At 40.4% G+C, this 116537-nt stretch overlaps 1 protein-coding gene and 1 long non-coding RNA gene across 3 annotated transcripts; one reads left to right on the forward strand and one right to left on the reverse strand.

Moving 5' to 3' along the window:
• Positions 1-11501: 11501 nt before the first annotated feature.
• On the reverse strand, positions 11502-21999 carry LOC143155515 (uncharacterized). 2 transcript variants are annotated; one of them, XR_012994430.1, is made up of 4 exons: positions 21939-21999; positions 20982-21071; positions 20751-20814; positions 11502-12215 (listed from the first exon to the last, which is right to left on the reverse strand). It is a non-coding gene; the product is annotated as an uncharacterized LOC143155515 (long non-coding RNA). The 2 variants fall into 2 exon arrangements; XR_012994431.1 differs by lacking the exon at positions 11502-12215 and adding an exon at positions 17223-17279.
• A 349-nt stretch (positions 22000-22348) lies between these two features.
• XPO4 (exportin 4) lies at positions 22349-107036 on the forward strand. The gene is made up of 23 exons (XM_076328114.1): positions 22349-22426; positions 50107-50212; positions 53990-54131; positions 54393-54531; positions 66386-66502; positions 67305-67458; positions 78475-78587; positions 81026-81183; positions 81456-81630; positions 86433-86609; positions 88824-88966; positions 89080-89225; positions 90560-90737; positions 92486-92645; positions 94303-94472; positions 95444-95618; positions 96739-97032; positions 97952-98132; positions 99683-99801; positions 100742-100872; positions 101654-101771; positions 103042-103134; positions 106823-107036. Exons 1-23 carry the CDS (start codon positions 22349-22351, stop codon positions 107018-107020), a joined length of 3465 nt encoding a protein of 1154 aa, XP_076184229.1. The 3' UTR covers positions 107021-107036.
• The last annotated feature ends 9501 nt before the right edge of the window (positions 107037-116537 follow it).

The raw sequence follows: 116537 nt of genomic DNA on the forward strand, positions 1-116537 counted from the left end.
TTTAAATTCACTTTGCAGCTAAATGACTGACTTAAATTAAATGGTAAACATCCTTACTCTTACATAAAGCTTCCTCATCCCTTTATTACGAATTTAAATGTTACTTTGCATTTTCTGAGTGTCAACATACATAATCAGGCTTGACTTCCTTTTGAGAAATATCAATAAAATAACAGCTTCTACTGTCAGGCTCTGGCACGGTTCCCAGTTATTGAGCTACTTGAAACAACATTTGTCATTGCTAAAAACCATTTTTAATATAACATGAAACAGGCCATAGAAATTTAACTGCTGCCCTCTTTTGGGTAGGATAATTACTGCATATCTTTGTCAAGTCTACCACCAACAGATACTGAATTATCTCACCGTTGGGAACACAGTGATGGAATGGTTTTGTACATAGCATAATATCCTTTAATACCCCAAATTCCACATGCTGTTTGTACCCTCCTTTACAATTAACAGCGGCTTGCCTATGAAGGACTTCTGCAGCCAGTGACGGTTTCTGTGTCTCTCCGTTCTTCTACAGTTCCTGTGGGCACCGAACAACTCCGTGCTGCAGGACACTGTGGATCACAAACTCATATTGTCGGCATGCATTTTAATTGCTTACAGAATACCAGGGAGAATAGTGTAGGTTTATCCAGTCTCTGTAGCCTGATTTTCAGATGGCTTTCTCTTGCACTGGGAAGCCCAGAGTTAATATGTACTTGTATTAACATGAACATACTGTGTTTCTGTTAAGACTCTTTCCCCTAGTGTCTGTATTTATTTTTAAAGCGAGCAACAGCAGTTAAGTGGTCACAAGGGGGATACCAGAATCTGTCAGAGCAGATACTGGTAAATGTCCCAAGACAAAAGCAGTAGAAATGTAGAGGCAGAGAAGGACGCTCAAAGCCCAGTGAAAAGAACACCTGTGCCTTTGCAAATCAGCTTCTAGTTTATTTTTAAATCTTGGGATATGAGTCAAAGGTGAAACATTTCCCATTGAGTCCCTGCACAGAGCAGCTATAGCTGATCAGCCCCTGTGAGAACAAGGAAGAGGTGGCCAGTATGGAATCAGTGGAGATTTTTTGGGAAAACACCTGTCCCTGAGTGGCACGCTTTCCTTCCTCTTTCACACTTGCTGTCAGCAGACAAAAAGTGAAATGAGGGGAGATGCAGGTTCAGAAAATGTGTTCTCGTGTGATCCCTCCAGTCTGCCTTTGCCTTTGGCTTCACTTTTATCACTGAGGCTAAGCAGAAGAGATGCAAAGGCTTGTCACTAAGATTATTTTCCCTTCCCCATCATGGCTCTCCCTAACAGACTCTTGAGCAGTGGGTTGAAAGATAGATGTCTCATGTGTCATATCTTTGAAAGGAGCTGAAACCCAGTTCCTAAAAGGTGCTTATATGCACCTGATTTCTTAGTTGCCTCTTGCCTCATTTAGGCAGCTCTGGCAACTCTCAGGTTGCTGCACAGCTGCCACAAAAGCCCCCGCTAAGTCCAAATCTCATGGGGTCCCTGAATTCATGGGACAAAGATGCTCAAAACACCAAACCTTGCCCCACTCCTTACAAGCTGCTGAGGGTCCTTCTTCAAGCTGATGCCAGGTTGGCACAAAATGAGATTCTCAACCTAGGCAAGGGAGTGCTCACCTGACCATCAGAGCACATTTTGTTAGACATGTTCTGGGTATCTCTAAGGCAAAGGGTGGCTAATTTTGTCTTGCTCATTAGGGTACTGGAGTGGGTGTAGAGTGAAGTGTGTGCTTCAGAGCAAGATTTTTTAGTTTGTTTCTTCCATAACTGAAGGCAGATGCTACTGTATAACCTGTACAAATTTATATGGTTTTTTTGCAAGATATTTTTTTGGTAAGTGCGTGTATTCATCTTTTAAAGGAGTGTCTTATTAACTGGAAATAGAGTTGGTCCCTCTCTAGCTTAATATTGCTATTCATGCAAAATAAAGCGTCTTTAACATGTGAAACCAAGAGAGCTTCCATGATATGACAGCCAGTGGTCTGATGAGGTGGACTGTCACAGGAGGGGTAAGAGAAACTTCTGGTTCCAGGAGAGGCAGAGGTCCAACATGAGCCCCTCTCCCACCTCCAGCCATGAGGCCACTGACTACGCTTAAGTGAAAGCAGCTTCCTCTTTGTTCAAAGGTGAGAAAGCTGGGCTTTGGGTGTCTACTGCCCACAAACAGATGCAGGTCTCTGGTGAGAGGTACCAAACGGGTGACATAAGTGTTGGGTTTTTTTCTCTGTATCAGACTTGGCTGTCTCAGGTGGCTCCCTCAACAAAGGACTGTATTTATTATAAGCTTCTAATAAGATACCCAGCTTGCCCTAAGAATTATTTATGGGACCTGGCTATGTAATTTAAGGCTATAGAAAATAAGTGACACTGCAAGTTCAGGCACTGATGTCCCTTTTGTTGATCTACTCTCACTGATCTCTAAGGCTGAGGTCTGGATGTCCTCAGCAACTGCTGATGCTAATGAGAGCCGAGAGCACCCCATGATCTCACTAGATTAAACGCTAACCTTAATAACTGCTAATCTAAACGTTCTCACTCCAGCAGCCAAGGAGAGGAAAAATGCTCTGGAAATTTAATTTAACCTCTCAGGACAAGTGCCCCATGTGGGCCTTATCCCAGCTGCTGGACTGTCTCCTCACAGAACACCTCAGCCACCACCTTTGAGGGACCTGCTGATATAGTGCTAAAATCTCATCCTAAATCTGTTCGCTTTAGACATTGTCCAGTCTTCACATAACTACAACCAAGTTAACTGTGTAAAGAATTTATGCTCGTGATGTTTATCACCTCATGAACTAGGCAGAGAGGACTCAGCATTTAGTCACTGTGGAGCCCAAGGGTAATCACATCTCACAGGTTTGATACACTGGAAAAGCATTTTGTAGAGTAAAATGTAATGATAATAATTCCCAGACCCTGTAAGAAATAGAAGCCAACGGTCAGTGCTTCCACGCGCCGCCACGCAGCGGTCAGACACGTGCGAGCTGTGGTTGGTAGGGGCCATCTTGTGGCAAGACGCTTGTACAGTAATTTTAAAACGGTCCATAAGGAGATGCCGTTAGGTTAAAAAGAACAATTTGAGCTTTTCCCAACCTTTTTGTGTTACTGATAGTATTTTAGTAACTCGAAGATGAAGATGACTGTGTGATAAACATTTGCATTAAATGCAGACTGGGCAAGGGCCTGCAAACAGTCAGGCCCTAGCAACAGGCCGAGCTGGACTGCAAAGAAAAATGGATGTTATCTTTTTCAGGTAGATTTTAGAAACTTCTCAGGTTTTAACCTTAATTGCCTGGCAGTTTTAAAAATGGCGTCCAAGAATACTTTTTTAAATAAATATCATAGTTATGACAACTCCACAGAAATGCTAAAACAAAACTGTAACAAATTGTGAAATACAGGCTACTGCAGTAGTGGTAGCTACTTCATCTTCACACAGGAGCAGAGTATCGCAGGCTGTCATACAGCCAATTGAGGAAGTGAAAATAGTGGTGTCAGACCTGAATAACCTTTGAAACTCTGATGGAGATGCTCTGCTGCTGCATATTTTGGCCAAAGCGCGAGGACACATGCAGCTTGGCTTCCTTTGAAGCAGAACCAAGACAACTGTCACCTCAATAGGTGCTTAAAACAAAGTTACACCGTTTTGTAAACAGCAGTAAACTGGTTGTCTTCTGGAATTTTCCAAATATTAAAAAATAGTAAACAAAAAAGTTGTTTTGCTTTAATTTCTTGAATTTTTCTAATAAAGCCTTGAAATCAAATTATATTGTATTACTCTAATATATTGTTCTCGCTGTTGCCTAGGCTGGATCATTACTTACAGCTTAATTAATATTGATGTCTAACAAGTGGCACTTACATACCTGTTTTTTAATACTTGGTTTTCAGAAAAGCATCCATTCAGAGAGTTGACTATAAGGTAATCCTCTGCTTCAAATAACTGATGACAGCAAAATATTTGAAGACTAGTCTCAGTACAAAAAAAGAAAAGACACCTGGAAAGGGCTGTTATCTTCATGCCACAGAAACTGGATCAAGCACTGTGTTACTCTGGGGACTACTATTGCTTGATGAGGCAGCCCTACCCTGCTCTTCCTCAGTTTGGACCCCAGTTTAGGGGTGATTGTCGCCAGCCAACTCCCTTTCCATCTGTGGTCATGTAACAGTTAGGATAGACTGATGTTGGGGAGCAACTCACCTGCATCAGGTGAGGAGGAGTGTGCACAGGAGTAATGCTCAGCTCAGACAGGAGGAGACAGTTTTCCTTTTGCCTTTAGTTGTGCTAGAGCGACTGTTCTGCCTCCCTCCGTATTGCAAATACAGCATCCCTGGAGTAAGTACAGCAATGCCTTACACAGAAAGACAACATGAGGAAAGGAAGGATGGGATTCAAACATAGGCAGCTGGTGTTCTCTTAGGCAGCTTCAGGTAGTCCATGGACAAGTTTACCAGCAGTGTCTGGATACAGTCCCAAGTTAAACAGGTCATGGAGGCTGAACCATCCTGTGGTTTCTAGAAGAGATTCCTCTAGTTGAGGATGCTGTTGATCAGCTGGGAATCTTGCATGGCTGCTACCAGCATGGGAGGGAGCGTTTTGCCAAAACTGCTTCACGAATAGAGAGAAGGTGAATCCCAGGGTGGGATCCCATCCTGCCCCTGGGACCCCACCTCTCTCTGAACAGTGTCATAGCGTTTCATGAGAAACGGCCTCCAGCAATGACAGCTGTTGAAGGGATCCCGCTGGTGCTGCTCGTGCTCCATCCTGCCTCTCCCTGCTCGTTCTTGCCATTTGCCACAGTGTCATACAGTGCAGCTGCCATCTCTCCGAACACCCTGTGTCACAGCGGCAGCCAAGTCCCGTTTCATGAGCACTATCTTCACCAAAACATTTGGAGTAGAGAAACTAGATGCACTCCCTCTAAATAAAGGTGGATTTATTTGCAGGATTGGCTGAAAAAATGGAATTGCCTGTTCTCAAACAAAAGTTAATGAAGTTGCCATCGTTATTCCAAGATTTCAACAACACTGAGAAAAGATGACTGATAAATATAGCTACGTTGGAGTTGGTACATCAGCCTCCAGTGCATTTCCTGCCAATTTGGTAATAACCACTTCCTGACTAATAAACACAGCCTCAGAGTTTATTTCCCTTAATCACCTTGGCCTTCCGCTTCAGAGTTCATCCAGCCCAAAACAATGCTATTGCATTTCTTTTTTTTTTTTTTTTAGACACACCCTGATATCAGAAATACAGCTAGCAAAGGAACAGGATGGAGGACATTGCACTGCTGGATCCCAGAAAAGGGAGCTACTGCTAGTGGCATTGCCTGAACTGTTGAAATGTTCCTGTGTTGGATCCTACAGACCTGCTACTGCCTGTTGTGATGTGTTTACTCACATTTTTCAGCATATAGAATCATAGAATCATAGAATCACTGAGGTTGGAAAAGACCTCTAAGATCATCGAGTCCAACCATCGACCCAACACCACCATGCCCACTAAACCATGTCCCTAAGTGCCACATCTACACGTCTTTTAAATACCTCCAGGGATGGTGACTCAACCACTTCCCTGGGCAGCCTGTTCCAATGTTTAACCACTCTTTCAGTAAAGAAATTTTTCCTCACGTCCAATCTAAACCTCCCCTGGCGCAACTTGAGGCCATTTCCTCTTGTCCTATCGCTTGTTACTTGGGAGAAGAGACCAACACCCACCTCGCTACAGCCTCCTTTCAGGGAGTTGTAGAGAGCGATGAGGTCTCCCCTCAGCCTCCTTTTCTCCAGGCTAAACAACCCCAGTTCCCTCAGCCGCTCCTCATCAGACTTGTTCTCCAGACCCCTCACCAGCCTTGTTGCCCTTCTCTGGACACGCTCCAGCACCTCAATGTCTTTCCTGTAGCGAGGGGCCCAAAACTGAACACAGTAGTCGAGGTGTGGCCTCACCAGGGCCGAGTACAGGGGCACGATCACTTCCCTACTCCTGCTGGCCACACTATTTCTGATACAGGCCAGGATGCCATTGGCCTTCTTGGCCACCTGGGCACACTGCCGGCTCATGTTCAGCCGGCTGTCAACCAGCACCCCCAGGTCCTTTTCCGACAGGCAGATTTCCAGCCACTCTTCCCCAATCCTGTAGCGCTGCATGGGGTTGTTGTGGCCGAAGTGCAGGACCCGGCACTTGGCCTTGTTGAATCTCATACAATTGGCCTCGGCCCATCGATCCAGCCTGTCCAGGTCCCTCTGCAGAGCCTTCCTACCCTCGAGCAGATCAACACTCCCGCCCAGCTTGGTGTCGTCTGCAAACTGACTGAGGGTGCACTCAATCCCCTCATCCAGATCATTGATAAAGATATTAAACAAGACCGGCCCCAGTACTGAGCCCTGGGGAACACCGCTCGTGACCGGCCGCCAACTGGATGTAACTCCATTCACCACAACTCTCTGGGCCCGGCCGTCCAGCCAGTTTTTGACCCAGCGCAGAGTACACCTGTCTAAGCCGTGAGCCGCCAGCTTCTCTAGGAGAATGCTGTGGGAGACGGTGTCAAAGGCCTTGCTGAAGTCCAGGTAGACCACATCCACAGCCTTTCCCTCATCCACTAGGCGGGTCACCTGGTCATAGAAGGAGATCAGGTTGGTCAAGCAGGACCTGCCTCTCATGAACCCGTGCTGGCTGGGCCTGATCCCCTGGTTTTCCCGCACATGCCTTGTGAGCGCCCTCAAGATGAACCGCTCCATAATCTTCCCTGGCACCAAGGTCAGGCTGACAGGCCTGTAGTTCCCCGGATCCTCCTTCCGGCCCTTCTTGTAGATGGGCGTCACATTGGCAAGCCTCCAGTCGTCCGGGACCTCCCCCGTTAACCAGGACTGCTGATAAATGATGGAGAGCGGTGTGGCAAGCTCCTCTGCCAGCTCCCTCAGCACTCTCGGGTGGATCCCATCCAGCCCCATAGACTTGTGAGCGTCCAGGTGGCGTAGCAGGTCATTGACTGCTTCCTCTTGGATTATGGGGGGTTCATCCTCCTCGTCGTCCCTGTCTTCCAGCTCTGGGGGCCGAGTACCCTGAGGATAACTGGTCTGCCTGTTAAAGACTGAGGCAAAGAAGGCATTAAGTACCTCAGCCTTTTCCTCATCCTTGGTGACAATGTTGCCCCCCTGCATCCAATACAGGATGGAGATTCTCCTTGGCTCTCTTTCTGTCATTAATGTATTTGTAAAAACATTTTTTGTTGTCTTTAACGATAGCAGCCAGATTGTGTTCTAGCTGATTATTAGCTGATTATTAGCACTGATACAAGTTTTACTTAGATTGCTCTGGATGGGTTATTCCTAAATGCAGCTGCTGACGATAAGTTATAGGTATGGTAGCAAATAAAACAAGTTCTGTACTAACAGCTTTGAAGAATGGAGGGAGTCAAAACAGTAGCAATAGAACAAAGCAAACATGGTCATAACTTGATTCCTGTCACAATTACTGTCCCAATGTCCCGACAGAAAACCTCCTTCAGCATTTTGTTCAATGTGTAAGTCCTTTGAATGCTCAATAGAAACAAACCAAATCTAACTCAGCATAATAAATACCTTCTTGTTACACACATGGCATTTCTCCCTCCTTTATCCATACCAAAAGTCGCATTTCAATGACACCATTTTCTCTCTCTAAGACAAGGTAAAGGACAATTTTTAGTCAGTATTTCTGTGCAGAAAATGGCACTTCCAAGCCTTAGAAACGTCTGGCTCCACTGCATTTTACTGTGCCACCCTGAAAACTTGACCCCTCTGGCCTCTTGAGCAATTGGAGCATGAGGGAAACCATCCTCTGAGTACATCATCAGTAATACTATCTTTGAGGCTAACAAAATGGTTTATCTCAGTTGTTCTAGTCATTTAGGCAGACTGTTTACTCTGATGCTCACTTTCAAATGACACATTGTGTAGAATTACTGAAAAATGTGCTGGCAGATGCTACAGCTAAGAATAATGTAAAGCAGTCAGGTGATTTGCACAGGGAAAAGTTCTGCTTATGAAGATGAGTAATCCAACAAATAATCTTGTTTTCTTAAAAAGATTATTTCTTCTTAGTTAAAATCCTAATTGGGAATATTTTCCTGATGGCGAATTATCAATAAATTATCAATTTGCTTTTTAAATTAAAGGTTTTAAAATAAACTGTCAGAGCATTTACAAATTATGTGTAGAGACTAATCTGAGGTTCAACAAGGCCAAGTGCCGGGTCCTGCACTTCGGCCACAACAACCCCATGCAACGCTACAGGCTTGGGGAAGAGTGGCTGGAAAGCTGCCTGTCGGAAAAGGACCTGGGGGTAGTGGTTGACAGCCATCTGAACATGGCCAGCAGTGTGCCCAGGCGGCCAGAAGGCCAATGGCATCCTGGCTTGTATCAGAACTAGTGTGGCCAGCAGGAGTAGGGAAGTGATCGTGCCCCTGTACTCGGCCCTGGTGAGGCCGCAGCTCGACTACTGTGTTCAGTTTTGGGCCCCTCACTACAAGAAGGACGTTGAGGTGCTGGAGCGTGTCCAGAGAAGGGCAACGAGGCTGGTGAGGGGTCTGGAGAACAAGTCTGATGAGGAGCGGCTGAGGGAACTGGGGTTGTTTAGCCTGGAGAAAAGGAGGCTGAGGGGAGACCTCATCGCTCTCTACAACTACCTGAAAGGAGGTTGTAGCGAGGTGGGTGTTGGTCTTTTCTCTGAAGTAACAAGCGATAGGACGAGAGGAAATGGCCTCAAGTTGCGCCAGGGGAGGTTTAGATTGGACGTGAGGAAAAATTTCTTTACTGAAAGAGTGGTTAAACATTGGAACAGGCTGCCCAGGGAAGTGGTGGAGTCCCCATCCCTGGAGGTATTTAAAAGACGTGTAGATGTGGTGCTTAGGGACATGGTTTAGTGGTGGACTTTGGAAGTGTTAGGTTAACGGTTGGACTCAAATGATCTTAAAGGTCTTTTCCAACCTATACAATTCCATGATTCTATGATTCTAAATTAGGATTGCTGCCTTCATTGCTTGAAAGCAGGACCCTTACCTACTATTTTTGATTGTATAGGACAATTACTTTCAATATTTAAATTTGACATTGGTTGTTTGCTCACCAAGGTTTTTTTATTAAGGGTTAAGCTGGCTTTAAACCTGTAATTTTTTCATATATTAAATTCATATAGTAAATTCATAATCAAGCATGCTTCTAAGGCTAATGCCCCCCAAATCCCCAAACCAAACCCAATCCAACCCCTGAGGAGTAAGAGTGATTCTGTCAGTCCCATGGTATTTGGGAAGCAAATTTTCGAAATGTGTAACATACAAAACATATCTCCATTATAAGATTGTTATTGTTCTTTCCTCAGTGGGTAGCATTTTGGGGGCAGACCAGGCTACTAATTAGGCTGCTGGGCTACCGAAGCTGTCATTTTACATTCAGCAACTGTACTATCTGAATACATGCTAGGTGCTCACTGTCTATCCTTACTGCATTGACTTTTCAGCCTTATGTCAGCCTCTTCCCAGGACAGAGGTTTGCATGACCATGGGACTTTCCAGATCAGGAAATTAATCTTGCTGAAAAATAAACCAGGAGAAATGCTAGATTTTTTTTTGTTGTTGTTAGGAAAGCTGCCCAGCATGGGTCACTGCACAGCCTCACAAATGCTTGTGCCAGAACAGTGCAGGAGGCAGCAGAGGAGCAATGACAGGCTCAAAACATTGCTTGTTGGACTTGTGTAGGTGAGGATTACACAGCTAACGGCAAGCCCGCTGAATTTGAGCTTGACAGTGCTGCTGCTCCCCGCTGCCCCTGTGATGCCCCCTTGATTGTGCTGGTGTAATTGTGCAGCTGGGCAGCAAACTTGGAGCAGAGAGTTTGGCCAAAAAATAACCCAATGAAACAGCGGCTGCTAATTTTAGCTGGATTGATTTTCTGAACCACTTCAGTACATGGTCACATGCAGAGTCATGCCAGCACGGTGAAGCAGTGCAGGGAACTAGGGGGGGCTGGAAGGCCGGGGTAGGACGGGCAGGGTGGGGACTGCCTGAAGTATCCCTCTTGCTGAAAAACATCAGTGTAACCGTGATGAGACTAGTTCTGTCACTGCAGGAAAATTCATGCATACAGTCTGGCCTGTCATGAGTCATCATTCTCCACGTTACCATTTTTCTTTTGGAACAGATCACACATTGATTTCAGGTCATCAGCTTTCACCTCTGATCCTACCCTGTGCACAGGCTTCTGTGGGAATTATGCCTGGAATAAGTCCTGAGGTTTCGCACATGTGAGACCAGTGGCTCACCAAGGAAAAAGACTGTTTCACAAATTAAACATTATGGTTTTCTTTATGCACAAAATGTTTGCAAGCAAACCGCGATTTTAACAGACCTAGTTTGGGAAGCTGTGTTCGCAGCAAATTTCAGCTGTTTACTACAAATATTCCTTTGAGAAGTTAATACTTAAGGCTGCTTATCTAAGAGATATGATGCCTTATATCATAGTGTAATATTTCAATTTCTCACTGGCTAACCAAATTATTATGTATTTGCTTTTCTGGTCAATACAAATGTCATCACAAAATAAAACTACTCTGTGATTAAATAAATCAGTCTTTAGCTGAAGAAACGAATGCAACTTACTTCATCTGAACTTACCTGAATAATCATGTGAATGTAACTTACTGACAACATTATACATGGACAACTAATAACAAAATCATTGCTGAAATACTTTTTAATATGCTTTCCTTTAATACTCTACTAACTGGGAAAGAAGACAGGGAAGTCCTGACACGAGAAAGCTGTGATGGCCTCGAGGAGGTAAAGCACATTCTGATGGTGCATTGGCTCATAAAATCTTCATATCCATACCGCTCAAAGTACTCATCTTTAACCGCAGCCATTATGTGAATGTATCTCCCAAATGAGCTGTAGCGCTAACGGGTTAAGGGGTTGGCCATGATTGTACCTGCTTTGTGAAATAACTCCAGGTTGGATCTTGAAAAGCATAGATCAATAAAACTTTTATAGGTATCATCTGACAAATTTGTCGAAATGATACTTAGAGAGAATGCAAAAATGCCTAGAAAATAATGAGATGTTATGCTAATGTTCGACTAGCATGGTTTCTGTACAAGACAATCATGTTCCAGCAATCTCATAGCCTTAAATATTGTGTTAAAATGATGGAAAAGGGAGAGGTAATTTGTATTTATTTAGTCTTTTGGGAGACTGTTTAAGAAATTAAGTGGCCCTGAAATGAGAATTCAAATAATATAATAAAAAGGAAATGGTTAAAAATACAAAAACCTTAAAGAGATTTATGCTGTAACTGATAAAAATTATGAACAGGTGCTTCAAGGTTGTGCATTAATTTCATTATTGTTTGAGATATTACCATCTGGAAGGGGAAATATTAAATAAAAAATCTGCAGATTGTACAAGTAAATTAATTATTTAAAAAAAAAAAACAGGCCTAGGCCATAGTACTTAAGAGAAATTTAATAAGAATATATGAATGGACAACATGGTATCAAATGAAAATTCAATAGTGGCAAAACCAATATAATAAACACTAGAGACAAAGATGTAAACTATCCATACACCTTCAAAGGGACTAACTTAATTTGATCAGCTCAAGAAAAGCACCTGTGCATGAACATAGGCAGCTTATTGAATACCTCTGGTAAACATGCTGCATAGCCATGAAAGCATGTAAAATCTTACACTGGTCAGGGAATATATAATAATATTAAACAAATCTGTGGAGTATCTCCACGTGGCACCTTTCATCCAGTTCCATATCCTCACTCAAATTTTTCATTTTTGATGGAGGTGAAAAGAGCAAAATGAGAAGGGGCATTTTTGAGGGAGTCTACACGTTGCACTAATAACAGGAAACGTATTTGCACACAGGTTATGATGTAGCACAACTCTAAGCAAGTTTCTGAGGACAAAAATTTAAGAAACACAAAAGGATTAACTATGTGCAAGGATAGTAAAAGTTCACAAGTGCTGTTGTATATTTCTACACCCCAAAGTTAATACTAAAATGTCTTCTGTCTTTGGAAAGGATAGCTTATTCCAGGTCTATCTTCAACCATTAAAGATGTCCTCATACACTGAGGATATACGAGTCCGTAACTGCCAGCTGTTCCATTTACTTCCATCTTCCTCTTCAGCATTTCATTCTCACCACCTCTAGATAGAAGGTATACTATTAGATCTATATAAGGTCTAATCGCGAATGGGAATGCTTATGTACCTATGCATTTACTTTGAAGAACCAAAAAAACTACAGAGTTAAACCATTATTTTATTCCAGATTAATTTTTCTGGATTTCAAAAATGTTGTTCCATTGTTCCACAGAAAACTATTAGTTAAACTAGAGATGCTTAAGATTGTTAGAATGGAAACTATCAGAGAGAAAACTAGAATGGATTGTATTGGAAAGAAAATGGGAGGAGAGGATCTTGACTGAAAGCTTCTAGAGCCATAAAGAGCAATCCATTAGTAACTTTCCTCCCATTTTCTTGTCAGTGGCAGCTTACAGTAGCCATGAAGTAGGTCTAGTGTCTCAGCAGTGGAGTAAGTGTACCCTAGCTGGACTGATCAAAAGGGTGGACAGCACCTGAAACATATAAATGGCAAGCAAACAGTAGCAGTCACCCAGGACTGTTTGGCAACTTCCAGGGGAAAACCCCTGACTGGAATAACGTGAGGTATCTAGGGGAAAAACTGTGATCTTGCAATACCCCCCTGGAAAACCAGAGGGAAGCTGAGACTTGTCCATCAACCTCCCAGAACTAGAACACCAAGCCTGGGGGACCAAAGAAAAACCTAACCTAGGAAAAACAGCTTGAAAGATCTATTCCCTGGTTCCCCCATGCTGACATACCAGAGGTAGAGTGGCAGTAAAAGGATTAGCTGACCAGTTTCTTCAGCTAAAATCACAGAGTTGGCCACCAAGGTACCCACTTGCTACCCTGCCAAACCTCAAACCAGAGAAAGCAAAACAAGATCAGGGCTCTCACTGCTGATGGAGGGGCCGGCTGGGGAGGTCTCAGAGAGCTCCCACTAGGAAGGGCTGAGTAAATAACTCAAGTTGGGTACATAAATGGGATGGGGGTCTAACTTTGGAAAGAGTGGTTAATCTAAAATTTTTTCTACAGCTGCTTGAGACTTCCAAGGCCCTCCTGCAAGATGGAGAAAAATGGAATTTCTGTTCTGAATTTATTAGAAGGATTAGGAACTTCTCTTTAGTTGTTTATATGAATTGCCCTACACGGAGTTGATTCTAGCACTAAGACAATCTGCATGTAAGTCCCTGAGGGACTGATGATGAAAAACAGAGATGGTATTTCAGCCACATAGACTGCATTGCAAAGGGGCATGTTGAGGGCTGGAAAACCTATAAATAGGCCCAATTTTAATACTTTTACAAATGGCTTGAGAACAAAAAGTAGAGCATGTTAATGAAATTTGCAAATAGTATTCAGGCACATTCCATAAAAGATTATTAAAAGTACGGTAAAAGGAAGAACTAAATTACTTTGACGCATGGAATAATAGAAACAGCATGAAGTTTTTTTACTGTAAGACTTCTGAGATTAACACCCTAAAATTCCTGCTGTAATGTATGTATGTGTATCAGGTGATTTTGGGGTGACTAAGCCACTAAAATGATGTAGATGTGAAACTAGTGGAGGCAATTTTACAACTTTGGTCTATGCATTTCCAACAGAGCTTTTCCAACAGAAAAAGCAATGCCCTTGTAAAATGTAGTCTGGAGTATCACCATTCTGGTGATCATTTTTTGAGATAGATCAACTTGTGCTAGAACAGGAGAAGCACTATTTATGGGAAGGAACTCATGTATATGGGAAGAAAACTCTTCCAATTCTATATGAACTTACAAAATTAAGAATAAGGGCAACATAACTTTCTAAATATACCTAGAATAAACACAAGGAAGGAAGAAAATCTAATTGGGATAAAGAACAGTATCTATTCCTGTGCCAGCAAGCTAGCAGCAAATAGAGTGAAAGTAAATAAGCTGGAACTCAGAAAGATTTATAACTGAAAAGTCAAACTCAGGAATAGCTGTGATGATAAGAGATGTGAGAACAAGAAACTTAAGTCACCTTAGACACTATTAGCTTATGCATGGCTGCACGTGACTCTGCAATGTGAGGGGCTTAAACTTAGAACTGTAAGGCACTTCTCATTTATCATGTTCCTCTCATAGATGATATACAACTTTTTTCCCTGGTTGACTTCATTAGGCTGTCATAGATCTGGTCATACCAACTATCCAGATGGTCAGGACTAATCTCTGAGGCTAGCAACAAGGCTAGCAAATGTTTGGACTATCTGGTACAACTGGAGCTGCTAAAGGATCTTTCTAATGTCTCAACACACCAGGAAAATTAATACTAATTTTTTTCAATAAAACAGTCAAATCCACCTCAGACTAACAGAAAAGTTCATTTCTAACAGTGCAGTGTTGCAGTGTGTTGCAGGAGCCAGCAGCGAGGTGCAAAACAGAGGCAAGCCTTTCATCGGTTCAAAACCACGGTGATAGTGGTTATCCACCCTGGAAACACGGCAGGTAAAGAGTGATGCCCACAGTTCTTACTAACCCATCACCCAGGAATCTCCTTCTAAGGCACACTGTTATTTCTATCCATGCAACTCAAGGAAGGGGAGAAAGAAATCCTTTGAAAATCCTAGTTTACTCCGGAACCGCCAAAGCTGAAAAATCTCCTCATCCCTAGGATAAGCTCGGATAAGCACTGTACTCATTTGGTTTTCAGGGAGCTTGTGTAGGCTATAGACTCAAGCTGAAGCAGCAGATTGGTTCTATGTAATGACCGTTCTGTCTGTGTACCCCCAGCTATTAGACAATCTGTAACTGGCAGGGCAGTTGCTTTCTACTACTTGCCTCTTCTGTATATGGAACAGAAATACAGAGAAACTAAATGATGAGTCCTGTTGTGTATTTCTGCTGTGACTTCAGAAGTTAACCACCTTTAGATAGCCTGTCCAACTAACTACTGGACCTTTCTTTCTCTATTGCAATTGATTTCTTTACATGGTACACACCTATGGCAATTGTACAGAGGACAGCTCAGCTGAATTATTAGCTTGCTTTCCCCTGACTGCCTTCAAAATAGGAAATGGATAGATGATGAACCAACCTGCAATTACTCCACGGTATTTCTGCAGCCAGGAAGAAAACTTTCAGGCAAAAGTTTTCAGCTTGTGTCAGAGCTGCTTAAGGGAAAACCTTCAAAGTAGTATAGCAGCATTCCCAAATACTACAAGTAAAAAAGTGCATGCATGCATGTGTGTGTGTTTTAAGCTCCAAAGGCTTCCTTAGCACCTTCTTCCATGAGCTAGCACAGATGTTTCACCTATCAGCTTCTCCAAACCCCACTCTTCTGTACCTATGTAACACACAGGGAGCGTCAGACATCCAGATCAGGCCCATGAATTCCCCTAGCACTAAGCCGGTAAGGCTTACCTAAGGGTCTTGCTGAGGACTTCCACTTAGGTCCTCACTTTTTATGCAGGACCAGTGAGAACTTGGCTGTGGCTTGTAAGCTACTGAGAGGAAGGAAAAGCCACCTCCTAAGCAAAAGGCCTTGGGAATAAACTATTACGAGTAGGAAGCCCTTTGCAGGCATCTTTAGAGCACGGTCAGAACAGAACAATTTCAGAGGAGAGACTAAAGCATCAGTACTGTAGCCTATGCTAATCAAAAGAATGACTTAATCTTGAGTGAATGACACTTACATGAAACAAGTAAGTGTCTAGAGACAGTAGCCTAAAATACACTGGTGCTGCATTGATCCCTTTTAGGTTGGCAACTTTGCCTTCACAACAGTCTTGAGATGAAAGAGGCAGTAAGCTGGCAATCTGAGTTGGTGTTTTGTGTGCTTGAACATAGATATCTGCTGCATGAAGATTTTTAAGTGTTTGTTATAGACAAGATGAAACAGGCTAGCTTAAGCTATCGTCCTGCAATTTAGTGTACTGGTAAAGTGTTCCCAAATACCCCAGAAGACCATGGCAGAGGCAGCACAGAGGCTGTGTGAAGGAAAGCATACATGTTTTCCAAATACTTAGTGTAAGTTATTGCTGATAAACTTCCAAGTGTGAATTGTAAGCAACATGTTCTGGTCAACCAGTCATAAATCCTAAAGACAACTCTGAAGGTCAAAATAGCTAAACTTAGTGACTGTTATGTTCAGCTCCCCCTTTCTCGGTACACTGAAGTGCTAACCGACACAGTGGTTGCTAGACAAGCAGAGCCAGGAAGAAACGGAACATAAGCAGATACAAAACCAAATACAGCGGGTTTCCTGTAAAACAATTAATTCGCTCACTTGTTTTAAACAATGCTTAAGCTCTTACTATGTCAGCTTCAAATACAGGAATAAGTGTCACAAGATGCCAAAAGTCTAGATCTAGTAACTCTGTCCACCTAGCCTACATTTTTTTCTTCTACTGACATTTTGCCTCCTGGTGTCAATCGTATCTACCCCAATGTAGATACCTCTTCCCAGTTAACCTCACTTACAACACATTCCATTCCTAGTCAAACTCCATTCTTAACAAAACTGGGAACTTGAAATTAATTACTTGAATGACTAATCTAGCTTTGCAGCATTGTGTACTGTTGCTTTGTAAGAAATAAACTGAAGAGCCAATGTCTACTTCAGAGTGTGGACAACCTGAAGGAACTCTTCTTCAGATACCAAATAAGTTTATTTTTAATTACTCCAATGAAGCTCACATTGTCTTTACTTGCAGCTGTAGACCTTCAGTGCTGCTACAAATAGACACCAGAAATCAAGTCAAGATCCATAAAATAAGACACACAGCAAAAATATGAAGCCTGGTTTAAGCCCCTCACCAGAGCAATGCAAGAATGGGCAAAGACAGGTACTGTCCCATAATTCCTAGAATCTTCTTAATCATTTTCATTCATCCTGCATTTCCTCAACAAGAAAGGTAAGGTTCCTACTACGGACAAGCTGCTTCTCTCACAGACCTCTGATTTAGAGTTGGATCTTAATTTATTCATGAAAAAGACTTTGGGGAATAACAGGAAGAGTACCATTCTCTGCATCCTGAAGGAAAGCAGGAGTAAGGGAGTAATGGATGGTGATTGCAGAGACTTCAGCCAGAAGCAAAAGCTGTGAGGGGCCGGGGCATGCTCTGGAGGATGACATGTGCAGTCCAGTCACGCGTGAGAGCTGTGAGGGAAAAGATTGTTCTGACATCCTCTGTGAACATTAAGATGAATTGTCATTGAGAAGGGAAATCTGCAGGCTGCATGTGCTTTATCAAATCAAGTATGTATAAGCCTTCTCAGTTTATTAGTTCAAATGTGGCCAAACAGAAACTGATTATCAGGTATGGGAAGAGACACTTTCCAATCAAAATTTTGCTCTTTCTCAAACTTTAAACCCATTTTCCAAAAAAAGTGGCTTTCTGCAAAAGTCTCAATTCAATCTTTCAACTTTATTTTTCCCTGGCTTTGTTCTCAGAAGCAACTACCATTTTAGCCCAAGTGTATGTATTCTCTAAGCTTGTAACAGATACCTTCCACAGAAACCTATATTCCCAAAATTTTAAACTTTGCCCAACTTCAAAGGCAATGCAGAACTGGGCTCATAGTAGGAAGTACTGACCAACAGCACTGGGCGGTGCTACCAGACTTGCTTACAATAATTTTGGCAGAAGCTTTTCCTCAAGAGGGGAACAGTGACTAATGTGCCTATGTGACTTGACTGAAGCCATTTGTACAGAAATCTAGCCAGGGTGTCTGAAGGAATCAAGCAGAATTGTTTGAAGTGACCCTGTCAAGTAGTTCACACTGTTGGGAGATCTCCTGTGTCACTGGAGACGAGCATCACAGACTACCACAACTGCAACAGCTAGTACTGGAGCCACTACTCTGAACAGACTTCTGCTAGGGGCTGGTGAAAAGCCAGCAATAAATCAGAAAGTATTGCAGGAATTTACTGCAGAATTTATTTGTAATTTATTGCAGGATTTGTTGCAGAAATCCAGCCAGTGAAGGTAGATGTTAGGAAAAAGGTGCCTGGGAAAGAACACAAACTGGACGTCCTGGGCAGAGAAATGAGGTCTACTGAAAAAATAAGTGGAGGCTACGTGGGAAGAGATCTCTTGAATGCATTAGGGAAACAGTCTTAAGAACACCAGGAAATCAAGAATAGGAAATAAATCAAGATGCACGTCCTGACAGGAGAAGATGGTTTCAAAAGCTTCTACCTAACCAATGATGAAAGATTAATTCCTCCAAAGCTTGCCCCTTGCAAGCTCGCAATTGTCATTGTGCTTTCATACTAGTGATCCACTTCCCTACTGACTTTGATTTCCTTATCTCATCTAACTTACTGCTCAGTCACTTCTATTTCCTTGCCTTAGACTTTGTCAGATGCTCCTGACTACAACAGATCTTTCCTAGTGTTATTGTGTGCGTGCATAGGACTGTCTGATTAACACACATTTAAACCAAACCAAAACAAAAAACCTAATCCATGACTGTTTTACTACCAGCTGTTGGCTCATTTTCCTTAACATTTTAATCTTTAGCCAAAACTGGCACTAATTGGATGTTTTCAGCTGTGGAAGAACACAAGCTAGAGAAGGACTGCTAGAGCAGGAAGCGCAGGCTCCACTACTTGACAACACTCTTTCTGGCAGCGAGTCCAAAAGCTTTGAACTATTTTAAGAGTATTAACACCACAAAAGAGGGAAGCGTTAAGGAAGAATGTGATGCATCTTTTTTAGCCAACAGCAGAAATAGCTTCAGCATTCACTCTGACAAGATAAACGAACAATCAGCTTTTCTAAGACTAGCCAAGAGAACATTAAGATTGTAATATAGCTGAGAGAAAATGTGACTACTTGAACATGTTCATTTTTACTGCAGATTACTCCACTCAGTCCTTCCACTGGAAATGAGGGCAAGATGCACCTGATGATGATATGGTAAAATGCAAGATTTTGTCTGCACGTATTGTATACATTTGTGAAAAAAGAGTGGATTTAATGAACATGCTACTTTTAAGTATGCTCAAATAGACAGACAACTTTAGGGGGAGAAGGGAAAGATACAGATTAGTCAAACCACTATGCCTATTCAGGGAACTGATGGATGGATCCTAAGGTGTCACACCTTACCTGAGATGGAATAACCAACACAGCGGTATAGACTGAGGACTGACCGAAAAATGAACCTGGAGGTCCTGGTGGACTGTGTCACGGACAACAAGAGCAGGGCCACTCCATGAGGGCGGATAAGCTGGGAACCGAGGCTGACCACAGGACAGGCAGGGCAGTGCCCTCACCAACCAGGGTGCAGTTCCATAGGATTTGGTCAGGGCTGGGTTGGTGACAGGTCCTCTTGAGAGTCCAAGACAAGTCGAGATGATGAGCCAGGTCCAGTGTCCAGCCAGAAAGTCCAGCCAGGAACAGCAGAAGACAGAGTCAGAGACAAGGTCCATGCAGGAGAAAGGGTTGGAGACAAGGCTATATATTACATAGGTCCATCCAGGAAGGCCAACTGATAAGCCAAGACAACAGGAAACAGGACTTGGCACATGTAAACCTACAGTACTGCACATGCTAAAGTCCCAGGTGAGGGTGTGAGGGCAATTAAGGCCCAGTCATGCACTTTACTTGGCCCTGACCAATACCAAGCCAAACACAAGTGAGCAGAACGCCACAGCAGTGAGCAAAGCTACCTTTATAAAAGACATACTAGGTTGTTTTTCCAGGTGTGAAGCCAGTAGATCAAGAGAATTACTAGTCCTCTTTACTCAGCACTTGTTAGATCATGTCTGGAAAACCACATCACACTTTGGGCCCGCCAGTATGAGAAAGAAGTTGACAAATTGCAGTGGGTGCAGCTGAGGGCAATCAAGATGGTGACGGGGTAGGAGCACATGCCCTGTGAGGAGAGGCTGATGGAACTGGGTTCAGTCAGAAGGCTTGAAGGGGAACCCAAGAGCTTCCTTCCAGTACCTGAGATTATCAAGAAAATGGAGCAAAACTCCCTACTGAGGTGCATGGCAGCAGGATGAAAGGCAATAGTCACATGTGGAGGTTCTGATTAAGGGGAAAAACTTTCACTGTGACAACAATCAAGTATTGGCACAGGTTGCCCAGACAAGTTGTGCACTTTCCATTCTTGGAGGTTTTCAAGACCCTGCTGGACAAAGCCCTAAGCAACTTGGTCAGAAGGCTAAAGAAGCAGAAGGTTGGTCTAGAGACCTCTTGAGCCCCCCAACCTAAACAATACTATTCTATTTCTATTGCTCCCATGGCTATTCAAGCGTGCTGCTGAACACACAAGGAGAATGAAGGACCTTTGAGCATGCTGAAGAAGTTGTTGAAGAATCTCATTTTGAATACAAGCTACAAGTACAGAAATACTCAACTGAAGTAGTCCTTTACTGAACACAGAATTCTTTAAAAAAGCTTTTTTCATACACTTCAGGTTTTTTTGACATTACCTCTTGTACACAAACTTCTAAGTCTTTAGCTCTTGTTTTGCTGTTCTTTAGAGTAAGACTCATTATACATCGCACTGTTTGCCCAATAAACACACTTCAGGACTTAAGTGTGTTGTCACACTTCCAATACCTTCGAACTCCTCCATCTCTGACCGTTGGTTCAGTTTTCCTGATACTCACCTCTCCTTTCAGTGCAGCCCTGCTGATCTCCCCACATTCTTCAACTGTGTAGTTGAACGTTACCCTGAAATACATTTAATGTTTTAGCATGAATTACATTACCTCCTAGGTAAACCACAAAATCAATCTTTTACATGGTTCTATTGCTACTTCTAATCTTGTCTAGTAGTGAGCACTGCCATGCCCCCTTCAGCATTGAAAGCTGTCATTTCTTGGGAGAAAAATACTTGCATTCTTCTTTTGAATAGGAAAGTTGTATTTCTTGCTGTCATCCCACTTCCTTGATCCTTTCTTCTGCCTTTGGCTATTACATTGTATCACCTGCATGGAAACATTGCACATTTACACTCAGTTTATGTGAACAGTCCGTGAGCATTCAAGACTCCTCTATCAGCCTGCTCAGTTAGGTGATGTGTTCCAAACTTTGCGTAAGTTCAGCACGAGAGGTCAGATAATGTCTTCTCAAGGTTGGGAGATACATGGTTGGAAACACCTGACTGCTGTTAAGAGTAGAGTGGTCTAGAAGTATCTGGGGAACAAAATAGCCAATGCTGCTCAGTAGTCCACACTGTGAGGGACTTACTCTGAAGGAGATCTAGCCTGGTCCTATGCACTGAATACTCCTTGGCAGTTGCAGATCTTCCAATTTAGTTTCATCTAAAAGTATCAAAGCTCCAAGTCTGCTCCAGTGTGCAAACTGAAGTGGAAACCATTAGATTTGTTTAAAAGGCAAACTCCTAAACCAAAATGAAATGCCAGTGAAGGCACAATCCCAGAGTCCTTTCGCTCCTACAGGTGTACAACAATGTTCTCTCCAGCGTATTTTTCAGAGGTGACGCTGTCTTGTAACTCACATCCAATAACGTGAAGTGAGCTCCAGATGGAGTTATGTGGAAAAAAATGCATTTTAGATCCGTTTTAAACCTTGGCTGGTTTTTTTTTTGTCTGCCATTAAGCAGTTCCATTTGGAAAGACGCCAGCCACCTTCTCCACTCCCCACCACTTTCTAAGCTGCATTTTAAAAACCAGTCCTTCTCATCCCACTAAAAATCTGCAAGCACCCCTAAACACAAGACACCGCATGCAGCTAACGCCCGCGGTCTCACCAACGCCCGACTTCGCCGGTACGCACTAGGAAACGCGACCGAACCGGCCAGCACCCAAACAAGGCTCACGCTCCGGCCTCACCCTGCCCTCCCGACGCTACCACCTCAGCCAGTTTTCCCTGAGCCGCCCGGGAGGCCTTGCAGCGCTCCTCCGCCCACACGCGGGCCCCGGCAGGTGCGGCGGCCTCCAACCGGCGGCGGGCGGCGGCGGGCCCCGCCCCGGGGCTCCGCAGGTCCCGCCGCGTGCGCGGGGCCCGCCCCGGAGGCGGGCGGGGGGGAGGGAGGGGAGGAAGGTGCGCGGCGCACAGGGGTGGGGGCTGTCTCCGGCGGCGCCGCGCGGCCCCCCTGGCTGACGGCTCGGCGCTCACGCTACGGCGGCGCCGCCGCTTCGCCTCCGCGCCGGGGCCGGGCCGCGCCGCGCCGCGCCCGGGATTGGCTGCGCGGCCGCCTCGTCCCAGAATGCAGCGCATGGCGCGTCATTGAAGAGAGACCATGATGGCGGCGGCCGCGGCGGCGGGGGGGGCCCCCGAGGTGATCGCCCAGCTGGAGAACGCGGCCAAAGTGCTGATGGTGAGGCGGGCGGCGGCACGCGCCGCGCCCGGAGCGGCGCCTCGCGGCGGGGGCGCCCGCGCCGGCCCCCTCCCCCCTCCCCGCCTCGGCTCCCGCCGCCCGCGGAGCCTCCCGCCGCCCTCGCCCCTCAGGCGAGGGGCTCGGGGCGCAGCCCGCCGGGGCGCGGCGCCTTCGCCGCCCCCTCCCCGCCCCCTCCCGCTCCCCGGCCGGCCTCCCCCTCCGCGGGCGGCCGCCGCCGCGCCGGCTCGTCCCTGTCACCCCGTAGCCGGGCTCGGCCCCCGCCGCGCGCGGCGCGCTGGTCCTCCATGTGCCGCCCGCTCTCCGCCGCCCCGGGCAGGCTGCCCGAGCTCCCCGCCCCGGCGGGGTGTCCCGTCCCGTACCCCCACGCCCCGAGCCTCCGCACCGCCATTGTCCACCGCGGTAACCCGCGCCGAAGTTGCCGGTGAGCAACTCTCCCTCCCGGCGGCGGGGGCCGGGGCCCCCGGGGCGCCTCCCGCGGCAGCGGCGGGGCGGTGGGAGGTTGTGTCCGGTCACCGGCCCAACGCGGGCAATGGGGCACCGTCGGCAGCGTGGAGGCGACCGCAGAAGTGCCGCGAACCGCGGGCTGAGCGCCGCTCGTTTCCAGAGTTTTCCTTTCAGTGGAGGAGCACGGAGCGGCCGGAGGCGCACGGTGCTGCTGCGTTCGAGCAAAGCGATCAGTGGTGCTTCGCGCCCTGATCTTTTTATTACCAGTTAACTGTTCGTGCTGACTGTGAATGGGTTGTGTATTATTTTCCACGATTGCATGGAAAAGAAAGTCCGCACGGCAAAGATCAGAATTGCGGTGGAACTCGATGGCTGTAGCGACTGTTGATGTTAAAACATCCTAGTCACACATCCTTGTAAAAGTTTTTTGTTCCTTTGAATGAAAAGCTGTATATTGTCCTGTGTCGTTTACAGGTCTTACTTGCAGATCTTCTAAAAATGGCTAGCTTAAAGCCTTCCCCACAAAATTTATCTTACCAAATGTGATTCCAACAGAAATAAAGTTTGTAAGTTGTCAATATTAAAGGGGTTTCAAAAGAACCAAGCAAATAGTAGGTAAGTTTGCCTTGTACTGGTAATTGATCAATGACCAGAGACTGACTGTGAGTTTAATGTCTAGCTGAAGTGGCCTGACTTTAAAGTGACAGGCAATTAGCTTTACTGGGTGTCCTCATCAAAATGCTTGTATGTTACTCCTTGTGAAATCAAAGCCTGAAAAACGTTGACTATGTTTCCAAACAGGAAAGTAAAGGTGGATAGCTTAGCAAAAAGCACTAATCCGTTTAGAAAAAAACTTCTCAAAGTATGCAAACAGTGATGCATTTTAAGCTTTGAGTTGCTTTTGATTCATGTGTGCCTTTGCAAAACATAACTGTGTAGATTATTGGATGTTCTCGTAATGTCTGCGTATCTCAGTTTTAAAAATAGTGCAGTTGCTGTAATTACCAGAAGTGTTTGACTGCGTAGGGGAAATATGTAATAAGTATTATTATGAGACGGAACACGTGTGTGGAAGGAAGCTGGTGGTTAGGTAGTTTTCAGTATCAAACTGATAGCACATGGAGTGGCATGTCCAAAGTTTTGCATCTGTGCTAGAAAACTTAACGTTACTTGTGTTGGCAGTTTCCCTAGCCTAGCCCCGCTGCCATAGAGAGGGAAATGCAACTTAATGTGGAATTGAAGTAAATAAGAATGTTAATACAGTGAAAAGATACAAGCCTTTTATGGTAATGTTTGTGCTTCTGTTGAAGAATAGGTGCTAAACTTGCTGGTAAAACTAAGTCTCAGAGCTGTAAGCACCTGATTGTTAGGATCCTTGTTGAATTTCTAGCTTCCTCTCTCCCTCCAGCCTCTGCCAGTATGAAAGCTGACTTGTTGCGGTCATTAGCTTTTTCTTGTTCTTCTTTTTTCTTTTCCACAGCTGCTCTTGGAAGTCTGATAGACAACACTGAACTGACAATAATTAGTTAGATGGCTCTTCCTGAGGAAGCTGCATAAAACAGAGATATTTACTAAAGCTATCCGTGATGCTAAGGACCCAGAATCAGGCTTTAAGCTGGTTTGGCTTTAGAATAGCTGTGAGAACTGCTTAGGGTTATTGCTCTGTGTTTCTTCTTCTCAAGCCAGGTCTTTGGAGTGATGAAGGAGAGGAGGAGTGCAGCTTGCCGTGTATGCTGCTTTACAAAGGTGGATGTGAGACCTCAGAGACTGAAAGGGTTATGTGCTCTGCTCCTGTTCTTTCTCACTAGCAACTGTGCAAAAAACAAGGGCTGAATCGTGTTTCAGGACTGCACATGTACAGTGGTGATCTTAATTTAATTTAGCCGGAGGACTACACTGTTTGGTAAAATCTGGTAAAATGTCTACTTGGGGATGAGGGCAAGAAGTAACTGTGTGTGGCAGTTGGAAGGTGTGAACTGATCAAGCAAACTGGTGGGATCACTTAGAAAGGTATTTATGTAAAAATCTGAGTACTTGGGGGAGGGTGGTGAACCTGGTGCTAATAATGGAGGTCATGAGTAGAGGCTGGCACCTTGCAGTGGAGCCATAGGTGAAGCGATGGGAAAGGACAGAGCTGTGAATGGTCTGACAATAGATGGCAGCAAGTTTTAACTGGGCAGGGAGTGCTGGAGGGATTCAGCGAGGTTTTCTTGTGGCAGCTGAGACAGTAGCAATCTGTGCAAAATACAGTTGGCTAGGGAGGCATCAAAGGTGGTGTGACATATCTGAGGATGGAGCAGGGAGCAGTGGTGGTTTATGTGATATTTGTCTTGATTTCAAACTGAAATACTGAGCCTTGGCAGAGAATAACGGACTAGAGGAGTTCAGACATGCTAATAAAAAAACCTGAATGTTTTTAATTAACTTTCCTTGAGGGTGAGTATGGTTTACTGTGAGCTCTCCCTCAATAAGTATTTTCATTGTGGGGGGGTTTTTTATTGCTCTCAATTAGTTGAGTTTTCCTTTGGAAAACTACTTTTTATATGTCAGATAAGAGATACGTTAGTTCTGATCTCATAAATTGCTGATCTTTATGGACTCTCTAAACCATGGTGTGCAGTGTATGAAAACTGGGAAGATTCAATCTGTTCTCTCACCAAGCTCCTCTACAGCTGTATAGAAATGCTTTTCCTTTGTTACCAGTAGCGCCTTTCAACAGATTCTAAGTAGCCCATGTTCAAAAGACTTAGTTTGGAAAATGATTGACATTTGGTATAAGTTGAAGAGTTGTTATAAAAGATGAAGTTTGAGTTGTCATTAGCTGCCAAATATGACTTTGAATGCTGGTCCTGTGACAGTTTTCTTTGCTGTGTGTAATAGTATTTGCTATATTAAAAAGTACTCGCTTTTTGGGTACTTAATTACTTTGCAATAAATCTAATGGTGTTTACTTGAAGTAAGGTCCCCATAACGCCTTGTAACTTAAAACATAAAATGCTGTGTGGTCATTCAGTGCCAGAGGCTGATATACACCTTTGACCTGTGTGACTTTGGCTTGGTGAAGACCGTATACCAGCATCTGTGTGAACCGAATGAATTTACTGCTCCTCCATTTCCAGCTGGCATGGCAGCCCCTAATCAAATGTATATGGTTCTTATCTATTATGTTCTGTTTAGCTCAGGTGGTAATTAATGCCGAATATAACTAGTAGCGCTGTTTTAATAACTGTCTTCATGGATGAGAGAAGATGTAGGTTGTATTATTAAGGAAAGAAATGTAAATGTCATCCCATAGGTGAGAGGATGAAGTAGGAAACGTGTAAGACTGTTTAGTTATTGCCGTGAGTTTATTAAAGCAGGCTGAAATTTTTTAGCGTATGATGTTTTGTGACACCTAAATCTAAATTCACAGGTTATAGCTTGTTCCCCCCGCCCCCCTCCAAAAAGGGGTGCTTTGTTCCTACCTGCAGCTCCATTTTTTCCCTTGTGATCCTGTGCTAAACGTATTAATATTGCTGAGATGACATAGAAATTAAACAAGGGAATGGATTTCTGTCAAGTTAGCAAGACGAATTGTCTATCTGTGCAGCCATTTAAGTTGCAGAGCTAGCATGGGGGGGCTGAAATTAGATTGCTGGACATGTACAGGGCTGGTCTGCCCCTGTGAGCAGTGGTGAGCTGTCAGGTTGGCTCAAGTGTATCATATACCTTCACTGTACAATTTACTTGTAATTCAGACTGTCCTGATATTAGAATGTCAGACTTTTCTCAGAGGTGCGCAGTGAAAAGACAAGAGGTTACAAGTTTCAGAAAGGGAAATTCCAGCTGGAGAGAAGGTAAAAAAAAAACCAACAAAACAAACCACAGTAAGTGTGGTTGGTGAAGGCAGTGGAGCAGGCTACCTGGAGAGGCTATGGGATCTCCCATCTTTGGAGGTATTTAAAACTTGACTGAATGAGGCCCTGAACAACCTGATCTAACTTTGAAACGAGTTCTCTTTTGGGCAGGGGACTTAGCGAAGTGAGGTCCAGAGGTCCCTGTCATCCCAAGCTATTCTACACGGTATAGGTCTGGGTAGCATTAACAGGTTAAAGAACAGTAGGGCAAAGGCTTTTGCAGAAGAATTCCCGTCTTTAAAAGTTTGTAAATGTTCTCGTTTCACTGTGGTCTGTTTTGGGCATGGTGGGCAATTCACACATTACTATCTTCTCAGGGTACTACTTAGTTTGTGGCTTATCCTGCCCTTCTGAGGGAGGTTTCAGGCTAAAGTTGGGTGGTCTGACACTGGTTATACAAACTTCTCTTTCAGATGTTGAAATAAGCTTATACAATAAGAGCATAAGGGAGCACATTTGTATCCTTAAAATTCAAGAACAAATTGTTTATATCATCTACCCTGACAATTTGTATGGTTGGCTTTTTTTTTTGACCTGCCTTTCTTGGAGTTCAGGGCCATGACAATCCTTCTTCCATGAGGAAGTTCAGTTTCTCGTTGCAGCCTGTCTTCATTGCAGGGCAGTTTTTCAGACTGTGAAGCATGAGTAATAGTAAGGGTGAAAGGAAGAGATGGACTAGCTCTGATTTTGTTATGGCAGGTTACCTGTTGGAAGAAACCAGACAAATGAATCATTCCAATGCTGAGAAGATTTGTTGAAGTCCTCCAAGTCATCATCCAGCAAAATAAGCTGGATGTGTGCTATATTATGGCTGGATTAGACCAAACATCTGCCCAGCTGAGTTCTGTTTCCAGTGGTGGCCTCTAGCTGCTGCTTTAGAGAAAGGGTCTAAAAAATAAGGATAATCCTTTCACTAGTACACACTTTACCTTATTTGAATTAGCAATTTCAAGAGCTCGAGGTAGCATCATTGTGTTTAATGATTGTTGATCAACTTTTCTTCCACAAATGCGTCCAGTTGTTTCTGGAATGCATTTATATTTTTTATTTTCTTAGTTTTTATATCTTATGCGTCTGGCAGTAATGAGGTTCACAGGTGTTTTTGGAAAAAAACCCAACATTATGTTTTTTGAGAGAAACCTGCTGTTTGATGATTTCATTCATTCTTGAATTATGAGAAATACCAGATCATTGTTCTGTTTTTTCTTCTACGGTATACTTTGTGATTGTTATAGCTCTCTATCGTATTGTGTCCTCCAGTCATCTGTTAGCTAAACTGAAGGGTCTTGTCAGTTTTTCATGTGGGAGATTCCTCGTACATCCCCTGTACTCCTCTGTAGCTTTTTAGATTTATGATACTGTTTTTGAGATGGACTAACCAGAACTGCATTCTTTTCTGATGTGGGTACATGAGGATTTTAGATGGTTGTAAATTTTTGGTATTCTTCTGTATTCCTTTCATAATAGTACTTAACACTGTGCTTTTCTTTATTACTTCAGAGCAGCAAGGTGATGTTTTCAGAGGACTATGCCCAAGCAGTCCGGATCTTTTTCTGGAGCAGTACTAAGTTACTTAGAGTCATCATGTGTATGTATAGTTTTTCCTCCTTTTGCTTAAGAACTGGTATGGTTGGTGCATTTTACAGGCAGACGGTTCAGATTACAGCTTGGGAGATAAGTACGTGCAGTGCAAGGCATGCTAATGAAACTTACCTGGGAGCTGAGAACAAATGTGCGTGGAGCATACCCAAAGCACACGGTACTAAGGGTGAGGAGTTGAGAATAGGAATATGAGGATTGATACAGATTCTGATATCTTTGAAAAGCAAACATAGCATCTGATGAAATGAAAATCTGGTCAAACGGGATTCTTCACGCTTAGAGTTTATTTCCCCTGATTGTTTCACAGAGGGAGTATTCATCTTTGAATCAAGATGATGTTTCACACTCATTTGACATGTCACTGTTGCATTGGCATATTTCTATATTTTGTTCTGAGTCGTCAAAGAAAATACTGTCTGCTCCTAGATTCGTCCGCTGGGGAGCTTCGTTAGTCCGTAACTCCATCTGGATAATAATTCTTCAGGCACTACCTACTGCTGTCTTCCCTTTAACCTGCTTCCTAAGAGTATTATTGTTGTTATGCTAATCTGTGTTCATTAGTTAATTAACAGCTTTCCATATGGAAGGGTGGAAGAAATCCTCTTGATTATTAAGTTGAGCTGATTCTGTCACAAGCAACTAAGTAATATATTCATGTTCATAGATTTCTGACACTATTTGGATACTAAAAAGTCTGTCTGGATTAGGTATACATAAGATCTCCACTTCTGTGTCCTGGCTTGATGTAGGGGTGGAATTCTGGATTTTGGTGATCATGTCCTTTTCCGTTTTACTAGGGGAAAATGTATTCTTTGTATCTATCTCCTTTCCTGCTTTCCAGGTTTCCTTGGCTTCCCTGGCACAAAACAAGGTGGAACTCATGCCTGTGTTGGGGCAGTGACCTGGTAAAGGGAATGCAGTAACACCTGGAGCAATTTTGATGCATAGTGGGGTGTAGGAGTGGCATAAAACCACATAAGTACTGGGAGATGCGGCATAGAAGGGAGGGTGTCAGATCTGAGCTGTAGGAGACACTGATGCGGGTCTTTAGTTCTTTTTCATCCCTTTAAAGTCTGTCTAAAACATCCTGTTGAATAGGGAGTAGTTCGAACAGGGAGTTTAAGAAATGGGGGAAAGCTGGCAGGAGGATATATTTTAAGTAGTCCCTATTCTTTCTCTTCCTTGCCTCCCAAAAAGGAAAACCCCACACTTCCCTACTTCTGAGACTTAACGATGAGTGGCAGCTGTACAGTGCTGCCTTTGGCTCTACCAAAACATAGAGTGGTAGCGCACCCACCTGAGTGGCTGCATGGTGAACTGGATTGGGAAGTGGATGCAAGAGGAAAAGATTTTTTTAATTCTGGTAATTTTTACTATGTTGCATTATAAACAATTTTGCTACCTTGACTGAGATGAAAAAGCTTGCCTAGGCTCCTAAAAGAAACTTTGGTCAAATTATGCTGTTAAACCACTTAGGAAGTAGCAGACATAATTCACTTTATCTTTAGATCAAGACTGATTTTTTTTTTAATGGAAAATACACTTAAAGTTATTTGGATTAATATAGGACCAAGTGAATGAAGTTATATTGCTTTTGTTACTCTAGAAGTCAGATAAGTTGGCTTAGTCATGCCTACCAAATTCAAAATTTACAGAACTATAAAAGTGAACATGAAGAAAGGCTGAAGATATGCCATGGTTTGTGCTGAAATTACAAATTTCAGTATTTATCCTCACACAGTCCAGCTGTGCAGCTGTGCAAAATGGTAGAGGCACAGCTGTAGTAGTGTTGAAAATAAGCCTTATGCCAGGGTCTCTTGAAAGCTTTGTATAATTAATTTGTGGCTGTGAAATCAGTAAAGTGCATAAAGGTGTTTTGCCATGGAAGTTTACTGTTTATGATGGTGGTCCCTGGGATTTCAAAAGGCTTGGCGAAGGTGACAAACATCTGCAGTCCCAGGCTTGTAAGCATGACGCAGACATAGGCTATGTTTTTACAGAAGCCTAAACCAGCCTAACAGTGAGTGGCTGAGGAAAAGCATTACTTGTCTTTTTGCTGGATTGATTAACTGCTAGTTTAGTGAGCTGGACTGGCTTACGGAAAGACCTGCCAGTTGCCAAAGCTAGCACGTGATAATGTTAATAATGTGCGTCTAGGAGTGGAGTGGAATTAGCATGGTTGGAAGGAGAGGAGGAAGGTCTCCATCACTGCATTGCCTCCCCGGGAATCACAGCCTTGGAGTTCTGGAGAGGCAGCCCCTGTTCACTACTATTAGACCAGGATCCTGTTGTGACAAAGGAAAAGAATAATACCAGCATCCTTCTCGAATGTGTTTCAAAATCTGCTCATGGGATGAGCTGCAGAAAATTTACATGATATTTGTCTTTTTGTGTACTTTACTGAAGTATTCTGTTTTCCTGGTAAGAGTGGACTGTAATGCTTAGAGTGCTGGTGTTTTTGGGGGGGTGCTGTAGTATGGAATTAAGGCTGTACTGGAGTGGGTGGTATATTCCTTGACTTTATATTTCCAGTTTTTCAGAAATGGGTAACTTGATAGCTTTTAAGACATCAAGAGGTGGTTGAGCCATGTTCAATCAGTTCTTCAGGCTGCTTTGGAAGGACCTTGAATTTGATTCTTTCACATCACAAGTAAATATCCTGGCCACGGATGTTTTTGCTCCAACAACAGGTGAAGGAGGACAGAGGTAGTTCGTAGAATTCACAAAACAGGTTGCAGCATCATTAACATAGAATCTGAAGATCCAGTAGTTGGGTGTACTCCAGAGGCTGGTGCATTGGCCTGTGCCACAGGGCATCGGTAGCTCTGGGACTTAAGCATTGGTTTGTACAAAGATCAATGGTGCAATTGGATGACAACCAACATTGAGTTATACCATCCTTTATTGTTATAAAACAATATTCCAACTATTGTTAATTGTGGCATCAGTAACGATATGCAAACAGTATCAAAGCTAATACAACAGCAGAAACAGTTGTACAAACACAAACCACACTGGCTCATTTATGCACTCGTTGATGAGTTACTGCAGAACTGCCACCTTTCTGTCACATGGCAGCACAAGAGAAGTCATACCTCCATGCACCACCTGGCTGGGGACAAGGGAGGGTTCCCACACTGGTGATGTGGGGCAAGCGTCATCAATCTGGGGTCCTCTCTGGACCAGGATCTACATGTGTAGCTTCTCTGCCTTGGGCACGCGGCGAAGGCAGGGTCCTCTTCTCTTTTTGCTGATTTTGTCTGGCTCTGCAAATAGGTGGTCTTCAGGGTTTTGGAATGAACTTCCCCAAACTCGATCTGCCACAGCTTGTGCTTGTATCGGTGGTCTTGGCATCACATGGGCCCTTCAGTCAGTTCCTCATTCATCTTGCCATGACTTTACCCAGGCATCGTTGGCACTGGCAGACCCTGCCTGCCTGCTGTGGGTTTCACCTTACAACTCAGTTTCTTCTTACGTTACACCCCTTGTCTTAAAGCTACATTTTACACACTTGTCACTGGTAGATTTCAGAGGACTCCTCCACAGCATCTCTGTGTATATATGTGTATACAGTAACTGGAGATCCCCAGATGGGAGACTGGATCTGTATCTCTGTTGCAACAGGGCTGCAGCCCTGGGAGGGGGAAAATATGTTCCCCCTTGCAGCTACAGATGCTGGTTTGATATTAGGTGCCTTAAAGCTGAGTTTATGTGGTTTTAAAGCAGTGGCTGAAAAGCATTACTTTAAGATTTCACTGATCTTATATGCAAACAGAGCTTTGGGTGTTTTCTGCACTGACCATAGTTTTGGGTTTGTTTTTTTTTTGTTAGGGTCTTAACCATTCACATTTAGCTTAGCTCTATCATCTCTTCAGTCACTGACTTCTACTATTTGCTTTGCTAATAAAGTTGCTGCTATTTGACTTTTCTATCAACCATGCTTTTTTGGTAGCTTCCCAGATGGCTGAAGTCTTGCATCTTTACTGAGAAAATGTGCAAATAGGTTTACAAAACACGTACACTCCTCTCTGGTGAAGGAATCATGAATAGCACTTTCCTTACCTGCCAACAACAGCAACAGAAGCCCAACCGAAAAAACAAACATGCTTCTTTCTGTGAGAATTAGGGAGGCTTAGCTGCAAGGCCTTTATTTGTGAGGTTGTTCTAAGTGGGATTAAGAACAGATGTTGGGTAGCTTCCGGATAATGAATTGTTTAGTGGGAAATATGTAAATATTAAATTCTAATATAAAGAGAAATGACAATATTGTTACTGGAGCTGTTCTCCTGTTCATGTTACAATAACATTCCCTCTAACAGTGCTAAGAATAAAATATATAATTACGACCACATTTCTTCACAATCATTTTTCAGTAAGTATGTGGAGCCCTGTGACTGTTCAGAGCTTGAGACTTTGCTAGTTTATGCAGGTTCTTGGAGTGAACACTGGCACTTAACTTTAAAGGAGTCTTAAAAATTGCCTCTTCTAAACAAAACCCCAAAATATGTGTATGTGGAATAAAAAAAAAATAGTTTTCTTCATGAAAGAAATGCTTTTTAGAAGAGGATCTCTCAAAATACGGATCGTGTGCCTGCTCCTTTGTATATTGGAGGATGAATACAGAGATGTAACTTCTTTGGTAATGTGGTTCAGGCTGTTTCTGCAAGAGCGGAACAAATTAGTGAAACAAGGTAAAAGTAAATGACATCCTACCTTCTCAAGTATGTACGATTCTAGATATATTTTTGCCATTTCCCAGTAATGGGCAAAGTGTTAGGGAAAGGAGCTTTTTCTGGATGTTAAGTGAAGGTCCAGAATTTTTCCTGGTTTTGAGTGAAAGAAGTTATTCACTTTACAAAATCATTTTCAGTTTCACAATTCCTCTTGGCTTCCTTATCCTGCAGGCTGGCTTAGGTGATGAACTTCCTCCTCTGGCCTCTATTCTGTTGCTCTTTTTTTGCTAAATCTTGATTTCATGTACCCTGTAGTTACATTTCTGTTTGCTTACATGATTCAGGTATTGTGTTTCGTGTGTATTTTACTTGTGTCTGTCTGTAAGTTTCCATTGATGTGCTAACAGCTAAAAGCCGTTAATAAAGGTAGGTGTTCTAGGCCGTGCCGTTCTGAAAGCCAAAGGAGTTTTCCACGTCAAATTTAGATAAACTTTGAACACTTAAAAAAATTCCTTATCTCGTTTTTAATCAACTCCTTCCAAATAACTATGCTGGGACAAAATGGTTTTGAAATTTTAGCAAGATTGATGGAGGAGGAAGTGCTAAAACCTGATTTTTGGCAGGGAAGCTGGCTGCCCAGTGTGCCTGCCTTTCTTCATTAGCTTGGTGAGAGGAAACGCTTTTGTGATAGGAGGCAAAGCCTAAAACTCTCAGAAACTAAAACACATCATTATCTCAGTTTAAATCTTTCATGGAGTGATGATCTTCAACTTCTGTGTTGGGGGGTGTGTGTGACGCGGATGGGGGGGTTACCCATGTAATGTCCTACTCCATCTGCACGTGCTTACTGTAGAAGGCTACCTGTAAGTAAGAATAATGCCGCCCCTGCAACAATGGGTGGTTATAGCTGTAGTTTCAGCAAGTTTAATTTGAAATTGGACAATAGGAAAAAATAGATACTACAAGATACTTCTTCACATAGGGATGACATTAAAGTTTCTCTTGCAGTAGGAGAGTGGTTGCTGACAGTATTTGATGTGCAATGAGCCTGATAAATAGGTTGTATATCACCTACATCGCAGCTTGTGAGCTTTGGAAGATGAGTATGGCCATTACCAGCATTATTATGATCTGTCTAGCAGAAGAGGGGTCACAACAGCTCTTCCTTGACTTAAAACTTTGTCTTGAAATTCACTGTCACAGTCCTGGCTTTTTTTGTTAAGCTGTCCCTATACTGTCTCATAGGTACAGAAATGGACAATATCGAGATGAGCTACTTGAATCTTGTGATCGAGTTGTGATTGTGATTTCAGGGGCTGTGGATGGGCTAGGGTCCATTCTCTTGCTGGAGAACCAGGACCTGTCATGGAGATAGTCCACCCTGCAGTGGAGGCTGCGGTGTGTGTTGATGCTGAGACTCCTGTCCTTCCCGCCCTCTAGGATAACAGAGTTGGGGCCTGAACTTGGGACCCATTTATCTTCCATGCCTCCTTGCGGGGGAAAGAGAGAAGCACCTGTAGTTGGTAGGAGCTGAGGGAAAAGTTTGGTTCGTTTCCACCAACCCTTCTCCTCCTTGCTGCAGGATGAGGAGGCCAAGTTCACTCCAGCTCCAGAAGAATGGTCAGAGGAAGGAAGCAGGAGAGCAGGACTAGAGGCTAGTGCAAGTGCAGTTGTAGTAACAGCACTTTATGACTTTTTGTATCCTTTAGTAACATATATTTTTAGGGTTCCTGTGCTACTGCAGTAGTGATGTTTCATTCCCGCTGAAGTCAAAGCAAGCTGATTTTATTTGTTAACATGAAATGGTTTAAAAGGATTTGGAACAATGAGGTTTTCTAACTGTTCTGTGTAGTTATGATGTTTTTCTTATCTTTGTCCTTCTCTTCTGTATTGAGTCGCACTTGCTCTGTCTTGACTGACCTTTCTCTGGTCTGCATGGGTTGACTTCTTGTTGCTTTGTAGGATCTTACTGACTTCAAGCGACTGTGCATGGATTTGCCCATTGCCATCAGCCAGGTGTTTTACAGAAAGTACTTTGCTAAACAGAACTGCCTGTCGGACCTTGCTTGTGCTTTGAAATGTTAGAAGAGTGAATGTGGAGATTAGGAAATAAAGTTTTATTTAAGGGTCTGAACTGTAACCTCGTGTCAGCATTCATCCTCTGGCTGTCCACAGCCAGACTACTGTAAGCTAAATATCCATTATAGGACATTTTTCAAATTTATCTGTTGTCAGTGTGCTTAAACCAATGTCCGAACTGCAGTTAACAGAGGAAACAGTAACAAATAGGTATAAAGTGCACATAATTTTCCAAAGCATTTTGTCTTCACTGCTGTGTTACGCTGTATCCTGGTTTTCATTGCCTAAACTTACAGAAGTGAAAGACTACTAAAGTTTAGACTGAATTTTCTTGGAACCAATTTGAAACATTTTCTTGACCCAGAGATTATAAAGAAAGCATTAAGATGTAGAAAGAAAACCAGATCTTGATGGTAGCGTACGTAAGGCCTGTGGATTGTAGTGTATGTAGTGTCTGTGATAATTGTGTGTGCTGCTATTGCGATTACTTTATATGGGTCTCTGTGAGTTTGGTCTAGTACTGACAAGTTTAAACTTGTAACTCATGGGATATGCAGAATTTCCCATGCAGAATTCAGTCACTTTTCCAAATTCTGCTGGAGCAATCCTCCATGGGGTGGATAGAGTCTGGGCTGATCCTGTTCACCCAATACTTCCAGAAGGTTGGCATGAGTCAATGTACTGTTAGTTGAGTTGAATTTGTGGATTTTCTTGTTGAGCAGTGTGCACAGTGGTCAGAAAAGAGAAAGTCCTAAATGAATCCTGTGAGGAGACTGACAACAGTCAGAGCTGATAGTGGATGAACAGCTCACATAGATGCATAGACCAGCTACAGACATCCATTTCTCAATGTCCTACCACAGCTAACTGAGGGCTATGCCTTCATCATCCTTGATTCTTTTCTCTTGCTCCTCTATGGTCCTGCTTCCATGAACAAAGACTCCACTCCACCTTCCTCCCTTTTGCCTTTCAAGTCCTACCCGCTCTTCTTCAAGCAGCAGGTCTTGGGTACCTGCGTTGACGCTGAGAAGCAGATGTGAACAGTGGAAGTGGTGTCCTCGTGCAGCGAGGACAGTTCCTCTGCAAACTGGTTACCACGAATCATGTATCTGAAGTGTATTGTGCACATAAATGAATGGTAATTTCAGTGGAGAACCTGTAATAATCTATATTTGGGGGTCAAATTGTTAGTAGAGAAGTAAAATCTCGGTAGTTTTTGTTGCTTATCTTGGAGAGGAAGTCTTACCTCACAAAACATTTTGATGTCGATGGTACTGATTTACTTTGACTTTCTAGTCAACTAATGTGTGTATATATAGTATCTTACCCATTTCAAAACTGAGAATAGATCTTATCGCAAACCACAATTTATCTCCTGTTTTACTTGAAAAAGACTTAATATTAAGTACTTCATCTCCAAAATACAAAGTAAAATCTGATATGAAGAAAAAAGTCTCTTTTTCCCTATTGTTAAGTCTCTGCATGAAAGCAAGACATGAGCGAGTAGATGTGTAGGAGGTAATTCTTCCAGCAGTCACGCATTTCTTCCAAATATATACTGAAAAATACTAGGCACTCTGAGGTTTAAATAATTCAAATAATCATTACTTTTGGGAAAGATTTTTTTTTTCTTAAACAAAGTTTTTGTTCAGAAAGTCTTAAATCTCCAGCACGTTGTCTCTATTGCAGGTCTGGTCGGAAGCCATCTATTGCATCTTTCTTGCCAATCTTCAAAAATAATCTTGAGTATCTTTTAAATTGGAAGATGAGTTACTGCTGTAATTTAAATAATTATTTCAAAAAGTAAGTGCAAAGGAAGTAATTGGAACATAGTTGAAGTTGTTTATTATACTAGTGAGGTTTTCTGTAGTAACTTAGCTATTACTCAAGGCTCTGGCAGTCGTGTAACAACAGATCTGAATCGGATGGCAGAAGCTGCTATCGATACCAGTTGTCTAAACTGCCTTCTGGCCTGGTGCCCGAGGCAGGAATGTCTGATCCACTTCTGAAGCAGTTGCCAAACACTGTAGAGCTGAGCATTTTCATGTAGCTTGAATTGTTGGCTGGTGGCATCTGCTTCATGAGTGGATCAGACATCCGTGTGTTGTTAGGTATCAGCGTTTGCTAGATAAGTAGGGTGAATAGCTGAGAACGAAAGTGTGTCTAATCATCCAGTTCTCTGTGTCTGACCCCTGTATTTGTTCTCTTTTATTAGGTGTTTTAATAAGGCAAGTGACAGTTATTCAATGTGCTATGATATGCTGTAGGAAAAAGCTTATTTAGAACACTTGAAAAGTGTTACTGGTAAAACTGGGATGGAAACTCGTTATGGCTCAACTCCACAGAAGTCAGGGTAATGCAGTCTTGGGGCGTGTTGCTTGACGTGACTTTGGTAGAGTTAAACTTGGAATCTCCTTATTCTGAGAATCTGATTCTTTTGTATAACTCACCTATATAGCAGAACTGTGCTGGGGAGTAATTCTCTTAGGTGTTTTTTGTTATTTAAGATACAGATACCTGTTTTTAGGGGGTTTTGAGCATCTTAGTAGAAGAGCACAGTAAGTTAAAATTTCATGACTTTTGATTATTTAGGTATGTTGCAGCTACAGCAATTGCTTACATGGATAGAGTAATATATTAACAGCCAAAAACTCCCCCACCAGCACACGCAGAAGGGAGCGGGGAGGCCAATAATACAGAAGAATGGATGGTTGCAAAGGCAAGGACCAGAAGGAGGAAGAGACTTCCCCCAAAGCCTGAGGTGCCCTTGCAGAACCGCTTCACTGCTCTGCAGGCCGAAGAGGAAAGTCCTGTCACACCAGGAGAAGCGCTGGAGCTGAGTAATGCAGCCCGATCTGTCCCCCGTATAACAACCAGCGCAACTAAGAAAAGGCGATGGGTGATAGTAGTAGGCGACTCTCTTCTGAGAGGTACGGAGGCACCCATTTGCCGACCAGACGCACTCTCTAGAGAGGTGTGCTGCTTACTGGGGCCTTGCATCAGGGATGTCACCGAGAGGCTACCAAGCCTCATACAGACCACTGACTATTATCTGCTGCTGCTGTTTCACGTGGGCACCAGTGACCCAGCCAGGAGCAATCTGAGGACTATCAAGAAGGACTACAGAGCCCTGGGAGCAGCGGTAAGGGACTCGGGAGCACAGGTAGTTTTTTCATCAATCCTGCCGGTCAAAGGGAAGGGGTTTGAAAGGGCCAATCAAATCTGGTGAGTCAACAAATGGTTATGGGACTGGTGCCACAGCCAGGGGTTTGGCTACTTAGAGCACGGGACTCGCTTTGAGAAACCTGGTCTACTGGGGGCTGACGGGGTCCATCTGTCAGAGAAGGGGAAAAGCATCTTCAGTCATAGGCTTGCCAAGCTGGTGAAGAGGGCTTTAAACTAGAGATGCCGGGGGAGGGGAACCTCAATCCATCCCACTCCTACCAGTTTGATGCCAGGGCCAGCGATAGATGCCCAGAGCCTGGAGAAGGATCACAGGTCAGCAGGAGAGCGCCTGAAGAGCAGCACAAAGGAACTCCAGCCAGTAAGACAGCTTCATCGGGGGCCCAACTTCAGTGCCTCTATGCAAACACACGTAGCGTGGGGAATAAACAAGAGGAGTTAGAGACATGCGCACGCCTGCAGGGCTACAACCTTATTGGCATCACGGAGACGTGGTGGGATGGCTCCTATGATTGGAGTGTTGGGATGGAGGGATACAGGCTCTTTAGGAAGGACAGGCAGGGGAGAAGAGGAGGGGGTGTCGCCCTCTATGTCAATGACCAGCTGGAGTGCATGGAGCTCTGCCTGGGGATGGATGAGGAGCTGACCGAGAGCTTATGGGTCAGAATTAAAGGGAAGGCAGGGACAGGTGACATTGCAGTGGGGGTCTGCTACAGGCCACCTGACCGGGAAGACCGAGCGGATGAGGCCCTCTATAGACAGATAGGAGCAGCCTCATGCTCACAAGCCCTGGTCCTCATCTGTTGGAGGGACAACACGGCAGGGCATAAGCAATCCGGGAGGTTCTTGGAATGCGTTGATGATAACTTCCTTCTCCAAGTGGTAGAGGAGCCAACGAGGAGAGGTGCTATGCTGGACCTTGTTCTCACCAACAAGGAGGGGCTGGTGGGGAATGTGAAGCTCAAGGGCAGCCTGGGCTGCAGTGACCATGAAAAGGTGGAGTTCAAGATCCTTAGGGCACCGAGGAGGGCACACAGCAAGCTCACTACCCTGGACTTCAGGAGAGCAGACTTTGGCCTCTTCAGGGATCTGCTTGGTAGAGTGACAGGGGACAAAGCCCTGGAGGGAAGAGGGGCCCAGGAAAGCTGGGTAATATTCAAGGATTACCTCCTTCAAGCTCAGGAGCGATGCATCCCAACAAAGAGGAAGTCAGGAGGCCTGCATGGATGAACAAGGAGCTCCTGGACAAACTCAAACACAAAAAGGAAGCCTACAGAGGGTGGAAGCAAGGACAGAGAAATTGTGTGAGCAGCCAGGGATCAGGTTAGGAAAGCTAAAGCGCTGATAGAATTAAATCTGGCCAGGGACATCAAGGGCAACAAGAAAAGATTCTGTAGGTATGTCGGGGATAAAAGGAAGATGAGGGAAAATGTGGGCCCTCTCCAGAATGAAATGGGAGACCTGGTTACCCAGGATATGGAGAAGGCGGAGGTACTCAATGACTTTTTTGCCTCAGTCTTCACTGGCAAGTGCTTGAGCCTCACCGCCCAAGCCACAGAAGGCAAAGGCGGGGACTGGGAGGATGAAGAGCCGCCCACTGTGGGACAACATCAGGTTTGAGACCATCTAAGGCACCTGAAGGTGCACAAGTCTATGGGACCCGATGAGATCCATCCGCGGGTCCTGAAGGAACTGGCAGATCAAGTTGCTAAGCCACTACCCATCGTATTTGAGAAGTCATGGCAGTCCGGTGAAGTTCCCACTGACTGGAAAAGGGGAAACATAACCCCCATTTTTAAAAGGGAAAAAAGGAAGACCCGGGGAACTACAGGCCAGTCAGTCTCACCTCTGTGCCTGGGAAGATCATGGAACAGATCCTCCTGGAAGCTATGCTAAGGCACATGGAGGACAGGGAGGTGATTCGAGACAGCCAGCATGGCTTCACCAAGGGCAAGTCCTGCCTGACCAACCTAGTGGCCTTCTATGATGGAGTGACTACATCAGTGGACATGGGAAGGGCTACAGATGTCATCTATCTGGACCTCTATAAGGCCTTTGACAAGGTCTCCCACAACATCCTTCTCTCTAAATTGGAGAGGTATGGATTTGATGGGTGGACTGTCTAGTGGGTGAGGAATTGGTTAGATGGTCGCATCCAGAGGGTAGTGGTCAACGGCTCCATGTCCAGATGGAGACTGGTGATGATTGGTGTCCTGCAGGGGTCCGTATTGGGACCGGTACTGTTTAATATCTTCATCAATGACATAGTGAGATCGAGTGCACCCTCAGCAAGTTTGCAGATGACACCAAGCTGAGTGGTACGGTCGACATGCCAGAGGGACAGGATGCTATCCAGAGGGACCTGGACAAGCTGGAGAAGAGGGCCCGTGAGAACCTCATGAGGTTTAACAAGGCCAAGGGCAAGGTCCTGCACCTGGGTCAGGGCAACCCCCAGTATCAATACAGGCTGGGGGATGAAGGGATTGAGAGCAGCCCTGCCGAGAAGGACTTGGGGGTACTGGTGGATGAAAAGCTGCACATGAGCCAGCAATGTGCACTTGCAGCCCAGAAGGCCAACCGTATCCTGGGCTGCATCCAAAGAAGCATGGCCAGCAGGTCGAGGGAGGTGATTCTGCCCCTCTGCTCTGCTCTGGTGAGACCCCACCTGGAGTACTGTGTCCAGCTCTGGAGCCCTCAGCATAAGAAAGACATGGACCTGTTGGAGCGGGTCCAGCAGAGGGCCACGAAAATGATCAGGGGGATGGAACCCCTCTCCTATGAGGAAAGGCTGAGAGAGTTGGGGTTGTTCAGCCTGGAGAAGAGAAGGCTTCGGGGAGACCTTATTGCAGCCTCTCAGTACTTAAAGGGGGCTTATAAAAAAGATGGTGGCAAACTTTTTGGCAGGGCCTGTTGTGACAGGACAAGGGGGAATGGCTTTAAACTAAAGGGGGGTAGATTTAGACTAGATAGAAGGAAGAAATTTTTGACGCTGAGGGTGGTGAAACACTGGCACAGGTTGCCCAGAGAGGTGGTGGATGCCCCGTCCCTGGCAACATTCCAGGTCAGGTTTGACGGGGCTCTGAGCAACCTGATCTAGTTGAAGATGTCCCTGCCCGCGGCAGGGGGGTTGGACTAGATGACCTTTAGAGGTCCCTTCCAACCCAAGCTATTCTATGATTCTGTTCTATGATTCTATGATTTAGCTGTCCTAAGTGTGGTATGTGCACTAGTTAATTGCTCTTGTGTTTGATTATGTGTTTTCCTTTTTTTTCTCTTTCTCCTCCTATTTTTGCCCATACTCCTCAGCTACGTTATCACTATCACATGGTGTTCCCCTGCACATGCTTCTCAGTTTCACTCATGATCTTTCTCCTTTGCATATGCCTCACAGTTACTTGGCTTCCCTGCCTGCTGGGACATGTTGGTGAGCCATCTGGGCTTCCGTTATTCCTCGCTTCTCCGAGCATGTCTTGCCTGATGGTGGCTGTCAGCAAGGTCCAGATCCAGTGGTGCCATTGCCGTCTGTGGTGGCTTTTGCTTATCCTTGTATATTGATAGAGATTCAGTTTCTTATTTTTGTCTCTGTTAGGCTTTCAGGCTCTCTGCAGCAGAGTCTAGACACCATTCTGAAGAACAGCTAACGTGTTTAATTGTTTTTTTATGAGCCGATAACGGCCCACTGACCACAGGTTGGGAACAGTTTTATTTTACCTCTTGCCTGCAGGGAAGGCAAGATTCCTCTACATATTTGGGGAAGCTCAGTTTGGAAAGTTTGTGGTGAATTTTATGAAGTCACACTTCAGTAGAAATCTCGGATTTTTATTTCTACCCTTGTCAAGTTTGTAATGTGCTTTACCTGCAGACATAAACATTGCCTTTGGCAAGAAAGTTCCTTCTTGGCTTTAGTTGTAGCAGGTACAAGCAATTTGATATTTTTTTTTTTTTTAAACCCAAGAAAATTCTCTTAGTAGGCATGTTTGCCTTTCCATAATCCTACTAGTGTTTAGGCTGCACTGTTCATAGGGGACCTTTTTTGTAGGTGGGAATACTGTGGGTGTCAGCTTAAAACACACCGGTGCACTCTCTCTGTGTTCTCTTAAGCAGCCAAGTCTGGAGGAGTGCGTGACTGTTCTTTGTGACATGCTAATTTGCAGATTTCCCCCAGTGTAATTGTAGAAAAATGCTGAATTTGGTTGTATTCAGTGCTGTCTTGCCATAGCAAAAGTCTGTGAAAAATCAATTTGTCTGTAGCAAACTTTTCTGTCTGCAAGGAATGAACGCAGTTCATCCCATGCTTAGTTATGTTTATACACGCTCATGGGCAGGATTTTTCTTAGCAAAAGTATGATGCAGAGAGAACAGTGCAAACTGGTTAACTAAATCTTACTTAAATAAAAAGCTATTCCATTATTGATTTTAATAATAATGTTGTCATTTGAATGTTAGAAGTTGTCAATTTTAAGATACTGTCACTGTCCACAAGTGACCAATAAGTAATATTCTCTGGCATCTAAAATCATTAAGAAAATAATGTCACTTCTAATATACGATCAAAAAATGTTGCATTTTGTATGTCTATGATGATCAACATGAAACTGCCTGAACAAAATCACTTGGGGGGTGAGATTTGATACTTTTTTTTTTTAAAAGCAAAAAGTGTTTTCAGAAATAAGGGGAAGGAGCTAAAACCGACACCGCTTCACATGTCGATGTGGTGTTACTTCTTCAGCCTGTTATTGGCAAATACACGATGACTTCAACTTTAGTCTTACGAGGAGAGCATCTGATATTTGCAATGCATTTGCTACCTTTCTCATGTCTCTGTTACCTTCATTGCTTGGCACTTCATCCTGACAAGTCATAATTATATATATTTTTTTTAAAGGTGTGTTACTGAGGTAGGAAATGCTTGTACTAAGCATGTGGTTCTGAGTACATGTGTGTAGCTTCAGATCCTCTATCTGCATCTAACTACTACTTCTATTTAAAACAAATATTATTTTTACCCCTTATTTTTTCCACGTGTACCTTCACCAGATGTTTCCTAGTCATGTGTGTATTTTCCAAATGACAGTTGGTCTAACCCTTTTTCATATCTACTTCTTTCCTGTTCTGAGTGTCACTATGAATTAATATTTTAAATTATTTGTAATATCTGTTTTTGTTAATCAGTTTCTGCTTAGGTAATGTATGCCAAACTTTTAGCCTTTTTAATTGTTCCCAGTTGTGCTGTCCTTTCTTGTAGCATCAGTGAATAATATGATATCATTTAAATTGATGGTTACTGTCAAGGGAGGAGCAGAAAAAAAAGGATTATCAAAGTTAGAAATGAGAAATCTGTGTTATATAAGGAAGAAACAAAGATGGATTATTTTGGAGAGGAAAAAAGTAAGTGGCAATATATAAACTTATGGAATGAAATGGTGCTGCTGTATCAGGTGCTCTTCTTTACCTTCCCATAGAACAAAAGGATGGTTGCAGGCACAAAAAGATGGTTGCAGGCAGTAAGAATGGGAAAGCTAGTTAAAAACCTACCAGGACTCTTGTGGCTGTTGAAGAACCTGTACTGTTTGGAGGGTTTAATATTGTTAATTTGTTGCATTTGTGACTTCTGCATTTTTCAGATCAGTGAGTTGCTTACACTAAGACTGCCAGAGGTAAACAGTTGTTACGAACAATGTTGGTGCACCTCCTGTTCCGTTCGTAGGGAGAAGGGCCATGGAGCTTCGTCTGTGATACAATTTCTTGTAACATTCTCATAGTGGTAAGAAAGGGGAGAAGGATGATTTAAAGCGGGTGTGCTAGCCTCGAACTCATTGAGGAGAAACTTTTATTTCTGATGGAAAGCTGAATCCAGTTTTGTTTTTATCAGGTTCCACACTGGAAAGAAAAGGTGATTGCATGGAAGTTATGTTTAGATTTTTGTAAAGTATTCGGTCTAATAGTCAAGGAAGGCAAAACCTGACTTGGGATCAGTTTTACACGACAGTTCCTGTCCTTCCAAAATCATTGTCTCATTGCTGTAACACCCATGTAAGCTGAGGTAGGATATCTTCCGAGAGTGGGCTGATTTTATTGTGGTTTTTTTTTAATGTACAAAAAGTGAAAAATCAAATGTAGGGTGATATGTGAGTCTGTGAAAGGAAACTATTAAGACTCTAATCAAGGATGTAAGAGCCTAATCTCTCTCTCTTCCTACCATTGAGGATCACTGCCCAACTTTTGAAAGGCTTGCCTGCATCTGAGATGCAGACTGAGGGACTTGCTCTTGGCAGAACTGATCTTTATGTACAGAAGGAGCTGTAGTCATTCCCTGTGCATTCAGTCTTCGTAAGAAAGGTTGGAGCATGCTTACACTACACCAGAAAAATGTGTTTGTACCTATGATTTGAACAGCTTTTCTGTTTGGCTGATCTGTGCCAACATGTTCCTTCAAACTGCATCTGTCTGCCTGTATCGCAAAATATTAGAAAGATGCTGACTGCTGAGGACTCAGTCCTGTATTTACCATAATATGGAGAACCTCAATCTCCAGCTCTTTTCTTCTTTTTTTCTCAGCTCTCTTTTCTGACTGTGAGGTGTTAAAGGTGTTTTCTACTTTTGACTTCACAGGACTCCTATTTCCTCCTAAAGTTTAGTGTTTCTGCTCTTTTCAAAAGGATTTTTTTTCTACTGGGTCATTTACTGTTGATGGCTTGAGGAAAATCATCACAAATATTTGTGATCTTCTAAGAAGAAGAGTGAGAAGGGAAGCAAAGATCTTGGCTTTCCCATGCTTTTTCCTTGAGCAGAAAAAACACAGTAAAGGTTTTTCACAACCACACAGAGAAAATATGGGATTTCTGTAAGCACATGCAGGATTTAGATCTTCTAACATATGCTTATTGGCTTTGGCACAGTTTTGTCATCAAATACCTTACCCTAATTTTTCTTTCCCCCTTTTTTTTTTTCGTTCAGACTAATGATACCAGGACATAATGAAGAACAAACTATGTTTCTTTTTTTATAAACTAGTTGACGTGAAAGGGAAGGTGTTACATTACTTTCTTATTAGTTGTCTAGGCTTTCAGGTAAGTTTAGTGGTCCTGAAAGTATTAGTGCTAGTCTGCCAGAGTGTTTCTAGTCTTGTCTTTTTTCAGTTTCTCTTTCCCTTGTGTGAATAATCACTATTTGAGTCAGTAGCCCTGCTGGATCTGATCAGTAGGCACTGCTGTTGCTGTTCCTGTTCTGTATCCAGACAGCCTTGGTAGCTGAAAGGATGTAATTTTATTTATAATATTGTGTTACATAGGAACTTTATTCTTATGGGGCAGTATCTTGCTATGCTAAAAGCAGAAAGATGATCAGGGCAACGAGGCTGGTGAGGGGTCTGGAGAACAAGTCTTATGAGGAGCGGCTGAGGGAACTGGGGTTGTTTAGCCTGGAGAAAAGGAGGCTGAGGGGAGACCTCATCGCTCTCTACAACTACCTGAAAGGAGGTTGTAGCGAGGTGGGTGTCGGTCTCTTCTCCCAAGTAACAAGCGATAGGACGAGAGGAAATGGCCTCAAGTTGCGCCAGGGGAAGTTTAGATTGGACGTGAGGAAAAATTTCTTTACTGAAAGAGTGGTTAAACATTGGAACAGGCTGCCCAGGGAAGTGGTTGAGTCCCCATCCCTGGAAGTACATGGTTTAGTGGGCATGGTGGTGTTGGGTCGATGGTTGGACTCGATGATCTTAGAGGTCTTTTCCAACCTCAATGATTCTATGATTCTATTCTACGATCATTGTCCTGGAGAACTTTTTATAGGTAACTTGTAAGACAAAAGAGAGCAGATGGGTGTTAGCGGTAACATCAGACAGTATAGAAAGGAAAGTGGTATAGCTGGAAATAGTTTCAATATGCCAAAAGAGCCTGATCATTGCCATGCTGGTTTGTAATTCCCTGTAAGCTAGATGGTAGAGAGGAGTGTGAAGGAGACGATTAGAAAGAAAACAGTGAATGTGTAGGTATTTTGGGGGGACCTTCCAAACGTGATGGGTAGTTGGGGTATGTTTCTAACCCTGTTGTGCCGAGGGGATGCTGGGCACCAGCTTCCAGGGCTCTCGGGCTCACCTAAGCTGGTGTTCTTGTAATGTGAAATTTGTACACAGAATATGTATATGCTGTGCTTTCCCTTAAAGCCTTAAATTAGCTGGACTTTACTTTCACTGTACAGATAACTACTGTTTGAATGCAGTGAAGGCAGTAGACTGTGAGCTTTAAGCTCCCTCTGGTGGCTATATAGTACAGTTTAAAGCTTACCTGTTGCACTTGTCTGTTCCGGACAGTTTTGAGAGTCTAAGTGCGTAATTTATTATTACGTTATTGTGATTTTTAAAATTAATACAGGAATATGATGTGCCGTATGCCTTTCCAAGGTGCCAAAGGTCGTCTGTAATCAGACTTCAGAGAAGTAAAAGAGTTAAAATAATGTAAAGTTGGAGGTCTCTTTTCTAGTTATTGTAAGCATAAGGGTGTATTTCCTATAAAACTTTAATTCTGTCTTTTTTTTAATGGTGCCATAATTTGCTGCTGATGTCCCTGAAAGTGCCTGTAAGTATTACAGAACGCTGAAAATAGACATGATTTCTATATGACAAACTAAAATATGCTTTGTTAATGCAAAATCAGTTCAAGATCAGGTAGCCCTGATTTGCTCTTCTTGCTCTAAGAATGTGAATATAAATGACCCCAGACTTGCAAAATATTATGCTTTGTCATTTACACCCAAAGGATTCCTTCTAACTTGGCTGTAATTACTGAGGCTTCACAAGACTGCAGAGCTGTGAGCTCCAAGGTCAGTACTGCTGAAAGGGCAATGTCACTCCACTCCTTTTCTCCCCATTGTTGCACTGGCTCTGGCACTTGCCTGACTTCTTGATGCTTATTAAAGTAACAAAAGTGTGTTCATATCCCTTGCCATCCTGCTTTTTTTTTTTTTTTTTTTTTGTGGCCTAGTTGATAGAAGGTATAATGCAAGGAGGTGACAAGACCATGCAGGTGAGAGCAGGAGAGGAGTGGGACCTCTCCTTTTGGTAGCAGAGAGTTATTAAAATAAGTCACTTGTCTCAAGAAATTTGATTCTTAGTTCTCACAAAACTTCATTGGCCAAAACTGTGTGTTCCTTGAGACTTCAGAGTATTCCCATGGCATTGCACAGCAACAGAGGCTGTAGATTAAATGCACTTTAAATGGTAATTCGTGCTGAAAAAAGCAGCCTGTCACCAGCCATTATGTCCTATACTGTGCTGGCACAGGCTTCTGTGCTGGCTTATGGTGAACCAGGCTGGGGGACTGATCCAGATGAAAATAACCTGCCTTTGGTGGGATGCGTTTCGGTGATCGCTTCCCCAATCTGGTTCTCTGTGCGTTCGCAGAAATGCTTGCCCATACAATGGGGAAAAACGTGAGGCCTGCTTTTTTGTTTGCTTTGGTTTATTTGCAATAGCACTGACTGAAGTGCATGTCAAGCTGTTACTGTATAGGTCATTCCTACATTTTTGATAACCTGCTCCAAATATTATTCTGGCATTCAGTACAGCTGGCTCTGTTGCAGTGAATGTAGCTAGAGTCCACACAGAGAAGTACTGTCCTTCAAGCTGCAGAAAGCATGGGTGGTTGGCAACAGCTCCTGCTGATGGCTGGCTGCATGCAGGAGAGTTGAGTTTCTATCACAGAAGTGTTATGTGCCCTGATTCAGTGAGGCTGCTTCTTTACAAGTTTAAATTTGCTTAAGAAGTTATTAAAAGTTTGGGTTTCTGCATTGTGTTGGAGTTTGCTGAAGATCAGTGTCCTGGAAGGATTCGGGTACCATCATTGAGCTTACTTCTGTGCCAGTTGTTCAGCAGTGCGTAATGCCCCAAATATCTGAAAATTTGTCTGTCTGTGCATCTGTGTGCAGCCTGCTGACTTAGACCCTGAGACGCTGCTCCGAGCACATGGAAGACAGACTTCAACTGAAGGCACACTGCCATCTACATGTGTGCACAACCTAACACGTACTGCCGGTTACCCAGAAGGGGGCATGGACAAACACTGATTTGTCCCCAGAGCTGGTAAGGTTGAGCTGTCCTGTATACATTCAAATCACTGTCCAGGGAGGTCCTGCCCCGAACTGGCTGTAGCAGAGCAGGTTTGTGAAGGGATAGAGCATTTATTCTGCATCCATGAGGCTTTTTTGCAGCCTCCTTCTTCCACTTCTTTTTTTGCTCCCTTCCCAAGGCATTCATAATATCTGCACTGGAAAAGTTGTGAGAGTCAGAAATTTGCTGTGTAAGAAGGAGCACAGCTGTTTATTAGGATCTGAGGATCAGCAATCTGCTTTCCTTTGCTTCATTTAGTCAGGTTATTGAAGAAATGATTGAGGAGCAGCAGCTTTAATCTATGGTGTTATTAGCTTGGATTTGAATTTTCTGTTGTCTGTGTTTTGTCAAGGGTGAAAGAATTAAATCAGATTTGATGTGTTTTATTTACTGGAAAATATTTCTCTTAAGTTAAAAACCTTGGTCTTTATGCTAAGCTCTTTGTGCTTTTGTTCCCAAAGCAGCAGGTACAAATCAAAACCAAAAGATACGTGGCACATATGTTCTCCTCAGATTGCCAGGGACAGGAGTCGAGTTTGGAGTTTGGAAGTTCAGCCGCAGTTCAATAACCTACTCTGTCACCTTGACCCAGCTCTGTAGTTTTTATGCAGTCTTTCTACGTGTGCATGTTCCTTTCTCAAAGGCGCATCAGTTCAGCTTACACTGCCTTGTGGTATTAATTTCCTGTAAGAGTATTTTGTACCGTGTGCTTGTTCAGATAAATCCCAAATAGCAGAAATTGGAGAATATTAATGGCAAAAGTGGAGAGCAGTGTGGTGTTGTGAACAGCCGATGTTTTCTGCAGGGTTGTTTTTACCTTGTGGGACAGCAGGGCAGATCTCGGGGTTGCTCGGTGACGTAAGGCTGCAATACAGGCAGTTAGCTCTCATCTGCGCTCCATAGGCAATATCCTACCTCGCAACGATACAGGTTACTGCTTAGTTTCATGCTTTACCTATAGTTGATTTTCAGGTAGAAACCACCATGGAGCTGGCTTTCAGCAGTAGTGGAGCAGCAGGTGCTACCTGAGCAGTTAAGGTGCCCATGATGTAAGGGCATGGGTATAGAGACAATGGGCATAGGCAGCTGGGCAACTACTGTAGCCATCCCCAAATGAGCTGACCCCTCTCTCAAATTCAAGCCCTCACTCCATCTTTAAGATGTCAACTTTAATGTGAAACACTAGAGGGTAGTATGTTACTGCCAATACTTTATTTTAGAACATATCCATAGTCATGATTTTTTAATCCCTTGAATTTATTATACAATTCAATATTTTAAAACAAGTGTAGAACTAAAGAAAAAATAGTGCTTTGTTTCTGTGATTGTGAGCGTGGTGTGCAACAATATTTTTTTGTTTGAGCAGAAAAAGGATTGGGTTGAATGTAGATCTGACTTTTATCTTTCTTCAGAAACATCATTAGGAACACAATACTTAGAATTATTCATTCTCTGCCTGCTGTCTCAATATTCACACTTACATGTACACAACGTAAATACACAGTGTTATATAAGAGGTGGCCGTGACTGAGAAAGAACAGGCAGTTTTACCAAGAGATACTCGGGTTTGATATTTAACAAGGCAAATATTTATAAGTTAATGACATTGCTCATATGTATTTACAATCAGGGTGGGGTTTTAGTACTTGAATAACTTTTTTTTCCTCTCTTGTCTTTCAGGCACCACCTTCCATGGTCAATAATGAACAACGCCAACATGCCGAGCACATATTCTTATCATTTAGAAAATCAAAATCACCATTTGCTGTTTGCAAACACATTTTGGGTAAGGTTTAATAAATTAAGTTAAGAATGTACCTGTTATTATAACTGGAACTGTGCTGTTCTTGTGCAGCTGGGAATGCGAACATTAGTTTTGATACTTTTTGATGGACATACTTTGTGATGGAGCGTGAAGCCTATTGTTGCCCTTTGGTTTTGTTTCTGGCAGCTTTAAAGTCTGCAATGTGCAACTTTGTGTAGCTAAGTTCCTAAACTGATTTAATAGATTCAGTTTTCTTCTGCCACGTGATTATTGTAGTACTGTCTAATCTGTGGAGGTTGTAGAACTGCCTGTAGTGCAATTGCTGCTTGGCTTGATGCTTCCCATTGAATCAACCAATGATGCAATTTTATATACTTTTGCCAGATTTTACACTGGTGCTGAACTTTTCCATGGTGAGAATTTATTTCAAGTTGAATGTCTTAGTAAGTTGCTGTTAACAGCCCAACTGTTGTGTTTAAAAAAAACACAGAACAAAAACCAGCAAAAGTAGTTAGAAAAGTTTCTGTCCACCTGGTAGAAGCAATAGGGTATTGATTCAAAGTTTTTTGTGGGATTATACCGGTGGAGAAAGGAAAGAGATAGGTAGGTATCAGCTTTTATCAGAATTTCTTGGGTTTTAATAGAAATGCTGTAAATGTAGTTGTGATACAAGTCTTTAAAAACAAATCTGTTTTTACAGGCGCTATAGAGACTTATTAGAGTTTGGCAGCTAAATAATCTGAAAATTGCAGGAGCAGTAAGCATGTAAGATTCCTGCTCAGCACCGCTGTACTGACCAGATGTGAGTGTTGGGGGGAGGCGAGGGGGAAGTTTCAGTGAAAGCTGACTCCGAAACCTGGTGAGGAAAACCTGGAAATTTGTGGAAAAGAACACGTGCCAAAACCACAAAAAGCAACTTTTCTTTCAAAGAATTTGCCAGAATGAACAGAGAAATATTAGAATTATGTTTAAAATATGATTATTTTCATACTTAATTCATTCCACAGTAATTTTTTAAAGTTATTTCTAAATTTACTGGATTAGAGATGTACCGTTCATGATTATTGTGATGTCAATATTGCAGGCCTACTACTGTGTTGTTAAATTATACTGTGATATATAGAGCAGGCTGTGGTTCCTTTCCTACACCCACTCCCCAACCAAAATTTTTTCTACAAATGAGTTTCTTCCAGTTTTAGTATATTATATTAGTACTTCATCTGGTCCTGAAGACTGTAACCACACTTTTTGCTTTATGGGTCTGCAAAATTGATGCTTTTTATTTTCACATTGATTTTTAGAAAATTTTAAGTGGGGTAAAAACCCATACTTAAGTAACTTTGCAGAACATTTTGGTGTCTCATAAGTGATGTATTTGTTACTACTCAGAAGTAAATAATGGAAATTTATGAAATAAATACCTAGTAGTAGTATCTGTACTAAGGGATATATCACTGCCTCTTATTCTCAGAGGGGAATACAATTTAGCATTAATAATGAAATATCACTGCAGACATGTTTCATTATTTTTTTTTTTCTGAAATGTGGCTGGTTGGAAGGAATGTGATCCTGTTTTTAACACCTTTTGGATGCCTAGAAATACTACATCCTTGAACTGCTCATGTGCTATCACCATTGAGAAACCAGCATGTTTCCACATGTGGCAGGTTTTTCCTGGCAGGCTTCTCCAGTAGGCAGTTGTGATGCTGAGACCTGGAAATGAGAGACTTTTCCCAAAACTTTGTGCTTCATGAGTAACTGTTTGTACAGTCTGGACAGAAAGAACAGCTGGTTAACACCTGGGAGGTGAGAAGGGAGAGGCAGGGATTATGATATCAGGAACCAGGAAGGGAGACAAGCTGTTCATGACGAATAAAAGAGTTAAAGTGTACTGAAGGGATATATGCAGGTAAGGATGGGTAGGAACCAGAAGATCAGAGCAGATGGGTTTAAAAAGAAACAGGAAAAAAAAAATGGTCAAGACAGGAATTGGAATGGAGGTAGAGAAAGATAACAAGGATGTTGATGGCATTTGTGGAAAGAAGAGTGTACAAGCAATACAGGGAGAGCAATGGACATGATGAGCGTAAGGAAAAGGGGAACAGCCACTACCGTATAGTTTCTTTAGAAACCTGGAGTTGAACCCAGGAAGCATGAGGCTCTACGTTCTTCTGCTGTAAGCTTATAGCTCTTAAATGTACTGGCAAAACTTGTCCTGTCTTTCTTTAGTAACTTCATGTAGAAGAGAATGGTGCTCTGACTAGTTATAAGCTTACACCGAGTGCTGGACGTCTGTGCTGTTAATGATTGCAGTTGTGCATCTGCAGTACTTGACACAAAGGAGAAATTCCATCCTCTTTTTTTTTTTTTTGGATAGCATTCTCTTTTTGTGTGAGCTTTGTACAGTTTGAAAAGCCAAAGACCCCGAAGGTAGAAAATGCCAGAATTAAAATACCCATGCAGGAATAATCTAGCTCATTTTTATGTGTGTGTGTTAGACATACACATTAATCTTTTAATTAAGTGTTTACTTAGTTTTCCAAATTAAGCTAAGTAGATTTAAAGGTGGTTTATTTTGATTTAAGTACGTTTACCTGTGTCGGGTTTAGATTTGGAGCCTGATTAAATGACTTAGCAGCCAATTTGCTAAAATGTTTTTATCTTGGATATAGAACTTACATGTAAAGGAAATACATATTATGAACTTCTGTGTATATAATCATGGAAGAAAGTTTGTTTTGTAGTTATTTGAAGCCCGCCGTCCCCTGAGTGAGGCTTTCTTGAATAAACCCATTTTTTCTAGTCCTGGCAGGTTGCCCACCATAGCTCAAACTCCGCTTCTTGTTCAGGAATTTTATTTCACCATTTCATATTTTATGCTTTTGCCACCCTGTGGCTACACCTTTTTCAAATGCTCTTTCTATGTTTCCTACAGAGCTCAGAATGTTTTGAAACTGGCTACTGAGATACTACCTGCTATTTCCAAGTTAAAACTTTTAAAAGCAAAGGAACAACAACAACAAAAAATTCTGTTGCTTTCTATCATCATATAAATTAAATTCAAATTCTTGTTTTTTTCCGTAAATTGTATTTTGTAGTCACACAAACTGTCACCTTTTTCCATAACATCTTTTTCTAGTTTCTTTAGTGCCTCTATATACAAAGCAAGCAGATATTCAGATAATAAGGGCTAGTGATTCCTACACTGTTACAAAGTTATATTTTGATTACCTCAAGATAAATACAGAAGTTTGAACATAATGTAGAAAACCTTAAATACACCAGTCTGTAAAACTTTTGTTGTAATAATTAAACACAAATGTTATCTTTATGTGTAAGTGGACTTGCTTCCATTACCATCCATAAAATACAAGTAATTTTATGCACTGTTGATTCCAAAGACAAGCACATGAATGACAGAAGAACCTTCAGTTCTGGCACACATGACAATTTAATCATATCTTAATGTATTGTGATTAAATCTGTCATTTTTATTTTATTTTGTTCTACAGTTGTGTTAGCATTCTTATTCTTGATTTTTGGCCAGTCTTCTCATGCAGCCAACTTTTCTTCCCCTGAGTTTCTGACTCAAATAATATTGGACAATTTGATAATTGGGTTATTGGTTTCCCCTTCCTTTTGAGGTGTAAATTCTTTGTCTGATTTCATAGCAACAAAATTCCATTTAATAATAAATTAACTAATAGTACTTTCCGGTTTTTTTTTTGTTAGAAATACATACAAGCTAAACACATGTGTGTCTTCTGATTCTCAAATTGCCTCTGTTTTTCCCCACAGAAACTAGTAAAGTGGACTATGTCCTTTTCCAAGCTGCTACAGCGATAATGGAAGCAGTTGTAAGAGAATGGATTCTCTTGGAAAAAACTAGCATCGAGTCACTGCGAACATTCCTTCTAACCTATGTCTTACAAAGGCCTAAGTAAGTATAGAAAAAACATCTCTGAACATGTAGGATTCTGCATAAAGTCTGGGTTATCCTGTTGTTTCCAAGGGTAGCAGTGGAAGACCATTTCAACAATAATTTGTCTTCCATTCTTAACACTTAGTTGACTTCCGTAGAGTTGTCAGCTTTCCCTTATGAATTCACACAAAATGTTTGAAAAAGAAATTAGTTTAAAATTTTATTGATCGTTGATGTTCAAAATTATTTGCAAACGTATTTTTGCAATGTTGTTTACAGCCTTCAAAAGTATGTTCGGGAGCAGATTCTATTAGCAGTAGCGGTGATAGTGAAACGGGGATCATTAGACAAATCAATCGACTGCAAAAGCATTTTTCATGAAGTCAGCCAGTTGATCAGCAGCGGTAACCCCACTGTGGTAAGTATTTTGTTTTCTTCTTCAAAATTTAAGCAATCTGTATCAGCAGCATAAGCTATATACTTAGTGGCTATAAAATCTTGTATACTTTTCTTATCTAAAAATAAAAATTAGTAATTAAGTTTATAGCTATTCAAGCAATCATTTACCAAGTTGGAGATTTTTGAATAAGAATATTTTGGGACTAGTAGTAGTATGTGTAGTTCTTTGGTACACAATTACACCATATTTCTTAGGGAATAGGTTTCTCAATACCGGCTTTAACTGTCACTAATGTGATGGTTTGTTTTTTTTTTTTTTTCTGTTTCTCTGGGTTTCTTTAGTAAAACAGCATGATCTAAAATGAATTTTCCAATAGCTGGCCGGTTCTCTACTCACTCTGTTTCCCTTCCATCTGTGCAGTGCTGTACCCTCCTGTGGCTCAGCTGTTGGAATAGGCTACCCAGCAAGAGGCATAGGTCTCTGCTGTTCTCTGAGAGATGGGTAGGTGAAGAGAAAGGGGTGTGAGGAAGTAAAACTGGAATGGAAATACAAAACTTACTCTAGATTTAATGTCATACTACTAGGGGTAAGTGTTACCTTCCATACTGAGCTCAAAGTGGAAACAAGGTGTCCAATATCTATCTATGCATTTAGCAAAATTCCGTTTGCTATGCCAGGAGATAAGTTTAGAATAGGTCATAATAGAGGCATGTAACTAGAGATTAAAGAGAGGTGATTTTTCTCCTACCAAATGCAAATCGAAGATTATGTAGATTCCATGCTGAAATTTTTAACTGAAGCTTTTCTCAAACAAAACAAACCTTGAGGGAATGGACTCCTAACATTGCTGAGCATTTAGAGCAGCAGTTGTACTAGATGTGAGTGGCAAATGTTTAACTCTGAAAATTCGATCAAAATGTACTAGAAGTAATGCAGCTCATGTCATGGTCCTAAAAATAGTGTGTCACCTCTGAGCACAAGTGATATCCCCCCAGGGAATGGAAATTTCGGTTACACTTCTAAACCTTAATTTCACTGTTATTTGGCTTAAGGAGAATATTTCGGCCTTTTTGGTTGTGCATAATTTGGATAGAAATGGGTATTTGTTTAGGAGAACAATGTGAAGTTCATGCTTTTTTCTGGGGAACATAGCCTTGTTATTAAAATGGAGTTACAACTGAGTTTTTCAAGTTTTTTGCAAGCTGGTGTGTCTGCTTATGTAGTTTATATGATCTTTCCATAAAGATACAAAAGTGGAGTAAATAGAAACCTGGATGTTGACAGAGAAGTCCTCTCTGAACTAACTCTTGCACAGTCCAACTTCTACGGTTGTATTCTGTGCATGCACTAGTATACAGACATGCTACACTGAACACAGCATACAGCAAGCTAAGACTGCCAGCTTAAGTATATCACCCTGGGCTTGCTGCAGAACAGAGCGCGTCGCAGAGGAGCCCTGGCTGGGGGAAGGGACAATATTTCATTCTCCTCTTTTCTGAGTTTCGCTTACTGCCACCATACAGAGACCAAGTTTGGCTCAGCTTTTAATTTCCCTTTATCTACCCCTCTTCATAAGTATTACTTTCTGCATAGTTTTTCCAAAGTATTTGTGCTCAGGTGTTAAGAAGGGTATTTAAAACATCTTTAGTATATAAAGATGTTTTCTATTCCGGTATGCTAATACAATGTACTAGTAAAAAAACGGCACGTGATGCTGCTGGAACATCTTTTCTGTAAGGCGTGGTATATCTTTGTTAGTCTTTGGAAGGCTGGTTATAAACACATGCTCCCATGGGTGTATGAGTTTTTATATTATAAAATAGTTCTCATTCATAAAAATGTTCTTGTAATCTTCTGAGACTTTGCTGCAAGAGAAACTCTGGTACTGGCACAGCTTCATGTGACCCAGGATTTGGCATGCACAATAATAAGCAGTAATAAAATTGTGTGTTACCACAGTACCTGCCACAAACTGAGCTCTGAGTGGATTCAGGGCATGCCTCTTGTATAAATATATAATAACTTTGAAAGGTTGTATGAAATAATTAATACAATTAGTTACTTATCTTTTCAAATATGGGTGGGTGTTTTTACTAGTGTCTCTGTAGTCTTCAGCCATGCCCATCAGGTGGTGTGGAACCACGGTGGTGCAGCTGCCTTGCTGCCGTGTGCCGTCTCAGCAAAGGGCGCTTCAGGGTATGGTATGAAGCTAAGGGAGTGATACTGCTTTCAAGATCCACATTGTGCTGTCAGGACAGTGCCATGCAGTGTCACAGGTGTTTCTGCACTTCACTGGAGAGGTGTTTATATTAGCTATTTATAAAAACACACTTCCACCCAAGTCAGGGAAGAGGCTAGGATATGGGTGTTGGGAAAGATCAGCAGATGTTTTCCAGCCCTCTGTGCCTCCCTGACTCCTTCCACTTTTTTAACATGTCTTTCCTGTGATGTGATGTGCACTCTTGCCTCCAGCCTTGTACACTCAAGTTTCAGCAGTCTGTCACACCTTTGTGACTCCCAATTCTCTATTGAGTCTCTCGGTCCCTTTCTGTATCCTTCCCAGACTTCTGCTCCGTGTTTCCTCTGACCTACTGCCCACGCATTTGTGTCTTCCTACCTGAGGTTCACTCCAGCAGATGAGAAATAACATATGGAGTCAGCAGCAGGTCACTTCATATTTAAAAATGTTTTAACATCTCAATCATGGCTCTTGGTTATTGATAATGGCTTTCTACAGCAGTTTGTAATTGAGAGAAAGTCCTTTTTAAAAAAGCGAAGTGGTCTCTTGCCTGCTTTCCGCATGCTTTCTCCTCTCTGCTGTCTCTGAAGCTTCCTGGCCCTTCTTTATCTTACAAGAATAAAGTAGGTACTTAATCTTTTCTGTTCCCTGCAACCCTCCACCCAGTTCCTGTCAGACATCGGTACTAGTTTTGTGTGTGTTATGCTCATGCTCCTTAAAATCTTTGGGACTTTTCAGTAACATATTGTCAGGGTCAAGTCCTGAAGGTTGGTGTAATGAGGAGAACAGTGAATGTAGATGGTACTGTCTTTTGCATGTGTCCTTTTGCAGGATTTGATATGCTTAAGATACTAACTTCTCAAGTATTAGTTAAGTATCTTTAGAAATGGATGTATTTTGAGGATGGAACTTGAAGGTATGTTGAGTAATGCTGTGGCAAACTGACATGGGAACAAGACTGATGGATGAACTGTTGAGAATGAAAAACTGTAAAGGAGATTAGGAGGAAGAGGAGAGGAATAGTGATGAGAGGAAGAAAGTGGGCAGGAGATGAAAAAGATGGCTTTAGTATTGAGTAATCTCTTAACAGTGGAACACAGTGTATGTGTTAAGGAAATAACGGGGCACTAAGGAGAGGTGGGATGGGATGGGAAGGATGCATGGTTAGAACCAGGGTTTGAACCTGGAGCGCTGGCTCCTGCTGCCGCTTCTCTGCTGTACGGACCTTTATGAATCTTGTGGAAGAAACCCCTGTCTGAGAAGGGAAAGCAAACTGTAGAGGGTCTGGCTGCCTATTAATTTATAAATGAGTTTAGGTAGTAATATTCTGGGAGGACAAGGATTGGCTTTGGAGTTTCTGGTTTTGTTTTTACTGGCTCCTCCTGTAACATAGATGCAAGCCATCCTTCTGCTCCTGAAGGAGAGTCTGTAGTCTCCCTCCAATAGCAATTTCAGGATCCTTTTTCAAAATCTTCATCTCTGGGGGACAGAGCTTCTGGCAGTAGACACAGTATCATGGGCCAATCTTAAAATGCTAAATACATGTTCTCTATCACTGATTTCAAGATTTTAGAGAATTGTGTGGGCCAAGTTCTTCTCAACTATAAATGCCTTCAATTTCTTGTCCTTTTCTTTTTGTGTTAGAATATTCTGCTTTTGCATAGCTGAAGGATTTCATTTGTCCTTCATCCCTGACAGAAGGACAGGAATCCTGAGAGCTGAGGTGACTGATTCCCAGGAGGAGGAACTGGTCAGCATGTGAACACAATCAGATGGACTTTGTTTAAAACTGGACTAGGATATGGGTCACACCTCGATTTCTTCCAGAATATGGGTAGGCAGATGCAGAGGGGTCCAACTGCTGTAGGCCTGACACGGGACTGGGAAGCAACAGAAGCTGTATTTTTTAAGATCTACAACGCATACAGTAGAATGTATTCTAATATAAAGCTCTGTACCTGAAGCCTAAATTTTTCTGTATATGCAAGAAGACTTGACAAGACTTACTGGAAGAGCTCTGGGATCATAACAGTTCCTTCTCTCTTAAAACCTTTAAATCTGTTGGTCTGTTTCCCAGTGTTCATGGTTGGGCTAGAGAGGAGATTCAGATGCTTCAGGTTACCTAAACTGCTGAGGAATGTGCTGTGGATGGATCTCATGTGAACAGTGGGAAATACTAATAAGCAGAACTCTAGGCATTCATCTTAACTGAAATTAATCTGTCAATAATAATGGCTGCATAGATAACTAGTTACATTTATTTAGCATTTATGGTTCTTATTTCTATTCTTTAAGAGGAATTTTACTTCTGGATCCTTGTCTAGCTGTTATTGTCTCATGTGGTAGGGTAGGAGTTGGAGAGCCTCTTGTGACTTTCACATTTTGACAATAACGTATGTATTATTTTCCCCTCTCTACCCTCAGCTGTATCTTCTGGTCTAATGAAATTATTACCTTGTCCTATGAACCTTACTACCCTTGAGACATGTTGAGTATAAAAACCAGATGGTAAACCAGGATATTTAAGCTGTTTCCTTCATGCTGACAAGTGCTCTATAAAGGCTTAGGTTAGTGTGTTAAAGATTGGTTTGGGACTCTTAGGGATCCAGAAACTACTCCAAATACGAGGTTAAAACTCGGTAATAGAAATGTAAGAGAACTTTAAAACATAAGTATTTTTTTAGTAGTTGTATTAACCAGGGTGCCTTTTAAAGTTTTCCGATTTTTCTTTTGAAAGAGAGCCTCCTTTACTGGAGATGCAGTACAGCAAGACTCCAGCTTAGTTGCTTAATGACTTTAATATTAGAAATTGATAGCTCCCAGTATTATCGCTTACAATAGAGCTACAGTTTCAAAGACAGGGCTGGGAAGTGAGGAGACGCATTCCAGAGGAGAAATGTGTGCCTCCTGTTCTATGTATGGCATCCAGGACTTCATTTCCTCAATTCTCCTGTCTCATGAGATGTGCAGGTGTGGAGGCCCTCACCTGTAGATCTCGGAGACTCACTGGGAAGGAAGAAATTATGCCTTTCCATGTGTCACCCTGTATTTCTTTTATTGCTGTGGTGACGCACAAATAAACAGGCTTATGGGGAAAAGCCTCTTTAAGAAGTTTATTGACCCTAGCTGCTCGGTCTGTAGTCCCTCTTCCTCTCAGAGGTACTGCCCTTCTGAATATATACGTTCAGTAATTAACTGGATCTGTGTGGGAGTCTACTTAAAAACAACCAGCCTTCTCCCTCCTAACCTTCCCCACCACCACCACCCCTTTAAGCAGATCTGCTGTGGAGCACAGCCATGTAACGCAGCTCATTTGGCATATCTGACAGTATGGCAAGCAGAGGCAGGCAAGAAGGGCCAGGAATGAGTACTGGGAAAAGTGTGGGGAGAGGGGACACCTGCCCACCAAAAGAGCACTTGCCAGGATGACGTATATTTAAAGCTGGGTGATACTGATGCAGCGAGCTGCATGGCTAGTTTTACTATTCATTATTTTGAATTTAATTGAAAGTCTTGGATTTGTTCGTGCAACTACTGTAGGAGTGAAGATTTGACTGGTGCCTTTCAGACAAGAACCCAGAGAAGGCTGTTACCTCTAGATAAATGGTTTTCAGACCTCCACTTTTTTTGATGAGATTACTTTTTTTTTTCCTCCTCCTGATTTCTGCTTCACAACTTCGCCTGTCCCCAGAGAAACAAAGAAAAGCATGTTTTGCACCCTAAGCTCCAGCAAACTCTGCCTGGACCTCTTCCATTATTAGTAGAGGCTGCTACTTCCCCTCTCTCTTTGGCCAAAGCCTGCATGCTTGACATGCCACAAGATCATCTTCCTGTGGCCCCCAGTGATTTGCAGAGGAATTGGTTTTCTCTTTCTCAGCTCAACCTTGGGGGTTTCCCTTGCTTGGTTTGCCTGGTTCCCCCCAAGGAGGGGAAGCAGGGTCTCACCCGTTGTGCCACTGTAGGTGTGGTGTGTTAACCTGGTGCTGTTTGTCTGTCTTTGCATGGTGACAGAGGGGGAATGGGAGGAAAGGGATGCGTTGCCCAGTCAGTCCCTTACTGCTGACAGCACAAAACTGCAGCTGTGGGTCCTATTCCTATCATCCTGTCCCTGCTCTACAACTTTTTTTCCACCAGTTGGCTCATTTGGGATGGAACAAACAGATAAAATCCAGTGGGTTCTTCCTGGTGCTTGCTTATATTTCTTCAGAATATGTGCTGGTTTTCTTTGGTTGGGAACTACTACTTCAACTCCTGGGTTCTCCCTCCCATTGCAATACTCACACGTTGAAAAGCTGGAGTGGCCCCAGTTACTCTGTGTACCTAATGGTATTTCTTTTGGTCCCGTGGCCATCCTGTTAACCTTTCCATTTGGAGTTGCAGCTTACATTCTGGGGATTTAGATACTCTGAAAATGTTAGCAAATACAGCTGTGCTTATTCAAGGAAGTTAAGGAAGAAGTATATTACCGCCTTTATAAAGGAAGCCTTGCTTTAAACAATTTATTTGGTGAAATTGCTTTTGACACATTCTCACTGCAGAATTTTATTACCTAGGAGCAGCACAGCAAATTCTACCTCTGATAGATTTACTCTTTGATTCTTCCTGCTTTTGTGCAAGTTAAAATTAGTTGGTTTTGGGATATTATTAAATGCTTCTTGTGGCTTCCCTTTGGTTTTAGTAACAGAGTTTACATTATATGGATGGAGACAAAAAGTCCTCTAAATGCATATTCAGGCTGGCAGAGATCTAACATAACAGGGTAGATGTTATGATTTGCTCTGTTCAGGTGAGACCTTTGTTCTTTTAAATATACTTACTCATTTTCCTGTAGGTATAAATGATACTTGCAGAAGGCAGGGGCTTGCTTGATTGTTTTGGTTTTGTAGTAAAATGAATGATTTAATCGAGCCTCTGACAACCTAGCTGTATCTCTGCTCTGAATTTCAGAACAGAGGAAACACTTTTGGTGTAGTTCATTCTGCTTTGTCTGTTGGCTTTTCTGCCTTGGAGCTGGTGTACCACATGTCTATTTTTTCCTAAGCTGTATTTGAACTCTTCTTCCTTTCAGATGCTTTGTAACCTAACTACCCTCAAATGAAGCAGTTCACTTATTCCATGGGCAGTCCAGGCACAAGTGTGAAATCCCTTCAAACATTATGGCTTTAACTTTTGTTATAGGGGACATTCCATTGGGAGGAATAAGTTGCATTTACCTTTTGCATCTGAGTTTTATGAATTATATATGTGGTGTTTACTGTTAAAATGGCGCATGGTCTTTCTGTAGTGTCTGTGTTTTATTAGAATAATTTAAAAAGAAAACCACTAAAACGATACTACTGGGTGTCTGATTGCCAAGTTAATCTCTTATCACAAGTCCCATTGATCTTCTGTTTGAGCAGCTGAGAGTCTATTTTATGTATAGCGATCTTTCATGAAGTTTATTCCTGGTAATAAAGCTAACTGGGGTGAGTGCCAAGCTATTCTCAGAGGCAGTCCGCTCTCAACAAGAGAAGTATTTTATTTTGTTAGATGGGGTTATTGTTTGGGTATGTACTTGTGGCAGAACTAGTGAAATTGCTAGCGAGTGAGTCAAACTAGGTTCAGAGGTGTACTTTTACTGGTATGAAGTTAATGGCATTACTGCACAATAGACATTCAGATCTGACTTTTAATATGATGCCCAGAATCACATGCATTTTCTACTTATTACTGTATGGTATTATTAAGTTGGATTGTTAATGTCTCCTGTGGCATGGCAAAAACTTTAAAAAAAACCACACTACAAAACAACAAAAAAAACCCTCCACCCTAGAACTTTACATGTATTAAGTGCATTCAATTTTATTATGTATAAGAGGAAGTAATTTTATTTCACAGAGCACAACTGTATTGGTTTATCTAAAATTTATGTTGTTTTTTCAGATTTTTGAAATCTTCTAATAGCCTGCATTTGTGTTGAGGTACTTAAAGTGTATTCATGCCAAACATACATGTAAATTAAAAAAAAGTATTTCAAAATATTAGTAGTTAACTTTCAGTAAAGTTACTTTTCATAAAGTAAAATTTTACTTTTAGTACAGTTTACTTAAGCTTTATTCCAGAGTTTCTGAAGCATTACTGTGTATTCAGAAGAGTTCAATAGATGGCAGGGCACATGTTCTTTTATGCTAATTATTTTGTTAATATTAATATGAAAATGGCAATCTTACTGATATGCACAACAATCTATATAAATTCCTATAGTCTTATGGCAGTTTTGGGAAGCAGTGGTGGTTTTGTGTGCAGCTCTATGCAAATGCTTGACATTCTAAGGATGTGTTACAGGTCTTGATCTGTTCCTCTGCTTTTGTCTGTAAGCTAAACTCCTGGGGATTGGCATCTACCTTCTAGGAAATGAATCTCAAGCAATCTCCTCTCAGCCTGTTGTTGCAGTAAATTTTAAATTGCTGGCCAGTATCTTATCTTTGGTCTTCTCCTGCTCTGGTGACCTGGATATACAGGTGTACTTATAATTCTTCATGGATGCAAGGGGTAAGCGCAGATGCAGAGAGTGACAGGAGGGCATGGACGTGCCTGTAGTGCACACAGCGCCCTTGGGATGGTGAGGGAATGGGGCAGGATTTGCACCCCAGGTATCAAAATACCAAGGTGAAGGAGTTGGCGGGATGCTGGGAATGCAGTGGGAGGGAGGAAAGCAGAGGGATGCAGTGGGCCCTGGTGTTCGCTGTGCACTAGGCTGCTGGAGGGAATAAAGTGTGTACATCTCTAGTAACGTCACGCTTCTTTCATGCTCAAAGCAGGTACTGATGTCAGAACTACCTGAAATAGCTCTTACTGAAATCAGGGGGGCAGGTCACTGCTCAAGCTGCTTTATCAGGCTCTTAGCAGATTCAGTCAGCCTAGCTGCATCCATTGCTCTTTACATATTTGAAGAGATTTCTATACCATCAATCACAAAATTTAACCTTCCTTTAAAATTTCTCCTTGAAATCAGGAGAAAAGCACACAAAAAAATCTGGGACATACTTTTATCATGCAATAGCACATTACTATCCAAACAGAAAGGATGAATTATTATATACCATATAAGCAAACTAGAGAAAATGGAAGGAGAAAATGTCTATTATTTCAGCTAATATTAACTATTTGTAATCATGGTGGGAACAAACATTTTTTTCCTATTGCTCCTTACCTGTTGTTCGAACTTACTGATTTGTTTTCCAAGAATTGACAACCAACTGCAAGTGATGGGTAGTCTGCATCACTGCCCTGCTTGCCCTGTGGTGGTCTGGGTGGTGGCTGGTGTGAAGATCTTTGCATGATAAAGCAGAAGCAGCTTAGCTTTAGCCAGGCTGTTGTACTATTGTAATCATTAATACCACATGGTACGTTATAGAGCATCAAACTGTACAGATTTGTAATTGCAACTAATGATGTCCTTACGTCACGGCTTCTCTGAGCTGAAAAGTATCACCGTGTCAGTAATTCAGGCATAAAATAAAAGCCTGCATTTAAAGTATTTAGCCTTGTGAGACTTCTGCATCTCCTTGCACATAATGAAATTGGGCAGTGTTCTCTGGCAACTTTGCATTATTCCTTTAAAAACATGTATTCTTATCTGAAGCATTGTTCTAGAGCCAAACTTCAGGTTCGGGTTTTTTTGTTTGTTTTTTTTTTTTTTTTTTTTTTTTTAGTTTGGGTTCCCCCCCCCCCCCCGGTTAATTCTTTTCATATGGAACTTTTAATGTTGGATTTAAAACTCAGTGTTAGCCTACACTGATTTTTTTTTTTTTTTTTTAATATTGGATCAAATCTGGATTTCCTCTAAATAGAAGTTATTTATTCTGTAAATAGCTTACACAGAAATTTGGAAATAAAATACTGAAATGTTTGAGCTAATTAGAAATATTTCTAAGTCTGGTATAGAACTGGCAAAATTGCACTTTGCTGGAGTAGTTCAAAGTGTGGTGATGTTTTTCACTGGCTAAACGTTGCTTTTATCATTTGTTATGTGTGACAGTGGTGACTGTAGATGAGAAGCAGTCCACTTGACATAAATAGTTATTTCTTTAAAATGGGAAAGCTTGGATTTAGCAACTGATCAGCAATATGCTGGTCCACTGTACAGCTTTATTATATAGTAGAAGAGAAAACCCCTACATTATCATGAAGCCACTATGTTAGATCTGTCTGGGACTTATTTAGCAAGTAAGAATGTTAATTTAGTGTATACTGGCTAAGATAACTAGTTGTCTGGGGGGTCAAGGTACTGACTTCAGAGGCATTTCTGAACAAAGATGTTGCAGTTGGTGGGTGGATGGCACTGGTCTCAGCTGTTGTATGAGCTTGCATAAATAGTATCATCTCCACTTTAATCTTTCGGGTGTTCAGAGGTAGTGTGCATATTTCTGTTTAACCCCTGGACACTTGCTGGCATGCATGACCCTTTAACAATTCCTATCCCTCTGTCCATCCCTGGCACCTTGGCTCCAAACAGTCTGGGAGGATAGCCAGTAATTTTGAAGTTTTTTGTTAAGAACATCTCTTCAACAAAAAGTGTTTTCATTTTGTTGGTATACAGTTTCTATTGTGCTTGTTACAGTAGTGTATGGCACACTTCTGAAGTACTTCTTGCATCTCCATTGTACAATATTTACTCCCCTTTGTATGTAATGATCAGTTAAAAAAATATGTTAAAACTGGTGTTGACGGTTACTGGACTTTGGCATCAGGAAAAAAAGCTTTTTTTTATTTCAAAAAACAGCAACAAAGGCTGGAGCAGTGTGTTTCATAAAGGAAAGTTGGCTTTTAAGTTGTGTTTTAGGATAACCATTTGATTTACCTTACCTTAAATTTTGAGAATTAAAAAGATACTTAAACCTTCAGTCTTCGTGGATCTGTTTCTCCAAAATTAACATGCCTTTTCTCACCGATTTTTATATCGCTTCAGAGACATTGTCCTAATAGAGTAGTTTTAAAGGTTCTTTCTGAGGCTTGGGGATGTTGTGCTTTGGAGAAGTATCCAAAAGCTTTCAAGCATCAGGGCTTTCTGTGTATTTCTCTCCTTTTTTTTGATGGGGGGAGAGGGAAAAGATGTAGTAGACGGTGTATTGCAGGTGGTGTTTTTGACTAGCTTTTATCACTTTTGGTGGTATAAATTTAATCATGATCAAACACCAACACGGTAAGTGTAGCAAATGCAAAGAAGGGCCAAAACAAACTTCAGAGTGACCTGAACTATTAGATCAATAGAAACAAGTGGAAACTGAATCTTCCCTGAAACTAATACCTGTAAAGCCCTGTGCACAGGGAGAGAAAGTAAACAGCAAGGCTGGGAAATGGATTGCAATGAGTTTGTTTCCATTTTGTAGTGATGATTGCACAGGTGCTGCTTTTATATTGCTCAAATACTTGAATTTCTTTTGTAAGGATGGAGCCTGGATGATCCCAGAGGTGGTTCACCCAAGGATCTATACTGAACTCCTGAAAGTTTGAGTTGTTCTAGTTTGTGTTAGAAGAAACTGAAGTAATAGTCATAGAAATATGCTGATAAAATAATTTAAGGACAATGTAGGTGATATTACGTTATTGGACATCTTTTAGTTATATTATTCCCCCTTATTTTTTTTGTAGCAAACTTTGGCCTGTTCCATTTTAACGGCGTTGTTGAGCGAGTTCTCAAGTTCAAGTAAAACCAGCAACATTGGACTAAGCATGGAGTTCCATGGTAACTGTAAACGTATATTTCAGGTAAACTAGTTCTGTATCAATATATGCTACCTGTCTTTCTAAAATTTAAACATTGAAAAGCAGAACTACTTTCTTGTGCCAGGTGCATTCAGGTACAGTGTGTGCCGAACAGCATTTAATAGGACAAATACTATATTATAAATGCAGATACTGGCTATTTTAGGGAAGTTGATAATGTATTTTTTAAAAACTTGTATCAAAAAGTACAATCCCTCTTTGCCCATTTTATGAATGTAGATCTTACATACATCTGCAGATCTTTATGTGGTTGGACTCTTTAATTCCTTGGCTACCAATTGCAAACAAAACGAACACTCTGTGGAACAATGATAGTCTTAAATATAGCTTTGGTTTAAAGCCAAGGAGAGCTATGTATTTAAAAATATTATTGCAGATGGTGTAGTCTGGTTGTCTCAGATGTATTGTTTGGCCAGGCAGAAATGTTTTTGTGAAGGCATTGCTTTAAACTGACTGTTGTGGAACAATTTACCAACTTTTTTTCATGCCAAAGACCAACCCTCTCCTCCACCAGTTATTAAAAACGTATTGTTAAGTCTTTCTTTCAATGACTAGCATTTATGAGAGGATTTTTTTTCTTATTCTTTACAAACTCAATCTATTAATTTTGGCAAAAGAGTGGGGGGGTTCTGACTGACAACTTCAGAATATTTTCTGTATTTTAATGAAAAATAGGGTGAAAACAGAAAATTCTTTTCTCTTTAGAAAAGTATTTCTTTTTAATCAACATTTTAATTAATGACTGAGAGACTCTATTAATATATTGTGTTCGTCCTGACTATAGGAGGACGATCTGCGGCAGATCTTCATGCTCACAGTAGAGGTACTTCAGGAATTCAGCAGACGTGAAAACCTCAATGCTCAGATGTCTTCAGTGTTTCAGCGTTATCTTGCACTAGCCAATCAGGTCTTAAGCTGGAACTTCCTTCCTCCAAATTATATCCTTTTAATGTCAGGCCCTTTATTTTAGCTGACTTGGGTCACCTCTACCAGGTGATAAGTAAAGTCTTTGTGAGGAGAGAAAAATGTAAAACTTAAGCCTTGTATTTAGTCCTTGATTTATGTTTTCTTCCATTAGTGCTCTTGGTCACCCCCGTGCTTGCTAACAGATGCTTACATACACAAGCTGCTGTTGTTCTTCATTAAAGCTTTAAAGTGTTTTATATAAAAGGCAAAACTGGGGGCTGCTCTGCTGAACTAGTTACGGGTTGATGGTCTGTCTGGTTGGTGCAGGGGAGAGGAAAAGTGTAATATGCTGCTTTAGTGCAGAACCAAATGGTAAACAGGTCTAAGCTCTGTTGAATTTTTATGCAGAGATCTGATCTGTCCTACTTTTCTCCCTCAGAGAAGAGGAGGGGGCAGGTAAATGCCCCATCATGTAGGAATGTGCTTGCTCAACCAACTCCCCATAAAAGAGCATGGTCGTAGAACATGTATGTAATAGGTTCTCTTTGGTCTGAAGAAAAAGTATTTGCTAGCTGAGATAAGAAATGGCATCTCCTTTTTTTGGCAATACACAGGTGCCATTGCTTCCATTTTGACATCTTTGTGATGTGTGCTGATTATGAAAGTCCAGAGAAAGGTGGAGATGGAAAGTAGAGGAGGAAATGGGAATCAGAAAGAGTCTTAGTGAGGAAGAGAAGAAAAAACATACAAAAATGCTCAGCCCAAAAAATTGGCTAGAAGAATACTGTAGAAATAATCAATCACATTCTCTATTTAATAGAGGGTTAAGACAGCACTTGCAGTAAAATATTACAATACCTCTTTTAATAGCTAGACTGTCTTTAAGATGCTCAGCAAACTTTCCAAGAGCCAAATTTTTAAGCTGGTTTTATAAACTTTTTTCTGAAAACCTTTTAAAATTGCTACTAAGTTATACATACTGCAGGAATCTGGATGTTGCCTTCAAATCCACTGTAAAGGATTTTATTTGCTTTTCTGGTTTGACGGTCAGAAGGCAGTATCTGTGTGTTTCTGTTGTCTTTGATTCTGTTCATTATGCAGTGGGCAGCAAAAGTGAAATTTATTTGAAACTGGATATTCCTTGGTTCACATCTGTAAAACAGAATACCAGTTATATTGTCTTTATGGAAGGTGCCACGGATTAAGAGTAAATATCCCACTCCTATTAATCACCAAAGTGATTTGGCAGGAGTCCAGAGGGGAATTTAGTGCATGTGCTTACAAGACTGAGACTGGAGTTAAATTATTGCATCTTACAAAATTTCTTGGAAGAGGATTTGGGATTTGTAAGAATTCAAATAATGTGTGAACACTTTTTTTTTTTTTAGCTGTAATCTTAAATAGAAAGGAAATGCTCTTGTGTTGTGCAGTGGTGGGTAGAGGTGGTTCCCTCTGAATTTTAGTCTTGCTCTGTGCAAACCTCTGACGTAGTCCCAAATACTGCTGCTGTTACAGTTTGAAAGTGAAGGCTCTAGTTCTACCTGAGCACTTGATCCTAGGCTAAGGTTTGCAGTGGTGGAGCTAGATATATACAAGCAAGATGTGAAGCCTTGGGAGTTCCAACGTTCATTTATAACTCTATATAATATGAAGTGATTTAGTCTATAGGTGCTAGTAAGTAAGTGTTAATTGAAATAGCTAAGCAAGCCATACTGCTGCTTAAGGTTAACAGTGTTTCCTGCTACTTGGCCTACTTGAGATATTACAGCTGTTAAACAAATTCTGGCCACTTCTGGAGATCAGATGGATCTTTAGTCTGAACCACCACAAGTGCTCTTACATGGCTTTATTTCAAATCTTTTCATAACTTCTGCTCCACTTGATACCATCTTTTTGTTTTCTACCATTGGACATTTCATTTAGCTGTAAGAATTACGGCACCAGCTTGGGTCTCCCTCGTCTGTGTATAGAATCATAGAATCATAGAATCATTGAGGTTGGAAAAGACCTAAGATCATCGAGTCCAACCATCGACCCAACACCACCATGCCCACTAAACCATGTCCCTAAGCGCCTCATCTACACGTCTTTTAAATACCTCCAGGGATGGTGACTCCACCACTTCCCTGGGCAGCCTGTTCCAATGTTTCACCACTCTTTCAGTAAAGAAATTTTTCCTTACATCCAATCTAAACCTCCCCTGCCGCAACTTGAGGCCATTTCCTCTCGTCCTATCGCTTGTTACTTTGGAGAAAAGACCAACACCCACCTCGCTACAACCTCCTTTCAGGTAGTTGTAGAGAGCGATGAGGTCTCCCCTCAGCCTCCTTTTCTCCAGGCTAAACAGTCCCAGTTCCCTCAGCCGCTCCTCATAAGACTTGTTCTCCAGACCCCTCACCAGCCTCGTTGCCCTTCTCTGGACACACTCCAGCACCTCAACGTCCTTCTTGTAGTGAGGGGCCCAAAACTGAACACAGGATTCGAGGTGCGGCCTCACCAGTGCCGAGTACAGGGGCACGATCACTTCCCTGCTCCTGCTGGCCACACTATTTCTGATACAGGCCAGGATGCCATTGGCCTTCTTGGCCGCCTGGGCACACTGCCGGCTCATGTTCAGCCGGCTGTCGACCAGCACCCCCAGGTCCTTCTCTGCTGGGCAGCTTTCCAGCCACTCTTCCCCAAGCCTGTAGCGCTGCATGGGGTTGTTGTGGCCGAAGTGCAGGACCCGGCACTTGGCCTTGTTGAACCTCATACAGTTGGCCTGGGCCCATGGATCCAGCCTGTCCAGGTCCCTCTGCAGAGCCTTCCTACCCTCGAGCAGATCAACACTCCCGCCCAGCTTGGTGTCGTCTGCAAACTTACTGAGGGTGCACTCAATCCCCTCATCCAGATCATCAATAAAGATATTGAACAAGACCAGCCCCAGTACTGAGCCCTGGGGAACACCGCTCGTGACCGGCCGCCAACTGGATGTAACTCCATTCACCACAACTCTCTGGGCCCGGCTGTCCAGCCAGTTTTTGACCCAGCGCAGAGTCCACCTGTCTAAGCCGTGAGCCGCCAGCTTCTCTAGGAGAATGCTGTGGGAGACAGTGTCAAAGGCCTTGCTGAAGTCCAGGTAGACCACATCCACAGCCTTTCCCTCATCCACTAGGCGGGTCACCTGGTCATAGAAGGAGATCAGGTTGGTCAGGCAGGACCTGCCTTTCATGAATCCGTGCTGGCTAGGCCTGATCCCCTGGTTGTCCCGCTCATGCCTTGTGAGCGCCCTCAAGATGAACCGCTCCATAATCTTCCCCGGCACCGAAGTCAGGCTGACAGGCCTGTAGTTCCCTGGATCCTCCTTCCGGCCCTTCTTGTGGATGGGCGTCACATTGGCAAGCCTCCAGTCATCCGGGACCTCCCCCGTTAACCAGGACTGCTGATAAATGATGGAGAGCGGCTTGGCGAGCACCTCCGCCAGCTCCCTCAGCACTCTTGGGTGGATCCCATCCGGCCCCATAGACTTGTGAGCGTCCAGGTGGCATAGCAGGTCATTGACTGCTTCCTCTTGGATTACGGGGGGTTCATCCTGCTCGCCGTCCCCGTCTTCCAGCTCTGGGGGCCGAGTACCCTGAGGATAACTGGTCTGCCTGTTAAAGACTGAGGCAAAGAAGGCATTGAGTACCTCAGCCTTTTCCTCATCCTCAGTGACAATGTTCCCCCCTGCATCCAATACAGGATGGAGATTCTCCTTGGCTCTCTTCTTGTCATTAATATATTTGTAAAAACTTTTTTTGTTGTCTTTAAGGACAGCGGCCAGATTGCATTCTAGCTGGGCTTTTGCCTTTCTCATTTCTTCTCTGCATGACCTAACGAGATCCCTGTACTCTTCTTGAGTCGCCTGCCCCTTCTTCCACAAGCGGTAAACTCTCCTTTTTTTCCTGAGTCCCAGCAAGAGCTCCCCATTCAGCCAGGCCGGTCGTCTTCCCCGCCCATTCTTCTTACGGCGTACAGGGACAGCCTGCTCCTGTGCCTTTAAGACTTCCTTCTTGAAGATCGTCCAGCCTTCCTGGACCCCTTTGCCCTTCAGGACCGTCTCCCACGGGACTCTCTCAACCAACGTCCTGAACAGGCCAAAGTCCGCCCTCCGGAAGTCCATGGTTGTGGTTTTGCTGCCCCCCCTCCTTACTTCACCAAGAAGCGAGAATTCTATCATTTCATGGTCGCTAAGCCCAAGACGTGTAGCAACCTGTTTTCACAGAAGTTGGAATGGCTTTAATCATTCTTGAGAAATGCGGGTCTTAGCTGACGAAGATTCAATAACTGTTGGGGTTTACAGCACCATGTTGATTATATTGTGGCATAAATCTCCTTCCTTAAGAAGACTGGTTTAAAAGTAACTGTTGATTGTTACCTCATGAGCAGTGAAACTTAACTTGACTGCAGTTTCTAAATAGGTAGCACATTACATAAGAATGTAAGAATTGCTGTGTTGATTGATCAGTTGGTATCCTCTTTTATTATCCTCTTTCCAAATCTTGACAGTGCCTATGCCGAAGCAATGGGCATAAGTTTAATACTCGAAGCATGGAGTAAAATGATCCACAGATCTGTCTTCTTTCCTTTAGTTGGTATTTACCCTGGTAAGATAGTATTGATTCTCAGTATTCCCTACAGCATAACAGTAATCTGCAGTATTTGTATATAATCTTTAGCAAGATTATTTTATCTTCAAAAAAAGGAATTAGGATGAATGTGCATTAACTCTACCGTGACGATCGCCAAGAGGCACATTATTTAAATCACTAAGTTGTGAGAATTACACTTCTCAAGTGTTCTTCTGCTGTTACAGGATAACTTAGTATATGTTACATTATTAAATGGACAGTGCTGGCACCAGTTATAACAGAAGAGTTGTAGTAAGTCTGTATTGTCTATTGCTAGCAAGAAGAGCTGGCATGAAAGATGCATTCTGGAATAGCCATCTCATTGGAGCAACAACAGAAGAGAGGCTGGGACCTACCTACTTTTAAGTTGGAACTCAATAATTTTTGAGTGTTGTAGAATGTAGCGCCTGCAGTAGGAAGGGCTGGGCATGATGAGCTAGGGGGCCTCCTTTCAGTCATGTACAGTTTCTTCCATTTCATTTTCTAACACACAGGCAATCATCTATTGTTATTTTTCTCTGCTACCTCAAGGTATTAGTTCACCTGGTGTTCGTGGATGCTTCAGAGGTTTTTGGCAGCACTGTTGGAAATGACAATAACATAGGATTCCTATTTTGCACTAAGAACGTATGGTAGTCTGTTGTGGCATGTTGGCTTCTGTAGTTTCTTTTTTCAGTGCTGTTACAGCACTGTTAAATATTGTTTACTTGTATGGAACTAGTTTTAACCGCACCTTTTCTTAAATGAATGTTTTGACTAATTAAGGAAGTACAGGTGATCAGTACTAAGAGGTACAGCCCTCTCCTTTACAAGAGTGCCTTCAAGGATCCCATTCCTAGTACATTATCGGTGTCCAAAGTCTCCAGTTAAGGAGCTGAATGTTGCTGGGCTTTAATGCACCTTGACATGGACATATAATATGTCCTGTGGAGTCAGGATGTAATTATAATTTATATTCTTTTACCTCCAGAGATGTCTCTCACTACTTCTTGACTTTGGGATTTATCTGTTCTTGGCAGCCACATTCTAATGGACTTGGGATGAATGTCCTCAAATGCAAAAGTTCTTAAACAGAACATAAGATTTTGTCCAGCTGTCTCCCATCTACAGAAAGGTGTTTATTATCTGTCATTAGGAGCTGTCATAGAACTACTTATCCTTTACTAATTAAGGTGCAGATTTTTACAGCTTTTTGTAAAGAGTGCTAATTGTACATGAATAAAGAAGAAATTGATCTTTAGTTCTTGTTTTGGATTTGGGTCCTCTTCTTGCTTGGAGGCAAGCTGGTGAATTTTCAAGTGAACGTAGAATAGGGGATTGGATTTAAAATACAGGTTACATAAACCTAATGGGATGCACTCCACTAATGTGCATGGTTGCTGTTCCATTGAAATTAATGGTGTGATGGCAATTGTATGAACTGACTGAAGCTTTTGTCTGATCTGAACACTTTTTTTTTTTAAGTATGCGTGTTCCTCGGCCACACAGGTAAAGGAACAAGCTCTTCATATCTCTGTTCTGAAAACGGCTTTTATACCTCAAGCCAGAATGAGATACCTTTCTGGGAGATCCTGTGAATCATAAAGCTCTGCAGACTTTCAAGATTTGAACTCGGTCCAACCCAGATTGGTAGCATCTGTTATGTGTAATGGAAGTGCGTGAAAAACACACAGAATGTTCCAGAAAACTTGAGGTTTGTTTTGAGGAATGATTCAAGCTGGCATTACTGCTGAAAAAGCATCCTGCCCTAGCACCTCCCATGAGCGTGATACTGAGCAGGGAACCGCCTGGCTGAAAACATTTTTTTAGCAGGTTGAGGTCCCCAGTTTGATTTGTTGCACAGCTACAGAAATGATTGAATCTGTACTGAGGAGCCACAACACAGATTTCCTTCAGCAGCAGGGCTGCGTTCCTTAGGTCTTGTGTTTGTTAGCAGCCTGGGATTATCCTGAATTTACTACAGCAGTCTGTCCTTATCTGAAAGATCAAGGGTTGGAATACTGACCTGACTTTGAAATTCCCAATGTTTAGAAATTATTTCTAGGGTACTATGTGTTTTCTTGACAATCCTTTCTAAGAACTTTTTAAGACAAAATTGGGCAAACCCAAGATTGACAGATCCCACGAATTTGGTCATAATTGCACTAAACATGTTTGTATTGTTATTGAACTTTTTAATAATTAGTGTTTCATCATATGGGTTTTCCTGAATTGATTCTGAAATCAGTTTGCAATGAAAGACCATCTTAAAAGCATTAATAGCAGAAGAGGAAAAGAGACTAGTAATGACCCTTTTTATGAAGGGCAACTGATGAAATATATAGGTTTTTTCTCTTCTGTTCTCTTGCCCCAGTGGTTTTAAGTTTCCAGTTTTGCAGTGCTTTGTCATCAGCTTCTTAGATGGCAGCCAATATATAGTGGAAAGGTGTGACTCTTGAGCTGCATCTGCATGGCAGTCACTTCTGCATAGGTGCTTTAAGTGTAAGCTAGGCTTCAAGTGATTAGCTTGCATACTGTATAACCATAGCAGCAAAATGTAGCAGGAGCTGCAGAATCCACTTGGGTGGTCAACATGAGACTTGGTACTGGCATGGCTACACTGCTATCGGCTCTGGAATTGGCCAGTTTTAAAATTAGCTTGGGTCTTCCTACACTTCCTATGCCTGTTGCTGCACAGATGCAGTTTGAATCCAGTGTCTCTGGCACAAAGTAGTTGTTTCATTCTCATGACAGTTAAGAATACTTGTGTTTAATAATTAAATATTTAAGCATATGTTCCTTCTCCTGAATGCTGGATATGTTTGCTGAGAGTGTAAGTTATATAAAGGTTTGTGAAGCATTTCTCCATAGGGGGCAGCAAGCCTCTGCATCAGTTGTAGACAGTTGCTCCTGGACTCATCCCATGTGCTTGGCTGATTAGCTAGCAAGCCAGAGGAGGTCTTAAAAATCCAAATATAATCAGTATGTTAGCATTATAACACTGGGTGGCAGATTTCCAAGGAGTTACCTTTCTAATGCAGTTTTTTATTTGTGAAATATAAGTCTAAGACTGACACGAAGCTCTCCAGAAATGCTCCGAACAGCAAAGGTAAAGTGATTAAAATAACTTTTAAGAAAGATATTCGGGCCTTAGCACTCCAGGAACTTTCCCTCCGTTTTTGAGTTGTTCTTCACTCCTGTGGACAAATTTGTGAATGGAGGTCTGGCAGAAGAAATCTCAGCTTTGATTTTTGAGTTCCTAATTTACTGCTTTGTGGAAGGGTAAGCCTTGTCTCTCTTAGGAAAAAGACTGTGGGATCCATTCTCAGATACTGGAATTTGTGGGAAGTCCTGAAGTGAAACATTATAATCCCTCGTGACTGCCTTAGGGTATGAAATATTTTGATACTCATCTTCACCCATCAGTCCCTTTCTGGGACAGAGGCAAATAGTGGGAGGAAAACTACGCATTTGTTTATCTTTTATTTTCTTTTTTTAATACATTCCTCCAAGAAGCATATAAAACTTCAATTTTAGCTTTTCTTTTTTTTTTTACAAATTGCAATTTTAAAATTACAAATTTATAATTTTAGAAAGATTACTCTTATTTCTCCAGCTCATGAAACAAAACCAAGCACAGAGCTAATGGCTACATACATAAATTTAGGCAAAGATAAAAGAAAATCTGTCTTACACATTATGGTCTTCTCCTCTTCCTCTCTAGGTACTAATTAGTGAGCATATGAGCCTTATCATACATGAAGGCATCTAGTTCTATTCTTATGCTTTTCAGTAGAGCTTGGTACATGTTATTAAGTAATCTGTTCTGATTCAAGCAGAAGTTTCTGGTCTCTGTAGGAATCTGTTACACGTTTTGTGAACTGGGTGAAACATTGCCGTGCTTCTGGTAGCTGTTTCTTAGCTTGGATTTCCATGTCATTCAAAGTGAACGATAATGAGTTACTCATTCTTCAGGAGAATTGGGAGTGTTACAAACATTTGTATTTATTACCAGAAGTGATTTACAATTGTTTTTCATTTAAAAAACAAACAAACAAACAAACCTTCCAAACCCTCCAGGATGTCATAGTAGACTGATCTATGCTTATCATAAATCTATGTTATAGCTTGAGTGCTTACAAAAAAAGTGTTGTGCTAGTTCTGTGCTTTTTGTTTCCTCATAAGTATTGAGAATTAAAGTAATTTTTGATTAAGACTGCATTTGTCCTGTGTATACCCATGTACTGGGTAATTTAGTGTCATTTTTTTTACGTTTGGCATAACTGGGCTACTGCTAATAAGGTTGAACCATAGCACAGAATAAGTTAAGGTATTACACGGTAGCAAGCATCCCTACAGCCAACTAATGTTAACGTTTGTGTACATCTAGTGCATGATGGAGAATGGGTGTAAGATCTCCATGATAGGTGGAGACATAATTTGTATTGTTCAGTGAACAGATATTTTACCCACAAATCTGCTATTGTCAGATGTGTCATCAGTCCATTAGTGTGAGAAACAGTACTAAAAATAACAGGATAGGCTTGTTAAAATAGTGACAGCAAACTGGCCCTTCTTTCATTCCACGTGAAAAGTGTTATGTAGCTGGTCCTCTCTGTAGACTCAACCTAGTGAAGAGCAAATTGATTTTCAGAGATCGATAATCTATCTATGACAGTCTTCTAATATTGATGTATTTCTAAGCCAATCATTTATTGGAGAGTTACAGCAAAGGACACTTGTCAATAAACAATTTTAAAATACTGTTTTTTAAAATATTCTAAATGCAAAGGAAAAAAAGTCTAACTTAATTTGCTGGGTAAAATTAGTTTTAATTTGTAATATTACTCCTGATAAAGGATGCTTGCGTGTGATAATTTCATGCCTTTTTTTTTTTTTTCTCATCTGGGAGAACTGAAGCATTTTTGATCACTTAAATGACATCTGTATTTCAGGTGGAAGTAAAATAGACAGTTCTCTGGTTTTTAGTTTTTCCCCATCTGAAATAATGCAGATCTGCTATGGTTCAACACACATTGATAATTTTGAAAATGGTGAAACTGGTTTTGTTTTGCACTAATGTGAAAATCCTTGATTGTTGTTATGCATTATAATGTGCTGACAACAGTTCTGGACACGTACCACCAGTGAAGGTCCACTTGGTACTGTGCTATGGAAAAAGTAGCTTTTTTGGAATGTGGTTCTGCACAGTGTTGTTAGGAATTTCTGGTTTTGGCAGAACTCAGAAGGCAAGTGTAAATAAACTAAAATTGTGCACCCTGCCTTGTGCCATAATCCTTCATATTAAGCTAGATGTTTGCTTTATATATTGTTCTCTTAAACAAAACCCATGAAAAATTAAGTGGTCTGCTTTCTTGAATGATACCATTGTGAAATTTATTTTCTTCTAGACTTATAAATACTTTTTGATACACTTTTTTATAATAACTGATGACTTACAGTACAAAAGTTAATGCAGTTCATTACCAATAAGTAAATTACATGCAGCTGAGCATGCTGTTACTTATTCTGATGGTTGGGTTAGAAAGGGATCAGAGAGGATAATGAAGGGTTTAAAAAAGACAAATGAAAACGTAAGTTGCTGAGTTAAAGCAGTTTTACTACTATTTGGATTGGGGGATGTCACAGAAGGAAGCACTTTCAAAAATCTTTGATAAACACTCTTCTGCGTGATCAGACTGACAAAGAATGTAACCTGCTTGTTTAAATGTTTTTGCTCATGTCTCTGTTTTTTCTGTACTAGAGAATTTGCAGAATTTTGTAAACTAAGTTATGCCAAAACACATGGTAAGGACTGAAATGAGTGCAGCAAAATCATGGCTTCACGGTGTGCGCATTTTTCATGCGCGTCTCTAACATGTGTTTAATGTGACGATGCCTTGTGGTGCCTTATGCTTTTGTTCTTCACAGTGCGATTAAAAAATGTAGATTAATGCAGGGCTAACATATCTGCATTCTGGGACGCATATTTGGCTATTTAGAAAAATAGGATATAGATTTCAATGAGCTATCTTTAGCTATCATAAGGCCTTTTTAAAAGCTGCCAGGAAAATTTTTTAGAAAATGATTTCCCATTTTGCATAAATTTTAACACCTGTTAATTGCGGTTGCTTTTTTCCCTTCTCGCTGTGTCACATTAGACACCCTGGTTATCAAAGTGATCGTATCACTATGGTATGTCTCATAATTATGATCAAACTGTTATCTAACATTCCTGGAGCATTCTTTTTTTCAATACTTAATACCTTTTATTCCTTGGCCTCATGCATGAATTATGCTGTGTATGTGAAGAGGCTTAAAGTTTGTTTCCATTACATTCTTTCTGAATGGATCCTGTTGTATCTAGGATTTTTTTAAAGCCAAGTAGGAATGTTATTGTTGACCTTGACACCAGATAACTGGGCAGACATTATATAGCTATGTTTGAATCCTCACAAAATGTGATGCTAAAGCCAACAGAATCCTGGCGTGAGACCCTCCTGGACAGCAGAGTTATGGAGCTTTTCTTTACAGTAAGTTTCTTTCTTCAACTTTCATAGTCCAGACCACAGGGAAAGCAGCTCCTTCCTGTTCTAAAACTGTATCGTTGGACTCTTCCTTTTGCATCAGGTAGGACTGATTCTGTTAACTTCAGCTTGCTTATCAAAGCAAACGGAAGTACTGTATTTTTTTCTAGGTTACCGAATACATATTTTGCCTATAAATAGCCTTAAATTGATGACCATTAACAAAAGAAGGTGTATAGTTACCTAAACTTTTATACATTTAATACTTTTGGACATGTATTCATCAAAAGAAATGAAGCGTGGTGAGCAGTAGTAGAGTATGTCTTTCAGATAAGGTGTAACTGCTCTCAAAAAAGATCAAATGAACAGTATGTGTTTGCTGATCTTAAAACATTTGCTCAGCGGAACAGCTGAAAATAAGTAATGTAATTGCAGTTTTCTAGCCAGTTTCAGCATACAGAATTCTGCATCTCTTTCCTCAGCACAAAGTAAATTCAAACAAGTTAAAACAGATTAAGTTAGGAGAGATGGGGAAGAGGTAGAGTTGGGATAGGGGAATGTAATATTCGATTTCTGTAGCTTAAAAAAACCCATGATATTAAAACTGGATAAAATTTAGTATTGTTTTCTTTCTACCGCTGTTGGGGGGAGACGATTGTAGTCTTTGCTCAGCTAGGAGTTAACTGCAGCAGCAACATATATTGGCTTATAAATTCATTTACTATGCTATTTTATCTTATGTTACATCTCTTGGGACCTGAGAATTCAGCATTCTCAGGCTATTTTCATCTTTGCAAAGCAGAGAAATAATGTGCTCAAAACTTGGACAAAGTTGTTATTACACAAAGTAAATGTAACTCTCCAGTGCTGCTTGAGAGTTATCTGATAAGTGCTTGGATACATGTCCTTACTGTATAGGATTTTTTGATAAATTAGATTTAAAAAAAAATTTTTTTTTGATTGCAAGTTTATCTGTTCCAGTAGTTTTGAAAAGGTGAAAAAATCACTGGCAGAACTCTTAGCAACTACGCACAATCTGAACAGCTGTCTAGACTATCCAGACAGTTGCTACTGTCAGCTGTGAACCTCCACATGCAAATAACTTTTTGGCTCACATATTAACCCTTCCTCGTTTAATAGTATGAAGTTGTCAGAGTTAGATATCTGTTTCTTTGGTTGGTTTACAATTACTTATTCGCGATAAGAATAATGTTTTGAATAACACACAGAATTGTTTTAATACATTTGCATTTTACTTAATAGTAACCAAAACCTGCCTGTATTTGATTATTTTTGAATGAATGCTAGCCAGGGCAGTATGCTGCCAGTTTTGGTTTTAGATTCCTGATTTGCAATGGTTGAGGCTTGTAGTATTAGTTTGCTATTTGAAGTAATGTAAGTGAATGGTAGTAATTTATATTCATTTATCTGATCTGAGAACTTTTAATAACCTTGCAAAAGTTGACAGGACTCCCATGTTAAAGAGAGAGCCTTCAGTTGTAATCTCAGCCTAGCGTGGGATGTCTATTAGGAGGGGTATTTCTGTTGCCGGGTTTGTTTCTCCTGCTAGTTTGATCTTTCAGAGATTAACTGTGCAGCTAATCCGACTAGTTACGAGTTGGATGAAGTTGCAACTATAATGCCACAGAGAAATGATTAGTGTTTTAACTGTACTTTTGTGTATAATATTGCTGAAATAATTTAACTAAATTTGCTTCTGGGTGAAAAAGCTACCCTATATTTATTTATTCAGTAAATCTTATGTGAAAAAATAGGAGGCATGAGCCTAAGAAAATTCTTGGAATCCATACTTGGCAATTAAAATAAGTATGTGAGAATATGATTATAAAATATTAAGATTTGAATCTAGAAAGTCTCACCAGCAGAAGTAATGACGTAACAGTTCGCAGAAATGCAGGAAGATTACTGTTGGCTTTGTATAATGTAAGGGTGTTGCCAAGGAAGTGATGCATTCATTTTTGTATGTGTCTTCAGTGTTTACCTCTGCTATAGAAGCATCTCTATAATCTTGATTGAACTTGTTGACTAACTTTAGCAAGACTCCGTAGCCTAGGCATAGTTAGCATAATAGAGATGACTGTCATTATTGCTGTTTTTAGAAGGAGCAGTATGTCTGACTGGCTGGCATCTGTTTCTCTCTTTAAGACATAACATTCAGTAGACAGTTCAATTTTCAACATGTAGGTGAGACTTAACTAAATGTTAGTTTCAGTGAGTTAATTCAAGGCTTGCAAATTTGTGAGCTGAGTCACAATCTTGACATTTACTATGGTTTAGAGAGTTGTAGAAACCCTTGCATTTTGGACTGAATGGAAGTTATAGTAAGCTTTTTTTGGTGTGTGCTCTTTTGGATTGAGAGCCATGTGACTGTTGTAAGAACACCCTATTTTCCATGTATTATTAACTATCTCACTTCCTGAAAGGTACATCGAAAAATCAGAGAAGATACAGATATGGCCCAAGATTCATTACAGTGTCTGGCACAGCTGGCGTCTTTGCACGGGCCAGTCTTTCCCGATGAAGGTTCACAAGTTGATTACCTGGCACACTTCATTGAGGGATTACTGAATACTATCAATGGGTATGTATGCCTGCTCTCTAAATTTAGACGGCATCTTTTAATCTTTAGTTTGGAGTGTAGCCTGTCTGTGTGGAGAACCGGTAAGGCTTGCTTATTTCTGGGTATAATTTGTGCTTACTGTTGGATTACTGAAATTAAGAAAAGGCAGTTTAAAGTAGGTGCTTCTTGAGTAACATGAAATAGATTTATTGATTGAAAATGTATCAAAAAAATCAATTCACTTTTAGCATTTTTCTTAATGGCAAAAAACTAACCACTATTTCTATCTATAGAATTGAAATAGAAGACTCTGAAGCAGTGGGAATTTCCAGTATTATCAGCAACCTGATAACCGTATTTCCTCGCAATATTTTAACTGCCATTCCAAATGAACTTTTCTCTTCATTTGTTAACTGCCTCGCACACCTCACTTGTTCTTTTGGAAGAAGTGCTGCCTTGGAAGAAGTGGTAAGTATCCGCTCTCAAGTAAGCAGGTAGTCTTTTTTTGTTTCTCTCTATTTGTGATAAGCATAAGTGACATGAGAATTTGGCTGTTTTATTAATAACTGTTGTGAATTCAGTGGTTTTGTTCTAGATAATTCTGAAATCACATCTGAGAGGATTTTTGTTTCAAACATCATAATGAACATAATTACACACTGTGTGCATCTTTCAGACTTTGATTTAAAGCGCCTGTCTCATATTTTCATTTTTAAAAGAATGGATTCATTTAAAAATATTAAAGTCTTTAAATATTGCTGACTTGCTCTTGTAGGACTTCTCTGAAAACTGTTGTAGATGATGAACAAGCTGTGGTCCTGAAAGCTTAAAATGCCTACATGAACATATGGACAGACTGAAACTTAACTGCTGTCAGGAGTTCTGAGTCAGGAACTTCTGTTTTAAGTGAATGTACCTGTTAAGAGCTGTTGTTAACCTCATACTTCTAAGCTGTTCAAATCATCCCTTCGTTGCTGACACAGTTCAAATGGTAATTCTGTGTACAAATCTAGCACAGGAATTCAGAGGATTTTTTTTGTTTGTTTACTTCTTTCAAATTTTGGTTGTAATGTTAAAGAGCAGTTGGGATAGTCTTAAGTTTTCTGCTTCTAAAAATTGCATTAAAAATAAAAACTTCTAAGAAGACCTAGTCTAAGGAAAAAAGCCCCTAAGAATTAAGGCAAATAATATTGCACTTGAGCTATTTATGTGCAATAGCTATTGATTCAAAATGAGACAATCAAGATATTAGCCAGTATTTCCCCATTATCATTAAAAAGTATTAATTTTTACCAGTTTTGCTATATTGATGGGCTTAATTACCTGAGTTTGAAAATAATTATAGAAGTATGTAGTTATAAAGTTGATGGATGTGTTTCTTTACCAGAGATCACAGGTGTGTTAATTAGCATTCATTGCAGAGCACTAGATTATGTCTTTGCTCAAGGTTAAAATGTATTACATTTGGCTCAGTGCTCACTTAAACTTTCAAGTGTATTCATGTCTTAATCAAGAAATTGTTGATTAAATTTAGAATCTAAAATACAGCTACTTTCCAAACCTTATTGCTCAAAACTTGCCCTGCTTTTGAGATTATGTAGTAGAACATTGAACCGATGTTCTGGTGCTCACTGACACATTTAGGAATGCTCCTGAAGCCTTTATAGAAAAGATTCAGCAAAATCGTAGGCACCTATCATTTAAATTAAAGCAACTAAAGGGATGTTGTTTCCTCAATTAGCCTCTTGTTACTTGAGAGCTAGAATATGCAACCAGGTTTCATGAAAGGAGTGCTCAACATGACGCCATTCAAAACACTTCATCTCTCAGTAAAATCTTGTACCACTATCTGGTACAGAGAGTGTGTTTTGGAAATGTTTGGCCAGTTATGCCTAGTAAACTGTGGCTGCCTATGCTTATATAATCCCATAGTTTTTGCTGAAGAAGGTCTTTTCAGTATTAAACTTAAATGTTCTCAGATTCAGCAACATCAGAAAGAGAGAATACAAGTGTTTTTTCTTTTGAGAGCGCATTTGCTCACTGTATTTGAATCTTTAAACCATTCTGTGGAAAAAGAAACATTACACTTTTGCCTCTTCCATTCTGTGATAGGTCTTACGGATGTATAGGATATATCTCAACTTCATGCTGTTTCTCTGATTTCCAGGATGATACAGAATTCTGTGGTGATGAGCCTTAAAAAAAAAAAAAAAAAAAACATATATCTTAGTAGTGTGTTAGCAATAAGGCATGCTACCGAGACTTTGAAGCTATTGCTGACTTAATCCAGACGGCGTAGTGATAACTGTGTTCTGAAAAAATACTACTTTGCATCCCTGAAAGCAATCTTTTGAGTTAGGAATGTCCCAGCCATGGTTAATGTGTTCCCCGAGCTTCTTGCTTATAGATTGCTTGTAGTGACACCTTCTGTGAGCTCATGTACTGTCTGTAATTAAGAGCTTTTGGTACAAGATGAAATACTGTGTGCATTGGGCTCAGTAGAGTCCTGAGATAAAATTCCTGGAACTTTTCAGAAATCTGAAGTGCAGCAGAATGCAGGCAGGCGTACTCCATAAGCTTTGCTGTTCAGAAAAGCTGTTTTTCCCATATTTCTGCCGCTTCATATGCCAGCAGAACAGCTTGTGTGAACATTGCAGAAACCCCATCAGGCACAGGGATTCTACTTAGCTGAAGACCTGCTGTGGAAACTGTCAAAATTGGGAGGTCCTGAACCATAATATGCAAACCACTTCAAAGCAGCTAATAGTGATTTTCAACCAAGGGGGAAAAAACCACAATCCCAACATCATGTTCAAATGCTGTTTTACATTAACCTGCCTCTTGGGGTTGGGGAGATTGGCTGAAGGAAGCTGAAACATTTGCCAGAACAGCTACACTGGTGGAGGGCAGTAAGCTTCAACAATGCTGGAGGTTAGTTTATGGTGCAAGTTGGTCTCTTGTTCTTGCAAAGTAGTCTCTTCCTTTAATAGCACTGGGTCTGAGAGAAGATGCTTGTCCACAGCTATGCTTCACCTTGCTCACCACTTAGTGCTTATGCGGAAGTAGAAATCAAATAATCTATCTGAATTAGTGAAGAGTATGAACAGGATGTTGGATGAAAAGTAAAATAGAAATTATATCAAAAGCTTCTTTTTCTCAAAATGAATCTTAATGCACTGTTCCTGTTTCATATTTTTTTAAAATACCATGTGATGGGAGAGATCATTCTGAATTTGGTCCTCTCTGCTGTGCTTCCAACTCTTTCCAGCTTGTTGCTGCTTGACAAATTTTAGAAGTGTTCTTTCTTCAAAGGGTCAGTAGACTGTGAAGAAAGTACCACCAATTTCCTTTTCCTTTCCCCTACTAGAGAAATTAAGCATCTTTGCTTTGACTTTACTGGTTGTATCTTGCCTCTTCTGAAGATCTGAGTTCTGAACTGGCCTCTGCCATTGCTTCTGTTGGATCCATCAGAATGATTCAGCTCCCCAGTCTGCATTATGTCACTTAGTTTACCTGTATGATATCTTTGGTAGTCCAGCTGTAGCTAATCTGAAATAAGGATTGGGAATTATTAGTAAGGTTCCTTTGTGATCAAATTTGTTCAATATGGATAAACTCTCTACTATTTGGGCATGTACTTTATGGAGGCACTTATCAATCCTAGCTTCCTTAGGAAACTACCATAAAGTGTTAAAACCATTTTTTTTCATGGCATTACCTTCTCAAATAAATGAATTGGATAGATTTGAGTTCTTTTGTTCATAAAAAGACATGTCTGTTTACTGATTTATGCTCTGGATTCTTACAAATCATTAAAAGTTACATGTAAGTTATATATGTAAATATACACACACACGTCAAAATATTTCAGGATTGAATGACTGTCTATGAATTCGTGTGTCCTTTAGCCAGGTTTTAGAAAGACACGTTGTGGTGTCCATCCTAAATTTGTGGCTTATGTTAGTGTTGAATACAATTTTGCCTCTCTCCTTGTCAGCTTTTGTTTTCACACTTCCATCAGTGTGTGCCATATTTTAACTTCCGTAAATATGACCACTTTACAGTTATAAAATGATGCTGTGAAGCTATCTTGAAATGCTTCCAACGTGATAGCAGTTTTCCCTCTTAATCAGTCATCCAGCCAATGTTTTCTTTTCCTTGCCTGTTCATCCAGTCATGTTTGTAACTTCACTGAAAGTCAGGAATTCTTCTGTCTGGAGCATGATTAAGGCCCTAATAATCTCTTTATTTCACCAAGGAATCATTTCACTAAGCTCTGCTATCTCAAAGTAACTTTTGTGAGTGATCCTGTTGGTTAAAACTTGAGAAGGCTTTCTTAGAGGAAAGAAATGTCCTGCTTTAGCACCATGTTTATCTGTACAGTCACACTTAAGTTATTTGAAGTTGGATATATTTACTAAAGTTCAATTTTTGCATCAAGTCAGAAAGTTGATAGGTACATTAAACATACTTTTAAAAAGAAATGGCCCCTTTGCTATCTGGGTTTTTTAGTTTGCCTGTAACCCAGGACTTTGTTTTTCAGATATGTTATTTCCTTTTGTAACTTATGTACCATGTAGAAACACATATGAATAACTAAATAGATGAAGCATCAGTTAAAATGCACTAAGCAATTGGAGGTGCAGGCCTATTCTGTGGAATTTTGCTTTTTTTTTTTTTTTTGCTTGTTCATAGGATGAGAAGTTGCATATCATCATCAAAACTGGCTACCTGTAGTAGGGTTTCTTGAACACATGCAATCTTACAATGATTTCCTCTGGAACACAGAATTGTCATCTTTTATCTCTCTTTATTTCAACAATAGTGGAATACATATAAATCTATATGCAAATACCTATTTGTCTATTTAATTAAAAATAAATGGCTCAATTCTTTGTTGTTACTAATAAGAGCTGAGATGCTTGACATCTTTGGGGTGAAAGCTCAGTAGCTCCTGTATTTAGGTAATTATGCATTAAAGGCAATTTAAGACTGTTTCGGTTTTGAACATCAGATGAGAAATAACTAAACACTTGGACAGTTTTTTAAAGCCTAGCAAGCATGAAAGCTGCACTGACCATTTTGATGCGTTGCTTCAGTTCATTCTGATATTTTCTTGGCTATCCTTAGATGGGTTTTGTGACTGATTTTTTTTTTTTAAATTGTTTCAACATTAGAAGAACATCTGTTAAATAATAATGAATATAAGTATGTTCCTCTGGTTTAGTTTAGGAATAAGATTTTTGTTTTGTTTCTTTCATCTCTTACAGCTTGACAAAGATGACATGGTATATATGGAAGCATATGATAAGTTGCTGGAATCTTGGCTTACTTTGGTACAAGACGACAAACATTTCCATAAAGGTTTCTTTACCCAACATGCTGTTCAGGTCTTTAATTCCTACATTCAGTGCCATCTAGCTGCTCCTGATGGTACAAGGAATTTGGTAAGCCCTCGTTTTAGTAATTCTTGATGATGATATATAGTGACTAGCCCATGTCTTTTGGTGTGTACTATATTATGTAGCTCAAGGGAGCTAGTATAGAATTACTCTTTGTGACTTTGGAAATGACAAATTTGCTGAATTTGTTACTCAGTGGTCATTTTCCAGTCTGTTTCTCTCATTCTGAAGAGGAAATAAAGGAATACAAAGTTGAAAATCACTTTAAAAAAAAATAGAAAAAAGTAAAGCTGTTACTCAAATCAACATGCATCTTACTGTTTTTCCCACAGATGCAATGACTAAACTTTTGACCATCCTTCTCTGGACTAGGGTCCTAGTTAAAATCTCCAATGAAATTGGAAGCCTTTTATACGGTTGTTACCTCCCGTACATTATCTTCAAAGTATACTTTTGAAGTATAATTGACATGCATAAATATCTGAAAAAATGTAGTATGACTATGCTCAGACTAGAAGAAACTTGCAATATTATGTGGTTCTTTTGGATAAAATGGTACGTGAATTCCCAATTGAATTTTTGAGGTGAGTGTTCTAGAGAAAACCTAAAAGTACCTCAAGTATCCCTTGAACCATTGAGAAAGAAAGCAGATTAGTCTCTTTGCCAGGAGTCTGGATCTTACTACAATAGATTTTCAAACAGAAAGTTGGATGTAGATGTTGGATGAATTAATTATTGCATAGATTCAATTCAATAACTGTATAAAATCTCTCTTTAATTTGATGCTGTGCAAAGATCTCCGAGATACCTCATTCTGAAAAGCACCATATAAAACTTAATTCTATCTCAATATGTAACAGATGGTAATAACAGAGCCAAAACAGAGAGAAATATTTCACAAGGGAACTTTGAATTCATATCAAGCGGTCTTGACATAACTTGTATACACAGGTTAATTCATGTCATTCTGTGAGATAAGTCATTTATCCCATGGGTAACCTTTTAAAAGCCACAGCTGGCATTTTAGAATGCTTCTTGTTCAGTATCAAAGCAGTAACAGGAACTTTCAGTCTCTGCTTTGAGAGCAGAGGCTCACTCTTCAGTAAACAGCTGCAACTTTGAAGTTGCCAAAAGGGAATGATTTGGTGGGTTACATAAAGAAAAGATGGGTTAAAAGCACTTTGGATAAGGAGTTGTGTGTGGATTCAGTTTTCCACAGCCTTTATAGAAACAAAGCAGACTGTCACTTGTATGCTGTCACTGACGGTTTTCTGTCACTTGTATTTTACTTTGTTAGTTGTGTAAATTTTATGATTTTTTTTTTAAGTGATTTTCTTTAAAACATTTTAACATCGATGCTTAGTTTCTACATGTAATGGTTCATCTCTTCAAGGAATAAGGTCTGATTATTATTTAAGTAGTTTTATAATGCAGCCAAGATAAGCTTTGAGAAATCAAACAGCACAACTTCTGCATCAGCAAGAAATGAAACTGAGATGATGGTTATAAGTATTCTGTTTTCCTGAGGTTATAGCATTTACTTTTTAAACCTTTTTTCCCCTCTAACAATGGGTTATGGAAAATCTTTAATGAAAGAGATGATTCTCATTTCATCATGACAAATACTACCTATTCTGTGATTTACGTAAGATCTCAGACAACTGAGAACAATATCTTTGACTAATGAATAGGGGAAAGCATGGAAGTTCCAGTGTTTAAAATGGTTCTTGGTCTGCTATATATGTGATTTGAAATGCAAATGTACTTCAGCAATCTTCTGACCACTGGGTTTGCAGACCGTCTTCGTGAGCCAGAGTTATTCAGTACCTTATATCGCACTTCTAGCAGTGGATGCTCGACAGAGCTGATTTATATATTCTGTGATGTGAAGAAGCTGTTTTGCTATTGTCCAGCCTGTGCTTATCCTATTAATAACAAGTATCAATTTTCATAACTCTTATCCTTTTTTCACAGTGAATCTTTTGACTTGAGAGCACTATTGGAAATGGTAGCAAATATACAATTAACTGAATGTGGCATTTTGCTAATGAGTTTGTGAAAAGCTGATTTCAAAACAATATGAAGCCATGTTTACACCTCTGTTTAACTCTTCTGTGTCTAATTTAGTATGTCTGTTGTTCATCCGTGCAAAACACCTTGAAAGAAAAAGCCAAAATAATGTAGAAAATTGTGGTGATGATAAAATTTAACAAGTATAACACTAACTGGTTGCTTCTAATTATGTTGAAATAACCAAAGACTGCCAATGGTGTGGCCTCTCGGGAAGAAGAAGAAATAAGTGAACTGCAGGAAGATGACAGAGACCAGTTCTGTGACCAGTTGGCCAGCGTAGGCATGCTGGGGAGAATTGCTGCAGAACACTGTATACCTCTTCTTACAAGGTATAAAAAAATAGTAATGAATGCAAATCAATAAAGCCATCAAATATTAAAAGCCTGACTTTGCTGAAACAATTTAAAAACAGTGAAGTTATTTTATTGTTATTTGTCCACAGTTTATTAGAAGACCGAGTGACAAGGCTCCATGGTCAGTTGCAAAGACATCAGCAGCAGTTACTTGCCTCACCAGCATCAGGCTCAATTGACAATAAAGTGCTTGATGACCTGTATGAGGATATTCATTGGCTTATTTTAGTCACAGGTTAGTGAACAGCTTTAAATTGTACTTATTCTGGTATTCTTATTGCAGCTGAAACACCTCAGGAAAAAAAATAAAATCCCTGTATATCAACTACTCTTAATTGACTATAAATTTTATCCCTTATGATGCTTTCATCTTACATACGCTACTTGCAAAGTCTTTGTTTTACTTTCATCTGCCTTGAGTAGCATGAACGTTATCTTTAAAAGATTGATGAAATCTCTACATGAGGTATGTCCTTTGGAAATTCCCGCAACTGATTTTGTTATAGATTTTTTGAGATGTCTTATCAGTCAACCTATTCAAGAAATTAGTCTGTTCATGATGTCAGTTGTATTGTTGGGGGCACATGACTTTATAAGGGAATTGACATGATATCAGGATAACAGTATTACTCAGTGGTGGCAAAGAATCAAGTAAGTTCTGGAATCTCTCAGGGCTGATGATCCACGTCCTGACATTTTGTTATGCTTCAGGGAACTTGAATTTAGAACCTTTTTGATTTTATTTTTAGATGGAACTCTCTTACATCTGTTTGCAAAACATAACAACAGTGTCTGTACTTTGTTAGGAGAAATGTATACTTTATGAAATATTTTGTGGGATCTTTTTGAACATCTGATGTTTTAGTTGCTCTCAGATGTTGACATAAATGTGTTTATAATATTTTTGTATCACTGTGGGGTGGAGTTTGTAGCTCACAGATGGTCATGAGATCAGGCGTTGAAAACTACAACTAAAGCTGGAATGAATATTAATTATCTGGACACCAGAGTATTGTATAAAAACCCGTGCTTCACCTGATCTGCAGTTGCTATGCAAGGAAAACTTTATTATATCACATGTGCTTTGTGTCTGAAAGCCTCTGACAGATTAGAAACGTTAGCAGAATAGAAGTCCCAAATGAGATGGACTCAGTGGGGAAGCTGTAAAATCAAGGTGCTTTTTATCACGTAACAGAAGAAGAAAAAAGTGACAACAAAATGTCGCTTTGCCCCCCACCCCCCCCACCCCACCCCACCCCCCCCCGCAATAGTTGAATTGACTGTAGTACTTTTACATGAAGCAAAGCTTATCTCTCTTTTTAATTTGTTTTTTAATTTGGTGGTTTCTTTTCCAGTCTTGGTTTCTTGTCACTTTAGGTTCTTCTCTACTGAATGGCTTTAAGGATTCTAAAGTTAACTTACATGTATTTAAACAGCGTTAGTCAGGGTTTGTACAAACATTTGATTCTGGTGTGATGTCTGCAGTTAAGCCAATGGATTCTCTAATCAAAAAGCCGTAAGTTAACCTAGGGTAGAAAGTTGTGATCGCTCTTTCTTTTTTAATGTAAGGCTACCTCTTGGCTAATGATACTCAGGGAGAGACTCCGCTAATACCTCCAGAAGTAATGGAATATTCCATTAAACATTCAGCTGAGGTTGACATCAATACGACACTTCAGATTCTAGGATCTCCAGGAGAAAAGGCCTCTTCCATCCCAGGGTACAACAGAACTGATTCTGTAATTAGGTAAGGATGCATCTCATGCTATTAAAGGTGTTAAATGCTTTTTCAGAGAAAAAAAATGAGATTGTGAGTGGACTTCTGTGAATTTGAAAAGTAAAAAAGCAATATGTAAACACTGAACATTGGAAAAGAAGTGTCTCTTTTAACTAGTATTAAAGTAAGGGCAAATAATTTATAAGAATGGTTTTATAACAGACATATTAAGGCAACGCTACAAAAGAGATTAAGAAAAGACAGAAAAGGTGAAGTGATTTTTTTTTTTTTTTTAGGGTAAAGAAAGGCAGGGTAAATACAGATGATATTTCAAGTCGAGGTGATCCAGGGGAGAACTGAGAAGAAAAATGAGAGTAAGGCATCAAAACACATAAAACTGAGTCAAGATGGGAAGGCTGAAATGACTAGATTGATGACCTAATAGTCTTAACAGAGGACATGAGCCAAAGTCTTGGAAATAGAGAAATGTGTTTATATCTCTACTGAAAACCCATCTTTCATCTGTTACAGAAAGTCCTTAAAATTACTTAAATTGCTAAAAAGTTGGTAGATCAAAATCTTTAGATAATATACTATGTGCTTTATAATTCATTCAGCACACGTACAGCTTAAGCTCATGCTTTCCAGAGCGTCAGTGAGCTTGTCTACTGTGAACATGAGTTACTGCCCCAGCTTGGCAGTAGCAGCTCAATTGGTCCTCGATGTAGGAGGAATTGTTGTCACCTATGTACACATATCACTATTAGCCTATAAAAGGAGCAGGAGAGGGGGTTTCCGTTCTCTTTTTGCAAGAAGGCTGATGCCCACAAAGGACTTCTCAATTTGAATCCTCACGCTTCAGAAGATTGCATTCCACTTTTAATTGACATGGAAGATTCTTCACCCAAGATAGTTGTTTTGTGTACTTAACATTTTCTTCTTCTGGAAGAGGCTAGAAAAATGGATCTTCATTGGCAATGATTTGCCTAATGTTTAGAAGTTTCAATACTGCTTACTGATACTATTGGCAGCTTCAAGAAGTGGCCAACAAACGGGATTTCTTAATGCAGTGTCTTAGTGGTGATGGGAGTAAAACCAGATCTAAATGAGGAGAGATTTGAGGCTCTCCGGCAATAGCTCTGAAACGTCTTCAAGAAATAGACCACTGTTAACTTCCAAATTCCTCATGCATTCTTACCAAATTTAATTGATATACTACAAAAGCTAATATTTAATGTAGGTTTATGGACTGATTGTATTAATGTAATCACCTGGTGATCTGCTATTTCAGACTGTTTCTCTGCGGTAATGAAAAAGAGAGAAACAGCTGATCATTTCTGCTCTTCAGTATGCATCACACTGCAAAAGCTGCACAATTAGGCCCCACTTGGTCACTAAGCTTGATCATGCAAGGAAGGGAGAATCAATTTTCAAAAAAAGTTTTTCAAGCACTCCAAGTAGTCCATTTGTCTTCATTCCCTTGATGTCAGAATGCCTGTGAGGATTCTTTGTTGCAGTAATTTTGATGTCAAAGATAATCACCCTATCTTTTAATGCATATTCTGACTTTTTGGAGGATATTTGCCAGTCTATCCTGTCTGTCTCTCCTTGTGTTTAAAGAAACAGTAAACTCAGGTGCTTTTTACTTCATTAGAGATGAACTACTCTGTGTTATCCTGTTCCATCTGTCATATTTCATGAAAAATAAATGTGTTTGGTAGTCTCATTGCTTCTCAAAAAACCACTCTCAGCATCCTCATTGTATTTTAAATCTGCAGGTTGTTATCTGCTATTTTAAGAGTGTCAGAAGTAGAATCTAGAGCAATAAGAGCAAATCTCACACACCTTCTGAGCCCCCAGATGGGCAAAGATATTGTATGGTTCCTCAAGCGCTGGGCAAAGACTTACCTCCTAGTAGATGAAAAGCTGTATGATCAGGTAAGGATATAACTTTTATGAATTAATCAGTGAGTATTAGCAATAATATCCTGTGAATGCAGATGTCAGTGTAGCTATTTTAAAGTGCAATGATAAAGCATTTTTAATGTTAAAGGGGTTGTGGTTTATTTTGGAATTTGTTTGAAAGCTGATGTTTTCTTCAGTTTTTTGATTAGAAATATAAGTTGTTAAAGGACCCTTCTTGCATATTTTGGTGCAAATGTGATTTTTTGTGGCCATTGCCATAGTAGAATAGCATAGCACATTCTCAGGCTGCATAGTGGGTGAAACTCACTGACAATTTTATAAGCTACTTCTCGCTCTCCATCAGGTCTTACAGTTCATCTCTAATACAGTGGTTGCCCTTGATGGATGATTTAGTGAGTAACCTGGTCATGATTCTGAATTAGATATTTAACACAATCACAAGGTAGTATACATTAGCTAATGTCATGCTACTTTCTCTCCTCTCCCCATTCTCATATGTTCTCACTGTATATATCATGATTTCAATGGTGCATTCTTTGTAAAGGGCAACTTCTTATCATGTTTGGGCAGCACTAATCATGATTAGACCTTGATCCTGATTTTGCTTATAGAACTAACTGTAATCCAGCTAGCTGATGGAGGCCACTCATCCTGAGGAGGTCCTATTGGCTCTAACTTTCAAGAAGAAAGCCTCCTCCTCTTCCCCTTTATTTCCTCTACTGAAGCAACTAAGAATACTAACGCTTCAGGAGGCCCTCCTTAACAAAAATAGGTATACCAAAGACTTGTAAATACTTGGAATCATATTATTCAGCTTGTACTTACAGCAGAGCTAAGAATTTGTAAAGGTACCAGTTGGGGAAGAATTGGAGAGCATGTAAGAAGGAGATCCACATGAGAAACTATATGAAGAAACAAAATAGCGTATCTAGGAAATGCATGTTTAGTTTGTGTTGACATGTGAAAGTGATTGAAACCTCTATTTAAACCTTATGCTCAGTCACGTATATATTATGACTTTTAAAGTTAGAAATGTTAGTAGTGTGCTGACAGGAAGCCCCTGCACAATTATTACAAAATCTTTGGATTTCACTCTTGAGAAACTTTTTAAAGATAGGAGAACAAGCAGTTTCAAGGAAGCATATTTTAATGTGCCAGGACCAGAATGTGACATCTTTCCTAAAAGATGTAGAGATTGAAGGAAGAATCTGCAGAAAGCAGATGCAGAAAAATTGCAATGAAAATAAGTTTTTACAAGATTCAATCTAGATCAACAGCTAGGTTTATTTCTAATAATTGTTATGACTGAATTTTGAGGAATTTCATCGTAAATTCATGGAAACACTTTTGGGAGATGATTTTGGAATCTTTCTTTTAATTTTTAAAGCTCTTGAACTTTCACTGGCATTAAAAGCTAGACATACTCAAACCTGGTTTTGTAATGAGGTTGAAACTTTTCTTTGTTTTAGGTGTTGTGTGTAAAATTGCAAGATAAATTTGGCAAAGATTTTTCTATTACAGGTATTCTTTGCCTTTGTCTGTGTAACATTTGTGTATTAAGTAGGGAAGAAGTGACAGCCTGAAAAAAAGAATTTGCTGACAATGATTACCATACACTTTGGGGTTCTGGCTTCTGTAAAACTCACTCATTTTAATGCTTTTCTTATAGATAAGTCTGCCATTTAGTACAGCATTTGGTGCTGATACAGAGGGTTCCCAGTGGATTGTGGGTTACCTTTTAGAAAAAGTGATCAGTAACCTGGCAGTGTGGAGTTCAGAGCAGGACCTTGCAAATGATACTGTACAACTGCTAGTAACATTAGTGGAAAGGAGAGAGCGGTAAGTTGCTATACCTCTGGAAGTCAAAAAATTTCTTTTGCTTCCTTTAAATTTTTTTGGCCAAAGTAATCCAGATATAGGGCACTTCATGTCTCTGTAAGTCAAATTACTTTAGTAACATACTATAAATGGAAAAAAAATTGTCTGACAAAGTGAGGAGTGAGACCTAGATTTGACAAAACATGACCTAATTTTTGTTACTGTTTAGAAGTGCACTCTCCTTCCCCTACGTTTGTGCCTCACTCTTAAACAGTGAGAAAGGAAAACTCTCCTGGTCTCCACTCTTATTGCAAGGATTTTTGTGATGTTGTTTATTGTTGTTGAACAAGTTCTTCTGGATTAAGAGTTCAGATACTGGCTAAGTCAGTATAAAATGTGTTTTGTAAACATATAAAAAAATTTTTTAAAAATGCCAGGATTTGGCAGATTCAGACAAATTTCAAAGTTTTCTTTGGTATTACAAATTGTGAAGCAGGAAATTCTTGAATGTTTTACTTTTTGTGAATTGACATGCAATTGTACATGCAATCATGCATTCAGAGTCTGCTGAAAGACTGTTCTGAAGTTTGAGGAGTTAAGCGCTTGAGGAGTTTTTTTGAAAAAACTAAAACCTACAGGAGCTAGTTTTGGAATAAACTGCTTATTTTATCATGACATAATGAGACTAAGCTTTTAATCCATGCAATATGTCCATTAACTCTGTGTGTGTATGTGTGTAAAACTAAAGCACTTCCCTGCTTATCTCCCATACAAATTGAGCTATTTTCAGAATATATACTATAGAAATCTTAGAGGTGAGGCATTAATAAGATGAAAGTCAAAAGGCGATTTAGCCTAAGAATAAAGGAATTAAAATTAAAAAAAAAAAAAAAACAACCCCACCTTCTGACAACTGCTAGCAACCTGATGCACTCTGTTCATACAATTTTGTGAAGTCTTTTCTTTAATTAAACTGTTTTTCCCTCTTCTAGGGCAAACTTAGTTATTCAATGTGAAAACTGGTGGAATTTAGCTAAACAATTTGCAAGGCGAAGCCCTCCTCTTCACTATTTGTCCAGTTCTGTGCAGAGAACACTAATGAAAGCTTTAGTGTTAGGAGGTTTTGCTCATATGGATACAGAAACAAAGCAACAATACTGGACAGAGGTAAGCGATTTTGATGCTTCTGTCACCTGCATTTTAGTGAGTAGTATAAACAACTTAGTTTAGGGAATTTTATGGTGACAGAATATCAACTTGTACAGAATCTTTTGATTTTGAACATGTAATATTGATAATTTTTTAAATTATTCTCTCTTTGAAGGTCAATAGTTCTATGGCAGCCAGGACCTGCCAAAAATTATATCTAAAACATCACAACCTAAACAGAAACAACTAATAATTACCTAGAGGGTTCGTGAAACAGCCAGTATAGCAGTACACTTGAAAGAGACTATTATAAAAGGTTAAGAATTTCCCTTGGAACTGTGTCATTTCTTCCTTTTATTTTAATTTGGTGATGTTATGAATTATTCAATTATTCACTTAATGATAATGACAGTAAGTAAAAAGCTAATTGTGGAACATAATGAAGAGCCTTGACCAGCTTTTTGTGCCCTGGCTCCATTAAAGCTCAGATATTTAATACCAGAAAGATTGGTGCTAGAAGGTAGCTGGAATGTGATCAGTGAACACCGCATGACTTTGTAAAGCATTGGCCTTCTGAAAGAAACTTGCTTTTATTAGCAAAGCTCTGAAATTAGTCATCGAAGACTATAATGCACTGGAAGTAATTGGAAAAACATTTAACGATTTTTATAGAAGTTTCTAAATTGGTTCCAAACACAGCTGATTACAAAAGAGATTGCACTATTGAGAATCATAATATGACAAAGATAATTGTGAACACGAATCTTAATTAATGCTTTCATTGATGAACTGTAACAATTTTTTCCCCTAATACTGAATTTGGAAGAGAATGAAATACTGTGAGCCAGAGAAAGTCATTGTCATTTGTGTAAAGATTACAAAATAATGTAAAATATTTATGGAGGTGCTCGCTTTGAAGCCAGCCTGCAGGTGATGATGGATAATGAGAATCACTAATCACTACCACTTCAGCTTACGATAATGTGACAGATAATAACATAATTGAGCCGTTGGAAACTGGAAGTGATTCTTGTACTGCCGTGCCAAAAGCAACCCATGAACTTGCTAAATTACTTAAACCTCACATCTCATGTAATAGTATGCTTACCTTAATGTGACTTTTCTAAAAAATTTGAAGGTTCTTCAGCCACTTCAGCAGCGATTCTTGAATGTGATAAACCAAGAAAATTTTCAGCAGATCTGTCAGGAGGAAGAAGTGAAACAGGAAATCACTGCTACATTAGAAGCACTCTGTGGCATTGCTGAGGCTACCCAGATTGATAACGTAGCAATTCTCTTCAATTTCCTAATGGACTTCCTTAATAATTGCATTGGATTAATGGAAGTATACAAAAACACACCAGAGACTGTTAATCTCATAATAGAAGTCTTTGTTGAAGTTGCACATAAACAAATTTGCTATCTTGGAGAGGTAAATACAACCAAAAGGGGAGGAAGGGGAAGAGTGTGTGTGTGTGTGTGTATGTGCGCGCACGTGTGTATACAGTGCTATCCCTTAAACAAATAAAGGATAGTGATTTTTATATTCTATAGAGAAAGGAATACTGTACGGTCACATCTGTTAGAGGAATTCCTTTGTTTAAAAACATACACTTGCAAAGATTAAAAGCAGGACATCTAGACTGTTCTTATACCAATAAACTTAACCATCATTCATCACTAATCTAACTATGCATGAGTGGCAAAAGAGTGCAGACCATGTTGAGTACTTTTTTTACCAGTATCAAACTTAGCTGAAGGCTTGTCTAGGAGAATTGCAGCACTGTTTTATGTGACAAATGCATACCATAGAGACGCTGCCTTGGTCCTAAACAAGGCATAATGGATGCCAAGATATTATTTGGTAAAACGAGTCAGTGCAGTACACTTACATCTTTGCACTGTTGGCTAGTTTTGGGTTTGCATCCAGAAGCGATCCTGCCTATTCCAAACTGGGTATGCACAAATAGTGTGTTATGGCTCCAAACTTTGATAGCTGAAGTGAGTCCCCAAGGGATTTTGTTAGTAATCTAGTTTGTGAGATTAGTGAGATGTGTCAGCCTGTCCCAAGCCACTCTTAACAACAACATCAACAAAAGATAAAATGGAGGAATTGATAAAAGTAATGTTCTGCTGTTTCAATGGGTAGCACATCAATATATGGCTGTAAGTGTTCTTATTGTTTAAGGTGGCTGTCTCCTTGATGATTTTGTGTGCAGTTGTTACAAAAAGTGGTTATATAACTGAAATTAAAATCTTGAGGTATCATCAACCAAGTAATGCCATCTTAAAACAAAGTGTGTCACTTTTAGCATGTGGAAGTTTTCTTATTATCTAACGTTGTTTTGTAGACCAAAGCCATGAACTTGTATGAGGCCTGCCTAACTCTGCTCCAGGTGTATTCCAAGAATAATCTAGGTCGACAACGGATAGATGTTACAGCAGAAGAAGACCAGTACCAGGATCTCCTTCTTATTATGGAGCTTCTCACTAATCTTCTATCAAAAGAATTCATAGATTTCAGTGATACAGGTATGAAGGAATTGGTAATTGCTGAACCATAACGTGTTCTAAACTGTAAAAAACACTGTGGGGCATGTGTTCAATCCAGGTAAAGTAAAAACTGAAGTTTAGGCTTGATTAGATCAGGATATGGAAATTACTATTTAATGTGCCAGTAGCAAAGGAAGGACTTCTCACAGTATTCTAGCATCTGAAACTATTATTGCTCTCATAAAATAAATAGGGCATGTATGAAACAGCTTGAAATTTGAATATTGCAAGTCTGAACATGTAGTAGCAGCCGTCTTATAACAAAAAACCCATAGAGAAGTCAGAATAGTAAATTACCGCAAGAGGGCAGATGGATTATCGTCTTAGTACAAGATCCAACTTTTGTGAAATGCTGAGCTCATTAAATTTCCATCACGTTTGAACGTGTTCTGTATTCCTCATTCACAGAACATGCTTTGTATGTTCTGTGTGTATGTGGGTGTAGTTAAGGGTTCTTTTATGTATCCCAGCCTGTTACTTTCTTCTGTATATTTGCCACTTAAAATTGCGGTAGTCCTGAATGTCATCTGCCAGTTCTAGCTTAGCTGTGCTGCATTGCTTTTAAATAAGTTGAAACACATTTGCATGATTCAGATCTTACTATGTCCTATACAGTTTGCACAGAAAACATGCTCAGTAACAAACTGAATGTGCCTAGGTTGTTTTGTTGTTCATTGCTTTTCTGAGGTATGTCTTGAAAGAGAGAACGTTGTGCTCCGAAATTCAGTGCATCAATCTAGTTTTTTGTCGTGCATGCACAACACAAATACAGAACCAGATTTAGAAGATTTAGACTTTGTCCATTGAGTGGACAACTCAATGCCATGTAACTTACTCTCTTTGAGGTCAGACTTTGGAAGTTAGTTGCATGAAAAACACTGTAAAATACTTACCATGAAACTAAGGAATGTGAATACTACCTAAATGTAATGCCCAGAGACCAAACGTGTTGAAAGTTGTCTGCATGCTGTTGCTGACTCAATGCAGGAATTATAAAAGTAAGGTCACTGCCAGTTGATGGGAAATGTAGGTCTTACCTGTAACTGGAGAAAACTTGGCAACATCTAAACTACAGAATTTTCTGCATTAACTGTCCCTTTTTTTTTTTCCTTGTGTTTATAAAATATATATAAACATATGTAAATATATAATGTGTGTGTATATAAAGTATAAAAATGCAGTAATATTTTGCTCACTGTTTTATGTGTGCAGGCATGAAGCAGCTATCACTAGAAACATGCAATGTTCTGTAATGGAAGGGAGCCCTCAGAGTATCTGAAGTGTTCTGTTTTAGCATGCCATCTGGTACATGTGATTATGAAATGCTTAGTCCTGATGAATATAAATATAGAGTGATGTGGCAGTCTCCACTCACTAAGTTTCTATTTTAATACAGTGCCTCATGTTTTTGTTTGGGGAGAGGGCAATAGTCCTATTTTTAAAAATGTCTTTATTATAAAGAAATGGGACTCTTCCTTCAATATGTTTAATCCTCCTTTTATACAAAAAATTTTTTGTCTTTTCTACAGATGAAGTATTTAGAGGACATGAGCCTGGGCAAGCTACAAATAGATCTGTATCAGCAGCAGATGTTGTCTTATATGGGGTTAATCTAGTTCTGCCTCTGATGTCCCAGGATCTGCTGAAGGTAGGTATATTTTTACACGTAGTTGCTAGAATATGAAAGCTTTATAGTAATGAATTCCCAGAATTCATTCTTATATGCATTCCACCTCCATAAGCTGAGTTTTCTAGGCTTTTAAAAACGCAAATAATTGTTCCCTAGTTCTAGGTACTATTTGCAAAGAAATATTGTAAGCTGAGAAAATGTATATTTGAAGGGCCTAAACAAAACTTTTTTCTTCCAAAAGTGAGTCTGTGCAGGTCAATTAGCCAAACCTGAAATGTGGCTTGTGGAATCCTTTTTCTGATAGTGTTAGAAATGGGATAGGAAGCATAAACAGTGATACTAGTTAAAAGAAAAAAAAAAAATCTGGGAGCAAGTAGTAACTCTTTAATTATTTTCACAATACAGCTGGCTTTCATATCATAGACATCAGCCGCTTGTTAGTAGAACGGTAAAATATGAAATAATGGAATGGCAGTATTTCATTGGGTTGCACTGTGTTAATGTTTTACACTTCAGAAGTGTTCCCCTGATTCAAAGTATCTCAGTTGTCCCCTCTTAACATGCTTTCTCATCTGGTAGCCCTCGCTGAGCATGAGAGCTACATCCATTTTAGATGAAACTGAGTCAAAGGATGTACCCTAGGAGCCCCTCTATTGTGTCCAAGGCTTTTACCCCACAGGGCTAGACTTGCTCATGTCTTAAGTAAAACTCCTTGAATTTGTACAGAGCAGGTACCAGACTCCCACCATCAACTGTTTAGCTTTAGCAATCTTTTTTATTGTACCACAGTGTTTGCTAATAAAGTTGTAGCCATTCTAATGACTCTGAAGTTGTCAACTAAAATTGTCTTTTCTTCTTCAATGGAAAGCATCGGTCCCATCTCTTTGTATAGATGGAAATTATGTCAGAATAGAGTTATGTGATTGATTCTAAAATTACCGTGTTTTTCTTTTGACAGTTTCCATCCCTGTGTAATCAATATTACAAGTTAATCACTTTCATCTGTGAGATATTCCCTGAGAAAATTCCACAACTTCCAGAAGACCTTTTTAAGAGCCTAATGTACTCACTGGAGTTAGGGATGTCATCGTATCCTTTATAGAGCTTGGGAGTGTTTAAAAATCTGAGTTGCTTTTATAAGGACCTGTTAAAAATCTGATTTATTTTTCTTTGCATTTTTTTCCTCTTCTATCAGTCTCTGTGTATATATAATTATATATCGGTAATCGACTCTTACTCTCTGCTCCTGGTGATTGAGAGTTTCACTGTAGTGTCTATTGAGATTCTAGTATTAGCTGAATTTCCTCTGACTCCTGTTGTTTGAATGAGGCCTTTAAGTGGTTTAGCATGTAAGTTTTTTCTGGCAGCCATTCCTGCTGCCTCCATTACTTCACTTCAGAGTGTGTAACTTCATAAGCCTTCAGCTGGTATCCCAAAGCCATTCCTGAATTAGTTGCTCAGCTGGTAATACAAAACACTGCTGCTGTTCTACTGGGCTGGCTCCAGAGCATTTCCTGTCAGGGTGCCAATGGGTTCTCCCTCTCATAATGGGAGTACCATTTTCACTAATCTGTGGCACGTGTCAGAAACAGATGAGCTTGACCATAAGGGACTCTTTCTGAAAATGTTATGTCAGAGAGGGTTATGTTACCTTAGGGCGTGTAGCTAATAGAGGAAAGCAACAAAGTTGGAATTATTTTTTTTCCCCTTTTTCTATTTTTTTTTAATTTAATTTTTTTATTAACAGCTTTATAGTAAAAAGAAATCTTGGAACATACAAGCATTTAAAATATTTTCTAGTGACACCATTGGGAAGTTTTACCACAATTTAATTGAAATCTGACTTTGATTCTTTAACACCCATTATCAGAATGAGTTCAGAGGTTTGCCAGCTCTGTCTGGAGGCTGTAACACCACTAGCAGAACAGTGTGCAAAAGCACAAGAAACAGATTCAACCCTTTTTCTAGCAACAAGGCACTTTCTTAAGGTAAGGCATCTGCACTTCGTGTTACTTTGGTTTTTTGCATACAGGTAGCATCAAGAGGCCAAACAGTGACCATATCTCACCGGGTTAATCAGGATCACACATATAGTAAGAAACAGCCTGTTACCTAAAAAACTGGCAGTGTAAGAAGAAAGAGCATGAAGGACTGGAGACGGTGGACTAGAGTACAAAGGAGGATGGAGGCGTAGAGGGAGGAAATTACTTATTGCCAATCAACAAAAGACCTGAGCCTCTCAGAATGCAATTTATATTTAACCATGCTCTGTCCACGAGCTCTAGAATGAACCTGATTGACAATTTTAGCAGTTACGTTTACTGTGGAAGCTGTGAAATAGAAGGCTTCCAGAATTGTGTGAACTGGAGGCTGGATAAAGTACTAAAACAAGAGGCAGAAAAAAGAGCATAGTTGGGAACTAGAAAGAAAATGCTGTCATTTATTCAATGTATCCAATGAATTACGTGTTTTCTTAATCCAGTATCATATTTAGTACTTTCTTTTTAGGACCATCCACTCTATCTCATCAAATTTTGGAGTGACCTGGTAGCAACCAGGTTCCTGCTAACTAGGAATAAAGTAATTGGGGAACTTGTGTGCTTGTCTTCTCATTTTGTAAAGACTTCAGTTTTCCTTAAGACATCTTTTCTTACCAAACTGACATTCAAACTTCTGGGGATTGCTCATTAAAAGCATACATCAGCCAAGCTGAGAGAATGAGAAACACCTTAAATAATTTTGTCTTTATATTTCTTTTAAGTTAACATAGCTTTCTGCCTTTTCTCTACATTTCCACTTAAAATTATAATACCATTCTTATTAATCTGTTCCCTGTTTGGCTTTCTGTGAGCTGTAGGAGTCTCCAAAACTTGAGGAAAAAGTTCCCTGTTTTATTCTGGAAGAACAAAGGCTTTTTTCGTAATTTCTGTGGCATATCTGCAGCTTTTGGAGAAAAATACAAGAGATGCCATTTCTCTCTGAAGAACACGTATAAATCAACAACAGGTTTCAGTGCTTTGAGATGTGAATTTGTGCTGTTAAGCCAAGACTCGACTTCTAAAAGAACTTGGCTTTCTGATTACTGATACCTAAATTTAAAAAAAAAAAAGCAACAAAGCAAACAACAGACTTGGATGTTTGTAAATACATGTTCATTATTATTATTATCAGAATTGAAGATGATGTTCAGCAGCAAGTCTCGGTAAAGTAGAAAGTTAAGTTTACACTTCTGTAACTACTTCTATTTTGTGATTTCAGATGGTCTTTGATATGCTGGTACTTCAGAAGCACAATACAGAAATGACAACTGCAGCAGGTGAAGCATTCTACACATTAGTGTGTTTGCATCAGGTATGGCATTTAGACACTTACACCATGAAAACCCGTCATTTGTTAAAGGAGAGTGGTTAGTTACTGTGCGTCTGGCAAATCATAAAATCGTTCAGGTTGGAAGGGACCCTCAGGAGGTCTGTAGTCTGACCTCTTGCTCAAAGTGGGGTCAACACTGAATTCAGATCAGGTTGCTCAGGACTTTTTCCAACTGTGTCTTGAAAACTTCCAAGATGGATATTCCAAAGCCTCTCTGAGCAGCCTGTTGAATGCTTTATTATCCTTGTAATTCATGTGCTTTCAGCACCTGCCAGACTGTCTTGGTGGCCCACCACTGGACTCATTCAAGTTCATCAATATCCTTCTTGTGTTAAGGAGTCCAAAACTGGACACAGTATTGCACATCTAATCTAAGTGCTGTGTAAAGACAAATGGTAAATACAGCCCAGCATGCTGCTAGTGTTCATTGCTGACAAGGCACACTGCTAACTTGCTTAGCCTGCTGTCCACCAGGACCTTCAGGTCCTTTATTCAGCAGAACTGCTCCCCAGCTCCCCCTGAGCAGTCTGTATAGTTGCAGGGGGTTAGTCTGTTTCAGCTGCAGGATTTTGCATTTGTCCTTGTTGAATTTCATGAGCTTTCTGTCAGTTCATTCCTCCAGCCTGACTAGGTGTCTCTGAATGTCAGTTCTGCCCTTGAATGCACTGGCTGCACTCCCCAGTTTGGTTTCATCCACAGACTTGAGGAGAGTGCACTTCCTCTCCTCCAGGTCACTCACTAAAATATTTAACAGGACAAGTCCCTGATGAGAGCTCTCAGTGCCACTTGTAACCAGCTTCCAGGTGGAACATGAGCCATTAACCACAATCCTTTAGAGACTGACGATACAGGTGTGTTTTCACCCATGTAGTAGTCCACCCATCTAGACAATAAAATCCCAGCTTGGTTACAAGGATGCTGTGCAAGACTGCTAAAGACTTGCTAACATCAGGCATCCAGTGCTCTCCCCTCATCCACAGATGTAGTCATTTCATCACAGAAGTCAGTCGGGTAGGTAAAGCATGATTTACCCTCGGTAAATCCACGCTGGCTGTTCTCAATCCCTTTCTCTTTCATGTGCCCAGAGATAGCTTCCAGGAGTACTTGCTTCGTGATTTTCTTAGTTGTTCAAAGATGATAGAGAGCAGCCTTGTAATGACGTAAGCCACCTTTCTGAACCCTTGGATGGATTCTGTCAGGTCTCATGAGCTTGTATGCATCAAGATTTCTCAAGAGATCCCTGGGTTGATCCACTTTACTACTGGTAGTTCCTCTCCTCCTTGAACCCTGTCTCTAGTCATAAAGGTCTGGGAAAACCTGTCAGTGAAGACCAAGGCAAAGAAAGCATTGAGTATTGCAGCCTTTTCTTTTGTCTGTTATCACTAAATCACCTGCTCCATTCAACAGCAGGACCCACATTTTCCCTGTTCCTTCTTTTACTGTTAATGTACTGGTAGAAGCTGCTCTTGTCCTTGACATCCCTTGCCAAATTCAGCTTTAGCTGAACTTCACTTTTCTGTCATTGTTCTTGTCCACACAATGTTTCTGTTTTCCTCCTTTGTAGCTGTCCCTGCTTCTATCTCCTGCATGTTTCTTCCTTGCACTGGAGTTCAGTCATGAACTCCCTGCTTAGCTGGGTCGGTGTCCTGATGTGTTTATATTGTTTTCCTCAGTATCTGGACAGGCCATTCTTGTGCTTGGAAGAGGTTGTCCTTAAAGACCTGTCAGCTCTCCTGAGCTCCTTTCATCTTCAGAGCTTTCTCCCGCAGGATCCGACCCATCAGTCTCCTGAATAAGCTGAATAATCCTGCTGTCGTGATGTCCAGGGTCTGTACTCAGCTGCCCTCTTTCCTCGCTCTCCTAAGGATCCTGAACTCCACTATTTCATGATCACTGTAGCCAAGGCTGCCATTAATTACCACATTCCTGACCAGCTCTTCCTAGCTGTGAGTAGCAGATGCAAAGTCACCCCTGGTTGGTCCATCTGGCATTTGAGCAAATGTCAGGGAGGTAATCTCTCTTAAGTCTGATCTGGAAACTTCCTCAAGTGGCTTGAAGATGACTTCATCCACTACTCACCCTGTTTTGGTGATTTGTAACAAGCTCCCACCATGATGTCGTCTTTACCACCTCTCCTCTGATCATGACCCATAAGCACTCAACTAGATTGTTGCCCAGTCCATAGAAAAGTATCCTTAATTTGAGCTGCCCTTTCACATAAATGGCAATCTTCTGTCCTCTTCTTCCCTAAAGAGTGTCCATTGGAGTACTCCAGTCATGCCACCTGTCCCACCACATCTCAGTGTCTGCAGTGATGTTGCAGCTCTGCATCTGTACAAGGAGCTCTAGCTCTTCCTGTTTGTTTCCAAAGCTGAATGCATTTCTGCACAGGCATTTGAGGTTGGCCTCCTTTCAACCCGTTTCATCCTTCCTGATGAGCACTCTTAAACCCATCACACTTCTGTGTGTTCTTACTACTCTTGGTCTCTGTCTCCTCACTTATCTACAAGCTGTTACCACCATCCCCCCAACGTGCTCTTTAAAGCCCTTCCTGCCAGGTTGGCAAGTCTTTGGCAAAGATGTTCCTAAGCCACTTCGTCATATGGATCCTCTTTCTTGTTAGCAGCCCTCATCCCTCAAAGAAGGACTCATGATCATGTAAGACAAAAAGACCCTGTGACACTAGCCACAGGTGGCAACTTCATATTGTGTCTACCCCCACCCAAGCCCTTCATCAGTAGAACTGAGGGGACTGCCATTCTGGCTCCTATGTCCTCCACCCTTGCTCCCAGAGCTCAGTAGTCACTCTGGACTTGCTCCAGGTGCCCCCTGGCAGTGTTGTTGGTGGCCGTGTGGCTGAACAACAAGCAGTGATAGACTGAGGGCCAAGGATGATCCTCAGCAGTCTGTCCATAATAACAGCCCAGATCCTGGCCCCCAGCAGAGTTTTTAGGTCCCCATCTCATCCCCTGCTGCACAAGGTTCCATAGTCTCTGCTAAGTCCTCTCCAGGAGCTGTGCTGCTGCATACCAGGTAGCCAGGTGTTCCCCACAGCAGCTGAGCCAGGCACCTGTTACAGTCAGTTTGCTGCTTTTCTCAAAACTCTCAACTGTTCTTTCACTGTTCTTTTAGTCATGTTTAACATGTTTCTCTGTCTTCTGTTTCTGTCCAAGTAAGCATGAAAATAAGTGGGAAACTCTTAGAAAGGAATCTAAGCTCTCTGTCCCAGGGAAGGGAATCTAGAGAAAGGAAAACCTGTGGGAGGAGATGGTTGGTAAGGCATGCCGAACGTGGGGCAGGCGTGAAGAAAGAGAAGTGCGGTTTGCAGGAGTAAGCCCATGCTAAGTAAAAGCCAGAAGGCACTTTGAAGGGTGTACCTTAAAGTTTTCTTCTTACTCTGCACTGCAAAGCACTGTACCTAGCTCTGAAGGCTTCTTTAGCCTTACTAAAAAACCTGGTCTGATTGAAGGGCTTTATCTGGTTTAGAGGTAAGTGAAAGGCTGCAGGTCTGTAGTTCCTTCTGGTACCCTAGTCAGTGAAAATGGATAACAGGTGGAGAGGTACTGATAGTTTTCTGTCACAGCCTTGATCCTGGATTTTGTCCTGATGAGAGAAGTTGTATATATTGTATCTTTTTTTAAAGTTAATAAGATTCTTGTTTATTTAACAGGCTGAATATTCAGAGCTAGTTGAAACGTTGCTATCAACTCAACAAGATCCAGTAATTTACCAGCGGTTAGCAGATGCCTTCAACAAGCTTACTGCAAGCAGCACTCCTCCTACACTGGACCGTAAGCAGAAGATGGCCTTCTTAAAGAGTTTAGAAGAATTTATGGCAAATGTTGGTGGACTTCTCTGTGTAAAATAAACAACAAAACTCTATGCCTAATTTAGACCCTTTCTGCAAAATGCACTGAGAAATGCTGAATGCTGACTAAATCTTGTACCTGTCTCTGGGTTCTTTGCAGCCATCTCAGATTCTAGAAAGCCTGGAATTTTGAACATAACACAATGGAATAGGAGAGGTCAACTTTGAATCAGCTTCTGCTACTATGTGTTAGCTGCAATCTGTCATACTTGTGTGTGGGAGAGAATGAACAGAAAATTGGAATTTAAATTTTTTCCATATATGTGCGAACAGATATGGGCACAACGAAAAATAAATTCAGTGCCTTTCCCCCCCACTGGTTTAAAATATGAGTGGCCAGATAGACATACAGATTTCTTTTCTACCCAAAATCATGTTAGAGTGTGATGCAGATACATACAAAGCTCTAAACAGTTTAGCTGATTTTAAGCTTTATTTTTCCTCTCTTAAAGTTTGAGTTTGTGTTCCAATGAGGAAGAAAAACTAAATGGTATTTTAACTTGTGTTTAGTTCTGGTTTTCTACATCAACCTGACATTGCATGTTTAATGCAATGCAGGTTTTTACATTATGTTCTGCTGCCTAAAGTTCAGAAGAAAAAAGGTGTATATTTTTGTTCCCCTAAAATGAACTTTAGGAACTGTAGCCATTTCATTGCCTTAATTTAAAAGAAAAAAAAAAAACCTCATATACTTTAGATAAGAAATTTAAGGCAAGATTTGACTCTACCGAGTTGGTTTAGGATGTTGGCATTAAGCTGCTGTGTACCTGTTGCAGCCCTTCATGTTGACGTGTCATTTTGGAATGAGTGTCTAATGCAAGGTTCATGTGTAGTTTTACTTTCAGTATCTGTTTTGATTCATACCCGGGTTGCATGCAACTGCAATGTATTTCTACACTGAACTGTTTGCTTAAGCAATAACAACTCAAAAGGTGTAAATTACTGGCAAACTTTTTAAAGTTGGGGCATTAGCTAAAACAATTACACTAGAACAGGGGCGTCAAACCCTTTTACTCAAGGGCCATATTTGTTTGACTCAACTCGAGAAAGATAATTGGGATGTGTAGTGCTGTGGGGGATTTTTGGTTTTGCTGAATCTAGCTCCATTTCTGCAGAGCCCTCAGAGCTGCTCTGCTCTTACTCGTTTTTTTAATATCAGCACTTCAGCTATTACGACAGCAGAATATAGTGCCCTGAGTATAATGGACCAACAGGGGGGAGCAGCACACGAATACAAAAGCAAAGCCTGCTTTGTCTCCAGTCATGAGCCAGAGAAAACTGAAGCAAACACAAATGCTGCATGTCTAGTAAAATTGATTTTTGTGGAAATACATGGAGGCAGAAGTGGGCCCTTTTGTTTAAGACCTCTGCTAGATTACACTGTTGAATATTTCCCATGTGTTTTTAAAATCTATATAAAATGTACAGTAGACACCTTTTCATGGCTACATATAGCATCATGTTTGCAACTCTGTGCCATTCTTCAGCTATTCATCTCAAAATTAGTCACAACAGCCAGAATTTTTAAAAGACATAAATGTGTAATACTGTGCTATAAGTGATCTAAGGCTTTTTTATTTTTTAGTTAAATCCATACCTGTCTCAAGCATGGGTCCACAAGGCCAAAAATGCCATCTCTTCATTATACTTTTCTCTTTTAATTTATGTGAAAACTGGGCTAGGGCAGATTTACACATTAAAAAGTGACCACAAAACTTGTTAGATAATGTACCTTCCCAGCTAGTACTTTATTTCTGAGATAATTTGCATAGTATTTTAGAACAGGGGTATTGCTCTCAGTTTTTTTTCTTGAAACTGTAATGCTTTTCTTTAAAAGATTTCTTGACCGTGCACTTGCACAAAAGATAATGATCCTGGCAGATCCTTCTGGTTTTAAACTGTTCTGATGGCTGATATTTTAAATTTGTCTGGGTTTTACTATGTTTTTGAAACTGCTTCTGGAGTTTCTCGGAGTTTGTACATTGGATAGGGCAGCAGGTCTGAAACCCCATTTTTTTCAGATGAAGGGCATTAAAGCCTGGGAACATAAGTGACAGTAGGAGCTGCTAGTTTGTCATGATGCACTCGATGTCAAATATCTAGGCCAAAGTCTTCAAAAAGATGATAGCAAATACCTTCAAGTTTTTTGGATCTGACTGAATAACTGATATTCTCAGTCATCATTTCTTTTATAACTAGCTCTGTCACTATCATTTTTTTAATCCTAAATCTGGCTTACTATTTAAAAATATTTATTAACTTTAAAATTTTGAAATTCTCTTGCATATTGTGATTGATGAATGGGAGCACAAATTGAGTTAGTATTCAGGAAAATGTAATGTGCATACCCATTACTTTTCTAATCAGGCCCACTGTGTTGTAACAAGCAGAGATGCACAGCATCTTTTGACTGTCAAGACTTGCTAAAGTATGAACACTTACTTTCAAAGACTAGTTTTGAAGGTTGCTTAAAACTTTCCTTTGCCCTTCATTTAAAATTAGTATTATGTGTTAAAGGAAAACTGTCCTAGTAAGGGGTTTTTTGTAATTTTCCTGCTTGATGTTACGCTAGACAACATTCTTCCTTTCTTGTTTCTTAATTTTTCTTCCATTCTCGTATATTCAACAGGGATCTTTCCATGCCATTTTATGTTTCTTTTAGAGCAAATGCTAAGATGTCTCTGCTTAGTGACAGCCATGAAATTGTTGCAAAAGGTTCTGGGAATGTTTCATTAATTCATATTCCTGCTGGCTAGGTGGCTGCTTCTACCTAAACTATTTGGCTTCTATATCCCTTCCAAAAAAAAGGAAAGAAAAAATCCTTTGTTTATCTTCTACACATCCAGTTGCTGTAAATCTAGATGCAAGAGCTCATTCAAGTTCATAGGAAAGACTCATAGACCATTTTTAGTGAACATTGAGAGTTGGCTCCATGTAAGTGTTCTGAAATTTTTATAGCGTCACTGCATTGATTTTCCATTCACTGTGCAAAGTGAATAATGGCTCTAAAAATGCACCAGTTTTTTGAAGGGAAAAAAAGGCAACTCAAACTGAATTATAAATGCTGCATGATATAATTGTAACAAATATATTTGTCTAGACTTTTTTTTGCTAAAACAAATTATTGCTCCAGTGTTTTCATTCTGAGACTAGAAATCAAGTCGTTTCTTTCCCATTTTGCCAGCTCCTTCCCCATTGTAATAGCTAGTTCTAATGCTGGCATAATAATTTTCTGTTGTTCAACCTATAATTTTTGATGCTGGCAAGCATGACCGTGTAGTTGGGTCATGAAATTCAAGACCTTCTTGAAAGCACAGATACACATGGACAGGGAGAAGTGGACTACTACTACATGAAACTTCCACTTTCATGTGCATTTATGACTTAATTATCTTCACTGAATTACTGCCGGAATCTGCTACTTATTGCCCAGAGGTTTGCGTTTCACTGTTTAGTGATAAAGGGCTCACTGTTTTCCTCAGGAACGAGAAACTTGTTTTCTCAGCATGTCCAAATCCTACTAGTTGAAAGAGAGGGGTTTGAATCAGAGTCACCTCTTTGATAGTGCGTAGCACTCACTAAAGCCCCAGTATTTACCTGGGTAAATCCCTTTATATCTAAGCCATGTAGTTCTAGAAAATAAGCTTGCTCAGAGCAGTCAGTTGTCCATTTAAAATCTAATTCTTTAAAAGGTAAAGCAAATTCTAATTTGTGATCTGTAAAACTATTCAGAAATACAAGTTGCAGCATTTCTCTTGTAAAACACTTCAAGTAAATTCAGTTTTGGTTAAATAATTACATAAGAAGGGGTGTTTTTTATGGAAGTAGCTTGATGAATATAAGCGCAGGAGTAGGAGCCAGGCTCCTCTAATTTTGTATCAGTTTTTCCACTGGATCCTCTGTGGCCATTGGCAAGTCACTAGAACTGTGTCATCATTAAAATAGCGGTAATACCTACCTATCTCACAGAGATGTTGTGAGGATTAGGTTATGCCTATAAAGTGCATTGAGGATCTGAGATGCTATGTAAATATTAAATATTTTAATTTTAGTTTTGTGAGGTGTAAGATTTACTGTAATGAAAACAGAAGATTTTCATAATTATAAAGCCCAGCAGAGGCAGTAGTGGTGCAGTATTCCCCAAGACTGGTCTACTGCAGTACAGTAATGCTTGTTGTAAATTGTAGTTATTTCAATTGCAGCCAGTTGAAATGGTGGCTTCTTCTTAAATAAGATAATATTCCCCACCAGTGTGCCTCGGTTCTGGTCTAAATAGAGAGAGGACAGTTGCTAGTTATTCAGGCTTTGGTGCCTCTACTTGTGACAAGTGCCACTTGTGGTGGTAGGGTTTTTTGTTTGGTTTGGTTTTGGTTTTTTACACTTTTCTGCAAGGAACAAACACCACTTATTTCCCCCATATCTGTTCCAGTCACTCAGTATAACCAAAGCCTAATGATATCAATTAAAATTTAAAGAGCCAGCCCCACCCCCCCCTGTAAACTTGCTTTTAATATGAGTAGATTGTGCCCTCTTTGCAGTAAATGAGATTAATGCTTTCTAGCACTAATCACGAAGCAAATCATGAAGTGTGATTTGCTGTAGAGCCTTAAGCTCTCTGGCTGTCTTACAAAACCCTTTTTTCAATATGAGATTTCTTGGGGCCCTAGCAACTGAGAAATAAGATATCCCTGGCTTTCCCTTCTCCTCAGTGAATTAAAGTAGATTCTGCTTTTCCATTTCTTCCCTTTCCCTATCCTGCTTTTCCTGTCCTTTTAAGCCATTTTTATAAAAGATTTGGGAGACCCTTCCAACCTCAAGGGAAAGATACTACCCATGTGATTTTCCAATCTATTACAGCTTGATACTTGAAATTGATAAAATCCTTTCTAATAGCATTCCCCAGCACATTTCAATCTCCCATTGAACCATTCTAGAGTTTATAATTAGGAAAAAAAGATTATCCTCTTTTGTTTGTTCCCTTTGTGCAAAATAAGGAACCTCCATGCAGTGAACATGCAGTTTTAAGGCAATAAATGCTAGTACTGCTGTTGGTCAAGTGTGTAAATATTTTAAATGTATAATTCAGTACTATGTTGAGTTTATATATTAAAAATGCAGGGATTGAAGTGCTAGTTGATTTCAAGTATTGTTTTACCTGTACAGTTGAAGATATGAAGTTGCATAGAAACATTTCACAATTTGTTGCAATAAGACTTGGGAAATGGCTGTGTAATCAAGCCTTATCACAATTGAATTTTCAATTTTGAAATGAACACTTTCTGTATTTTTAAGATCCATAAGCAGGAGGAGGATAAAATTGTTTTCCACTAAAGACTTTTATTATTTTGTTTTGGCCATGTGTGATTTGTGTGTATTCTTGTTTAATATTTTTCTAAAATCTCACTGTGTTGAATCCCTGAAATGGCATTTGTTATACCTCCTTATGGTAGAAACAAAAATAGGAATGTTATGAAACCTCAGGCTACACGTCCTCTTTGGCTACTGTGAATGTGCAGTAATTCAGTTAAAGTTGATGGGGTAACTTTAATTTACATTGGCACTTAAGGCATGAGTTTGTCCATCAACAGAAAAAAAAAAACGTGGTTAGGTGTGCAACCTGAGTATCTCACACTGGACTACAATTACCAGCAGTGGCTGTGAATATATAATCAAATTAATCTTTTCCCCCATCCTCCAAAAAAAGTTTAATGGTGACTTTTCAGGTCACTATTATTGGTGGTGTTTGTCTACCCAGAAGGAATACTGATTTCTGGGTCTTGAATTTTTTCGTGTGTAGCTTTAATCTAAACAGTTTCTGATGATACCTGGCATGGAAATGTTCTCCAAGCTTGTAATCTGTTCCCATGTAAGGGACATCCAACAGTATGTTACTTCATGTATATCAGGAAAGGTCAGTTAAAGGCAGCAGTTCCTAATGTGCTATAATACAATTACATTTGGATAAACTACAGCTATTTTCTATTGTTCCCCTCTTACTTTCATGTACTCACTTTTTTTTTTTTTTTAAAAAAAGCTTCACAAATCCTGAAAGTAAAACTACGCGACAACTATGGTGGTGACAGCTTGCTATACATCTTGGCTGTATGTATCACTAGAATTTTACTGGTTTCAGAATTATTGCAATTATATATTTATATTGGCCTGGTTTAGTTCAGTGAGCGTTTTGGTGAAGGACGGAAACATTTAAGGTAATTTTGAGCAAATCCCTGAAAGCAGCCAGTAAGATTAACAACAGCAGCATATCCAAGAGCCTTTCATGTAGAAAATGGAACTATTCTGCTTACCTTAAATATGAGGTCTGGAATAAACTTGAATGATTTGGCTACAAAGCCTTTAATTACACTTGTTTGTGTAAGTGTACGCAAAACCCATCAATTTTGCCTTTATGAAACTTACATTTGCTTCAGTCATGAGTGGTGGAGTTGGTGGTTTTTTTCCTTCACTGATTTGCCATGTAGTATAAGCAGAAAGGTAGCAAAGCTCAGCCTTCGAAGTGGAATTTGTTTGGCAGGTCAACCAAGGAGGAGGTCGTACATGAACTGGAAGAGCGGAGGAGGAGAAGAAAGTAAAAAGTTTGCAACCTTAGGTGGAGAAAAAAATCAAGCCTAATGCGTAAGAAGAAAAAGAAATCCATAATACAAGTGTTATCCCGTAACTTGGTAACCCGTATCATCCTGACAAGGATTAGTAAAAGCCTGCCATTTCATCAACACCTTTTTTGGGGAAAAGAGTGCTATTTTGGAATTCTATGAAATGCGATACTATTGGTGTGAGTTTTGTTAATTAAATAATAAGATGTTCTTTATTTTGGGAAACATTCCAGACAAATCTACATTGCCGAAGAGAACACTGAAGTTACCCACTGTGACTGATACAGAACTCATTACTAGATTTTTCTCCCGTCTATATTTGAATCTCATGGAACAACTGTTTTCACCTTAACATCTGATAGATGTTACCAGATTTGATTTTTCTGACACTGTGTTGCCTTTGCAAGTTAGAGTAAGGCAGAGCTTTGGGTGTGATGTACTTCCCTTTTTCTTCCCCTCTGTGGCTGGCCTACTGTTCGTGGTTTCGAAGGCGCGTATGTTTGATTTGCTTTAACTTACTGTTTTGGATGATGCAGTTTGGGTTTGTGGCATATTCAAACTGCTTCCAATCTCTGTGTTTGGTGTTTACTGAATGAAAGTCATCACTAGACTCCAACACAAGTATTGATTTGAAAGCCGCATTCATAACTTGGTTTAATAAGTTGTCAGGGCACTCGCTTTAATTTTAGAACTGCACCGATGATTCTAATGGTCTTTTGTTCATTCAGATGATTGTTTTAACTCGAGGAAAAAACCCAAAGCCAAAACCCCACCACCACACTGTGGAGTCTTTAGGAAGATCACTGATGTCCTCACACAAGATCAACACTACTTTGGGGAAGGCTTAACATTCTTCTGCCACTTTAAGGAGAGACTGTTCTTCTGAAGTACTTTTTGCCTGCTTTTAGGCTGTTATGCACTTTCATGATTTCTTAATAAACTACTGTTAAAAATGTACTGTAACATGGATTTTGATAAGCGCACATGTATTTAAACAATTCACTCAGCCTCAGGAAAGCTGGAAAAATCGGATACCTGTTTTGTATCTTGGTTAAAATGTTTGTTACCTACATCCCTTAAGATGGCCAGATAATGTCTAGATCCTGGGAGTGTAACTCAGATACCAGTATAGTCTGTAAAAGGAGGACAGTGTAATTTTACTCTAGGAACTGAGAAAACGGTGTCCTTCTCTTATTTTTTGTAGAGGTATATATAGTCTGAATTGGAGTTTCAAAAGCAAAAAACAGTGATAAACCCCGTTTACTGTTCAGGAAAAAAAATGTTTTCTTCCTTAACACTAGTGTATTTCTATTTTCTTCCTCCTCCTTAAAAGAGTGTGTGAAATAAGTGTAGAGGTATGTGTAGGAAAAACTGTAAAATCTGCTGCTGTACATAATGTTTGCTACTTGACTGCATTTTCTGTTCCACTTTAATTTTACTGGTTTTGCTAAATATATTTTATATATTTTCCTTCCTGCTTCTTGTGATGGCAGAATGATTACATCTTTTGGGGGGGGAAGCAAAAACAACCATGAGAAGTTTCTGGCCAGAAAATTCCAAGAAGTTTGTATGTTAGCATGTATCTCAGGGCATTTTTTGAGAGAACAGCATAAATCAGGGGCAATATGGCATAGTAAAATCAATGGGGATACTAAAATGTATGAAGGTATAAATACTGGTAATTCTGTTTCAGTTTGATTTTTTTTTTTTAATTACTTCTAAAATCCATTTAAAATGTCAATACCACTAGGTGGTATCACTTAAGTAGAGCGTTTTTCAATCTGAAGCCCTCTTTGTGGTTCCTGAATTACTTCCAAGGGATCCACAAAGCCTGGCAAAATAGAAAGTCACTGTGATCGTGTATCACTGTAATGTTCCTAAGAAGATTTGCATCTCCAATAGAGAAAGAGTTGGGAGTCCATAAACTGTTTGAGGATGAAAACTTACTACTGTACTGTAATTCAGAGAGTGACTGCAAGCTTTTAAAAGGCTGACTGATAATCTGTCCTATTGCGTGACCCAAGGTCTCCGGAAGCTGTGATGCACCTGGCCTGCAGAGCTACCCCATGGGGCTCTAACATGCGTTTTATCCTTTATCTGTAGGAGAACAGCTCGGTATTGAAAGAAAAAATGCAGTAAGCCTCTCTTACAAAGAGGAGATGTTGCAGGTTGTTCTGCAAGTAGAGCATTTCCACTTCTATTATTTTCCATCTTCAAAAGTAGGATTATGTTGACATTAACTAGAAGTAATCCTTGTATGGTTGTAAAACATTGCACACTTGTCTGCCTTCTAAATGAATGTGCAGTTGGTTTGCCAGCGCTAAAAATGTCAAGTTTTTTTGGGGAAAAGCTATTAAAAATTTTTTTAGACTTAATGGCAACAGCAAAGATTCTACAATTGGAATTTAATAATCCATTTTCATATTAGTTAAAACTGATTATACTTTTTCATTCAAAAGCTTGCGCTACAGCAAGAGGAATGAAAAATACAGACTTTCATTAGTAAAGAAAAAATACAATAGACTATAAAATAAAGAGGGAAACTCAAACACCAAGACACAAAAGCCTTATGAGTAACAAGTTGCTGTTACTTTCCAGGGTAGAACTGTGTTTTTAAAAGCCCTGTTTCCTGATCTGGTTGGACATAGAGTACTAGCAAATGTATTAATGAAGTAGTAGTGGTCTATGCTGTCAGGTTTGTCTTAGAGACACCGGTGTCACTGCTGCGTGACATGGGTATGTCACTGAAATGATAGGGGAGATAGCTTAACTAGAGATACCTTTCTGCAAAAAAAGATTAGGAAACAGTAAAAATTATTCTTAAGAAATTTCTTGCAGGGTGCACTTTACAGCTGTTCACGTATGTTGTCCGTTTGTTCTCACATCTCACAGAAATTGCATTGCAA

This window comes from Aptenodytes patagonicus, chromosome 1 (genome assembly GCF_965638725.1).
Source record: "Aptenodytes patagonicus chromosome 1, bAptPat1.pri.cur, whole genome shotgun sequence".
NCBI lineage: Eukaryota > Metazoa > Chordata > Aves > Sphenisciformes > Spheniscidae > Aptenodytes > Aptenodytes patagonicus.

Excerpts from the sequence above, each read along its gene's own strand:
- XPO4 (XM_076328114.1), top strand. The coding sequence starts at position 22,349 with ATGATGGCGGCGGCCGCGGCGGCGGGGGGGGCCCCCGAGGTGATCGCC. Across the intron at positions 92,646-94,302 it reads ATGAAAAGCTGTATGATCAG|ATAAGTCTGCCATTTAGTAC; the intron begins GTAAGGATATAA and ends CTTTTCTTATAG. Across the intron at positions 97,033-97,951 it reads AAATTTGCTATCTTGGAGAG|ACCAAAGCCATGAACTTGTA; the intron begins GTAAATACAACC and ends GTTGTTTTGTAG.